Source organism: Ambystoma mexicanum, chromosome 7q (assembly GCF_040938575.1).
Source record: "Ambystoma mexicanum isolate Mex_15411 chromosome 7q, UKY_AmexF1_1, whole genome shotgun sequence".
Taxonomy (NCBI): domain Eukaryota; kingdom Metazoa; phylum Chordata; class Amphibia; order Caudata; family Ambystomatidae; genus Ambystoma; species Ambystoma mexicanum.
In genome coordinates, this window is record NC_090941.1 from 229,004,305 (window position 1) to 229,148,483 (window position 144,179).

Here is a 144,179-nt window from a genome sequence, read left to right on the forward strand (position 1 = left end):
ATGTCATTTCAACTCACACACATGAGCTATTCCACAGCCATATCACAACGGCCAGCAACATCCATACACATACAACAGCATGAGCAGCCAAAGGTGAGCCAGACATCACATGAAATACAGGGAGTGCACTAGACATGCACACACGCCACCACACTTACATTCATGTCTACATCTCCTGCAACTGTTTCAGTGAAGAGATTGCCATACATGTCACATCTGCCATTCATCCTTCTCCATATCATTGTCACATGCATCCATGATGCATCACATTTGCACACTTGTGAAATACACATACATGCATATGTACACAGTGCAGATCCATGAATTATGAACCACCATCCGTGCCACAACCATGCCAATGTACATACGGAGAGATTGAAACCTGTGTGCTCCCACACCTGCATATGCCCAGCATGCTTACCAACACATACACCATCAGTGTGTCTCACACCTGAGAGGACTCGCATGTGGCAGCCACACGCCCATGTTCATACACATCCCTACATGGCCCTACATAAACACATGTGCAACCTGCACACTACTGTCACAACACGACACGCACAGCATACCATCAACATGCATGTACACTTACCGCTGGACTCCAGACGGGTCTGCCCCTCAAGGATCTGGACGTAGAGCGCTGGGCATTTGCGTTCCAGGATCCTCATTTGATGGTCTGACAGCTGGCCCTGGCGCCCCTTGGCATCCGCTGCCTTAGCGAGGCGCCGGGCCGTGTTGAGGGTCCTGGACCTGAAGTCCTCCCAGCGCTTCTTGGCATGTTGTAAGTCGCGGACTGCCACCCCCTCCGCGTTGATGGCAGTCACAATGTCCATCAGATCCTGGTCCGTCCTTCCTTGTCAGCACGTGAACTTCCAAAGAGGGCATCATACTGCCCCAGGACTTGCTCCACCAGGACACCAACTTCGGTGGCACTGAAGCTGGTGGCCCTTTGCCTCTCTGGCTGGGGGTTGCCAGTGCTGAAAGATGGTGTAGTGCTGGACATGGAAACCCAGAGGCAGGAGTGGGTGGGCAACTGGGTCCTGGGGCTGGGCTCTGGAGCGATGGAATCCCAGTCGGGAATCTTCGGTTCCAGCAGGGGTGGTCACAGCAATTACACCCCTGGCTGACGTGCAGGCAGCAAATGGCAGGGCACGTGGGTAGCAGGCTGTCAGGCAGCAGCAGATGGCAGGTGGGAGCATGCTCGGGGGTCTGGGGGGCAGTAATTCTACCTTCTGGGCAGGAGCGTGGTCTTCCGTGTGTTTTCGCGTGGCCAGCTTGATACGGAGTGATTTGCACTTGAAAATCTTCCACCTCAGCATGTAATTCGTGGAAAGGGCCTTAGCGCGTCAGCTCACGCACACGATTCCATTGGACCAAAGGCCATTAGCGCGTAAGCGCGTAAGTTACATTACACGCGCAGGTGTTTCCCTCATAGTACATGATGACAGAGCACACGTGGAAAAACTGCACGTCCGAGTGTCATCGCGTGTAATTGCAGGAAAGCACTTGCGTACACGCTTATCTGACGTGTAAGTGTGGGCCAGTTTAAAAGCTACGTGTAGGACGCCATTTCCTTGTACGTGCTTTTCATGGAGAGCGAGTGGGTGAAATCTGTACTTCTTGTCAGTTCACACGCGATTACTTCACAGTGTTTCTAGTTCGCACTCCCTGTTACCTCTGACAGCTCTTTTCTGATTTTTTGTTGGGCCTGTTTCCTCAACCAGAGTTCACTTCTCCTTCTGTCCTGTCTCCTCAGACAGCATACAATTCTTTTGGTGGGGGTGTTGACAATGCGCACACACGCATATTTTTCACATTCTTTTTCCAGGCAGACGGTGAGTTCCGCATGTACTTAGCAACTTTGCTTGCCCCGTGTGTTGCGTTCCCCTTCAGAGGTCATTGTAAGCTGCGTGTATTACGCGTACGCTTATTTTTTTTTTTTTGATAAAACATTTTTTATTGTTTTAAACATTCCAAACTACACAACAACAGCTTTCCTGGATTAGCATGTCCCTCCAAAATACAACCATTAATAGACCATGTATCAATCACTCATAACATTACCCCAGGTTTTAGTGCATTCCGACCATATCCCTCTTATTGCATATGATCAGGTCCAGCCGGTTCTAGGGACCAATCTCCTCCCACCTCCCCCATATCTTGTCCGCCTTAGTAGGGCATCCTCTGGCGGTATATACTCGGTGTTCTATGGTGGCACAAATGTTCATGTCTGTTGCCCATTGCTCCATCGTTGGGGACTCCGGGGCTCCCCATTTCTGCGCTATGTTGCGCTTCATCAGTCCTGCTGCTATGTTCAGGAGCAGCTTGCCCCATTTAGTAAGTTCAGTCTCAACCGGCGCCCCCAAAATGAGAATCCTCGGGTCTAGTGGTATGCGGCACGCCAAGACATTGCCAAGTACAGTACAGCATTCACTCCAGAAGGTACGGATTTGGGGGCATGCCCACAGGGTGTGGAAGAAGGTCCCCTCCTCATCCCCACAGCGGAGACAGTTCGGATTCAAGGCTCTTTCCCATCTGTATAGTATCGTCCTGGGGTAATAGACCCTGTGCAGGATCTTTAATTGAACCAGCCGAATCCTGGAAGAGATGGCCACCTCCCGTGGGTGCATTAGTACTTGGATCCAGTCTTCTGGATCGATCACCCCTACATCTGCCTCCCATTTAGTTTTCAGGGTCGTGAGTTCCGGTGTGGCAAAGGATGTAATAGCATTGTATAGGATGGAGGTGCATTTGGTGGGGATAAGAGCTGGTAACATATTACGTTCTATTGGTGTGTAGTCCGGGACATTGGTACCCGCCGGTATGTGGTTTCTTAGGGCGTGGGCCAGCTGTACATAGTGATATCGCTCAGTATCCGGGAGTTGGAATTTTTGCTGTATAGTTTCAAACGAGGCTATGTCCCTCTCCTCAAGAATGTCCCCAACTCTCAGAATCCCAGCCCTTACCCATCGAGACCATGGTTGAAGCTTCTTTACCTCGGGCAGGTTACAATTTCTCCACAAGGGTTGTGCCACAGTTACACTATTTCCCCACCCAACGAATCTATGCGCCTGTTTCCAAACCACAATAGTATGAACCATGGTTGTTGGTGGGAGGGGTCTCGGAAGAGTTTGGTATAGCAGTTGCCACGGGTCGGTATCGTGCATGGCTGCAACCTCGGCCTTGATGTGGGGGAGCTCCCTATCTCCATGAAGCAGGTCGTTGACTACTGCCAGCTGTGCAGCCCAATAATATGTTTGGAGGCGCGGGGCTCCTATCCCACCCTCCCAGACCGATCTTTGGAGCGTAGTGAGCGCTATCCTCGGTTGACCACCCCCCCATATTAGTTCCCGAAAAAGGGATTCAACCCGCCCAAAGTCGGAGTCCGGGATCCATAGTGGGCATTTTATAAGACATAGAGAAACCTTGGGAGAGTTATCATCTTAAAGAGTGCGGCTCTTCCCATGGGCGTAAGAGGAAGAAGTCTCCAGTGGTGGGCGTCATTAACGAAACGGTCAAGGACCGGTTGAAAATTGTGTAGTGTGTATTCACTCAGGTTTGTGGTCACCCAGATCCCCAAGTATCGAAAACCTTGCGGTTCTGTTCGGTACGGGCATTCCCGAGGGTCAGCCTGCACGTTGCCTTTCACCGGGAAGAGAACTGATTTCCCCCAATTGATTTTAAGCCCGCTAAGGACGCCAAACCGGGCAAGCATCTGCGTCACCTTGGGGCAGGACTGAGCTGGGTCTCCCAGGTAAATCAGGAGGTCATCTGCATACAAGGAAACACGGTCCTCATGTCCTTCAGGCCATCTGAACCCCGTCCATGCAGCGTCTTGTCGAAGCCAAAGGGCCAGAGGTTCAATTGCCAGGGCAAAGAGAAGGGGAGAAAGGGGACATCCCTGTCTCGTGCCCTTTCCCAACGGGAAGGACCGAGACGACCAACCATTCACTCTGACCTCCGCTCGAGTGTTAGTGTAGAGTAATTTCACCCATTTCAGGAAGCTGTCCCCAAACCCCATGCGCTTCATGACCTCCCAAAGGCAGTCCCACCTAACCGAGTCGAAGGCCTTTTCAAAATCTACTGCCAGTAGGGCGAGAGGGGTGTCAATGATCGGGGCCCGCTCCAGCGCCAGATGGAGCCGGCGCAGGTTCATGCGCGTTGATTTGTGTGGCATAAAGCCACACTGATCCGGGTGGATCAAGGTATGGATTACTGATTGCAGCCGGTTGGCAAGGAGCTTCGCAAGAACCTTGGCTTCGCTATTAATTAACGAGATAGGCCGGTAAGAGGCGCACTGCTCCGGGGGCTTATCGGGTTTGGGAATGACCACAATAGTGGCTTTACATGGTCAGGTGGGAGGGTGCCCTGGTCGCGGGCACCAAGAAACATCCTGTATAGGGGGGTCGCCATTTTATTCCCTCCAAGTCTCTGCCAGGTCTCGGCCGGGAAGCCATTGGGGCCCGGTGTTTTCCCTGTTTGGAGTTGCGCTAGGGCTTCGGCTATCTCGGATTCAGCGAGATCCGAGTCTAGCTCCTCCCGTTGTTGTGGTGTCAGAACCGGGAGTGTAATCTCATCCAATAGGGTCGGGTCGAAAGGTGTTGTCGGGGCTCGGTAGAGTTCCGCGTAGAACTGGGCAAATGCTTCTGCTATGTCCGCGTCCGTCTGATGCCCAACTCCATTTGGGGCAACTATCTCCCTGACATGACGTCTCCCCTCCTCCCTCCTCTCCAGCCAGGCCAGCATCTTGCCCGCCTTGTCTCCCAGCTCGTATATCCTCGCTCTGGTGTCCCAGTGAGCCTGTTTGGCATTATCTAGCATGATATTTCTGAGGGTTTCTGTGGTTTGTTTGAGGAACCTTTGAGTCTGCGGGGTGGGATCAAGTATATGCGTGCTTTCGGCCTGGACCATTTCAGCCTCTGCCTCTACTATTTTTTGGAGTCTCTCCCGCTTTTTGTTTGCTACCCAGGAGATGATCTCCCCACGCAGCACCGTTTTATAGGCCTCCCACACCACCACCGGGTCATCCACTGCTGGTATATTTATGTCAAAGTATTCATCAGACCGCTCCGTAAGGCGGTCTACCAACTCTGGGAAGCCAAGGTGGTAGCTGTTTAGCCTCCACGTTCTAGGGGGGGTTACAAAGTGTGTTCGTATTTCAATCAATAGGGGGGAGTGGTCCGAGATTCCACGAGGGAGGTATTCAGCAGATATTGCCCTATGTAGGTCTGTGTTCGGGACCAGGAGGTAATCAAGTCTAGAGAGGGAGCCATGTGCTCCCGAGTGGAATGAGTAGCCTCTATCCTGGGGATGTAATTCGCGCCACACATCTCGGAGGCCCAAGGCAGACACAAAGTTGGAGAGTTTCGTGGGAGCATTTGGGTTACGCCCTCTAAGATGGGTACGATCCATAGCATTGCACATGACGTCGTTAAAGTCTCCCCCCAGGACCCATCGATCTGGGTGGTGTGTCCCCAGGAGAGCGGTGACATCCTCCAAGAGTCCCTGGCCCAGTCCGGGTGGGGAATATATTGATACAATGGCCAGCGTTTCGCCCCAGAGTGTACCTAGAATGAGTACATAGCGACCCCGTGGGTCCAATTCCACCACCTGTGGGGAGAACGGGAGCCTTTTGTGTATAAGAATAAGGGTGCCCCTGGATCCCATCGTGTACCCTGCATGGAATGCGGTCCTGTAATTTGTTCTCTGAAAAAAGGTGCAGTGTGTTCCCGCTAGGTGCGTTTCCGATAGTAGGGCCAAATCGGGAGAATGCCTATTCAACAGCTGTTTAATCAGGCGTCTTTTAATCCCAGAGCCCATTCCAACTAAGCAGCTTAAGGGACCTGGGGCGATCGGGTGGGGGTGGGTGTGCTTGTGGGTGTGTCATCTAGAGCTTTCCGTTAAAGGACGCGCAGGGTGTTTGGGTCGGGAGAGCTGCCTCCCCTTGGTGTGTCTGTTGGGGATATGGTTCCAATACATAGTACAGCAGGGTGTAATGTACAGCGGACTGTTCTCAGGTCTGTGGTTGGGCGTGCTATGAATCCGAGCTAACAAAACAACATTAAAACTTTCCCTTTCTTCCCCCACCCTATACTCCACCCCAACTTGAAGTACCTGTCGCCCAAACATACAAATACAACCGACTGTCAGGGGACAGTCAACTCATCAACCCAGGACTATTCCTCAAGTGGTATAACACTACTTAGTCCTAAGTTGCCTTGTTCCGGCCGTGGGGGTTACGTGGACCGGGCCGTCAGTTACACAGACATCGGGTTCACAGTTAATTCGCTGTTAGCATGGACTAATAACATGGCGCCAGGGCTCAAAGCGTAACTGCGAGTGGGTACCTTATTCTCCATTTCAGTCATTATCTCTGTTTGGCTGTGCCTGGGGTTGGTGCTGCGGGGGTTCAGGAGGTGCCCTGTCCCGCCTTGGGCGATTCCTGCCGTTACCCTCTCTTCCGTCTGGCCTCCAGTCACCCTCCAGGTGTCTTGCTGCCCAGTTCCAAGCTTCAGCTGGGTCCGTGAAGTGCACAGTTGTTCCATTAAAGTATATCTTCAGCTGCGCCGGGAATAGGAGTCCGTATTTTACGTTGAGGGTCTGGAGACGTTTTTTGAGAGGGCCAAAGGATTGTCTGGCTCTTTGCACTTCTCTAGTGAAATCCGGGAAAAAACCTATTCTGGAGCCGTTGAACGTTATAGTGCCCTTGGCTCTGGCCATTTGGAGTATTGCGTCTCGGTCTCTATAGTTCAGCAGTTTCGCAATCACTGTGCGGGGTGGGGCACCTGGGATTTGCCTGCCAGTTGGCATTCGGTGGGCCCGTTCAATTGAAAAGAAGTTCGACAAGGTCTTGGGGGCAAAGATGTCTGCGAGCCATTGCTCTAGAAACAGTTCCATGCTTGCTCCTTCCGATTTCTCCGGCAGACCGAGGATCCGAATGTTGTTTCGTCTCGCTCTGCCCTCCCCCTCTTCCACTCTTTCTTCCAATGCTCTGAGGCGAGCTAGCGCTCCTGACATTTGCTGGTTCATCGTCCTTACATTGTCCTCTGTTTCTGATATTCGACCCTCGGCTTCTCCAGTGCGGGCTGTGAGTTTTTGGAGGTCGTGGCGTAATAATGACACATCTGCGCTGATGCCATCCATCTTCTTTTCCATCGAGGTTCTCGAACTTGCTATGGCGTTCATGACATCCTTCAGCGAAATGTTCTCCTCCGTTTCTGGTGTTGCGGTAGTACCGGGTTGTTCCGGCGGGAGGGCTTGGGCGGGGGTCGCATACTGTTCTATTTTGCTCTGCGTTGTCGTGCCTCTTGCCTTATCCTTACCCATATCTGAAGGTGGGCCTCGGGAGATTGGCCCCACTCACGCACTGTTGATAAGGCTTTGCGACGTATGCTTCTTGAGGCTGTTTGTAGGGCGGGCAGGTGCGGCACCCCGTTCCGGAGCTGGTAGGATCTGGTGGCGCCCAACGGTTGATGAGTGGGTTTGCCTCTACTCCTCTATTGCCGCACTGTGTGCTTGATTGTTGGCCTCTCGTTGTGGGATCGCTAAGAGGTCAGTCCACAGGTTGCGTTCCAAGCACCAAGCCTCAGGTCACTCAGTGGCTTGGTGCGTCGTCTCCGGCGCCTCAGTGCCGCTCTCTCCACTCCGATCCCCAGAGTCCCAACCCTCCGCCCGCTCTATCCCGTGGGCCGGAGTCAAGGCTGCCCCCAGTGAGACAGCGCTCCCGCGGGGGCCGGGCCCCTGTGCGCCCGAAAACACACAGCTGGATGTGGTCTCTAGGAGCGGGGCCGCCTACCTTCTCAGTTGCGGGCAGCCCCCGCCGTGTGACTCGTTCCACGGGTTCGTGTCCCGCCTTCGCCCTCCAGCAGGTCCAGCCGGTCAGGGTGTCTGCCTCTCCGGTGGTCAAACGCATCCGCAGGGGGGTGCGGGGGGTTGGATTCGCGTGCGCTCGGAAGCACACGGTGTGATGTGGCCGGCAGTGGGGACCGCCTACCTTCCCAGTCGCAGGCGGCTCCCACTCTACGATTCGTTCCGCCCGGCAGGAGTCCACGATCTCGTCTCTCCCCTCCGCTCTCCGCTTTCCGTTTTCCGTTGTGGTTCTGCGCGGCTGCTTCAGGCCCCAGCGGGGCAGGGCGTCTGCCTCCTGCAGTTGGCGCCGTATTACGCTTCCCCTTCTAGGCCGCTGTTCCGGCGGCCATCTTGTCCGTTGCCGGCGTCTCGGGCTTCTCGGACCAATTGCTCCCGACTGGAGCTGCGGTTCGGGTCGGTATTATGCCGATCTAAGCGCCCAGGGTTCCGCTGCGCCTGGATATATTTTCCGCCGTTGTAGTGCCCGAATTACAGGATATTTCCAGGATTTTGGCTGACGGCCGCGGGAGCTCCGAGGGATCACGTCCTCATCCCGTGCTCGCTGGCCACGCCCCCCTGCGTACGCTTATTTTTGTGTTTCTGGGTGCCACAGCGTAGTGCAGGTTAATTTTTTCACGCACGTGGTCTACGAGGGGTTGCGTGCATGTTTATTTTTGATTTTGGGCTGCCTGTGCATTGCTTAACCCGTCATATTCCCCCAGGGGTCACAGACAGCCTTGTTAGAGCACTAGGGTACGAATTCCATCTGGTATCCTACCCCTTTGACCCCCAATTGCCCAGGACAATAGTTTACTGCAACTCCCATATGCCAACAACATCAGTGCCATGGTTGGGAGGCGACCAAGCGGTAAGGGAGGCAAAGGTGGCCGACCCTCAAGAGGTGGGCATGGTGGGCGCGGTAGGGGATGTGGCCGGGATTTGCAGGGTGCCCCTATGCCCCCATGTGTGGAGGAACAATCAGGGACACCCATGCCCCCCCATGGTTGAGGGAAACGTGGCTGACACCTTCCAAGCTCAGCCCCTGTTGGACCAGCCCATTGTGGCACCTGACCTGGCACAGGATGACTCCCTGGCTGACTTCCAGGTCAGCAAGTCTAGGCCACGTGTGGCGGTGCAAGTTGTTGTCACCAATCCACGTGGATCTGGGGCAGCTATGTCATCTGCTGCCCCAAGTATGCAGGGTGGGGAGGCTGCAGGGGCAGCTGCAGCTCCATCCGCCCCAGCACTAACTCTCCCAGCCAGGACAGTGTCAGTCCTGGTCCATCAAACTGACGTTCCCCCTGCCAACATTACCCTGCAACCAATGCCTGCATCAAGACCTATGGTCATTGTGCATTCGCACACTCCTACTACCCAGTCCACCGGTGATTCTGCCCCTACTGACATGAGCAGCGTAAGCCACTCTGGCTCTGCTCCACCTTTAAAGAAGAGGAAGAAGGGTGCTCTGGCACGACAGGCTGAGACCCGAGACACAGCTACACACTCCGGTACCTCAAGGAAGCCTTGCTTCAATGATCCGGAACTTGATGCACTTGTGGGCTATGTGTCGGCACATAGCCACAAAATGCTGGTGACTGCAGGGTGCAAGACCACACCTGGTCAACGTAAGGCATACTGGAAGACCATCGCCGACCGCATAAGTGCCCTTGGATTTGTGAGGCGCACAGCTGATGATTGCTACAAGCGGTGGAATGACCTAAAACGCAGAGCAAAGAACAAGCTGGCCTTAAATCATGCCGCTACTCTGGTGACTGGCGGTGGGTCTCCACAAGAGGACAACAAACTCACTGAACATGAGTCTGTTGCTGGGGCCTTCGTCACAGAGGAACAGATCCAAGGTGTGGGAGGACTATCTGATTACGATGCATTGTCCAGTGAGTGCCCATGCATGTGTGTGTAATGCATGTGTATGTTGTTTGGGTGACGGCTTCTGATGGAGTGCCAGGTGAGGGTGTGTGTGCCTGAGTGGTGTGGGTCACCCATGTGCTTCATCCAAAACATTCAGCGGCCTTGGATTTGGGTGTGACAGTATCCCTTTTGTCCACATTAGTAATTTAGCGCAACATTACGGCAGTTGCCCTTGAAGTGGCATCTTGCAACACATTGTTTGTCTTTTTCAGTGTTCGTTCAGGCTGATTGTTTCAATTCTCCCACTTTTGCTACGCATTCCTCAGCCCTATTGTCACATTTGTGACATGCTTCTGTCATTGAAGAACCCCACATTGGCCCACATGTGTTACCTTGTTAGGTGAATGATTTGACCATTCAGGCTAATTGAGTATTGGCCTGCTCACAGGAATTTTTGGGGCCTGTTTGAATGTGTAACATGATAGTTGTTTCCTGTCATGTTGAAGTGCACAACCATTGATGTGTACATCGGCCTGCAATCACTATATTTTTGTACACTGGATGTGTTGCAGTGTGTGGCACATGCGTATTTTGTCACACTATGTACTATTTTTCATCTCATCATGTCCATCTCACATGGATGGCTGACAGTATTCATTCACTGACATATGGATGTACTTGTGGAATGTACCATGGCTATAGTACATGCCACCTGTGTGATGGCATGTGTCATGTATGTGTATTGGACATGCCACTCATAGGGCAATGTGTGATGGCAGTGCTACCCAGCATGCAGCAAATGCTCAGTGGGACATGTGTAAATCATGTACTGGTTCTGTAGCTTGTCAGGCCTATTTGTGTGCTATGGTGCTAATGCCTGTTTCCATTTTTTGTCTTTCATGTTTTTGCAGGGGATGACGCACTTGATGCTGTTGAGGTTGAGGAGATGGTGCAGACCCAGGAGGAATCTCAGGCACGACCGGGCACCAGTGGGGGACGTGGTGTGGTGGTGGGCGAGAACCCAATCTTGCTGCAGACCATTCTGTCGAGGGGTGCCTCTGGGTGCACTTCCCCAGACCTCTATTCAGGTGCTGACTCGGATGATGACACCTATGTGCCGTCGCAGTTAAGTGTTTCTGGCAGGGATTCTGTTCTATGCAACCCACCTGCACCAGGGGTAGAACCCTCTATGGGGATGTCAGTGTTGGTAAGTCCGCCTTTGGTGGTTATGGATGTAGGGTCACACTCCACAACATCTGATCCTGTTCCTGGGCCAGCAGATCAGAGGGGGAATGCAGTCCTGCAGCCTCAGGCAGTGCCGGCACAGCAAGGCGCAGATCGCCTTGCCCCAAACAGATGTGGTGCCCGCCGACGTGGTGGCCGTACGCCACCAGGCAATACAGCATGGGAACAATCCATGTATGGTATGGCAACCCAACAGGCAGCATCAGTTGAGATGATGGCTCAAGCAATGGAGAGGGTGGCCACTTCCATTGTCCCCCCTGAAAGGCAGATGGAGCAACTACAGCAGGCAACAGACTCCAATTGCCAATCACACAGGGAGGACACGTTGGCGTCCAACAGGGACAGACGGGCGGCACTGGAGACTCTACGCCAATCGATATCAATAGAGTCCCAGAGCCACAGGGAAGCCCTGAGGGTAGAACTCCATGACCTCAGGGAGACTCTTGTTGACCTTGAAGCTTCCACTAACTTGAGGACAGAACAGCAGCTGGAGCGGCTCATACGTCTGCTCTCAGCTGAGATGCAGGCAACTCGGGAGGAGATCCGGGCATCACGTCAGGTGCTACATGCGGATCTCCGCACTATAATCCTCCAGAACGAGACCTTCCACACCCGCATGCTTGCTGCCATGGAGGACCATACCAGGGCTTTGCGTGGGCTGCCTCCCATAGCACCACCACCTCCTGTGTCAGCAGCAGAGGGTGATGAGAGCGACAACATCAGTTCTCCCACATTGGCATAGCCGTGCAGGCCATGAGCCCATGGAGGTGTTTTTTTTTTCCAACATCCACACAGGTGGGTGTTGGTGCGCACCCTGTCCTCGATCCTCCTGGGTGGCCTCCCCCCACCCCCAACATGGCCATTTTTGATTTTTGATTTTTGATTTTCTTTTACAATGTGTTGCCTTGTGTGGCTTCCGTGGGCATCCACAGTATACCGGCTGGGCACATGCAGGCTTATCCTGAGTTTGGGTTAGATGCTTGGGTTCGTGAGACACACACCCCTCCTGCTTCCCGTTTCCATGGGCTTGCAAAGGGTGTGCCCAAGTGACAGTGACTTACACGGTGACGTTGGACTCCCATGAGCTGTGTGGGCTGTCTGTAGCCAATACTGTGTATACATTCCTAGTGGATATTGTTGTTGAATTGTACACTGCATGGTGTATTGCTATGTGCTTGTGCATCCATGTCTTTGTTAGGGAGAATTCTCTGTTTAGGCTGAATTTCCTAACCTAGTGAGTCCCCCAGCAGCTTTGCTGGATTTCTGGAGTTTGTTTTTTTTCCATCCTGCCAAGAGTGAGACTCTTTTTCTCCCACTCTTGGACATGAGTGTGTGTAATTCCTGTGAATGTCAATGTGTTCTATGGGCTATGGGGTCTTTTACTCCATAGGGTCTCATATGTTTTTCTATGTGTGTTACACCGCACCCTACGTGCCGTAACACTGGGGCGTCCTAGCGGACCTCCGTCATAGACTCCATACTCGGGGACTGACTACTGTCTCCCCGGGCATGTAAAGTCACCATTGGCTTTACTAGACCTAAATTTACTAACAGAACTAGTACAAACCATCCTATTGTGGACGTACTAGTAGGGGTAATTCAATTACTCCTGGGTCTGTTATTCGAGGGGGCACTGTCCCGTCCCCCCTCGTCGAGTTTTGGCTGGTGGCAGTGGAAACTACTTGTTATGTTCGACCCCGAATATAACCCTATGGGATTCTTCCCATTGTTGGAGATTGATACTTTTTCTCGTTAGTCTCTAACATACCTAACCTATACCTATAGCACCTCTCAAACTTAGAAAGGCTAAACCTCAAGCTTATCTTAATTCATGGTTCACACCACAGTTAAGATTGCTCCGCAAAGCTAAATGCTGTGCCGAAAATCGATGGAAAAGCCACCCCTCAGACGAGCATAAAGACAGTTTCCTTCTAGCCTCACTCTCCTACAAAGATGCCATCATCACGGCAAAAAAGGAATCTTTCAATAACCGCATTATACAAGCCGACTCGAACACCAAGGAACTCTTTAAAATCCTAAGAGAGCTTGAAACTCCAGTCGCCCCCCCTGACACATGCGTGAAAGATAGTAAATGGTGTGCCAACATCCAAGCAGCCTTACTAAATAAAATCTCCACACTACAAGACAAAATCAAAGATAAACAGGACAGCCTGAAGCGCGACAACCACGTTCTTCCCCTCACTAAGGCCCCCTTGCCAGACTCTGCCAATATCACACCATTCGCATTCTCTCCGCTTACCGTTGCAGAGGTAGAAAATATAATTCTTAGAATTAAGCCAACTAACTGCCAAGGTGACCCGTGCCCAGCCTCTACTATCAAGGACTCAGCGCATGAGTTGGCCCCATTCATCACGGCATTCATCAACTCTTCCTTTCAAACAGGTATCGTCCCGGACAATCTGAAGGACGCTTGGGTTATCCCACTGCTTAAAAAACCTTCCCTAGACCCTAACATTCCCACTAACATCCGACCTATCACCACTGTACCATTTCTGCTCAAGATCCTAGACCGTGCCGCATACTTTCAGATCCAAAATTACTTGGAAACTAATAACTTGCTAGGTCTACGACAATCTGGTTTCTGCCCCAGACACGGGACAGAGACCGCATTATTAGACCTTAAAACTCAAATCGAGGTTCTAAAGGATCAAGGCAAACTAGCAATGCTACTACTTCTCGACCTTTCAGCCGCATTCGATCTGGTCACCCATCAGATCCTGTGCGAGCACCTCCATTCCGCTGCCAACTTCTCTTCCTCGGCTGCGGCTTGGATCAAATCTTTCCTGAGCAACAGATCCATGAGAGTCTTTGCCCCATCCGCAGCCGCGGACCCTTCCCCGATTCACTGTGGCGTTCCTCAGGGATCTTGTGTGTCACCTACACTCTATAACATTTTCACGAAACCACTCTTTGATGTGCTTGACTATCTGGGTGTCTCCTATACTAACTATGCGGACGACACCCAGATACTCATCCCCATCACTGGTGATTATCTAGGTGACACCAAGGCCCTTAACGACGTCTACTTGGTCATCCAAGCCTGGATGGCCCAACATCAGTTGTGCTTGAATGATGACAAGACGGAGCTCCTGATCTTGGGCACCGCACAACGCCTGAGCAGACTAGAGCCGTCCTATCAGTCATTCAACATAGATGGTAATATCATTCGTGTCTCAAAAGATACCAAAACGTTAGGTTTCTACCTTGATGCCACACTCTCATTAACCCGACAAACTAATGCTGTCAGATCTGCGTCTGCATACACATGCAAACTTATCGCAGCTTGCAGACCATTCCTCACTACGTCTAACAGCGTTACGCTAGCGAGAACCCTTATTATGGCTAAAATTAATTACTGTAGTGCTCTTTATCTTGGCACCAGCCAAGAGAACCTGAACAGACTTCAAACGACACAAAACAACACCATTTGTGCCGCTTTAAACATTCCCCGACACCACCACATCACAGAAACCAAAAGTAAGTTAAATTGGCTACCTGTCAAACAGAGAATTTCACTCAAAACACTCGCCCTTACGCACAAATGCCTAGCCAACAAAGCCCCGATCTACCTTGGTAGTCGACTGTCGCGCCATTCTACCTCCCGACCTCTAAGAACAGCCCAATCCCACTGTCTAGCGATCCCCAGATTTAAATTGCAAAAAGCAGGGGGCTCAAGTTTCCCCGTCTTAGCTTCCAAGTTATGGAACTCCCTCCCTGTTACAATTAGAGCGGAAGACTCTTTCAATACCTTCAAAGCCAATACTAGATCTTGGCTTTTCAACCAGCTTTAAGGCCGGCTTCGTGCTTCTTCCTGACCTACCCTGACTTGCCGACCGCTACTATCACCTATCGGCACTGACACTACTGTACATATGTATATAAGATCCTCTTGTAAATGTATATAATGTTTCTTGGTTATACCTGCATATCTGATCCCATGTGTAAATGTTTAATGATTCTCTGTTATACCTGCATATCTGTAACCTTGTACAAATTGCGCCCTGATGCCTCCGGGCCTGTTGGTTTGCGCGTTATAAATAAAATACAAATACAAATACCTCCGGTCTACTTATCTTAAATAAGTCTATCGGATGGTATTTTCTGCCAGAACTCGGTTTTTAAAATGGCGTCTGTGTTCGTCTCTGTGACTCCTAAACCAAAGGTCGAGCCCTTTGTTCACCTTTTGGCAGGCTTCTGTACAGAGACCCTCCAAAGTGGTGCCATTCTGTCTGGGTTACCACAGGGATGTAGGAGGGGGTTTAGGCACCCTGGACCGAGTTGCCTTGCCAACTCCGATCGCACTCTGGTGTGATTGGCCCAAGTGGTGAGCCTCCCCGCTCACCACTTAGCGTGAGTTGATTGACAGCTAGGCTGAATAAATGGGGGTTTTCTGTATAAAAGCAGGGCTTTTGGGACTGGATCTTCAGAAGTCGCCACAGGACCTAAGAATCCGACGAGAGTAAAGCTGAGCCGACCTGCAACGACGACACCTCCGGTGGAGCCCTGCTGAACTGACTCACCACTTCCCGACGACAGAGGAGATTTCCCTGCCGGAGAGACTCTTCCCATGACTGGTGGGAACAACCAGTCCCTTTTGCTTTTTCTTTGCCTCAGGACGCAGTGGTCGAATTGCCCGTGCAGAGCACCTCAGCAACTGGATAGCCACTACCCCTGTACCGCGACCAAAAGGTGGTGCCTTGTGACGGAGCACTCCGCGGCTGGTCTCTTCCCTGGTGGTGCACCGGACTTCACTTTTCTTCGACAACGAGATCATCTCTACTCTTGGCAAAGACCCGACATGCATCCACCACCAGGAACAACTGCCCCCGCCGGAGCTGTCTCTCCACAATCAAGGTACTCTGTCCGCCTGGCTTCCCTTATTGCCGGATAGAGTGAGGTGTCTTAATCCTCGCCTCTCCATAGGGTCGCCTCCAAGCTTTCTCTAGCGTATTGTTATGAACTGGTCCAATCTTCCAATAACAAATTGCTACACAGACTCGAACGCATTTGGGACATACCGCCTTGCCTCTCTCCGAGTGGGCCTGGCCTCTGAACTTTATGATCTATTGTGGTTCTTGTTCCTTGCCTTGCATTTTTCCCGTGAAGTATTGAACTGTGTTAATTTTGTAACCTACTTATTTTTCTCTCCCGTCCTAACGAATACTAGAGTGCCATCTAGGCTAAAGCATACACCTCTGTCTGCAAATAAGTGATGCTGGTAGAACCTAGACTTGTCGAACTATTGTTAGGGGGATTGAACTGTTTTCTTCGTAGAGTAATTGTAATTGAATTGTTTGCCGTGATAGTGCCAGAGTGTTTTCTATAGATGTTCCGTTATAAATAAATACCTTTATATCTTTACACTGAAGCCTTGTTGCGTGTTTGCTTGTCTTACTGTGAAGAATTGCCCTATATTGTATACTCCACATACTGCTTAACTCTTCTTGAGGGAAGTCTGACTGCTCAGCCACAGCTACCAAGTGAATCTGTGTGGTACAGACTGCTACCAAGTGGGTTTACTGCCAAACACATGTAGTCCTAAATCTTTTGCAGTGGTCCCAGAGGGAACTGCACAGGTTTCCGCCTAACAGTCTTTCGCCTAATTTGCAGGTTAATTCCTCATGTCTTCACAAGGCTGTCTACTTTGGAGATGGAGTTCATGTTATAAGCAGTGCACTTAGACATTTGCGTGGCAGCAGCACTGTACAGTTGGAAGTGGCCGATGTGCTGGCATGATCCGGTTGTAAGACTACCACTACTTTAACTTAGTACTGTCATGTTTATGCTATGTTTGAGCTTATGTAGCTGCATTGTGGCAGCGGTGGGATTTGTATCGAGTATACAGTTTAGAGTGCTTTTCGACACTGTAGGATAACTAACCACAAAGCTTAGCACTGAAAAGCAACTTTCAAAAACATGTCTACGATGGAAGCTTATAGTCAAGAGTCCTTGTCAGGTGAAAATACTGAGAGTTTACGAGCTCTCTGTAGGCAAGAGAATCTTTCTGTAAGGGGCAAGAAGATAGAACTAATAGAGAGATTGCTGGCGAACCAAAGTCTGGGTACTGGTTCAAAGGAACCAATTTCTCCAGCAAATGTAGATAACAGTGATGGTGTTGATCTAAATCATAATTGTAATGATAGTGATGAAGAGGCTGAAGAAGAAGGAGAGGCTAACGAAACTGTCTCCCCTGCTCCTCTACCCACCTTACCAGCTGTACCTACGGGGCCCATACCAGGTCCCACATGTAACCCTGCTTATTTTGAACTTGAAAAAATGAATCTCGAATTAGAATACAAACGGTTCTTGGCTCAATCTGAACGAAACCAAGAGCTTGAGTTCAGACGGATGAATGCCCAAGCTGAGCAGAAGCAAGCTGAGTTAAGACTCAGGGAAATAGAACTTAATCACGAGTTAGAGATGAAAAAGTTGTCTATGGAAAATGCTTCTCTCTCCTCTGGTTCCTCTAGGAGCTCCAGTCCCAAAAGACCCCGGATGCCGAAGGAATTAGTGGGTATGTATGAACCGAGATTGGATGTGTTGGATTGGTTAAAACTGTTTGAGTACAATCATGGGCTCCAGGACATCACCGGGAACGATTTACTTCCCTGGTTGTTCTCTAGGCTCCCTCCTGTTGCGACTGATGTGGTAATGGAATTGGGGGAGGCGGATAAGACGGATTACGAAAGTGTGAAACTAGCTTTGATAGCTAGATTCGGGAAGACCCCTTCCCAGTATCTTAAGAGGTTTAGAACCCTCAAAAAGCATGATGGTACCCGTTGGGCTACCTGGGTGAGTGAGGGGTTGAAAAACTTAGAGGGATGGATTAAGGGTTACAAAGTGAACACTTATGAGGGTATGAGGAATCTTTTTTTATGTTGGAGTCTATTTATGATGCCTGTTCTCCTGAGCTCACACAGCACTTGGCTGATTCGAAGGAATTGGATTCCAGGAAGCTAGCTAAGGCTGCTGATTTATGGGTTGCCAACAGGGCTACCCATAAGGATTCTGGGGCAACTCAGAAAAAGGATGAGGGAAAACAGCCTAAAAAAGACTCAAAAGAGAATTCTAATAACTCAAATTCCAAAGAGGGCCCCAAACAAAACCAGAAGGGTAAGCCACAAGGAAAACCGCAGCAGAATAGTGTTTCTTCTGGTGTAAAACCGGAAGGAGGCCAGAACAAGCCACCATTCCAAAAAGCATTCGGTAAATGCTTTGTTTGTGGCTCGACTGACCACGTGAAAGGAGATCCCAGATGTAAGGGTAAACCTTCAGGGGTCCAGCTTGTCTCCTTAGCCTTCGCTCCAGAGGAGGAAGTCCAAATGGCAAGTGGAAACTTTCTACTGCTAGCTGACGAACCCATTGGAGTCTCAGCCAGCGTTTCTTTAGTATCTCTGGGGTTGTGGGAACAACAGAATTTAGATGTCTATAATTCTATCCCCGATAATACTAAAGAGTATTATAAGGACAGTGTCCAGGTGAATGGTCAGGAGACTCCTGACATTAGGGACACTGGGGCCAGCATAACTGTGGTGGACAAATCGTTTTTTCAGGCTGAGGATGTTGCTAAGGCACCCAAACGCCTCACCAAGTTAGCTGGAGGGCCTGTGCAGATGCTTCCCCCATTACCAGTTCTCATCCAGTGTAACGACATGACTGTGAAGATACCTGTCAGCATACAGAGTGAGGTACCAGGACGCGTACTATTGGGTAACGATCTGAAAACTCTCGGAGTTGTATCGCATACTCCCCGACCTCCTAGTAAACGGTTACAGGAGCTAACCAGACCCGCCAGAGAGAGAACCATGCGCGGTACTCTCCAGGAGATGATGAAGAAAGAAATCACTCCTGCTCCACTGGAATTATCGGCCGCTGTCTCAAAGAAAACAGAAGCGAAAGGGAAACCTAAGACTTCTGCCCCGAAACCAGCAGCCGGCATTACAGTGCAGCCAACACGGACTGTCCAACGTTACACCCGTAACTCCACCTCCGGCTGAGAGGGAGGTATAACCCTGTGTGGTAGAATTAGACTTTGAGGAAGAGCTAATAGAAGGCCAGGAACTCATTGGAGATCTGGATCCTGTTGACCATCCTGAGCTGCAGTCTTTACTGGCAGAAGGTGGACCCAGCAGGGCGGACTTCATTAAGGGACAGAGAGAATGTCCAACTCTGGAAGGTCTTCGCCACCAGGCAGAAGCTCAGGCTGAAGGGCAAGAGCCTGGGAAATACAGGTTACACTGGGAAGATGGCCTCTTCTACAGTGAATCGACCGAGTCTGCACCTGGAGACTACAGACGCCTTGTAGTACCCAAAGAGAACAGACCACAGTTTTTGCAGTTAGCCCACGAGATTCCTTTGGCTGGTCACTTGAGTTTCAAGAAGACTAAGGAAAGGCTCTCTCTCTACTTCTATTGGCCGAAGATGGGGGCCGAAGTGGAAAAACACTGCAGGAGCTGCCACACCGGCCAGACCTCTGGTAAGGTTGGCTCCAAGAATGTGGCACCTTTAGTGCCTCTCCCAGTTCTGGGAGTCCCATTTGAGAGAGTAGGGATTGACATTGTGGGTCCCCTTGGTCCTCCAACCTCCTCAGGCAACAGGTTTATACTTGTTGTAGTAGACCATGCTACTAGGTATCCTGAGGCAATTCCTATGAGGACTGTTACAGCTCCGGCTGTGGCTAAGGCCCTCCTTGGTATTTTTACTAGGGTCAAGTCTCCTAAGGAAGTAATCTCTGACAGGGGGTCAAACTTTATGTCCCACTACATGAAATCCATGTGAAAAACCTGTGGAGTTACTTACAAGTTCTCAACAGTTTACCACCCACAAACCAATGGCTTGGTAGAACGGTTCAACCGAACCATGAAGAGCATGATAGGTGCTTTAGAAGAACCCCTTAAGCGTAAGTGGGACCTTCTACTGCCATGCCTTCTCTTTGCTTATGGAGAAGTCCCTCAGGAGGGAGTAGGTTACTCTCTTTTCGAGCTTCTCTATGGTCATCCCGTCATAGGTCCATTGGCCCTGATTAAGGAGGGGTTGGAGAGTGCTCCTTCCCCCAAGCCAGTCAGAGTGACTGACTACGTGATAGGTCTCCGGAGGAGAATGTCGCACATGATGACAGAAGCAAGCGATAACTTGAAAGCTGGACAAGCATTGGTCAAGCACTGGCACGATCAAACGGCTAACATGGTTGAGTTCGTTCAAGACCAGCTCGTTCTCGTTATGATCCCCACAAGGCAGAGGGCCTTGCAAGACAAGTGGATGGGACCCTTCAGAGTTGTGGGTAAACTCTGAGAGGTCAACTATAAGGTGGTCTTGGGCAATCCCAAGGCGGCTCCGACAGTCTTTCACACCAACCGACTCAAAGCGTATGTCTCAAGACCCGATGTAGGAGCGTTGCTTCTAGCATCATCCGAGGAAGAAGAAGAGAGTGAAGCTCTTCCGGATCTCCTCAGAGGCTTACCTTTAGACGAAAAAATTGAAGGAGTAAATCTCTCCTCCAATCTGACACCCGAGCAACAAGAAGAGTGCAAATCTATGTTGAATCAGTTTGCCTCTCTGTTCTCGCTTTCACCAGGCTTGACCCCTTGGGGCCAGCATGACATACTGACTGGTGACTGTCTGCCGGTCAAAAGCAGAGGATACAGAATGTCAGAAAACGTACGAACCCACATCAAAGGTGAGGTCAGCAAGATGCTTGATCTCGGGGTAATAGAGCCCTCTACTAGTCCATGGTCTAGCCCAGTTGTGTTAGTACCAAAGGCCGGATCTAAAGAACTTAGATTCTGCGTGGATTATAGAGCTCTTAATGCAGTCACCAAGACTGATGCCCACCCTTTGCCAAGAACAGATGAATTGGTGGATAAACTTGGCGCCGCCAAGTTCCTCAGCACATTTGACTTGATGTCAGGCTATTGGCAAATAGCCCTGACAGACCATGCCAAGGAGAAAACTGCATTTTCTACCCCCGTTGACTTATACCAGTTTAAGGTAATGCCTTTCGGATTGAAGAGTGCACCTGCTACGTTTCAACGGATGGTAAACCAGGTTCTGAATGGGATGGAGGACTTCTGTATGGCATACTTGGATGACATCGCAGTGTTCAGCAATTCCTGGGAAGAACATGTAACCCACCTGAGAGATGTTTTGCAGGCTCTTGGACGAGCCCATCTGACTATAAAGGTGAGTAAATGCCAAATTGGACAGAGCAAGGTAGTCTATCTTGGACATGAGGTAGGAGGTGGAGAAATAAGGCCTTTGCTCAGTAAGATTGAAGCTGTGCAAAATTGGACAACACCTACTACTCAAACCCAAGTGAGAGCCTTCCTAGGCCTCACTGGGTACTACAGGAATTTCATAGAGAACTATGGGACCATAGCTTCTCCACTGAATGTCATCTCCTCGCCCAAATTCCCTAAAAAGGATAGATGGAACGAGGAGTGCAACAGGCTTTTGAAAACCTGAAAACGGCTCTTTGCCAATCCCCAGTACTCAGAGCTCCTGATTACCGCCAACACTTCATTGTGCAGACAGATGCTTCAAATGTAGGAATAGGTGCCGTACTCAGTCAACTGGATGGGAAAGGTAGGGAGCACCCCGTTTGCTTCATCAGCCGCAAGCTGAAGGATCCTGAAACAAGGTGGGCAACAATCGAAAGAGAGTGCTTTGCTATCGTGTGGGCTCTAAAGAAGTTTAGGCCATACTTGTATGGTTCTACTATTGTCATTCAGACTGACCACCAACCCTTGAGGTGTTAAATCCAAATGAAAGGGGAAAACCCAAAACTATTGAGATGGTTGATCTGCCTGCAAGGGTTTGATTTCACCATTCAGCACAGGTCAGGGTGTCACCACCAAAATGCTGATGGTCTCTCTAGGATGTATGTCATCGACTAGAGGTATGAGATTCATCCAGGAGTGGATTAAATCCTCCTGTCCCTTAGTCTGGGGGGGCGAGTGTTAGGGAGAATTCTCTGTTTAGGCTGAATTTCCTAACCTAGTGAGTCCCCCTGCAGCTTTGCTGGATTTTGGAGTTTTTTTTTTTTCCATCCTGCCAAGAGTGAGACTCTTTTTCTCAAACTCTTGGACATGAGTGTGTGTAATTCCTGTGAATGTCAATGTGTTATATGGGCTATGGGGTCTTTTACTCCATAGGGTCTCATATGTTTTTCTATGTGTGTTACACTGCACCCTACGTGCCGTAACACTGGGGTGTCCTAGCGGACCTCCGTCATAGACTCCATACCCGGGGACTGACTACTGTCTCCCCGGGCATGTAAAATCACCATTGGCTTTACTAGACCTAAATTTACTAACAGAACTAGTACAAACCATCCTATTGTGGACGTACTAGTAGGGGTAATTCGATTACTCCTGGGTCTGTTATTCGAGGGGGCACTGTCCCGTCCCCCCTCGTGGAGTTTTGGCTGGTGGCAGTGGAAACTACTTGTTATGTTCGACCCCGAATATAACCCTATGGGATTCTTCCCATTGTTGGAGATTGATACTTTTTCTCGTTAGTCTCTAACATACCTCCGGTCTACTTATCTTAAATAAGTCTATCGGATGGTATTTTCTGCCAGAACTCGGTTTTTAAAATGGCGTCTGTGTTCGTCTCTGTGACTCCTAAACCAAAGGTCGAGCCCTTTGTTCCAATTCTGGCGGGCTTCTGTACAGAGACCCTCCAAAGTGGTGCCATTCTGTCTGGGTTACCACAGGGGTGTGGGAGGGGGTTTAGGCACCCTGGACCGAGTTGCCTTGCCAACTCCGGTCGCACTCTGGTATGATTGGCCCAAGTGGTGAGCCTCCCCGCTCACCACTTAGCGTGAGTTGATTGACAGCTAGGCTGAATAAATGGGGGTTTTCTGTATAAAAGCAGGGCTTTTGGGACTGGATCTTCAGAAGTCACCACAGGACCTAAGAATCCGACGAGGGTAAATCTGAGCCGACCTGCAACGACAACACCTCGGGTGGAGCCCTGCAGAACCGACTCACCACTTCCCGACGACAGAGGAGATCTCCCTGCCGGAGAGTCTATTCCCCTGACTGGTGGCAACAACCAGTCCCTTTTGCTTTTTTTTCAACTCAGGACGCAGTGGTCGAATTGCCCGTGCAGAGCACCTCGGCAACCGGATAGCCACTACCCCTGTAACGCGACCAAAAGGTGGTGCCTTGTGAGGGAGCACTCCGCGGCTGGTCTCTTCCCTTTTGGTGCACCGGACTTCACTTTTCTTCGACGACGAGATCATCACTACTCTTGGCAAAGACCCGACGTGCATCCACCACCAGGAACAACTGCCCCCGCCGGAGCTGTCTCTCCACAATCAAGGTACTGTGTCCGCCTGGCTTCCCTTATTGCCGGATAGAGTGAGGTGTCTTAATCCTCGCCTCTCCATAGGGTCGCCTCCAAGCTTTCTCTAGAGTATTGTTCTGAACTGGTCCAATCTTCCATTAACAAATTGCTACACAGACTGGAACGCATTTGGGACATACTGCCTTACTTCTCTCCGAGTGGGCCTGGCCTCTGAACTTTATGATCTATTGTGGTTCTTGTTCCTTGCCTTGCATTTTTCCCGTGAAGTATTGAACTGTGTTGATTTCGTAACCTACTTATTTTTCTCTCCCGTCCTAACGAATACTAGAGTGCCATCTAGGCTAAAGCATATACCTCTGTCTGCAAATAAGTGATGCTGGTAGAACCTAGACTTGTCGAACTATTGTTAGGGGGATTGAACTGTTTTCTTCGTAGAGTAATTGTAATTGAATTGTTTGCCATGACAGTGCCAGAGTGTTTTCTATAGATGTTCCGTTATAAATAAATACCTTTATATCTTTACACTGAAGCCTTGTTGCGTGTTTGCTTGTCTTACTGTGAAGAAGTGCCCTATATTGTATACTCCACATACTGCTTAACCCTTCTTGAGGGAAGTCTGACTGCTCAGCCACAGCTACCAAGTGAATCTGTGTGGTACAGACTGCTACCAAGTGGGTTTACTGCCAAACACTTGTAGTCATAAATCTTTTGCAGTGGTCCCAGAGGGAACTGCACAGGTTTCCGCCTAACAGTCTTTCGCCTAATTTGCAGGTTAATTCCTCATGTCTTCACAAGGCTGTCTACTTTGGAGATGGAGTTCATGTTATAAACAGTGCACTTAGACATTTGCATGGCAGCAGCACTGTACAGTTGGAAGTGGCCGATGTGCTGGCATGATCAGGTTGTAAGACTACCACTACTTTAACTTAGTACTGTCATGTTTATGCTATGTTTGAGCTTATGTAGCTGCATTGTATTGTTGGTAAGTATTTGGTCATGTGTGTTGTTAGTTCTACATTACTGGGAGCATATTGTGTGTGGGCAGTTTCCATTAGGGACACTGTACTTTGACACTTGTGTCATGTTTTGGGGATTGCTTTGTTTGCTCTCACATAGCATGACATGCCATGGTATGTTGGGTGGCGGTGCTGGGGAGGGGTTGGGTGACATGGCACTGTTGTCATGTTGTTTTTGCAAAGGGGTAATGATTTTAGCAGCATAGAAGTGTGTCTTTTGATGACACAGCATTGGTGGTGTTAGTGTAGGTAGGGATGCACACAATGTAACACTTCCAGGTGACCAATCTCAGGCTGGTATGGTTGTGACAGTTGACTGTCCCTTATGTCATCATCATTAATTGTCAGATGGTATGTGCCAGGGCTGTGTGCACTCTCCACAGGGGTGTGATTTTAGGTGAAGTAATTAGCCACCAGCTGCGTACGGGCTGCCTCACCCTATGCCCTTTCCCCTCCCATGCACAGCGGGCGTGCATGTGGTTGGGGATGTGGGGGCACCACCATGTCCACGGGCAGGCCCCGGCGTGTTGCAACGTTGTGCAGGACACATGCTGCAACTATGATCCTGCACACTACTGGGGGAGCGTATAACAGCTGCCCGCCAGAACGGTCAAGGGAGCGAAAGCGTGACTTGAGCACTCCGAATGTGCGCTTCACTATGCCCAGGGTTGCAATGTGGGCTGTGTTGTATCTTACCTCGGGTGGCGTGGTGGGGTTCCGAATTGGCGTCATCAAGTGGGTGCTCAGAGGGTAGGCACTGTCCCCTGGGGAGGTGGTGATGGGTATCATTAGTGGGGTTGTGACATTGCTCAGTATCTGACATGCATGCATGTGCTGTGGCATTTATACTCACCGAGCAGCCATGTATCGCCATGCCGCCCAGCACTAGGTCCCGGTTTAGGGTTGACATTCTGTAAATGAAACTGTCGTGGGTGGACCCTGGATAGTTGGCATATACTGAGGTGATGATTCCCTTGACATCACATACTACCTGGACGTTGATGGAATGCCAGTGCTTGAAGTTTCTATAGATGTGCTCTGATGCCCTCGGGGGACGTAGCGCCACATGGGTGCAGTCAATGGCACCTAGCACTTTGTGGAAGTGTGCCACCCCGTAAAAATCCTGAACGACAGCCTGCCTTTCTACAGGTGTTCTGGGCAGGTATATGTGCCTGTGGACATGATGGCCAAGACCTGGTGTAGGCAGCGTGACTCTGTGGCCTGAGACACGCCCCCCCACTATAGCACTTGTCCACTGAAATGATTCAGTGGCCAAGAAGTGCAGTACATTGATGACCTTATGCAGGGGGCTGAGTGCTTGGGAGCACAGGGTGGGTGATGTGAGGTCATCCTCCCACTCACTGACCAGGTCGAGTATTATGTGAGGTGGAAACCTGTACCTCCCATACACCTGGTCATCAGGCATCCCAAAAAAGCTGGTTCTGGGTGTAAAAATTCTGGGCCTGACTATCCTCCTCCTCCTCCCGCGGTATCCCACGACCACTGCTACTAGGAACGGCATATTCATCCTGGTGTCTGTGCTTGTTTGTTGTTTGCGCGCATTTTTATGCTGCGCGTTCCACGTACGCCTGCTTCCTGCTGGCATACATGTTTCCTTATTAGCACGTCTTTTTTGGCGCACGCCTTAGCCCCGTTCGATTCCATGAATACGTGTTTTGAACGTGCGAGTGGGCGTTCCGCACACTTGCCTTCTGTACTTCCCCCGTGACGCCCACATTTTCACCAGTTGTTCCCCATTCCGCGTGTCACACCCCCTGTTCCTCCTACTTTTGTTGTGTGCGCCGTGCTATGTGTGATTTCACTGTGCATGTAGCGCACACTGTTTGGAGACGTGTGCGCCAGCGTGCTGCCACGCAGAATTTTGGCGCACATCCTGGGATTTTCACGCGCACGGACTTCCATGAATCGCTGTGCGCGGGTTTCGCTGCGATGTTCGCACTGGCACTGCGATTCGCACGCTTTCTCATGCTTGCGCTGAAAATTTCAGCGCACATTAATTCCATGAAATGGCCTCTTATTCTTGTTGTGGCTTGGACACACATAGGTAGTGTCATACCATGTACATCTAGTTTGTCTGTGGCGCTAATTTCCATTATTGGTTGCATTTCTTTACTTAACATTATTTAATTGAATTTGAAACAGCTTGCAAGAGTTGGCATTAAGGCCATACAGTTGACATTTTTGTGGGCTAATTGTTCCATAACATCTGTAGCAGATGCATTATCGCCATAAAGTGCATTAATTTGCCGGTTTTTCAATATTGCTTCTGCTTCTTTAAAGAGTATTCCAACTCTGATACTTTTTAAAATGTTGGCATAAGTGAGATCTGCAGATTGCCACATGTTTTCTGTTAATTCTCTGTATTGGAAATGTTGCCAAAGGTTGTATTTGTATTTGTATTTATTAATTTATAACGCGCAAACCAACAGGCCCGGAGGCATCAGGGCGCAATTTGTACAAGGTTACAGATATGCAGGCATAACAGAGAATCATTAAACATTTACACATGGGTGCAGGTATAACATAGAATCATTATATACATTTACAAGAGGATCTTATATACATATGTACAGTAGTTTCAGTGCCGATAGGTGATAATAGCGGTCGGCAAGTCAGGGTAGGTCAGGAAGAAGCGCGATGCCGGCCTTAAAGCTGGTTGAAAAGCCAAGATCTAGTATTGGCTTTGAAGGTATTGAAAGAGTCTTCCGCTCTAATTGAAACAGGGAGGGAGTTCCATAACTTGGAAACTAAGACGGGGAAACTTGAGCCCCCTGCTTTTTGCAATTTAAATCTGGGGATCGCTAGACAGTGGGATTGGGCTGTTCTTAGAGGTCGGGAGGTAGAGTGGCGCGACAGTCGACTACCAAGGTAGATCGGGGCTTTGTTGGCTAGGCATTTGTGCGTAAGGGCGAGTGTTTTGAGTGAAATTCTTTGTTTGACAGGTAGCCAATTTAACTTACTTCTGGTTTCTGTGATGTGGTGGTGTCGGGGAATGTTTAAAGCGGCACGAATGGCGTTGTTTTGTGTCGTTTGAAGTCTGTTCAGGTTCTCTTGGCTGGTGCCAAGATAGAGAGCACTGCAGTAATCAATTTTAGCCATAATAAGGGTTCTCGCTAGCGTAACGCTGTTAGACGTAGTGAGGAATGGTCTGCAAGCTGCGATAAGTTTGCATGTGTATGCAGACGCAGATCTGACAGCATTAGTTTGTCGGGTTAATGAGAGTGTGGCATCAAGGTAGAAACCTAACGTTTTGGTGTCTTTTGAGACACGAATGATATTACCATCTATGTTGAATGTTTGATAGGATGGCTCTAGTCTGCTCAGGCGTTGTGCAGTGCCCAAGATCAGGAGCTCCGTCTTGTCATCATTCAAGCACAACTGATGTTGGGCCATCCAGGCTTGGATGACCAAGTAGACGTCGTTAAGGGCCTTGGTGTCACCTAGATAATCACCAGTGATGGGGATGAGTATCTGGGTGTCGTCCGCATAGCTAGTATAGGAGACACCCAGATAGTCAAGCACATCAAAGAGTGGTTTCGTGAAAATGTTATAAAGTGTAGGTGACACACAAGATCCCTGAGGAACGCCGCAGTGAATCGGGGAAGGGTCCGCGGCTGCGGATGGGGCAAAGACTCTCATGGATCTGTTGCTCAGGAAAGATTTGATCCAAGCCGCAGCCGAGGAAGAGAAGATGGCAGCTGAATGGAGGTGCTCGCACAGGATCTGATGGTTGACCAGATCGAATGCGGCTGAGAGGTCGAGAAGTAGTAGCATTGCTAGTTTGCCTTGATCCTTTAGAACCTCGATTTGAATTTTAAGGTCTAATAATGCGGTCTCTGTCCCGTGTCTGGGGCGGAAACCAGATTGTCGTAGACCTAGCAAGTTATTACTTTGCAAGTAATTTTGGATCTGAAAGTATGCGGCACGGTCTAGGATCTTGAGCAGAAATGGTACAGTGGTGATAGGTCGGAAGTTGGTGGGAATGTTAGGGTCTAGGGAAGGTTTTTTAAGCAGTGGGATAACCCAAACGTCCTTCAGATTGTCCGGGACAATTCCTGTTTGAAAGGAAGAGTTGATGAAGGCCATGATGAATGGGGCCAACTCATGCGCTGAGTCCTTGATAGTAGGGGCTGGGCACGGGTCACCTTGGCAGTTAGTTGGTTTAATTCTAAGAATTATATTTTCTACCTCTGCCACGGTAAGCGGAGAGAATGCGAATGGTGTGATATTGGTAGAGTCTGGCAATGGGGCCTTAGTGAGGGAAAGAGCGGGGTTGTCGCGGTTCAGGCTGTCCTGTTTATCTTTGATTTTGTCTTGTAGTGTGGAGATTTTATTTAGTAAGGCTGCTTGGATGTTGGCACACCATTTACTATCTTTCACGCATGTGTCAGGGGGGGCGACTGGAGTTTCAAGCTCTCTTAGGATTTTAAAGAGTTCCTTGGTGTTCGAGTCGGCTTGTATATTGCGGTTGTTGAAAGATTCCTTTTTTGCCGTGATGATGGCATCTTTGTAGGAGAGTGAGGCTAGGAGGAAACTGTCTTTATGCTCGTCTGAGGGGTGGCTTTTCCATCGATTTTCGGCACAGCGTTTGGCTTTGCGGAGCAATCTTAACTGAGGTGTGAACCATGAATTGAGATAAGCTTGAGGTTTAGCCTTTCTAAGTTTGAGAGGTGCTATACAATCAATGGCAGTTCGCATTGTTTGGTTGTAGGTGTGTGCTAGTGAGGTTGGATCAGAGTAAGAGTTGGTGGCTGTGTTAAGGGAAGGGAGTAACAATGGGAGGAGTTTCTCCTTGGTTATATCTTTTTTGCTTCGAGTTGGGAGTGCTGGGGCTAATGGTGACGGGATTCGTGGTGTGGCTTCAATGTTGAAAGTTATAATGTGATGGTCGGACCATAGACAGGGGGTATTGTTAAGGACCTTGATATTGCAATTGGAGCCAGCTACCCAGTCAAGTGTTCTACCTTTAATATGGGTAGGCTCTTGGATGTATAAGGTAAGGCCGAGGTCAGATAGTGCGATCTCCAGGTCAGAGGCCACAGGATCTTTTGAGTCACCAAGACCTAAGTTAAGGTCGCCTAGGATGATTGTTTGCGAATTGTTCTTTGTATTGTTGAGGAGGAGAGAGGAGATTTCACTGACAAAGGTTGGTGCGGGTCCTGGAGGTCTATAGATTAGGTGCATGGTGGCTGTTTGGTTAGGTGTGAGTGCTAGTTTGACAGACAGCAATTCGGCTGATGTGAGTTTGGAATCAGGTAACACTCTTAGGTCAAGAGTATTTTTATGGATGAAGGCCACACCGCCGCCTTTGGAAGAGGCGGTGGGGCGGTCACATCGTGTGATGCCGTAGTTCGGTGGTAGGGCTAACGCTAGTAAGGGGCCAGATGCGGCATGAAGCCATGTTTCGGAGATAGCTAAGAAGTCAAGGTCGGACGTGGTGATGAGGTCAGCTATGTCAAGTGCGTGTGCAGTGAGGGATCTGGCATTAATGAGGGCACCTTTGAACATGGGCAGTTTAACCTCGGTGGTGGTGGGTTTGCATGTGGTGGTAGTTGACAGAGATCCAGGAGAGAGGGGGGTTTGTTTCCTGGTGATGTGGCGGATGTGGCGTAGGCGTAGGCGGAATCTGGTGCCTAGTCTCTTATTTCTAAGAGAGAGGGGGCAGGGTTGGTTAGGTGTAGGTTTCCTAGCAAAGTGATCCAGCCATAAAGCTGGGTTGTTGAGGTATTGGTTGGTATGGCCTACAGTGGGTGCTGCCGGGCTCATTCTAGGTGACGCAAGAGGTCGTGGGGATGCCATGCTGGTAGAAGGCAGGTCCATTTTAACCCAGAGTGTGGAGGTTGTTACCGTAGGTAGCTGGAGAACTTGGGCAAGTCGAAGGGATAGTGTGTAGAGTAGTGGAAGGAGTACACTGATGTGCATGATGAAGGTTCTGGTCACCTAGGTGAGAGAGAAGAGCTAGGTGGCACAACAACCATGTACATAGACAGATCAAATTGGCAGTGAAAGGCAAGGGCCATAAGACTAAAGGCACAACATAAATCAGGGCAGAACACAATCAGTTGTGGTCTATTGGCGACCATAAGGCACAACACAATGTAAGCAAGCAATGTAAGGTGCAGCTTCAGGAGACATCTTCATATTCTAATCCCTAAGGTTGTATATATCTACAGTCCATAAATACTAATTTGAATTGCCATTACCTTCTAATAGTGAAGAACCTGGAGTGGAAAGGGCAGAGTTCCTGGCCCCTGGCTCCTATGGCTCCAAACAGGCACCCAACAGGCCTTAGTATGGCCTTTGTTGTGGCCGCCGGCGAATCTGCCTGCCGGCGGTTCCAGCTGATGAGATTGAGGCTCAGCCTCGGTTTCGCGCCGCGCTGCGCCCGGCATGGGCGAGTCAGGTGCCGTGTGGGGACAGGGTCAGGCGGGCCCTGTCCGTGTTGCTCGCTCGGAGCGTAGATCCTCTGCTGGGCTGGGGGTGCTGGGGGGGCTCCTGCCCTCACCCCACGATGAAGATGGATGGAATGGGGGGTTCTTGGGCGCAGGGACAGTCCTTAGTATGGCCTTTGTTGTGGCCGCCGGCGAATCCGCCTGCCGGCGGTTCCAGCTGATGAGATTGAGGCTCAGCCTCGGTTTCGCGCCGCGCTGCGCCCGGCATGGGCGAGTCAGGCGCCGTGTGGGGACAGGGTCAGGCGGGCCCTGTCCGTGTTGCTCGCTCGGAGCGTAGATCCTCTGCTGGGCTGGGGGTGCTGGGGGGGCTCCTGCCCTCACCCCATGATGAAGATGGATGGAATGGGGGGTTCTTGGGCGCAGGGACAGGCCTTAGTATGGCCTTTGTTGTGGCCGCCGGCGAATCCGCCTGCCGGCGGTTCCAGCTGATGAGATTGAGGCTCAGCCTCGGTTTCGCGCCGCGCTGCGCCCGGCATGGGCGAGTCAGGCGCCGTGTGGGGACAGGGTCAGGCGGGCCCTGTCCGAGTTGCTCGCTCGGAGCGTAGATCCTCTGCTGGGCTGGGGGTGCTGGGGGGGCTCCTGCCCTCACCCCACGATGAAGATGGATGGAATGGGGGGTTCTTGGGCGCAGGGACAGGCCTTAGTATGGCCTTTGTTGTGGCCGCCGGCGAATCCGCCTGCCGGCGGTTCCAGCTGATGAGATTGAGGCTCAGCCTCGGTTTCGCGCCGCGCTGCGCCCGGCATGGGCGAGTCAGGCGCCGTGTGGGGACAGGGTCAGGCGGGCCCTGTCCGTGTTGCTCGCTCGGAGCGTAGATCCTCTGCTGGGCTGGGGGTGCTGGGGGGGCTCCTGCCCTCACCCCACGATGAAGATGGATTGACATTTCCATTGCTGCCAACAGTTTTACGGCAGAGTTTGTGTCCTAATGTTTTAAAAATAAAGAAATCAGAGTTCGGGAGGATATCTCGCGCTCACACCAACAGCTTATTATAAGACCTATTATCATTAGTGCAAAGTTCTTCTGAAAAAGTACAAAAGTTCCTCAAATTACATAGCAATTGTCAAATATATTTTTAATTTTGATTTTCAAAGTGTAGAACAGCCGACACGTGTTTCGACCTTTGGTCGTTATCAAGGCTGTACAAATCATTACATTTGTTCAATATATCATAAAAAGGAAAGAGAAAATTCAAAAAACCATACCATACAGTGCCAACATGTCAGATCAGGATATGGGAAAATTCACGCCATAGGCAAGATATAAAATGAAAATTCAAAGAAAAATAAACAAAAGGCAATAGTTTAGTTTTTCCACCAAAATTATAAATACATAGATAAATAAATATAATAATTCTATATGTTCAACATAGTGTCCAATTATCATCTAATTATATAGTAATACTCAAATCCAATATATTGGTTACACAAATTACTGGTTATCACCCTGTGACGCCATTCCAACATGACCAGAGAATATGTGAATGTTCCAAATACATCATTGCACAATAAAGTTGCAACTTACCCTCTCTATGTCAATAGGTTATATCATCTGTTTCTGTATTGTAGACCCTTTAGGTTAAAATTGAATAATATGAATTGCAAAAGCGTTTTATCCCATATTGTAACATGAATTAAAAATAAAAAATATAAAATATAAAATGTTCACCAACCTGAAAGTCTATGTTCCTAACATACCATATGTTCCAATGGTCTTAACACTCCAACATTTTTTTATCCAAAATTGGCTTTCTCCTACAAAAACTAATATATGTATTTTGGTAATAGTGCTTCCTAGGGTAAACTGGATCCCCCATGTGTTGTCATTTCAAATATATTATTGAGCAGGATAATATTATATTGTGTTCAGTTTCCATTTGCACATCATGAGTTACTAAAAGGGACCTCCCTCAAACATACCAAAAGGATAGTTCAATATATCTTGTATTACAATTCTCCATAGGCTTACCTATACATGGGCTGGATCCCAGAACTTCAATATGCTAAGGGGGTCTCACAAGGTTGTCCTTCCATTTAAATGTATTGTCACTCGCGAAATCGCGGGCCGCAACGCGATGACGTCACGCGCACGCACGCGCGATGACGTCACGCATGCGCGATGACGTCATGCGCATGGCCGCGCGATGACGTCACGCGCACGTCCGCGTGACGGCGCCAAATGGACGCGCAATTAACATGATACGAACAAATAGCATAGATTTTCCTAAATAGGAAAGCAACATTAAATTGCAAATAATTCTTATTCATTAACTATATTCACTAATGAGTGCATGGGATCCTCTATTTAAGCATTTATCACAGATTTCCCTGATTGGAGAAACATTAAATTGCCAATAGATCTTATTCTTTGACTGGTATCTATCAGTTACGACTACCCAATACTATAAATCAGTAAAGCTACTTCCACTCGAATTTTACTTGCCGTATTGATTAGTAGAAAATGATACAATAGAACCACACCTAATTCTACACTTAAATCCTCATGATGTGTATACGTCCACCAAACACATAAGTTTCATTACAACCCTTAAATTATTTAAATGGTCTACACTTTCGCTAATGAGTACATGGGATCCTATAATTTCCGATCCCATATTTGCAAACCTCTGGTAAGGCTGGAACAACATCACAAGTTGCGATAATTACAATACGTGACATTACTAATTACGTTGGTTACATTGATTTATAAATCAGAAAGGAGAAAAATTGTCAATCATATTACTTCATAAGAAAACATGCATTTCGTGCACCTGATTGAGACCGACTATAGTACTCCTGAAATAACAAATTAATTTGCTCTCTTGTTGCCTGAGTTTGAGCCTAAGATTTCCACCCCGTTTACCCAACTTCACTTGCATAAGACCAATAAATCTTATATCCTCCTGGCTATCCAACTGATGTTGCAGCTGCCAATGAATGGACATTGGTGTCGTAGGATCACCACTTTTTAAACTATGGGTGCTAAATTTGCGCCATCTTTGGCGAACTTGTTTATGGCCCAATTTGAAGAAACACATATTTACAATCAGGAGATCTTTCAAACGAATCTAATAGCATGGAGAAGATATATAGATGATATTTTAATTGTATGGAAAGGGTCTCCTGCTTCATATGACACCTTTGTGCTACACACCAACCATAACAAATTTGGTATTAGGTTTACAGGTCTAGTGAGCCCACAAAGCATTGACTTTCTAGATTTGCACATTTTTGTGAATAATGGGCAAATTGAAACACACACATATCGTAAACCAACAGAAGTCAATTCAATACTGTATGCAAAAAGTAGTCATCAGAGATCAACAATCGATAATATCCCGGCTGGGGAATTTTATCGGGCCAGGCGAAATTGCAGTTCAGGTTTGGATTATCAGAGGGAGTCTGATCTGCTCACGCAAAGATTCCAAAAGAGAGGATATAACCTGAAATGTATTAAGAAAGCGGCAGACAAGTACAAAGAGTGTAGTCAATTGGAGCTCTTATGTGACCGTGTAAAAGAGAAACCTGAGAGTGATTGTATTTCAATAATAACTCAATTTTCGCAAGACTCATCCGTGGTGTATAAAATGGTGTCCAGACACTGGGATATTTTGAGACTTGATAAGGATCTGCTACCCTTTTTGACTGAGAAACCCAAATTTATTTTCACGAGAGCACACAGTATCAAACAGAAGTTGAGCCCTTCCTTTTTGGATGTTCAGACAAATAATACTGAAGGTACTTGGCTTAAAGGCAAGAAGGGATTCTTTAAATGTGCCAATTGCAACCAATGTAAATATGCGCATGTCAATTGTGACTCCTTTACAGATGATAATGCAATGACAATTAAGATCAAGCAGTTTATTAACTGTAAAACGTGTTTTGTCGTTTATGCCATTATTTGTACATGTGGTAAGCTTTATATTGGTAGTACTATTCGGCAACTGAGAATACGAGTAAGAGAACATTTGGCTAGTTTAAAAAGTAGTGATCCTACGACACCAATGTCCATTCATTGGCAGCTGCAACATCAGTTGGATAGCCAGGAGGATATAAGATTTATTGGTCTTATGCAAGTGAAGTTGGGTAAACGGGGTGGAAATCTTAGGCTCAAACTCAGGCAACAAGAGAGCAAATTAATTTGTTATTTCAGGAGTACTATAGTCGGTCTCAATCAGGACCACGAAATGCATGTTTTCTTATGAAGTAATATGATTGACAATTTTTCTCCTTTCTGATTTATAAATCAATGTAACCAACGTAATTAGTAATGTCACGTATTGTAATTATCGCAACTTGTGATGTTGTTCCAGCCTTACCAGAGGTTTGCAAATATGGGATCGGAAATTATAGGATCCCATGTACTCATTAGCGAAAGTGTAGACCATTTAAATAATTTAAGGGTTGTAATGAAACTTATGTGTTTGGTGGACGTATACACATCATGAGGATTTAAGTGTAGAATTAGGTGTGGTTCTATTGTATCATTTTCTACTAATCAATACGGCAAGTAAAATTCGAGTGGAAGTAGCTTTACTGATTTATAGTATTGGGTAGTCGTAACTGATAGATACCAGTCAAAGAATAAGATCTATTGGCAATTTAATGTTTCTCCAATCAGGGAAATCTGTGATAAATGCTTAAATAGAGGATCCCATGCACTCATTAGTGAATATAGTTAATGAATAAGAATTATTTGCAATTTAATGTTGCTTTCCTATTTAGGAAAATCTATGCTATTTGTTCGTATCATGTTAATTGCGCGTCCATTTGGCGCCGTCACGCGGACGTGCGCGTGACGTCATCGCGCGGCCATGCGCATGACGTCATCGCGCATGCGTGACGTCATCGCGCGTGCGTGCGCGTGACGTCATCGCGTTGCGGCCCGCGATTTCGCGAGTGACAATACATTTAAATGGAAGGACAACCTTGTGAGACCCCCTTAGCATATTGAAGTTCTGGGATCCAGCCCATGTATAGGTAAGCCTATGGAGAATTGTAATACAAGATATATTGAACTATCCTTTTGGTATGTTTGAGGGAGGTCCCTTTTAGTAACTCATGATGTGCAAATGGAAACTGAACACAATATAATATTATCCTGCTCAATAATATATTTGAAATGACAACACATGGGGGATCCAGTTTACCCTAGGAAGCACTATTACCAAAATACATATATTATTTTTTGTAGGAGAAAGCCAATTTTGGATAAAAAAATGTTGGAGTGTTAAGACCATTGGAACATATGGTATGTTAGGAACATAGACTTTCAGGTTGGTGAACATTTTATATTTTATATTTTTTATTTTTAATTCATGTTACAATATGGGATAAAACGCTTTTGCAATTCATATTATTCAATTTTAACCTAAAGGGTCTACAATACAGAAACAGATGATATAACCTATTGACATAGAGAGGGTAAGTTGCAACTTTATTGTGCAATGATGTATTTGGAACATTCACATATTCTCTGGTCATGTTGGAATGGCGTCACAGGGTGATAACCAGTAATTTGTGTAACCAATATATTGGATTTGAGTATTACTATATAATTAGATGATAATTGGACACTATGTTGAACATATAGAATTATTATATTTATTTATCTATGTATTTATAATTTTGGTGGAAAAACTAAACTATTGCCTTTTGTTTATTTTTCTTTGAATTTTCATTTTATATCTTGCCTATGGCGTGAATTTTCCCATATCCTGATCTGACATGTTGGCACTGTATGGTATGGTTTTTTGAATTTTCTCTTTCCTTTTTATGATATATTGAACAAATGTAATGATTTGTACAGCCTTGATAACGACCAAAGGTCGAAACACGTGTCGGCTGTTCTACACTTTGAAAATCAAAATTAAAAATATATTTGACAATTGCTATGTAATTTGAGGAACTTTTGTACTTTTTCAGAAGAACTTTGCACTAATGATAATAGGTCTTATAATAAGCTGTTGGTGTGAGCGCGAGATATCCTCCCGAACTCTGATTTCTTTGTCTACTTTGTACAAACTTTGTGGGAAGTTTGAGGGAGTGATATCACTTGCTGCCGACCCCTCCGTATTTTCATTATATTTATTTTTTGAAATTTGAGAGTGGAAAAGAGCGCACGCAACTTATTAGCGATCCCACAACTTTTTGTATTTATGTTTTAAAAATAAGCTCACCTTTTACTGGTGTCAATTGAAAAAGATCTCCGAAAACAATAATGTGTTTTCCTGAAAAGAGCTCTTCATAGTATGTTTTCAGTACTTCTTATAATCTGAGGTGAATAAAAGCCAACATTAGGTTGGAGACCATGCTCACTTCATCTATTAGTAGCATTTTCATTTGTTTCAATACTCTGCGTAGTTCCATTGCAGCTTCTGCAGAAAGTTTGTAATAGTCTAATTTGTTCTGGTGTTCTACTGGTAATAGTAGTAATCGGTGTAAAGTGACACCACCTATGTTGTAGGCAGCTAAACCTGTGGGGGCAGTGACAACAGCTGACAGTTTGTTGTTTGTCAATTGTTGAAGGAACTTACTGATGATTTTGATTAGGAATGTTTTGCCAGAACCAGCTTCACCACTGACTAACACTAGTATAGGCTTATAATTATGGCAGGAACATTCTTTATTTTCATGTTGTACAGCATGTGCAATTTTTTTTGTTACTTCTTCAAAAATGTTACGTTGTTCGTTGTTTAGTTTTGATTGTAGTATAGTTAAGTCTTCTTTATCTTTATACTGACACATGGTGTTTTCTACTTCTATCATAGCTACTTCTGCCACATTTATTATTAGTGGTTCTCCCAGTGGTTCTTGGCTTCCTGTTACAGAAGGTTGACTACTGTCAGGAGTGTCCGTATCTAGTTGGGCCTGGAGTTCTTCTTCGTGTTGCTGTTCATTGTGCAACATTGTTTTGTATTGTGTAAAATTTACATCAGTTATAGTGCTTTCATTTGCTTTGAAAGCATCCTCATATGAGTCATAGTTTTCTAGTATTTCTTCTTCTTTTCTCCATGGTTTAAAGAGTTGTAGCAGGTACATGTAACATAATGCATTATGTTGAGGAGTCTTCAATGACAATTTGATATGATTAATTAAATTTGGTTTAGTGAGTTTATCTAAGCTGCCTTCACAGTTTGTCACTCTGTATTTACCTTTTTTTTCATCAGGTTTTATATTATTTTTGTATGTGTAGTTTTGGGCTATGTGGTATAGACACATGGTTTCCAAAGTATTACTTCTGTTTGGGTAGTATGTGTCCAATAAATTGTTTTTTAGAATGTTTTGGCTGTTGGGATCATGTTTGGCTATTGTTTCTATATCTTTGTATGTTTTTAGAACTCTTTTTCTAGATTTAGCTGGACCAAGACTTAGCCATGCTATATTTTCAGATTTACCATACAATGCATTACCAGTTAAACGATCAGCTGCTTCATATGATCGACATTCTCTATGGGAGAGCATTTTTATGCCCAAGCTGTATAATTTCTGAGACACTGTTTTATCTGATGACAGGTCATTTCAGAGGTCTTGGAGCTCTGTCTTTTCTGCTTTGGTTAAGTACCCTGGGCCATATCGTTCAACTGCAGTAGAATTGTCTGCAATGTACTGCACATCTATGTTTGCATTCCATAAGTGGGCAATGATTGCATTATAATTATTGATATATTTTTCTTCTTCTTTTCTGTTTATGTAATATGTATTTTTAGGTGACTTACCTTTAACACTATTGGGGTCATTACGACCCAGGCGGTAAGTACACCAGCTTTACCACCATGGTGTAAACTACGTTTACACCATGGTGGATGGCGGATTTACCACCCCATTCCAAGGTGAGTGTGGTGGTAAATCCCCATTTCCCATTTACCCTTCCCCATTCCCATTTTTGCCCCATAGGGCATAATGGGAGTGGGGAAGGCGCTAATTACGGCACCGTAAATTACGGTTTAGCGTCATGGATTTTAACGCCTGCTAAAAGCAGCCATTAAAATTGGAATCAGGCGTTAAGGGTTAACGACGGCGTTAACCCTTAACGTCTGAGTTGTAATGAGGCCCTATGTCTAACTGAAGACATGAGGTTGTTAACTTGACCTGTATTTGTAACTGATCTAGGGAAGCCAAATCAGCATTTGGTGTAGTATTTCCCTTTGTTTTTGTATTTGCGACAACAATATTTGCCACATGTATGTCTTTGAAATTGTAAAATGTGTGCATGAAGATCACTATTTGTGGATTCTGATGGAATTTCACGTGACATATTTTTCAATAAACTGTAAAACAGTGGCATCACTGTCTTGACCAAATTTAGGAGCATCTTTAATCCATAAAAGCATGTGGATATGTGGTGCTCCTCTGGCTTGGTATTCTTTTCTCCAAAAGAATTGTTGCACTTCTCCAAGGGGAGGAACAGTTTTATTACAAATAAAATTTAGCATAGCAATGAAGCGATGGTGAAAATATCTTGAAACATTAACAGGATCCAAAGAACAAAGTTCTCCTGGTGTTAGCATAGATATGTTTGTTTTGTTTTTATTTGATATGTGTGGAAATCATGTAAATCTTCCCATGCATATTCTGCACAACTTAATGTAACAAACCAAGTGGGTGGGCCAAGGTTTCTGATCATACAACGTACATCTCCATGACGTTGAAACCAGTACTCTTTAGTACCACGCATATTTGCTAATAGATTTGTAATATTTGATCGTAAAACCTCATCCTTTTGTTGCACTTTTTGTAATAATTGTGTAGCTGTCATATTTTGAAAGTGTGATCCTGATTTTAATATGTGTGCAACTCAGTAACATAAAGTTGCTAGTTCACTTTCAAAGAGTAGGTGGAATATGTATTCCACATTTTGTCTAAATCTGGGATCTTCAGAATACATCCGTAATGAGCGGTATTCTGAAGCTGATATTTGAATAGGTCTATCATCATAACTTCCTCCTTTGCCAGTAGGAAAGAGTAGAGGAAAAGCATGTGCTTCTATACTTTTTTCCCATATGCTGATTGGTGATCCTTTTGTTTGATGCATTTGGTATGTTTCCAGTGCATCTTCTATGGTGTCATTAGAGTGCAAAGGATGAATTGTATAATGGTCTAAAGTATTTGATTTTGTAGCAGGGTCTAGTAGACCAAATTGACCAGTGTCTTGTGTTTCTTGAATTATTTCAGTTGTATCTTTCAAGTTTTCTTCAATATTAATTTCTTTGTAATATTCATTATTCTCTTTAAGATATTGTAAGGCTTGTCTAACTTTATGTAAATCTACCAGCTGATGCCATATTTTTTTGTCTTTTGTAGGTACTCCATTTACTAAGATAATTAAAGATTGCTGCATTGGACATTGCACTCCTAGAGTATGCACATTTTCTTTTAGATCTAATGGTAAATAAACTACTTTTCCACGAATGCCTTTTACCAATTCAGAGGGAGGTAATTTTGCTATTTTTGGTTGAAGGCGTATTATTGCTTGAAATGGGTGTACTGTTTGAATTATGATGCTCTCATATAAATTAAGTTGTTGTAGGGGTTTTGGCAGTGGGTATAATTCCAAATTATTTGTGATAGCACGTGAAGGAGTTTGGTTGTTGTCAAGTTTTGTAGTGCAGTAACTGCAAAGTATTAATGGGTCACTTATTTCATATTTGTTTTCTGCTGCAAGGTAGAGAGCTAATTCAAACCATTTAGAATCTTCATTGTCTTCTATTTTATATGATAGGTCTACAGTTTTTGTGTTACTTTTATAAAAAGTTCTGCGGCAACATACACATACATAGTTTGGTACATCAGCTGATGTACTTTTAAATTTTAGTATTTCTTTTTGTATGTGTTTAGCAAAAGGTTGCCATGTGTAGAATTGTTGCTAATTTGGTTTAAAACTATTTCATTCTGTAAAAGGCTTTCACTTCCAAAATATTTTTTCTGTATATAGTCAATTTCTTGAAGTAGGTCTTTCGCTGTACCATGTAAAAGAATGTTATTTAAATTTGCTAGTGCTAAAGCAGGACTTTTAGCATAGTACAGTTTATAGACTAGATCTCTTATAGTTGAATGATGTGTTGATATTCTTTTGATATCATGGAAGGTGGTTTTACAAGTAGGTCCTGTAATGCAGGCCAATGAATGTCCTTGTAGTCCTGTGTATTTGCGCACTGGACATGTATCCATATTTTGCAGTAGTTTAATTTTGATTTTGTCTTTGCTTTTTACATATTGATTGAGGAATTAGCGTAAAGACTTGAATTTTTTTTTGGGAATGTTACATATTGACGTGCATGGCCATTTGTACACTAGACGTTCTGATTCAGTTGAATGGAGGGGTAATTCTAAGTTTTCAGGGCATATTTTTGTAAGGAGTACTTCTTGTTCCATTATGGTATTATTAACTTTTTCATAACCTCGACCACTGCTATGTATGGCTATTGTATTTGTTTGGTTTTGTTTGTACGCTTCTTCATTAAAGTATGGTTCTGTGCTCGTAGTGTGATTCCATTGACCTCTGCAGATACTTAAGAAGTTCTTTCTGTTGACATTTCATTTATTGAGAAGTCTTTTTTGTAATTTAGTTATTAGTTTTGTTAGTGGTTTCATTTTGTTTAACACTAAAATAAATAACTTTCTTTTGAGAAGAATTGCACTATCAACCCTTCTAAAATTAATTTCCTACAATAGGGTTTAAGCATTGAACCTGATTTCTCTCCTGTTTTTATAAGATTTTGAAGGACTTTGTGACGGAACATTTTAGCTAAAATGCTTTTCTTGGTATGCTTGCTTTGCACTATATTAAAATTTAAAGAAGCAGTTTTATCTGTCGTGATAGCTGATTTTCTGTTAATTGTTTTTTGGTTTGTTTTACATTTTGATAGAGGAGGCAAGGTTTTTGTACTTGAAACTTCTTGTGTTTCACTAAATGACTGTATTAACTCTTTTGTTTCAACTTTTTTTACAAATTCTGCTAGAGATGGATGCTTATGTTGGACACTTTTATTTTCATTTGTTCTACTTCTGCGTTGCTTTCTACGGACTTGACTTTTGGTAGGCATTCTTTAGGGTCTGTTGAAAAAAATAAAGAAGGTATGGGTTGGGGTGATGTGCAATGTATGTGTGCTCTGTGCATGAGTGTTTGAGTAAGATGATGTATGCAATGGTGTCTGATTGTGCATTGGGAACTACAACTAGTAGGGATGTGTATTCTTCAGTTAATATGTTACTAAACTCAGGTTTAGATGACAGAAAAAAATAAGCTAGTGGTATGGAGAAGTACAAATTGTAAATCTAATGTATACAATTAAAACGGTTGTTTGTTCTATAATATGAAAATTCTATGGTCAATTTCTTGAAGTAGGTCTTTTGCTGTGCCATGTAGAAGAATCTTATTTAAATTTGCTAGTGCTAAAGCAGGACATTTAGCGTAGTACAGTTTATAGACTATTTTTCTTATAGTTGAATGATGTGTTGATATTCTTTTGATATCATGGAAGGTAGTTTCACAAGTAGGTCCTGTAATGCAGGCCAATGAATGTCCTTGTAGTCCTGTGTATTTGCGCACTGGACAGGTATCCATATTTTGCAGTAGTTTAATTTTGATTCTGTCTTTGCTTTTTACATATTGATTGAGGAATTGGCGTAAAGACGTGAAAAATTGTTTAGGAATGTTACATATTCACGTGCATGGCCATTTGTACACTAGACGTTCTGATTCAGTTGAATGGAGGGGTAATTCTAAGTTTTCAGGGCATATTTTTGTAAGGAGTACTTCTTGTTCCATTATGGTATTATTAACTTTTTCATAACCTCAACCACTGCTATGTATGGCAATTGTATTTGTTTGCTTTTGTTTGTATGCTTCTTCATTAAAGTATGGTTCTGTGCTCGTAGTGTGACTCCATTCACCTCCGCAGATACTTAAGAAGTTATTTCTGTTGACATTTTGTTTATTGAGAAGTCTTTTTTGTAATTTAGTTATTAGTTTTGTTAGTGGTTTCATTTTGTTTAACACTAAAATAAATAACTTTCTTTTGAGAAGAATTGCACTGTCTATCAACGCTTCTAAGATTAATTTCCTACGATAGGTTTTAAGCATTGAACCTGATTTCTCTCCTGTTTTTATAAGATTTAAAGGACTTTGTGACAGAACATTTTGGCTAAAATACTTTTCTTGGTATGCTTACTTTGCACTATATTAAAATTTAAAGAAGTAGTTTTATCTGTAGTGATAGCTGATTTTCTGTTAATTGTTTTTTGGTGTGTTTTACATTTTGATAGAGAAGGCAAAGTTTTTGTACTTGAAACTTCTTGTGTTTCACTAAATGACTGTATTAGCTGTTTTGTTTGAACCTTTTTTACAAATTCTGCTGGAGATGGATGCTTATGTTGGACACTTTTATTTTCATTTGCTCTACGTCTCCGTTGCTTTCTACAGACTTGACTTTTGGTAGGCATTCTTTAGGGTCTGTTGAAAAACATAAAGAAGATATGGGTTGGGGTGTTGTGCAATGTATGTGTGCTGTGTGCATGAGTGTTTGAGTAAGATGATGTATGTAATGGTGTCTGATTGTGCATTGGGAACTACAACTAGTAGGGATGTGTATTCTTCAATTAATATGTTACTAAACTCAACTTCAGAGGACAGAAAAAAATAAGCTAGTGGTGTGGAGTAGTACAAATAGTAAATCTAATGTATACAATAAAAACAGTTGTTTGTTCTATAATATGAAAATTCTAGCGGTTGAGTTGGGTACTTTGTGTGTCCAAAAGTAGGAATTTGTGCGCCATTCTGGCTGTAAATCGCTGTTTAAGACATGGGGATTTTTGGACAGAATGGTGCACAATCTCTTTTTTTAGGCACAGACATAGCATGAATTAACTTTACAGTATGTTTGAGTAATAATACAAATATTATGATGATATTCTACTTACTTTTTTTCTAAAATGAATACGTTTATTCTTAGTTCTTCTTTGTTCTTCAAATTCGGCTGCTTCTTTTCAGGAGAATGGTCTTCACTGTAATTGTAAAAGAAACAAATTAGTAATTTTGTTTGTCTATAGCATTGTTTTTAATTTAGATATTGATTTTTTTAATTGAAATCCTCAGCGCCTTCCTCAAACCATTAAAACTATTTTATTCACGTAAGATACGTCACACCAGTTCAATACATATGATATGTTCTTAATGAACAAATTGTATTGCAATGAGTAACTGTAACAAACAAAATTTCTTTAGTATGTCTTGTGAAATTCATAATGTACCACTGAATACCACTATTTCTGTAACTAAGCTGTTCTAGGTAATAGTACCTTAATGTCATGCTCAAATTAAAGTAATCAAACAAATAAATAAATAAATAAGAAAATGTAATTTTATAAGTATTATTTTTTTAGATTTGAACATAGAATGTGCATGCATGCAATTTTGTTTGAATATATGTAGTGTATACATTTTATTTCAAAAATGTTAGTTTAACATGATTTGATAGTGTGTGTATAAAGAAAGTAAATAGTATAAAGGTTTATAAGTGATACTTGATTTTAGAAAATTGGAAAAAAGACAGTAGATTCCTTTTACAGATTACACAAGCTAAAAGTCAGTTTGAAAATGTGTTCATGTACTGTACAGAAAATATGCATACCTGTAGTTTGTGTTCATGCATATGGATATGCATGGAACTGCAAGTAGAAATCTTGGAGACTTGTCCAGTATTTCTTGTAGATGCTGCTTGACAATGATATGAAACTTGTACTCAGAGAGCTTCACAGTACATTTGCAGTGCTGATCTATGATGATGCAGTTAGATGTAGATGTCTTGAATGTGATTGGTGCATGGTCATGTGATTTCTTAGCTACATCCAATGAGGCAATGGCACAGAGAGTGGAGTGGAAATGGTAGAAGGGCTGTTCATGTTACAATATGTTCGCGGACATGGTGGTAGTTCGCGGACATCGGGAGTTACATCCGGGGATTTTTGGGTTCAGAAGTCATGCAAATGAGAATGGGCACTGAAAGGGATTGGTCAGGAAAGTTTAGTGGATGTGTTGTGCCAGGAGAGATTTTCTCAGATACTCTTTTTGCTGAGAGGACAACAGATAGCTATGGCTGTGTGTTTCAGAAAAACAGATTGTTTGGATTTTGGGAGATTCATGGATACATTGGTAGAAGATGCATGCAGAAAGCTGTGCAGTAGCTGTAGATCTTGGTTTTCCATATCTGGAAGTACACTGGCATGGAGTACGTGGAATGAAGTGGTTGGACTTGCTACCTCTCTGTGCTACTTTGGAAACAGAGCAACATCCAGACATAATTGTAATTCATTGTGGAGGGAACAGTTTAGGACATGTGTCTGGAATTTCTTTGCAATTTGCTATGAAAGAAGGACTTGGGAAAGTCATGGACATGTTTCCTAATTCTCAAGTAATATTTTCACGGATTGCGCACCGACAAATGTGGCTTCGTTTCTTCTTCATTTGGTCCACAAATGGAAAAAGCAAGGCGCAATGTTAATAAGGCTGTTTGTGCATTTCTAAGAGATTTTGGCATGTCCTCTTTTCACAATGAAAATATTATGTTTCGTAGTACATACATTTTTCGCAGAGATGGAGTCCATCTTACTTATGCTGGCAATCAGATTTTTCTGAGAAATGTACAAAATGCATTGCAACCTTTTTTAGAAATACAGCATCCATTTTGAAGTAGGTCTTAAGTATTTATAATTTTTGACATACAAACACCTCCCAAAGGCTCTTTACAGAGCCACCACTTCCTCCCATAGAAAAATGCAATGGTTACAATACGGTAGCACCCCAATTTTTTTGATGTTCGCGAACTGTCCCGGACTTTTAAGAAATACAAAGGGCCCTGCTTTATTTATCTTCACTTCTATTTTTTAACTGTGAAAGGTGGCTCTGAAAAGAGCCTTATTTTTTTTTAATTTTTGTTATTTTGTATTTTTTCTTGTTTTTTTATAAACGACACACTAGGAGAGGAGGGGAAAGGAGGGTAAAGGGGGGGACACCAACCAGAGGGATAAGAAAGGGCGAGCTGCGAGAGGAAGATGTAGAGTGGGTTTTATTTGGGTAGTGAGCAGGTCTTCTCGTGCTCTGAGACAATAGTCTCAAAAGCACTCCGAAGTCGCTCTCCCCTGCAGAGTACTGTGTCACAGTACATACATACAACTGTGACCCTCGAAAGGTAAGGGTCATCAGAATTCTGTATGGCCTGTGAAGCAGCTTGAGGAAGACGCTGTCCCACAGAGGTGGTCCTTGTGGTGACAGGATCAGAAACGGAGGATGAAGTAGAGGAAATCAACCTACTACATTCTTCGCAAGGTACAACCTTGCCAATAGCCCCAGAGTGAAATGACCTCAGGTGTCGCTTCATGGTAGAGGTCCCAAAGCTGTACGAACCGTGCTTCCCGCGACTGAGTACCATTTTGCACTCATTGCAGGTGACACAGTTTGCACGAGCCTTAGGACCATTCCCATGAATGGTAAACAAACGCCACCCCCAAGACTCACGACTAGTGCGGGTAGTAGGGATTTCCTCTATCTCATTCTCGTCATCCTCTTCTTCCTCCTCTGCATCCTCAGTCCTGTTCCGCTCTTCAGGCCCTTGGGAAGGTGGTGGTGGAGGGGGTGGTGGTGGTGCTGAGGCAGATACAGCACCAGGTGGCAGCAGTGGAGCCATGGATGCCATCAAAGATGAGATGGAAATCTGTAGTTCGCAGTTGGCAGCAAAATTCGCTGTGCTCTGTAGAAAAGCCAAAAACACAATGAGAATAAGCTTTAGGGTGTGGTCTTTTATAGGGGTGCTTGTACGTGGTTCGCAGACATGCGCGCTGTCTGCAGACAGATTGAACACAAAAAAAGGTTAAAAAAGTTTGAAAAAGTATGTAGAAACTCATGATTAGTATGTGGGACTTTTGATATGGTGAGTTTTTATGGGAAAATATTGTGGATTACTTGAAAATCTACTTTTTAATTGTTCAGGGACACGAACAGTATCCGCATTCAGAACACACGATGAGTGTGGGCGCGGTCACATGATCCCTTCGCAAACATGTCCACGAAGGAAGCATCTGTCCGCAGGACACCAAATGCACAGACATTGGTTTGCACATGCGCGTTGATGTTCTACGGACACTGTTCGGGTCCTGAAGTAATTAAAAGTGTGTCACACGGCAATCAAACATTTCAGGACACTGCTTGTGTTCTTAGAACAGATTCAACTTGCTAGCGAACAGTACGGACAGGTAAAGTGTTCTTCAGGACATCTCCATTTTTGTTTATTTACGAACATTTCAGAACATCAATTGTGTTCTTAGGACAGTTTTAACTTGCTAGCGAACACCACGAACAGGTATAGTGTTCTTCAGGATACTTTAATTTTCATTTATTTACGAACATTTCAGGACAGCAATTGTGTTCTTAGAACAGATTCAACTTGCTAGCAAACAATACGGACAGGTATAGTGTTCTTTAGGACACCTCCATTTTCATTTATTTACGAACATTTCAGAACACCTGCGCTGTCCGCGGACACCTACATTGTTTTTTTTAAAAAAAAAACAGAAACTAAGTACAACACAATGTTAATGTTAATGTTAATGTTAAAGGACATTTGTACCGCGCACTATCACCACAGGAGTGGTCCCCTGGCGCTCTGGCGGCTCTGAAAGAGGAGGGTAGGTTGAGTTAGTGGGAGGAAGCAGGAAAAGTGCAAGGGAGCAGTGATGTGCTGTTGGCGGCCTCAGCCCGGAGGGTCCGTTGGCTGGGCCTGGGGTGTTTGCGGCCGGTAGTCGTTGTGTACTGTTGTGCAAGACTATGTGTATTTTTGTTTTGTTGTTGCGATGTAGTGAAGTTTGTGCGGTTTGTTGTGCTGTATTTTTGGTTGTGTTTGGGTTGGAGTTTGAGAGGTGTATGCAGAGAGGGAAGTTGTTAGTAGGGTTGGTTAATTTGCGTCTCTATCCTGAATTGAGGCGCTCGGCTTGCATGGCTTCCCCTGATGCGGCTCTGTCCTGATCTGGGTCCGACTGGTATATAAGGTTCCTTACTCCTCTGGCCCCCACCTCTAACATGCTCTCTAGTAGCTCCCCTTATCCTCCCTTTATACTCCTGTGGCCAGTGCAATTGCCAATGTCAACCTCTCAGGTCATGTGGTGATTGCCAATATCTCGACAATTCCACATCACTGTGGTGCCTGGCGGTAACTAAGGGGCGGGCGAAGTGATGGTGGGATTGTCTGTGGTAGTTGACTCAGTTTCCGTGCGTGCCGCCTGTGTTCCAGTCTATCCGGTGTCACCCGTCTAGGTGCCGTGGGAGTTACCCTCAAGGGTTTTTCGGTTTTACTTGGAACCATAACGTCCCTTTAACAACGTTTTTTCACTGAATTTCATAGGTTTTTAGTAGCGCAACTTAACCATAACGTCCCTTTAACAAAGTGTTTTTACTGAATATATATATTCCCTGAAAAAACTTTGTTAAAGGGACATTATGGTTAAGTTGGATTAATAAAAACCTATGAAATTCAAAGAAAAAACTTTGTTAAACGGACGTTATGGTTCCAAGTAAAACCAAAAAAAACTGAAATTCGCCAGTTATGGTAAGCTAAGCAACCATAACTTGCGCCACCACCGTACACTGCTAAGACTAACACCCAGGACATCAAAGATGACGTCACAAATGTCATTGATGACATCACTGATGACATCCCATATCTGGGCCACTTGTTTTTGTTCCTTGACATATATAGGCCAGGTGGTTTTGTTCACAGGCTGTCAGAATAATACAATTTTAAAAGGTGCTATATATCTAGATGTTAACCTTGCCATATGTTCTTTAAATACTTTCCTTAGGCTTTGGTCTCAGCTCATGGTGCACATACATGGGGAAATGAGCAGGCCTCAAACACACAATTCATTTGTATACATGAAGATAAACTTTAATGTCATTAACATTTTCTAATGATGCAGTTTCTTTCTTCCTTACTTTAGTTTCCCTGTATGTGCCTCTGATTTGTATGCATTGTGGTGCTTCATATGTATTTTCTGTACCAGCACAAGTGCTGTAAGTCTTGAATTGTCAGCTAGTTATTACATGTTTAACATTACTCAAAACTCTGATAAGGGAGCATTCATTATTGTACTATCCAAAATTACAATATTATAAATAGTGTACTTCTATGGTGCATGCTGCAGTCATTGCCTATGTTTATATATAATTAGGTTTCTGTATTAACAACACCACTCCAATACAATGATATTAGATGAGGACATTCTTTAATAGATTAAATAGTTCATGATAGGTCTCCCGGTCACTACTGAAATCTTGTCATCAACAATATAAACACAACTCATTGTAGAGACTTTTTATCAAAATGTATTTCACGTGTGATGTCATCAGTGATGTCATCAATGACATTTGTGATGTCATCTTTGATGTCCTGGGTGTTAGTCTTAGCAGTGCACGGTGGTGGCGCAATGTATGGTTGCTTAGTTTACCATAACTGGCGAATTTCAGTTTTTTTTGGTTTTACCATAATGTCCGTTTAACAAAGTTTTTACATTGAATTTCATAGGTTTTTTATTAGTGCAACTTAACCATAACGTCCCTTTAACAAAGTTTTTTCATTGAATTTCATAGGTTTTTAGCAGTGCATGCTATTTTCCTACAACTTACTAATATCATACTTACCCACTATATCAATATTTGTGTCCAATCTCCAAAGTTTCACCTTAAAACTCTTCCATTTCCCACCATCTGGTATAATTTTGTAACACATCTATACACTTCTTGCAACAATTTCAACTAGTTTTGCATCCGAAGACGTCTACGAACATCTGACTTCATAGCGGACCTTCCGGACAGTGCCACATGACCATACGCTGGCGCATGGCATGATGACGTGTCTGAGAACCCGTCCGCACTTCACGATAAGATCTCTGCTTGGCGGACAGTTCGGAACTGCATTTTCTACTGATCTAGTAACTTCCAACTTCAAAATTTCCCTTGCACAGCTCCAACACCTATTCCTACTCATTATCCATTAGCAATCTAGTACACAGTACATACTTTTAGCAAAACTACTATTTATCTTAAAATGGCATCAGCTAAAGCCATCCCTCCTCCCTAGCAACTTAACCATACCTACACGGCCACTACTGTGGCCGTGTATATATATTACGCGGCCCACGGTAGTGGCCGTGTAGTTATGGTTAAGTTGCTAAACCCATAGGAAGAGCACTTTTTGCGCGGCTTATAACTTCGCTCACCCTGGACAAATCTACATCAAACTTTGAAAAAAAGTATATGGCCCACTCTGAATTTCTTTGCAAAGTTTGGTGAGGTTTGGTCCGGGGGGGGGCAAAGTTATAGGCGGGGGTCCCAAAATTTCTTTTTTTCCCATAGACTGAATGGGGAAAACACTTTGCTCATGCCTACAGCCCAACCCGCTGGACGGATTTTCACCAAATGTGCGTCAGGAGCAACGGCTTGGTCCCAAAAGCGTGCTTTTCTAAATTTGGTGAAAATCCATCCAGTTGTTTTTTTAAAATGACCAAAAAGTACATCACAAAAAATTTGTGATATCTATGTCCGGTCCATAGACACACTTCTCTGTTCGCTCCGTGGACAGGACACTGATTGGTTAATCGGCTTGCGTAATGCCCGTGGACATGCAACGTGTCTGCTGACTGGATGGTGAAGAGCGTGAAGTGCGTCAGATTTTTGGAAATGCCCGCCATCCTGGATTCACAGACAGCGGCCGATGTCCGAGGACATTGTGGTAAAAACATATGAAAATAAACAGCATTCCATTTGTCAAACTTATCAAATAATCTCTGGGGAGGTGAGGGGTGATGAGGATGGGATGGGATATGGCTGCAAGAAGCAAAAAAAGACGGATGTTTTTTGCCACAAAAGTCAGCGAACAGTCCTGTGAAAGTTCGCGAACACCTTAGCATTACAGGGTTGGTGAAATGCAGTTCTTGGATGGCTTATAACTTTGGCACCACTTAATGGAACTGCATGTATATTTCTGACCTGATTCTGAGTGAGTATGCAAACTTTGGTGGGATTCTGTCATGAGGGGGAAAAGTTAGAGGGGGGTCCAAAAATAATGTAAAGGCTTATAAATGAGGTGCCATTTGATGAATCTACACTTAATTTGGGAAACCGATAATACATAAAGATGTGAATGTTTTTGTGAAGTTTGGTGGGATTTTGTGAAGAGGGGGCAAAATTAGAGGGGAGGGTCCCAAAATAATGTAAAGGCTTCTAAATGAGGAGCCATTTGATGAATCTACACTTCATTTAGCAAACAGATAATAGATCCAGAAATACATGTTTTTGCGAAGTTTGGTGGGATTCTGTCAAGAGGTAGCAAAATTAGAGGGGCGGTCCCAAAATATTGTAAAGGCTTATAGATGTGGTGCCATTTGACAAATCTACACAAAGGTTTGCAAAATGATTATAGATCTAGATATAGTTGTTTTCGTAAAGTCTGAATGGATTTTGTCAAGTGGGGGCTAGGTTATATAATGATTGTATGTGCTTAAATTTGATACTTTTGAAAACATAAAACATGGGTGGATTTCCAGCAAACATGCGTAAGGAGCATTGGCAAGGACCTACAAGCATGGTTTTGCAAATGTGCCAGTGTTTTATTATTTGACAAGTGTCATAATGTAGCTACAAAAAATAGTGGTATACGGCCATGTGCAATGGCCAGATTGTCTGGGTCATGGAATAAGGTCATGATCCGGACAATCTGGCTACTGGCCATGACCAGAAGGGACAACACATGGGATTAAAGTTGCCAGTCCACCTGGAACTGGCTTTGTGGTAAAGTTATTCGAAATTATGATAACATTTGTGATGTCATCTTTGATGTCCTGGGTGTTAGTCTTAGCAGTGCACAGTGGTGGCGCGAGTTATCGTTGTTTAACTTACCATACTGATGAATTTCTGTTTTTTTTTTATTTTACTTGAAACCATAATGCCCCTTTAACAAAGTTTTTTCAGTGAATTTCAAAGGTTTTTATTAGTGCAACTTAACCATAATGTCCCCTTAACAAAGTTTTTTCATTGAATATATTTATATATATATTATATATTCAGTGAAAACACTTTGTTAAAGGGATATTATGGTTGAATTGTACAACTAAAAACCTATGAAATTCAGTTAAAAAATGTGTTAAAAGGACGTCATGGTTACAAGTAAAATTGAAAAACCCCTGAAATTTGCCTGTTATGATAAGATAAGCAACCACCACCGTACACTGCTAAGACTAACACCCAGGACATCAAAGATGACATCCAAAATATCATTGATGACATCACTGAAGACATCACTTGTCAAGCCCCTTCATTTTTGTTCACTGCCGTATCTAGGCCAGGTGGGTTTATTTACGTACAGTCAGAAAGTTAAAATTCAAAAGGTATTACATTTATAGATGTTGCTATTCTCAGATGTTCTTACACTACTTTCCTTAGAATTGAATTGCATCTGATGATGTGCACATATGTGGGAAGAAGCAAGCCTGAAACACAGCAATCATTTTTGTGCGTGAATACAATCATGTAGGTTATACACAGTTGCTAGTGATACTGCCTCTTGTTTACTTATTTTACTCTCCATATATAAGCCCCATATTTGTATGCATTGTAGTCTATTTATGTTTTGTGTGCATTAGTAGACATGTGTAGTAAGTGATGAATTACTAGCTAATTAGTACATGTGTCACAGTACAGAAAAGTGTAATACAGAAGCATTCACTCTTTTACTATATAACTTTGGAAAATTAAAAATATTGCACCTCTATGGTGTATGCTGCAGCCAGTACCTAGTAGGGTCCTGTACTAGAAAGAATACTGCAATGGAATGTTCCTTGTAGAAAATCATATCATGGAAAAAATAAAATATCACTGTCCCACGTGCACCTGTACCCCTTCTCCATGTCTCAGTCAATCATCCCCAAAAAATTCCCACCACCAAAAACTTTATGATGAAATCTCGAACCCTTCCTCCTCTATGATCCAACATGTAGAAAACCCTAATTCCCATGTATAAGTTTCAATTTCTGCTTCCCCCTCTCTTGCATAATTTCTATATTTTTGTACAATAACAAAATATTATATATACTGTTCCAATATTTCTCTTTGTTTTCTTTTATTAAAAAAGGCCATTAGGGTGTCCGCGGATGGCGTGGCTGTCTGGGATGTCCACAATTAACCAAAATGGGGGTGTCCTAAGGACACTATGCCTGTTCCCACTGTCTGCAATCAAAATGGGGGTGTCCGCAGGATACATGATCTGTCTGCATGTCCGCTATAAATCAAAATAGGGTGTCCTAAGAACATCCCCCCTGTTCGTATTGTCCCCAATCAGAGTGAATGTGTCCATAGAACACATAACCCGTCCGCATGTCCGCAAAGTTATGGCGCACCTTTAATTAGTTTGGGGACCCGAACCCTGTCTGGCGGACACCTGTACGCATGTGCATCCCACCCTCGGGTCCTACGAACATTGCGCTTGTTCGTAACTGTCCACCGCATGTGTTAATTAGTTCGGGAACCCAAACATGGTCCGTAGAACACCCGTGCGCATGCGTACAACCGATCCCATGCATTCGGTGTCCTACGGGCACCTGTCCGATTTGAAAACATGTCTGCGACATCATCATGTGACCGCACCCACACTAAGCGTGGGTCCTTGTTCACGAACACAGTCCAGGCCCCTGACACACAAAAAGTGTATTTTTGAGCAATCCAAAGTATCTTACTGTGAAACTTGACCCTTGCACATATCCCAGACCATGCACCTCGCGATCTGGATACTTTTTGAAACATTTTGAACCCTTTTTGGTGTTTGAAGTGTTCGCAAACAGCGGGGCTTTCTGCGATGCGTGCACAGAACCCCTATAAAAGGCCACAGCCCAGAACTGCTCCTCATTGTGTTTATAGCTACCAGAGAAAGCACTGCTCAATACTGGTGTGCTGTAGTGTCTACACTGCATTGTCTGCTGACCTCTGCCTGCTGTCCTGTGTGTGCTGTGTCTGCTGTGCCATTCCTATGCCTGCTGTGCTACATTCCAGATGGCAACCATGGCTTCCACCTGTGCAGCTGCCTCGACTTCAGCACCATCCCCACCCCTTCCACTACCACCTTGCCAAGGACCTGGAGAGGGGAACAGGCATGAGGATGCAGAGATGGATGAAGAGGATGACAAAGTTGAGGTAGTGGAAGCCCCTACTACTCATAGCCCGAGTGAATCTTGGCTGTGGAGGTTGTTTGCCACTGTTGAAGGGGTACCAAAGTCTTGTGCAAACAAGGTGCAATGCACTGAGTGCCACATGGTGCTCAGTCATGGCAAACCAGGTTTGTACAGTTATTGTGCTACCTCCATGAAGCGACACCTAAGGTCGTTCCACACTGGCAATTTGGAGGGTTGGCTACTGCAATAAAAGTAGTAGGTTGGGTTCCTCTGCAGCATCCTCCATTTCTGCTCCCTGTCACCAAAAGAGACACTCCTGTGGGGCAGCGCATCTCTCAATCTGCCTTGCAGGCCATACGCGACACAGTAGACCCTTACCTTTCGAGGGTCACAGTATTGTGTATGTACTCCGATGCAGTTCTCTGCAGGGGGTAGACTCTTCGAAGTGCTTTCGAGGCTGCGGTTCGGGAGCATGAGAAGGGCTGCCCACTACATGATTAAGGCCCACCCTACATCTTCCACTCTCCACCTGCCCTTGCTTATCCCTGTGGTTGGTGCCCCTGACTTACCCTCCGTTCCCTTCCTTTCCTTGTGTGTCTTGTTAAAAAAACTAAAAAAATACAAAATATCAAAAAAACATAAAAAAGGCTCTTTTCAGAGCCACCTTCCCCAGTTTGAAAATAGAAGTGGCAATGAAATGCTGCAGGGCCCTGTGCATTTTTAGAAGTCCGCAGACAGTCCAGGGACATTAACATTTTTTGAGGTATGGCGCTACCAAAACCATTGCACTCTTCTCTGGGAATAAGTGGTGACTCTGAAAAGAGCCTTTTTGTAGTGTTTTTTGGGTTACGAAAACTTCAAGTCAACACCTACTGGAAAAAGGATTGCTATAATTCCAAAAAGGGTTGCAATGCATTTTGTATATTTCACAGAAAAATCAGATTCCCAGCATAAGTAAGATGTACCCCGTATCTCTGAGAAAAATGTGTGTACTAAGAAACATAATATTTTCATTGTGAAAAGAGGACATACCAACATCTCTCAAAAAAACGCAAACAGCCTTGTTGACATTGAGCATCGCTTTCTCGTTTTGTGGACCAAATGAAGAGGAACACAGCCACATTTATCTCTGCGCAATACGAGAAAAATTACTCGGGAGTTTGGAAACATGTCAATGGGCCTCAATACGACCCAGGCGGTAAGGGGTTTACGGCGCCGTAAACAGCGCCGACCCTTACCGCCTGAGTACGAGGTCCCTTAGCGCCATGGCGAATTTAACACCTGCTTTTAGCAGGTGTTAAAATCCATGGCGCTAAGGGACCATGGAGTTAATTACGCCACCGTAATTTACGGTGGCGTAATTAACGCCTTCCCCACTCCCATTATGCCCTATGGGGCAAAAATGGGAATGGGGAAGGGTAAATGGGGATTGGGGACTTACCGCCCCGCCAAGGTCCGAATGGGGCGGTAAGTCCGCCAACCACCATGGCGTAAACGTAGTTTACGCCATGGTGGTAAAGTCACGGCCCAGGCGGTAACTTACCGCCTGGGTCGTGATGAGGCCCAATGACTTTCCCAAGTAATTCTTTCATTGCAAATTGCAAGGCGATTCCAGAGACATGTCCTAAACTCTTCCCCCTTCAATGAATAATAGTAATGTCTGGATGACACTGTGTGACCAAAGTAGCACAAAGAGGATCCAAATCCAGCCACTTCATTCCACGCACTGCATGCAAGTGCACATCCACATGATGGAATCCAAGATGTACAGCCACTCCACAGGGATGTGCATTCACCTCCAACCACTTTAACCACGAGTCATCCAAAATCCAGACAATCTGCCTTCTGAAAGACACAGCCATAGCTATCTGCTCTCCTTTCAGAAACAGACTTTCTGCCAAAGTCTCTCCTTACACATCCTCACACATCACACCCAGTAAACCTTATTGACAAATCCCTTGCCCTGCACAGTCTCATTTGCATGCCTCTCAGCCTCAAAATCCCTGTATGTAATATGTGCTGTCCGCGGACAACCGCAGTGTCCACAGACAAATCGTGAAATTTGAGAGTGGGGAATGAAAATATAAATAGTATACCCCACTCCCCCTTTGAGGGTGGCTCTGAAAAGAGCCTTTTTTTCTTTTGTGGAAAAAGTGCTTATAAAAACATCTTTCATTTTTTTACACTTATTTTCTTCCTGATGTCTTCACATTATCCTCTGTAAAGCAATCCTTACATTTTGAAATAACATATCATTTCCCAACTTGGATAAAGAAATGCCATCTACTTTAAAATAGTCACCAGTAACAAAATCAATATTGTCATTGTTAAAAGACAACATTCCACTTCTAAACAAGAAAGCAGACATTCCTCTGTTCACTAAACACCTTAGACCATTTTGCTGGGGACAGAAAACGTTAGAATTGTCCCATAGTACCCTAGGCAATATTTCAGAAATAATCCCCTTGCCATTTGGAACAAACTCAATGACTGCCTTAACCAATTTTTCAAGAGTACTCAACAAACTAGGAGCACTGATGTATCCCAAATGGACACCAACCCAATGCAGTACCACTATATCGGAACTCTTCCACATGCAGAAAGTCTTACAAGCTCCAACCACTGCCTACATTTTGTAGCCAGGCAAAGTTGACCAGAAAACCTCCACTCCTTCAAAACCAAAACGAGCAGCCTTATGTTTAAACGTAGCATACCACTCCAAACCATTTACAAATAAATCTTCAACAACCAACACCCTCACTTTCTTCACCTCTGCCATCTTCACTACACACACACCCTCTCTTCCTGCAAAGAACAACTTCAACACCTGATTGGCTAATCCCTACTTCCCCTTTCCAGGCTAGATTTGCAGAGAAACGCCGGATGTGGCACGCCCTTGTGGGATATATTTACCCACTCAGCAGTACTTCCACACATCACCAAGCTGCACTTCTGCAGAAACTATCAAAATCGCTACACTGGCTCCTGTGAGCACCATTGCATCCAAACTACATTTTGCAGCGACTAAAGGAGGGCTGCACCGTTTTGCCAGCGTAATTGGGCGAGATGGAACAGGTAGCACCCCGAAAATGGCTTCTAGGTTGTGTTCTTGTTTGTATTAAAAAATGGTGTGAAAAAGCAGCGCTTCTTTGCTGCAAGCACAAAGTTCTCATTGAAAAAAGGAATGTTTCACCTTTACAATGATCCTGCTCTGATGCTATTTTTCCCTGTTCTTCATCACACTACCGTTATCAAAAAGACCCTGTCATGCCCAGCCATATTCACACTGTGCTCCATCAGAAAAGAGTCTTATTCCTGAATGGCAGGCTGTGCCAGCCAAATCTGAGAAAATCAACAAAAACGTAAGTTTAGCTGCACAGAAAAATGCTTAAACTTTTGCTAAAAAATGTCAATAATCACTGTTTGAAAAGAAATTGTAGCTTTCTGTGGACAAGCCAATTTCAGGAGACCTTTGCCTTGTACAGACTGTTGTGTAAAAGAATCTGGCAACAGCTACAGAATAATATTGGAAAGTAGATGGAAGAGAAATTCCAGCACATTTAGCACTGTCAAAATAGGCTTTTACAAACCAGAAAAAGGGCCTGTTTTGAAAGTACAGTGTTGAACAAAAGTGTGTCTGTGCCTAGCAATGTAAAGGGGTTTGTTGCTGGGAAACATAGGGGATGTTTTATCCAACAGGTTTGTTTTGATTCAGGACAAAATAAAATAAAATAAAATGAATGAAACTGCATTGGCTGGATTTTGCAAGCTCCAGAACAAGTTTTTCCCTGCTGGCAAAGCAAAGGCTTCCCCCATAAGGAACCACCATGAACTTCCAGCTCACGAAAGTGATCATTCCTAGCTTGAAAAATCTTGAATGGACAAAGACAAAGAAAGTTCACACGCTCGTCAGACATTCATCTGTGCTCTAGGCTGGGACAATAGAAGTTCTGGGACACTAACCTGTGAAGTTGAGGGGGCCATAAAACCTTAAATCAAACTGGGAACCCCATCCCACACAGGGCTGAAATGACAGTTGGCGGTAGCTGAAGAGAAAGAGAATGGTTAAGAAACTTTGAAGACAGTTATTTTTGCAGCAGAAATGTGCAAAAATTCAAAAAGTTAACAGTTTTAATGTAATTTTGTGGGGTGTAATCTAAAATGTTGAAGCCTTCACTGCCACCTTGGGAACAGAAATGGCAGAGAATTGGGTATTCTAAGGAAAGTATACCTGATGTCAATTTGAAAATCAATACTGATATGCCTAATGATAATCCATATACCTGTATAAAGTTATAGAATTTTAGGATGAACATTTCACACTAAAAATGAACAATAATTATTAGGAGGGTCAAACAATGTTTTACAGACTGCAGAATTTGACTGCTATGTTCTGCATACAATATATAATCTGCCCATGTGATTTGTTAAGGTGCCACAAATGTACATATGTGTGATTCTGTGAAGATTGATTTTTGGTAAAAATGTCTGGGAGAAGTCCTTGCACGTCATAAAATACAATCTCATGAACTGAGGCACCTTCTAGGGGAGGCAACCAACATTGCTTGTCCTATCCCAGTCTTGGAGGCGTGCTTAGCTAAGCCTGCCCTGCCATAGACTCTATGATGTCACCATGCTCTGTAAAAAGGGTAGCTGACAGAACTCTGAACACACTATTTCCTGAATTTCCTGCACCTGCATTCCTGATTTTCCACATTTATCTTGCCAGATTCCAGATCCCCCTGCACAGCCAAAGCATAGCTGATTCCAGATCCCACTGCAAGGCCAAAGCATTGCTGACCTTCCCAGCAAGGCCTCATTCCAGAAACTCCAGATCTAAAAAATCCCAATAAGCAAAGGGAAAGCTGTGGTGTTCTCATAAACTGAGTCACCTCCTAGGGGAGGCAACCAACATTGCTTGTCCTATCTGGGTCTTAGAGGCATGCTTAGCTAAGCATGCCCTGCCATATACTATATGATACCACCATGCTCTATAAAAAGGGTAGCTGACAGAACTCTGGACACACTATTTCCTGAATTTCCTGCAACTGCGTTCCTGATTTTCCACATTCATCTTGCCAGATTCCAGATCCCCCCGCAAATCCAATCCATAGCTGATTCTAGATCCCACTGCAAGGCCAAAGCATTGCTGACCATCCCAGTAAGGCCTCAATCCAGAGTCTCCAGATCTAAAAAATGCCAATAACCAAGGGGAAAGCTGTTGTGTTCTCATAAACTGAGTCACATCCTAGGGGAGGCAACCACAATGGTTGTCCTATCTGGGTCTTAAAGGCATGCTTAGCTAAGCCTGCCCTGCCATATACTCTATGATGCCACCATGCTCTATAAAAAGGGTAGCTGACAGAACTCTGGACACACTATTTCCTGAATTTCCTGCACCTGCTTTCCTAATTTTCCACATTCATCTTGCCAGATTCCAGATCAACCTGCAAAGCCAATCCATAGCTGATTCCAGATCCCACTGCAAGGCCAAAGCACTGCTGACCATCCCAGTAAGGCCTCAATCCAGAGGCTCCAGATCTAAAAAATACCAATAACCAAAGGGAAAGCTGTTGTGTTCTCATAAACTGAGCTACCTCCTAGGGGAGGCAACCACAATGGTTGTCCTATCTGGGTCTTAAAGGCAAGCTTAGCTAAGCCTGCCCTGCCATATACTCTTTGATGTCACCATGTTCTATAAAAAGGGTAGCTGACAGAACACTGGACACACTCTTTCCTGAATTTCCTGCGCCTGTGTTCCTGATTTTCCACATTCATCTTGCCAGATACCACATCCCCCTGCAAAGCCAATCTATAGCTGATTCCAGATCCCACTGCAAGGCCAAAGCACTGCTGACCATCCCAGCATGGCCTCAATCCAGAGACCCCAGATCGAAAAAAAATCCCAATAACTGAAGGGAAAGCTGTGGTGTTCTTTTGGGAAGTATCCTAAAATCAGACCAGCTTTTTGTCCTGCCTAGATCATAAATCCTTAGTCATATTTTGAGTAATCAAAGTAATTTCCTCATAAAGTTGAACACTGGGGTGACAGGGTTGACGGTGCGAATCAACCTTGGATCTTGCTGTGTCCCTCTTTATCAATGTAGTCTTGATAATCTAGTTTGTAGTTTTTCTCAGCTGATTTTCTTTCCTCTTTCACGGCTTCATTTTACCCAAATCAAATCTTTTTCTATCTTGCATATCTCATCCAGTTCCGTAGCTAGAGACATCCTTTCACCTCTATCTTATCCCAGTGATATACATCTGTCTCCCAGCCTAAAAACTGCATTGAAAATCCAAGTATTTCACACGTTTTTCATAACATTTGTTTGTGTCATTTTAAACGGGAATTGTAAACATATGCAATTTTCTATCGTGTAAATTCGGCTGCAGCATGTTCTAGCTTTCCACTTGTTTTAGAATTGTATACCTTTTGTTGATCCATTGCCTTCTGATTGCTAGTGTTTATGCCTTACTACCTTTGTGAGAAATCACATGTGCCTCATACATTTAACCGCACATTCATTATTTATTTGTCAGTTTCCAAGTGTCATTTTATGCCATTGCAAAGGGTTTAAAATCTGTTTTCCGTCTTATGTTGATTCTATTTGCTGTCTCTTATCCCTCACTACCTGCTTCTCCCTTCTATCCACTCAGAATTGGATTATTTGTGGGTTGAGGGAACATTGCAGGGGGAAACCTTAACTTGGGTGCTATCTATCCTAATTAAAAAGTGCTCCTATTAATTTGTGCTTTGGGTATGTTCTACTGGAAGATTAATTACGTGCATTGCTTCCATTTCCATTGTCATTATTACCCCATTGGTGATTGCTGCCAATATTAAAATTTGTGTTATTTTTGTGAATTCTGAAAAATAAATAAATATCGTATTTTCACCAACCGACCGTGTTCATGGTCCATTGTGATGCAGGTTATATGTAAAAGTGGGTGTGAGACAAGTCGGGTATTGGCTCAATTTGAATGAATTGAAATTAAAGAAAAAACATTCCTATTGAGCACCAAAGTTAAAACTGATATAGTATTGTTTTGTCCTCATTGTATATGTTGGCCTATGCCCAGTCGCTCTGCGAGAAGATCCGCGTTGCAAGGTCATAACCTTAAGTTAATCGAGCCTCCATTTTAGGTCAAAACCGCCTAAAATGGCCGACCTGTGTTCTCTTGTTCTAACTTAACCTCTTCAACCTTTGTAGGAGAGTTAATGTCCAACCTGCCTGCAGGCTACATGTTAGGGTCATGTAGACCTTGTCCTTTGTTGACCTCGGGATCAGGGGATTACTTGAATCGGTGATGTTAACCAACAAGTATATAAGAACAATAACACTGATAAAACATGTCATGTGAAACATTTGTTTGACCTGCATTAAAGCAATGTGTAAAGAGTGTAAAGTTAAACCCAGAGAATAATAGTGCTTGTTAGTAAATGTATTAAAAAGTAAACCGCATGCACGAGATATGTAAATTAGGAATGAACCTGGCGCGACCCTAGCCCAGTACTTGATTAACTTGTAGGAGGATGGACATCGTTATGAAGAAATTGTATAAATACGCTGATGTCCAGCTAGCAATTCCTGTTCACTGCTCACATTGAACCTTCTGGTGGTCTCTGTGATGTACTAACGGCCAAATAGCTATTTGTGCACTTTGTTTTGTAAACTGTACAGTATTGCAATAAAGATTCTGGGAATCTTTACAAGCCCATGTTGGTGTATTTCTCTTTGCATGGTTTAAAAGCCTTAATATTGTATTTTCTAATTCCACAGATGGCGCCCGAATAGGGACCCTCAAGAATGACTTTGTCTCATTGAAGGTTGGCTCGGCTATTGGACGGTGCGAACAAAATGGCCCCTCTGGACGAGAAGTGAATTCCTCAGCAGAACAGCACGATCCAATCCCTGGACGGTGAGCTGTAGCCCGAGACGATGTCTTTACGAGGGTCCATATATCGAGGTGGGTGAATTTGCCGAAATCACCAGACACGTGGGTCCTTAGAATTGTTCTTAGTAACCCGATCGGGCCTCCCAGTCCTTTGTTCAGGTGAATCGTGACCCGATTCTTAATCTAACCCTGACAATTTGAATTTGGCACATTGTACTCCAAGCACAATTATTTGACCAGGTAACACCAGAACTCTGATATGCCTGGGAAATTGTCTGCCTGCTTCAGGGCATTATCCCGCAGTTACAGACAATCTTTGGAAGATAGCCATCCCGCACCACAGGAGGGGTCACCGGCATGTACTATGTACTGTAAGAAAGGTTTTGGTAGTATAGCATTTAATGACATTTGACACAGACAGACCAGACATAATTCTAATCTTCGGTGGCCAACCAATGGTAGCTTTGAAATCCCTCGTATAGAATATTTAGAGTCTGTATTGGTAAAGAAAAAGGCTATACCTGCAGCATTTGACGCATTGCACAGTTGGAAAACAGAAGCTTTGCAGCAACAAAAGAGTAGAGAGAAGCATATGCGTCGACATATGACAAGTGTCGAAAAGGCACGGTTATATGATCAAAATAAACAATTGGAATCAGTTAGGAACACGGACAGAGCGTTTCAATTAGGCATTCAGAAAATGTACCCTTCGAAAGATTTTCATACGTCCGATGAATTTATTAACAAACTTTTGCATGAACGAAGGCCCGATGCCTCTGCACTACCTCCGTACGTCCCTCCTCCTGGTGCTTTGCCCCTTCCTGTTGTTATTCCTCTTCCTATAGTTCCTCCCGTCCTCCCTGCTGTTCTTCCCATTGTTCTTCCCATTGTTCCTCCAGGCGCCGCTCCTTTGCCTGCCCCCTTGCCTACATCTGTTGACATTCAGAATGTGCCTACTCTTCCAAGTGATTCTGTATCGCTTGTAGTAGACCATGGAGCGGGATCAAGGGTTGTGACTCGTAATACTGTGTCCCAAGATAAAAAGAATGAATTTATTGCTTGGGCTAAACATTGTATGGAGAAGGATGAACAAGCGGATGTTTTTTCCACACTTGAAAATTTAAAAAGTATTCCTGAGAAAAATGTTTTTATTGAAGGTTTTTATTAAAGTTTTTATTAAAAACTGAATCTACTCCTGGTTTTACTTTTAAGGATACTACCGAAGTGGAAATGATAAATATATTGAAATCCATACACCCTACTAATTGTCCTAGCGAACTTCTCCCATCTAAAATTATTTTAGAGCACAAGGTGCAGTTCGCGCCTTTCTTATGTAGATTCGCCAATGCCTCCTTTCGGTTAGGTAAAATCCCTCAGCCACTAAAAAACGTGGCGGTTTCACCATTATTAAAAAAAGTTGGATTAGATCCCTCTGATGCTGCAATCCTTAGGCCAATTACAAATACCATGTTTTTACTCAAGCTCATAGATAAGATAGCAACTATCCAGTTACAAGACAATGTACAAATGACTGGTATACTTCATACCAAGCAGTCAGGTTTCAGAAGTTACCATGGCACTGAGAGTGCCCTTCTCGACCTACAGACATTTATGCTTTCTAAGATGGAAGAAAGTAGGTTGGGGCTGCTGATGTTGCTGGACTTATCAGCAGCTTTCGATCTGCTTGATCATAACATCCTTCTTGACAGAATGCAGCTGGTCGGGGGCCTCTCTGTACATGCTATAGCCTGGTTGAGATCTTTTTTAGAGGGTCGACGATCACAGGTATATTGGGGGGACAGTGCCTCTGAACCACAACTACTAACTTGTGGAGTCCCACAGGGCGCTTGTCTTTCCCCGTTATTGTTTAATATTTACATCCTCCCCCTCTGTAATGATTTGGAACTCTTCCGGATATTCTTTTGTAACTATGCGGATGATTTTCAATTGGTCCTTGACATCACTGGTAATCATGATACTGACCAAAATTTGGTGGGCATGGTGTATCAATTAATAAAAAAGTGGATGTCTACCAATTGGCTCTGCCTAAATGCTTCTAAGGCTGAGCTTATGCTTTTTGGACCCCGCCAAACACTAACTAAACTGGACCAAGCATACTCAGGCTTTAGAATTGATGGCAGTGACATAAAAGTTGTGCATAAAGTTAAAATGTTAGGCACGTTCATGGAGAGTAGTTTAGATTGTGACGTCTCAAAGAGCACTAATTACCATCTCAAAGTGCTCAGACAGATTGCCAAACTTGTGAGAGCTGTTATTTTACGTCGTGTGGATTATTGTAATGCACTTTTATCTGGGGCAAGTAAAACTGATCTCCATGAACTCCAGGAACTCCAGAAAGTACAAAATAAATCCATCCGCATCATTTACCAGATGAAAAGCTCTGAACCGATTACTGCTGCTAGGAAAAAATTACACTGGCTTCATGTTGAGGCCCGCATTCGGTTTAAATTACTTACCATCTGCCATAAATGTATTTATGGGACTGCACCTAGCTATCTGAAAGATGTTGTAAATGTCTATCAACCCTCTAGAAGACTTAGATCCGCGGAAGATCTCTTATTAGTCCACTACTGTGTGAAACGAGCCCGTGGGCTTGGCAGAGAGTTTCATATCCAAGGCGGCAAGGCTTGGAACGCCTTGCCAGCTACCTTGCGTAAAACCGGGGACCTATTTGTGTTTCGGAAACTCTTGACGACTCACCTCTTCTATTAGCATATTCCTCCTCATTGGTAGCCGCCTTATCTGTCTCTCGGCACCTGGATGCCTACGGGCTTTGGCGCGGTATAAGAAAAATAACATAACATAGCATAACAATGGTTAGGAATTCAATTGAGCATAATGTGCAATAGATTAAACGATGTAGATCTCCCACAAAGGTTACGGGATTTTAACGCCTCAGCGTTGTCTAGAGATACTGCAGAGAAAGTATATGAGCATGTCAAGAGGATTCTTGTGTATAGGAAGGAGTTGGAAGAGTTACAGAATGATGAAATAGATGATGAAAGTTTAGGTACTATGTTCTTACAGAAATGGTTTTCTCCTCACCGTGAATTGATAGATGTGGAAGCACGAATTTGTACAAAGGATGCAATAAGATGGATTTCGGATATGTTGATAACTCCAGATGAAGTATATGACAAGTATGGTCAGTATACGGTAGAAATGCAAAAGAAGGTGATTCAGGTTATGGTAGAATACCTGCAGAATGAGTGTGTAAAAAGAAAGATTTGTTGTCCCGCAGAATTGTTGAGTGTTTATAAGAGAGCTTTTTCGACAAATACCTCTTCAACTGCCTTAGTGCTTGATTTGGCCCTGTTGCTTAGTAAGCGTTCGGAGCTGCCTACTTCTCAGTTGCTTATGAGAGAGGTCCTTCCGACATTTGTCCCAAAAGTTGAGATTGCGGCCGATGCTGCACGAGCTATACTCGCTGGGGAAATTCCTGCACATTATGTATCGCAGTTTGTTCACGTCCCGTTCTCAAGACAGGAAGTGAACACCATAAAGCAATCTATTCCTGATATAAGAAAGACGGGGTTCTATAAAGAAATAGAGTTGGTCTTACAATCATCGGAATTCACCTTAAGTGATATCGATTTATTATTTCCCGTACTCCTGCCAGTTGATTTATGGAAACAGATTAGGACTGTAGATGATGTACCTGGGTTAGGAGATACATGGGATAACATGGTTAGGCTCGACAGAGAAAGACCAGCTGGCGAGCGACTCCCTCAAGTGCTATTAACTTTGCCCAATAGGATTATTGTAAAATTAAAAACTATAGTTCCTGAAAAAAGAATCCTTTGGGAGAAGTTTACAGCCTGTGTCCAAGGAAAGTCTGAGGGTGCCACCGAGTTCTTCCTTCGGTTTGAACAGGTATTTTTGGATTTCAGTGGACAAGACTTAGGCACAGAGTCAGGGAAAAGGCTGTTTGTCGACGAAGTTGTACGTGGATTGCTGCCTGACATCCAGTTACAGATTATGTCCTCCGAAAGCGCTTGGCAGGCGAAGTCTCAATCGGAAGTACTGCACATGGCTCCGTACTATGAAAATCGTGTAAATAATGAAAAGGAAAAACTTGAGAAAAAAAAGGGTGACCTAAAAACAAAAGTACTATTGCAACAGATTATTAGAAACCCTAGAGGAGGTAATCAATTTAGAGGTCAATAGATTCCACAGGGAAGTACGCCCTTGGCACCGGTAACCATTAACCAGTGTGCCTATTGTTGACAGGAAGGTCACTGGCGCGCACAATGTCCGACCTTGCAGCAAAGGTCATTTGGGAACATGGGTAGATGATCCAGAGGTCGCCCAGGTGCAGGGAGCCTTGGCAGAGGTCAGTTTGTGCCAGAATCACAGCAACCTTCCTCACAGGATAAACAAGTTTCGAGTGTGGATAATAGAAACATTTTTGATCACCCTTCTGCCGCGTACCTCTCTGAAGAGCTTCCCTTTGATGACATTCTGTTTCGTTAGGATTGCCTGAAACAGGATTTGGAACCAACGCCTATTCCCGTTCATCAAAAAGGCCCCTAGGTTGAGATGGCGGTGGGAAATAGGAAGCATCTATTTTTAGTAGGTACGGGAGCACAAAAGTGTTCCATTGACCATTCACGGGTTCCAAACATTCCCCTGTCAGGGCAGTCCAATGTTTCCGTAGGGTTTTCAGGCACACCTGTAGTTTGTCCGGTCTCTTTGCCGGTACCGATAACACTAGGTCCCTTTACGGAGCAGTGTCCATTTCTACTTACTACAAACTGTGGTGAGAATTTGCTGGGGTTGAATTTGTTGAAGGAATTGAATGCAGTAATACATTGCTCCCCGGATGGAGTTCGGTTAACAATTTCACCTCAGCAATCACTCACCTCTCAGTTTTTGACTCGACCTTTACCGCCAGAACTCAGTAACATTCCGGAATGCTTATGGGCAATTGATGATAATGATGTGGGCATTCTTCAAAATGAACCTGTTAAAATTATTCTGAAACATGGAGTAAAATTGCCTCGCATCCCGCAATATAAGATCTCAGTTGAAGGCGAACAGGCTTTGAAATGTATAGTTTCTGATTTTGTACATCGTGGAGTAATTGAGGAAATTACAGGTAGTGTGTGTAATAGCCCGATTTTTCCAGTATATAAAAAAGGTGATAATGCAATTCCCTTTCGATTTATAATTGATTTGCGTGCTATTAACAAAATGGTGGCTCCTCAATTTCCCATTGTACCTGATGTTACCACGATACTAACTATGATTCCGGCTTCTGCCACTCACTTTGCCGTTGTAGACCTTAAAAACGCATTTTTCAGTATTCCTATACATAAGGATAGTAGGTATTTGTTCGCGTTTACCCTAGGTGGACGCTCGTTCACATTCACTCATGCACCACAAGGGTACACTGAGAGTCCAAGTATTTATAGTAGAGCATTGAAAGAGCAACTCGATACTCTTGAGTTGCCTACTACTTGCACGTTACTACAGTATGTAGATGATCTCCTCTTGGCTGCTTATTCTGAGGGTGCCTGTAAAGAAGGCACCGTGTTGTTGCTTTGTCATCTAGCAAAACATGGCCACAAAGCTTCACTCAAGAAATTCCAATATTGTTGCCAGGAGGTCACCTATTTATGCTATCTCCTGTCAAAGGAGGGAAGAAGGTTGACACCCGAACGGATAAAAACTATTTCTGGCATGTCTGTCCCACATACGCAAAAGGAAGTTAGAGCCCTGATAGGTATGGCTTCTTACTGCAGATTGTGGATCCCTAACTTTTCGTTAACGATTAAACCAATGCTGGCTTTGACAAAGAAGGGCATTTCTTTACCATTGTCATGGACTTTGGAACACCAGACAGCATTTGATTTGCTCAAAACCGCGCTGTGTTCGGCACCGGTTTTAGGAACTCCAAATTATGAAAAGGCCTTCATGTTGTATGTGCATGAACGTGATGGATGTGCTTTGGCTGTGTTAACGCCGGAACATGGAGGGAAGATAGGCCCTGCAGCTATTTCTTATCCATCCTTGATCCTGTTGCATGCGCTTTGCTGAGATGTTTGAGAGCTGCTGCTGCTGCGTCTGTAAAACAGAGCGAGGGAATGGTCCTGGGTCATGCGTTAACCTTAATGGTACCTCACTCTGTAGATATTTTATTGAATAGAACTCAAACGCAACACCTTACTTCTGCACGAATGACAAGATACAAATTGATCTTGTTTGCTCCCCACATTCAAATTCAGAGGTGTTGTGTACTAAATCCGTCTGAACTTTTACCTGTCCCGCAAGATACTGTTGATGGTGACGAAACGTCACACGATTGCCTTTACACTACAGAACAAGAGACTAAAGGTAGAATTGATTTGAAAGACACGCCTTTGAATAGCCCACAAGGAGAGCTATTTTGTGATGGCTCTTGTTTCAAACTTCCGAATGGTACATCCACGGCTGCTTATGCCGTCACTACTTTAAGCACGATTGTGGAAACCAAAAGAATTATGCATAATTCCGTGCAGGCCGCAGAAATTATAGCGTTAACTCGAGCTTGTGAACTTTCTGAAGGGCTTACAGTAAATATATATACCGACAGTCAGCATGCCTTTGGGGTAGTTCACAACTTCGGTAGACTGTGGAAAGAACGAGGGTTCTTGACCTCACATGGCACGAAAATGCAGCATGGCACTTTAATAGTACAATTACTTTCAGCACTCGCACTCCCTGTTCGGTTAGCCATTATAAAATGTACAGCACATCAAAAGGTTACAGACAATATAGGAAAAGGGAATGCTTTCGCTGATCAGTGAGCTAAAGAAACTGCTACCGATTTTAGTTCAGAAATGTATGCTGTAAGGGAAACTGTAAATGTTTGCACTTTTGGTGAAAGTATCGATTCTGTAAAAGACATTCAAGCAGATGCTACTGTAGAGGAGACCAAGAAATGGGTCGAGGGTGCAGGGAGATTGGATGGTGATGGGTGTTGGGTGGACAATGTTGAAGGAAAATGGTTACTCCCTGATGCCTATATTACAATGATGGTCATTATGGCTCATGGTGCGACCCATGTCTGCGTGCATAAATTGACTAAAATGTTACACAGTGTATGGGCCAATGATAACATTTTCAAAATTGCGGAGCACTTTGTCCAAGGGTACATGGTCTGCTTGCAGCACAATGTAGGGAAAGGTACCTCGACTCCTAGAGGAAGTTTCGCTCCACCTTCTGTTCCGTTTGAAGTTATCCACTTTGATTTTATTGCGATGGAACGTTGCAACAATCTTAAATATGTGTTGGTTGTCATTTGTGCATTTAGCAAGTGGGTTTAGGCCTTCCCTGTTAGAGATGCAACAGCCATAACCACGGCAAAAACTCTGTTAAAGGAGTTCTTTCCTAGGTTCGGGCTGCCGAGAGTCATTTGGTTGGACAATGGGCCACACTTTATCGCTGCAGTAATCCTACAAATATGCAAAGGATTGCAGATTGATAAACGGTTCCATTCGGCCAGACATGCCCAAAGTGCTGGATTAGTAGAAAGGCACAACGGAATTATAAAGAACAAGCTCGCTAAGACGTGTGCCGGCACCAAGTTAAAATGGCCGGACGCCTTACCGATCGTGTTGCTATCGATGAGAACAACCCCTCAAACTAAGACTGGGATTTCTCCCTTTGAGGTGGTAATGGGATGGGAAGACCTGCTAATATTTGGGGTACGCCAAAGAGTCACTCATTGCGGGATATAGAGAATGTGCTTCTTTCAGATTACTGTAACCAGTTGACTAAAAATCTATCTTCAATTTATCACCAGGTGCGAGAGGCATTACCTGTATGATACGAGGGTCCTGGTCACAGTCTACGACCAGGGGACTAGATCCTCACGAAAGTTTTCAAGAGGTCGTCTTGCCATGCACCTCGGTGGAGGGGTCCCTACCAGGTCCTGCTAGTCACCCAAACTGCTGTGAGGGTAGCAGGTCTTAAGAACTGGATCCATGCGACACACACCAAACGGATCCCGCAGCCCGTGCTATACGATACAGAAGACACAGAATCCCTTTCCAATGCTGTAACCAACGTGTCTGAAACAGCAACAATCGACAAGAGAGTATCGGAGACCGTTCCAGAGTTCGTAAGGCCGGACAAAATGGCCATCTTGTCTCTGCACTCTCCAACAGTGGTACTTCCGGATCAATCATTTTCTGATCCCATTTCCGTTCACTCGCCACCTCCAGTGGGAAGTGACGACATACTGTTTTCTGATCCCTCAGCACCGGAAATTGTGAAGTATAAGTTACGTCCAAGAAGGTAGACGTATGGCACGGTTTTACTGTGCGATCAAGGATATCATTTGAGGGCTTGCCTTTTGGCCCGACTGTATGAGAGGATTCTGTTGGCTAAGGGTTGTGGGAAAGACATTAAGAAGACGCATGACTGGAGTCGCCAGCAAACAAACAATTGGTGTTTTTCGATTGAAGACGACGATGCCTGCACCCGCTACCGCTCGCACTGAACTTTTAGATAAATATGTGGCTAGCAGAGACAATGATCAAGCAAGTAAGGGGACCCCGAAAATGTATTGTTGCCTTTTAGTAATAATAACTGGGTTTGTAGTAACTATTGGTTTTGGGTTATGGTATCTGGAGGAAGCATATCCGCTAGAGGACTTTTGACCTGTTGAAAATGTATCTGTTTTCCCCACTCCTTCCGTGCAATTGCATACCTTGTCGCCTAGAGACTCTTTGCATAGACGGAATTATCAGAATAATACTCTTTTGTTAATAATGAATGCCACTCATGCAATTTTGAATAGGACCAACTGCTGGATCTGCTCGCATCTACCGCAACATGGGGATACGGGGCTAGGTTGGTACATACATCCTTTACCTTTGACAACTGCTTGTTATGCTTCTCTTAGAGCACTAATCTTTGGCCGATGGAATGACAGCATCTCAGGGAACTTTGATGGTACAAATTTGAATAGTTTTGAAAAATGTTTTTTGATGCCCCTGGGATGCTCGCTTTTTGCAAATAGGAGTAAGCCAAACGTTGCTTCTGTTAGGCCCTCTGATAGATTGTCTCGTCCTTTTCAATCTTTAATCTCTTTCAAAGTGGCTCCTATAGGCAATAAGGATGCCACGCCTCCATCTTATTCTTTTAACCATAGCCTCGATTCAGTTTCCTTCTGCATACAGAGGAATGGAACACGGTCAATGGGTAATTTTAGAAAATGTGCCAAAGTTGTGAATTTGACTAGTGAGAACAGACCTCTGTACGTAGGTGAACCTGTCTATTTCGTTTGTGGTAATGTGGCATTTCCATGGTTGCCCAGGGATTGGCAAGGAACCTGCTATTTAGGGAGTCTGTTACCTGGGGTATTTATTGCCAGTACTGCAGAAATTTCGAAGACTCGTCCGCGACGAGGTGTGAAGCGGGATACTACAGCGCAAACTCTAGGAGACATCATGAAATCCTTTGTGCCATTTTTTGGGCAAATTACGAATTCAGAAGATATCAGGGGACTAGCGAGAGTACTGGAGAGAACCATCAACCGGACCACTGACATACTCTATAATATGACGTTAGAACAGAAAGCAATAAGACTAGTAGCTCTTCAGAACCGGATAACATTAGATGTCATTCTGGAAGAGCGTGGAGGAGTATGTAAATTGGTGGGGTCCGCTTGCTGCGTTTACGTACCAAACTCCTCTCCAACAATCTTTAGGGCGATCCAAAATCTACATGTTCTTAGTTCGGAAGTACATGTTCCTGACGGAAACTGGGAACTTAGTACATGGTTTTGGGACCTCCTACGGTCATGGGGATGGAAGTTGTTTTTGGCCCTGCTGATTATCTTGGGTAGTTTTCTATTCCTTTGTTGTTGTATACAGTGTCTCCCTGGTATATGTTCAGTATTAGGGGGGTGTTGCGCGCAAGCAACAAGTGTTTTAGGGCATAGAATATACACCCCAGATAAGGTTTCCAAGAAGAACGTGTTGAAAGAAACTCTAGTGTCTGATCTAATGGCAATAGATATGTCTGATAATGATTCAGGGTGTGTAGACGTTGAAATGTGGAGTTAGTCACAGAGTGATTAAAGGTAGTTTAGCGCTTGGCATAGGCCAAAAGGAGGGGTTGTTAAAACTGATTTAGTATTGTTTCATCCTCATTGTATATGTTAGCCTATCCCCAGTCGCTCTGCGAAAAGATCTGCGTTTCAAGGTCATAACCGTAAGTTAATCGAGCCTCCATTTTAGGTCAAAGACGCCATTTTAGTTATTCGTGCAAAGTCACCCCGTGGCCTAAAATGGCCGACCTGTGTTCTCTTGTTCTAACTTAACCTCTTCAAACTTTGTAGGAGAGTTAATGTCCAACCTGCCGGCAGGCTACATGTTAGGGTCATGTAGACCTTGTCCTTTGTTGACCTCGGGATCAGGGGATTACTTGAATCGTGATGTTAACCTACAAGTATATAAGAACAATAACACTGATAAAACATGTCATGCGAACCATCTGTTTGACCTGCATTAAAGCAATGTGTAAAGAGTGTAAAGTTAAACCCAGAGAATAATAGTGCTTGTTAGTAAATGTATTAAAAAGTAAACCGCATGCACGAGATATGTGAATTAGGAAAAAACCTGGCGCGACCCTAGCCCAGTACATGATTAACTTGTAGGAGGCTGGACATCATTATGAAGAAATTGTATAAATACGCTGATGTCCAGCTAACAATTCCTGTTCACTGCTCACATTGAACCTTCTGGTGGTCTCTCTGATGTACTGACGGCCAAATAGCTATTTGTGCACTTTGTTTTGTAAACTGTACAGTATTGCAATTAAGATTCTGGGAATCTTTACAAGCCTGTGTTGGTGTATTTCTCTTTGCATGGTGTAAAAGCCTAAATATTGTATTTTCTGATTCCACACCACATCCCAGGATAAGATCAAGTGCCCTAGTCTGGTGTGTTAAACCTGATTGGTATCCTTAACACCCTGTCCGCGAACAGCCGCGGTGTCCGCTGAGCGCGTAACACTGAGGCAACCCTTCTACCCTTTCAACAAACCATTCCCTCATTGGCTACTGTTAAACAGTCACACAACCATCCACCAATCACATCCAACAACTCTACATCTAACTCCATCATCACTGTTCAGCACTTTAGATGTACTGTTGATCACTCTGAGTACAATTCTACTATGATTGCAAAGCACCTACATCATAACTACTGTAAAACTCTCCAAGATTTCTGCTTGCAGATTCATGCACATCTACATGCATGAACACAAACTACAGGTATGAATATTTTGTACACAGTACATGTACAGCTCTTGTATAAATGCATTTGAACAGGGTAAATGCCACTTACACTGTATAACTTGCAAAAAAAGCTTACTGGCATGCCTCCCATGTGCTATGATCCGGTTTCACTTGCAAAGCTGTGTGCTTTCCAAATTTTTATTTACCCATATTACTAATTGTAGTTTGCAAACTGTTATTCTCTTCATTCATTCTGTCATTTTTGTAACCACTGCCACCTATTTATCCACGTTTCAATCTCAGTAGCATTTCATGCATTATAGTGCATAGGATGTACATAAAGTTTCCTTTGTGTACATTCTGGGTATTTTACATAGAATCTATCGTTTGAACTTCCTTTAGAAATGATTACAATAGTAATCAAACACAGCACACACAGCTTTGCAACAAAGTGTCATTTCATGTTAAAAGATGGGAGAAATAACAGTATGATTGTAAATGGCAAAAAACTATATTCAAATGCATGCAATGTGTGGTTTCCTGTTCTGTGTTGTGATATGGGTAAACAAAAACTTTTAAAACACACACCATTAAAGTGACACTTGGTCATAGCAGGTGAGGGAAATGACAGCATGACATTTTTACTACTTATCCATGGTAAGTAGCAGGTACCCTGCATTGTAAATACATACATGGCATGCTTTTCACCAGAGTTCCTGCCATTTACCCAGTATAACTAGCAGGAAAAGCATACTGTTATTCCTCCTATCTCCTAACATCAAATAGCATTGCCTTAAAAAGCCAAGTGTGCTCTGTGTGCTTACTATTGTAATCATTTCTAAGGCAAGTTCAACTGCCAGATTCTAAGTAAAACATCCAGAATACACATAGACAAAGGAAACTGCATGTACATGCTATGCCCAATTAACAGAAAGCAGTATTACTGCAAAAACAAAGAAATACATGTCTACATTAACAACAGTGCTATTAACACATATTTACTAACCTCTTTCTTTCACAATTGCAGTGTAAACCAGTCTCCTGAAAACCAGCAGTGCCTGAAGTACAAAGAAGAACTCAGAAGAAACCTACTCTTTGCATCCAAAAAAGTGCAATAATGCCATAATGTTCTAACTGTCACTCAAACACTGTAGCATTCTAGTATTGTAAAACAAACAATTGTAGCAGCATTAGATTCAGTATTACTGATTGCACCTCAGCAGGTACACACTTTGTATTGTCATCTGAACACCAACATAGTAACACACACATATGAGAATAGCCTTCCCAACCTGAAGTAACAGCCCATTCCACAATCACACACCTCTAGATACATGCCTATCATCATCCTCAGACACTCATGCACAATGCACACATAAATTGCACAACGTCCCATACCACACTTTCTTTTTTCTCCAACAGACTCCAAAGAATGACTACCAAAAAGCAACTCTGTAGAAAGCAACGCAGAAGTAGAGCAAATCAAAATAAAAGTGTACAAAATAAGCATTCACCTCTAGCAGAATGTATACAAAAAGTTCAAACAAAACAGCTAATACAGTCACTAAGCGAAACAAAAGCAGCTTCCTGTAAAGAAACTTTGACTCTTTCAAAATGTAAAACTTAACAGAACGTTATTAATAAGACTGCAGCTAACACTAGTGCTAATACTGCACCTATAAATCTCGATGTAGCCACAGGTAAGCATACAAAAAAAAGGATTTTACAGAAAATATTCCACCACAGAGTCCTTCAGGACATTATAAAAACAGGAGAGAAATCATGCACAACCCTTAAAACCTACTGTAGAAAATTATTTGTGGAAGCTCTCATAGACAGTGCAATCCTTCTCAAAAGGGATTGATTTATTTTAGTTTTAAACAAAATGAAACCACTAACAAAACTAACTACTAAACTACAAAAAATACTTCTCAATAAAGAGAAAATCAACAAAGATAGCTTCTCAAACATCTGTGGAGGTGAGTGGAGTCATACCGCCAGCAAAGCACCATATTTCAATGAAGAAGCGTACAAACAAAAGCAAAGAAATCCAATTGCCATACATAGCAGTGGACGAGGGTATGAAAAACGTAATAATACTATTATGGAACAATGAAACGCTGCTCACAAAAATATCCCCAGAAAACTTACTATCAACTCTCCATTCCACTGAACCAATACGTCCAGTCTACAAAAGGCCGAGCACATCGATGTATGACATAGGCAAAAAATCTTTCACATCTTTACGCCACTTCCTTAATCAGTATGTGAATGGCAAAGACAAATTCAAAATAAAACTATTACAAACTATGGAATCCTGTCTAGTGCGAAAATACACAAGACTACAAGGACATTCATTAGCCTGCATGGCTGGACCTATTTGCAAAAGCACCTTGCACAAAATCAAAATGATAGGAGCACACCATTCAACTGTAAGAAATCTTGTTCGTAAACTCTACTATGCCAAAAGTCCTGCTTTAGCACTGTCCAATGTAAATAAAATTCTTCTACATGGTACAGCCAAAGAACTACTTAAAGAAATAGACCAAGTCCAGAAAAAATATTTTGAAATTGAAAGCCGCTTACAAAATTCAATATTTTTAGAACAAACTAGCAACAATTTTACAGATGACAACCTTCTTCTACACACATACAAAAAAGAAATACTAAAGTTTAAAAGCACATCTGCTGAAGTACCAAACCATGTGTGTGTATGTTGCCGCAGGACTTTTTATAAGAATAGCACAAAAACTGTAGACATATTGTACAAAATAGAAGACAATGAAGATTCCAAGTGGTTCCAATTAGTTCTTTATTTTATAGCAGAAAACAAATACGAAATGACTAACCCCTTACTACTTTGCAGTTACTGCACTTCAAAACTTGACAATAACCAAATACCTTAATGTGCTATCACTAATAACTTGAATTATTCCCTCTACCAAAACCACTGCAATAACTTAACTTGTATGAGAGTATCATAATTCAAACAGTGCACCCTTTTCAAACAATAATACACCTTCAACCAAAAACAGCAGAACTACCTGCCTCTCTATTACTGAAAGGCATTTTGCCATTAGATCTCAAAGAAAATGTACACACTCTGGGAGTGCAATGTCCAATTGATCAATCTTTGATTATCCTAGTAAATGGCGTACCTACAAAAGAAAAAATAATTTGGCAGCAACTAGTGTACTTACAAAAAGTTACAGAAGCCCTGCAATATCTAAAAGACAACAATGAATACTACAAAGGAATAAACATCGAAGAAAACCTGAGGGAAACCACCAAAATAATTCAAGACGTGTCAGGAACTGGCCAATTTCAACTTCTAGATCCTACTACAGAATCCACTATTTTAGACCATTATATAATTCACCCAAGACACCATAGATGATGCACTGGATACTTACAAAATGTGACAAGCCAAAGTATCTCCAAAGTATCTCCAACCAACATATGGGGAAAAAGTGTAGAAGCACAAGCCTTTCCTTTACTCTTTCCTACTGAAAAAGGAGGAAGGTACGATGAAAGACCTACACAAATAACAGCATCAGAATACCACTCTTTATGAATGTATTCTGAAGATCCCAGATTCAGACAAAATGTGGAGTACACTTTCCACCTTCTCTTTGAAAGTGAATTAGCAACTTTATGCTATGGAGTTGCACACATATTGAAATCTGGTACCATTTTTCAAAATATGTCAGCTACGCAATTACTACAAAAAGTGCAAGAAAAGATGAAGTTTTACAATCAAACATTACAATTCTTTTAGCAAACATGGGTGATACAAAAGAATACTGGTTCGAAATCATGCAGATGTAAGCTGTATGATAAGAAACCTTGGGCCACCCACTTGGTTTGTGACATTAAGTTGTGCAGAATATCCATGGGAAGATTTGCACAACTTCCTACGCAAAGCAAACAAAAATAAAACAAATACATGTATGAAAACATCAGGAGAACTCTGCTCTCTAGATCCTGTAAATGTATCAAGATATTTCCATCATCGCTTTATTGCTATACTACATGCTTCTGCACTATACATGACAGCTGCACGTGAACTCTTAAATGTACACCGCCTCGAAGGCTGTACTCAGCCTGCTCTGCTAGCTGCATTGAGCCTGCCTCTGTAAATTGTATTTTTTTTTTTTTTTTTTTTTTTATTTACTTGTGTACAATCAAAGGAAAAATTGATTTTTACAAGAAGTTGATGAATACAGTAGGTGTCAATCAAAAAGAAAATCAAGAGAAGAGTTCGCCAATGTAAAACTCAGTGACTAAACTTCACGGAAGTTTTCAGAGTTGCACCGGCAGATCACTAGCTAAGCCACCGATTTTAATGAAGGCTGCTTCCAATATTTTGGCCGTGGCTACCGCCCATCGAGGCTTCTCGCCAGATATTAAACGGCACCACCACGTGTGCTCCTCGATCAAGACCGAGTCAAGCCAAAGCGGAGTCAAAAATGGAGCGCGAGTGTCGTTCAAAGCCGGGCAGTTTAAGAGCAGGTGGCGGATGTTCTCCACCGAGCCAGGGTCTTCACACAATCTGCATGTAATTGAACTGGCCTGCAGTCTTCTTCCTAAGATTTCACGGGTGTGGAGCAGATTTAAGCGAGCCCTCAAGAAAGTTGAGCGCAGTTTTTTATCTGGAAATCGCAGACAGTACATCATGGGACGATTCAATTTGTTATAGGTTGGAGGTAAATGGTTTAAGCACTTGGTGGAAGCTGCTTTGTCCATGGTGGTGATCCAGTCCTCCAATTTTAGTTTTTCACTTACTCTTTGCGGGTTCGTTATTAAATCATTGAGTGAGCATTGCAGGGCTTCCAGTTTGGTTTTTTGCAGAGAAACCCACTTTTGGACCGACTTAGTAGTGGTTGATTCAAGTTCCTGCCCAATTATTTTGAAGATCGGCAGGCTGTCCTTAATTAGGGTTTTCCTGAATAGGGCAAGCGCAGCCCCGCTGACAGTGGCGCTTAGAGACAAAAGGCCCAACTCTCGTCTGATCGCTTCTATGGGAATCGCATTTGGCAGACCTAAAAGGGACTTCCATATGTAGGCCTCTAGTTTCCGTCATAGTTGGCAAGGTACAGTGAACATGGCGTCCATGCCGTAGGTCAAAGCGGGCACCATTTTGCCCTTATAGAAATTGATGGCCGGTATTAGTGAAAATTTGCCAAATTTCCTGTCAAGTGCTCGTAATTGGGAGGTCAGTTGTTTTGTTTTGGTCCAGAGATGTTGCTGCATTTTGATTTCGTATGCCGACCCGTCTAAGAGCACACCTAGATATTTAAATTGCTGGACCACTTCAATTCTGGTTTCGCACACTGACCAGGACCAAGTGGTTTTCGGCTGGTGGCGTGAAGAGGACATGATCATAATTTTGGTTTTGGTCTGATTTATTTGGAGATTGTTGGTGGTCATATAGGTTGCCAAATTGTCCAGCTGCCTTTGGAGGCCGATCGGAGTTTGATCAAACAGGATCATATCATCGGCGTATAGAAGGCGGGACAGGGGAAGATTGCCAAACTTCGGGGGGAAACATCGAACCAGCACTTCCGAATCTTTGTAATCCCCCAAAAAGGCCACGAAAAGTGCCGGGGCCAGAGGACAGCCTTGTTTGACACCTCTATACACCTGAATATTTCTGGACAAGGCCCCCTGTTTGTTTAGGCGAACGTTGAGGGAGGTGTTGGTATGCAAGGCTATTATAGGGTGTAATATCGCCAGAGGACACTTCCAGGTTTCCAGCTTTCTCCATAGTCTATGTCGATCCACTTTGTCGAACGCCTGAGAAAGGTCGATAAAGGCCACATACACCGCAGGGGCTCCTTGCTTTATTTTGGCTTTTAGAATTGTAAGTATGAAGATGTTCAATGTGGTACTACCATTTTTCTTGAAGCCTAGTTGGTAGGGATCACTGCAGGGAGCTACTTTCTCCCAACGGTGGAAGTGGTCTAAAAGGAGAGTGGCAAATAATTTTCCCATTATGTCCAGTAAGGCAATCGGTCGATAGTTTTCAGGTGCTTCTCTGCTTCCACGTTTGAAGATAGGTATGATGGTTGCTTTGCACCATGATGATGGGATCTGTCTGGTAGATCTGCAGTGATCAAACAGAATGCACATAAAGGCAGCCCATTCCACATGGTGCTTTTTTAGATCTATGTTGGACAGGCCGTCCGGGCCTGGGGCTCTGGATGATTTTAACTTTTGGATGGCTGTACTTATGCCTGATATTGGAGAAAGATCGATCCAGGGTGCTCCGGTGGTGTCAAACGGCGGGATCATATCCTGGGTTGGACTGGCAAATAGATCAGTGAAAAACGAGACCCAAACTTGTTCCGGAACAGAGTTGCTCATGTTGTAGGTTGTGGATCCTTGCGAGGCATTTACCAAGTCCCAAAAGTCTGCCGTTTTTTTTTGCATTTAGGACTTAGGGTGATACAAAAGAATACTGGTTTGAAATCATGCAGATGTAAGCTGTATGATAAGAAACCTTGGGCCACCCACTTGGTTTGTGACATTAAGTTGTGCAGAATATCCATGGGAAGATTTGCACAACTTCCTACGCAAAGCAAACAAAAATAAAACAAATACATGTATGAAAACATCAGGAGAACTCTGCTCTCTAGATCCTGTAAATGTATCAAGATATTTCCATCATCGCTTTATTGCTATACTACATGCTTCTGCACTATACATGACAGCTGCACGTGAACTCTTAAATGTACACCGCCTCGAAGGCTGTACTCAGCCTGCTCTGCTAGCTGCATTTAGCCTGCCTCTGTAAATTGTATTTTAAATCTGTATTCATCCTGCCTTTGTAAATTGCATTTAGACTGCCCCTGCAAGCTGTATTTTAAAGCTGTATTCAGCCTGCCTTTGAAAGTTGCATTTAACTTGCCCCAGCAAGCTGTATTTTAAAGCTGTATTCAGCCTGCCTTTGAAAGTTGCATTTAGCCTGCCCCTGCAAGCTGTATGTTAAAGCTGCATTTAGCCTGCCTTTGTAAGTTGCATTTAGCCTGCCCCTGCAAGCTGTATTTTAAAGCTGTATCCAGCCTGCCTTTGTAAGTTGCATTTAGCCTGCCGCTGCAAGCTGTATTTTAAAGCCGTATTCAGCCTGCCTTTGAAAGTTGCATTTAACTTGCCCCAGCAAGCTGTATTTTAAAGCTGCATGCAGCCTGCCTTTAAAAGTTGCATTTAGCCTGCCCCTGCAAGCTGTATTTTAAAGCTGCATTTAGCCTGCCTTTGAAAGTTGCATTTAACTTGCCCCTGCAAGCTGTATTTTAAAGCTGTATTTAGCCTGCCTTGAAAGCTGCATTTAGCCTGCCTTTGAAAGTTGCATTTAACTTGCCCCTGCAAGCTGTATTTTAAAGCTGTATTTAGCCTGCCTTGAAAGCTGCATTTAGCCTGCCTTTGAAAGTTGCATTTAGCTTGCCCCTGCAAGCTGTATTTTAAAAGCTATATTTAGCCTGCCTTTGAAAGTTGCATTTAGCCTGCCCCTGCAAGCTGTATTTTAAAGCTGTTTTTAGCCTGCCTTGAAAGCTGCATTTAGCCTGCCCCTGCAAGCTGTATTTTAAAGCTGCATTTAGCCTGCCTTTGAAAGTTGCATTTAACTTGCCCCTGCAAGCTGTATTTTAAAGCTGTATTTAGCCTGCCTTGAAAGCTGCATTTAGCCTGCCTTTGAAAGTTGCATTTAACTTGCCCCTGCAAGCTGTATTTTAAAGCTGTATTTAGTCTGCCTTGAAAGCTGCATTTAGCCTGCCTTTGAAAGTTGCATTTAGCTTGCCCCTGCAAGCTGTATTTTAAAAGCTATATTTAGCCTGCCTTTGAAAGTTGCATTTAGCCTGCCCCTGCAAGCTGTATTTTAAAGCTGTTTTTAGCCTGCCTTGAAAGCTGCATTTAGCCTGCCCTGGCAAGATGTACTTTAAAAGCTGTATTCAGCCTGCCCTTGAAAACTGTACTTTGCCTGCCACTATAATGTATCTTGATAGTAGCATTTAGCCTGCCTCTGATAGCTGCATTCTAATCCTGGCTGTATTCGACTCTCTAATCCAGACATACCTACAGACTTAGTTTCCATGTCCTGCTACTTCACCTGCTCACAAAGAAAATTAGACTAATTAGCCCCTCACTTAGATATAGAGTACCCCACACACTATATAATGCACCTTATATTGCCCATCCTAGTATACGTGGGCATTTTACCCATACTACTGGGACTACACACTATGTCGCCCTTTACAGGAACAATAACACAACAACCTATGACACAATGCAATACAGCCGAGAGAAATGTAAGATTACGAGCACGACTACCTAGAATCTTCGATCCTCTTATCAAATATGAAACAAATAACCACCAAACCAAAATGGCCACTCAACCCACTCAACCCAAACCTAGCTCTCACAACTACAATAGGCATATCAACCTTCAAATAAATAGAGAAAAAAGTCTCACCCCCACAGCATCTACAAACCTTATCTCACTCCCACCAACAAAATCTGCACCCAAACTTAAAGGAGCCTTAATAAACGCTAGATCCCTAGTCGCCCATGCCATAGAAATATCCAAAGTCATCTCTACTGAAGACTACGACTTCCTAGCCATAACAGAAACATGGCTGCATGAGGCATCAGGCCCAGCACTATCCCTAGATGTTCCTGACAACCACACTATCCTCAGAATGGATAGATGTGGAGCTCGAGGTGGCGGACTAGCCATCATCGCCAAATCTAAGCTTGGTATGAGACTTACTCCTTCACCAACCATTGAGTCTTGTGAGATACTGTCTACCAAGACACCCACAGCGAATTCTCAAACTCTTAACCTCCACTTGATTTATAGACCTCCTGGTCCCATCAGGACTTTCATAGAAGACTTATCTACCATCCTTTCAGAAAACCTCGAAGACACCACCCAAGCAATACTACTTGGTGACCTTAACATTGGCTTTAATGATATCAATGACCCACAAGCCATAGCAGCATCCAACATTCTGACTGAACTGGGCTACACTCAAAGAGTGTTTGAGCCTACACATATCAAAGGGAGAACCCTAGATTGGATTGCTGACCATAACTGCAAAATCTCCACCCTCACTATCTCACCTCAAATATGGACAGATCACCATCTAATTTCATTCTCCTTGGACACCACAACCCCCAAACTACAACAACCTTGTGCACCACCTGCACTTACCAGAAACAAAAAAAATATGAAACTAGACAAACTACTTCCCGGTATCATGCCTACTTTGAACGCTCTAGCCAACAACCTAAACCCCAACAACTTAGTAGAAGAATTTAACAATATTATGAACAAAACCCTTGATGATATCGCTCCACTCAAGCTTAGAAACAGTAAAAAACAGAGCCACCTGAATAACTGGTTCACCCCTCTCCTAAAAAATCTTAGATTAGAAAAAAGGAAATGGGAAAATACGTGGAAAGTTCACCCCACTCCGGAAAATAAACTTAAATTAATTAACATTTCATCTCAATATAAAAAAGAAATTATCTCAGCTAAACAAGAGACCTACAACAACAGAATTACACAAGCTAATTCAAGCACAAAAGAGTTTTTCTCCATACTTAGAGAACTGGAAAATCCCATAAACCCTCAAAATAACTGCCTTAAAGATAAAAATGGTGCTCTGAAATCCAGCAAGTATTATCTAACAAAGTCCTAAACCTCCCAAAGAAAATAGAACTAAAACGAGAGACCCTAGCCTCTGCCACATTACCCTCTACTAAGACGCTTGCTAACCTCAAACCAACCACCCAATTCCACTTCTCAAAGTCTTTACATTAGAGGTGGAGAAAGTAATACTTGGTCTAAAACCGTCCAACTGCAAAGGAGATCTCTGCCCAGCACAACTCATCAAAGATGCTGCACGAGACCTAGCACCGTTTATCACAAAGTTGATTAATGCCTCCTTTACCACGGGCACCATCCCGAGTAACCTAAAAGAATCCTGGGTGCTCCCCCTCCTTAAAAAGGCAACTTTAGACCCGGCCATTCCCACTAATTATAGACCAATTACCACCGTACCATTCCTCCTGAAGATCCTGGACAAGGTGGCATATATTCAAATCCAAAACTTCCTGGAACAAAACCAACTACTAGGCTCCCGTCAATCCGGTTTCCGTCCACTACATGGCACAGAGACTGCATTGATTGACTTAAAAGCCCAAATAGATAAAGTAAGAGACTCTGAAAAACCAGCATTTCTCCTCCTATTAGACTTATCTGCCGCATTTGACTTAGTGGATCATAAAGTCCTGTGTAACCACTTAGATACAGCAGCACACTTCTCCACGGAGGCTATAGTGTGGATCCAATCATTCCTTAGCGACCGAACCATGAGAGTTCTCACCCACAGCAGCTGCAGACCCCATCCCTATCACCTGCGGCGTGCCACAGGGATCTTGCGTTCCACCAACGCTATACAATATTTTCACTAAGCCCCTGTTTGATGACCTGGACCATCTGGGTCTCACGTATACTAATTACGCTGACGATACCCAGATCCTCCTCCCACTCACAGGAGACTACGAAAGGGATTTAGCACTGGTGAACAAAACCTACACATCGTTCAGGCATGGATGGCAACCCATGGCTTATGCCTGAACGATGATAAAACTGAGTTTCTTATCCTAGGTACCGCCTCTCTCATTAATCAACTAAATACAAACTACTCCTCCCTCATCATCGATGAGAACTGCATACAAGTAGCCAAAGAAGTAAAGACGCTAGGTATTTACCTTGACTCCACCTTATCATTCTCCAAACAGGTAAATTCCCTAGCCTCATCAACAGCTTACACATGTAAACTAATCAGAGCAGGTAAACAATTCTTATCCCAGCACAGTTGTCTAACATTAGCCAGAGCCCTAATTACCTCCAAACTAGACTACTGTAATGCATTGTAGATAGGAGCCACTAAATCCACCATTAACAAAATTCAAATACAGCACAATATTGCCCTCCGAGCAGCACTGAACATTCCCAAGAGAGAACAATCTCAGAAACAAGAAGGAAACACAAATGACTCTCCACCCACGAGAAAATCAGACTCAAAACAGCATCCCTCACATACAAATCACTTTATAATAAAGCCCCTCAATACTTAAAGGACAGATTCACCAGAACTCACTCCACTAGACAAACTAGACTAGCCAACACCAATTGCCTCCAAATACCCCGATTCAAACTCGCCACTATAGGCGGAGCTAGTTTCCCAGTCAAAGCTGCTCAATTATGGAATGAATTACCCATCACTGTGAGGCTAGAACAATCTTTTACCAAATTCAGGCAAAATGTGATTAACTGGTTGACGACAACAAATGTTAAATGAATGCATGAATTTGTTCCCTCCTGCCTGTTACCTGCCACATGTATTACTTGCCTGTAACCTATGACCGTTGTAACCTGTAACCTTGCTCTAAGCTGTACATCTTATTATCTTCTGCGCCCTTATACTCTAGGGTCCGGTGCGCATAATAAATACTAAAAAAACAAACAAACAAACTTCATTTGTAATAAAGCAATGCCTCTCCTTGGAGAAGTTCAACACTTCTTTTGGAGAAAAGAATACCAAGGTAGAGGAGCACCACACATCCACAAGCTTTTGTGGATTAAAGATGTTCCTAGATTTTGTCAGGACAGTGATGCCACTGTTTTACAATTCATTCAGAAATATGTCACTTGTGAAATCCCTTCACAAATTACACATTGTGACCTACATGCACACATTTTACAATTTCAAACACACAAAAGCGGAAAGTATTGTCATCGCAAATATAAAAACAAATGGAAATACTACACAAAGTGCCACTTTGGTCTCCCTAGACCAGTTTCAACAACAGGTCAAGTGAACAACTTCATGTTTTCAGTTAGACATAGTGTCAAAGGTAAATCACCTGAGAACACATATTGCATTAAAAGAACAGAAGGATCAAAATACATCAATGATTACAATACAATCATTGCCCTCCTATGGAATGCAAATATATATGTGCAGTACATTGCAGACCATTCTACTGCAGTTGCACGATATGTTACAGCCTACTTAACCAAAGCAGAAAAAACAGAGCTCAAAGACATCTGGAATGATATATCATCTGACAAAACACTGTCACAAATATTGTACAGCTTAGGCATAAAAATGTTCTCCCATAGAGATTGTGCCTACTACGAAGTCACAGACCCTTTAACCGGTACTGCCCTGTATGGGAAATCTGAAAACATAGTATGGCTAAGCCTTTGTCCTGCTAAATCCAGAAAAAGAGTTTTCAAATCATATGAAGACATAGAAACAATAGCCAAAAATGATCCCAATAGCCAAGACATTTTGAAAAACAACTTACTAGACACATACTACGCAAACAGGAGTACCACTTTGGAAACCATGTGTCTATACTAGGTAGCCCAACACATACAAAAATAATATAACCATGTGAGAGGAAAGATTGATACAGAGTCGAAAATTATGAAGGCAGCCTGGTGAAACTCACCAAACAAAGCTTAATTAATCATATCAAATTGTCATTAAAAACTCCTCAACATAAAGAACTGTATTACATGTCCCTACAACAACTTTTTAAACCATGGAGAAAAGAAGACTATTTACTAAATACCCATGACTCCTATGAAGATTCTTTCAAAACAAATGAAAGCACTATAACAGATGTAAACTTTACGCAGTACAAAACAATGTTATACAATGAACAGCAACAAGAAGAAGAACTACTGGAAGCCAAGACAGTCACTAATAGCAAATGAGGTAGAATTGGCCATGACTGAAGTAGAAAACATGTGTCAGTATGAGCAATCTGAGGAAGACTTTGCTCTACTGAAATCATAACTAAACAATGAGCAGCATAACACTTTCCTAGAAATAACAAAACAAATTGAACATGGTATGTAGCATGAAACTAAAAATTGTACCTGTCAAGACTACAAACCTAAAGAACTGAGTAATCGGGGCACTCCTAAAGTTCATGTTCATTTTGAAGCTTAAACATGGGTTAGTGGGGTGCAACGGAGAATTACCGCCCCTGGCACTGGGCGGTTTCATCTATGCAAAAACAACAGATGTCCACCAGCTCGTGGAACTCGTCCCGTCCCTCAGTTTGTGTATGATAACTACAAGAGATTTATGAGTGTGATATATTATTTACATCAAAAATCAAAACAGTAGATTTGTTGTTCTTTTTAAAGAGTATATAAAACAAAAAACAATCTACAAACATGGTCAATATTTCATTAAACAAAAATACATTTCCATTCATAAATATACAAAAGTATACATCATTTGTGTTCTAAATATAGAAGAAAATTGCAAAACATTACCACTTCACAGATTCATAACATGAATAGTAGTATTCCCATATATCCGTTTGAAGTTAGTTCCTTTTGGGTAGCTCTATGCATTTCGGGAATGTATTCCCTTCCTCAGGAGCATTGTATTCAGTATGTTCAGTATTAATCTTCATACTGTTTTGTAACTATGAACATTTCGAAAGATCACAATCAATTCTTTATTCTTGGTTTCTAATCCAAACTTTTGTGCTGTTATTCTGTCATTAACCATAACATGTATTTACCTGGATGGTCTTCCTGTCTATGATCCTGTCATGCGACATAATCTTTCTATGCTTCTAAAATATTAGAGGGATCCCCAAGGATCTATTGTTGTATCCATTATCTCAGCTGTAAAAGCAAGTAAGATATGGTATATTTCAACCAAAGGGTGAGTGTGCCTGTATTTAAAAACTTCAATAAGAATTATAGTAAAAAAAGGGGGATCTACCTGTGGATAGGTGTTCCAGAGGTATAGATTAATCCATTCCAATGTATGTCCTTTGATTTCTGATGTTTTATGCCAATATGGATTGTCAATCCCGTTCCAAACTCTGGTTCACATGGTCTATGTACACCGCTCTGTAGAAGACAGTGTGTAAACTTATATTACAATTGCCGATATTGAGGACCCTTTTGCCCTAAGCAGCCTGATATGTCCTTAGCATGTACCAAGGCCTAACAATATCACTTTCTGCATAATGTTCCTTAAATCTGACTCGTGGCTAATGAACTGCTGCCGATATTCAATTTGGTTTGGGTGTTTTACGTTCACAGCTCTGTGGAACACAGAGTGTAAGTAATTATTGGAATTTAAGCATAATGTGTGGCCTTGTTCTTAAGTATCCAATTGTGCCATTAGCATGGTACCAGGTATGAAAAGGTTTAACCGAGTCTCTTACATGCTCTCCTCATGATCAATTTTACACGCGGTATTCACTAAAGTCGATTCACAGCTATTTTCAAAATGACATCTTTTTTTGTAGATACGCTTTCTCTAGAAGCTGCAGTGAAACTACACAGAGTTTTAAAACAAATGAAAATGCTGCTAATCGATGAAGTGAGCATGGTTTCCAACCTAATGTTAGACTTGATTCACCTCAGATTACAAGAGGTCCTGAAAACAGACGACAAAGAACTCTTTGGAGGAAAACACACTATTGTTTTCGGAGATCTTCTTCAATTAGCACTACTTAAAGGTGAACCTATTTTTAAAATCTTAAGGCACAAACTGTGCCCTAAAACTCTTGACAGCATAGGAAGTGTCAACCTTTGGCAACATTTCCAATAGAAAGAATTAACTGAAAACATGTGTCAGTCTGCAGACCTCATGTACGCCAACATTTTTAAAAGTATTAGAGTTGGTATAATATCTCAAGAAGCACAATCTATATTAAATACCAGGCACATCCATGCACTCTATGACCATAACTCATGTGCTACTGATGTCATGGAACAATTAGCACACAAAATTGTAAACTGTATGTCCTTGATGCCAACTCTTGCAAGCTGTGCTCAACTTAATGAAACAATGTTGAAAAAGGAAATGCAGCCAATAGTTGAAATTTGCTCCACAGACAAACTGGACATACACGGTATGACACTACCCATGTGTGAACAAGCCACAGCATGACTAAATACCTTAGAAAACTCTATCTCTAACACAGGTGGTTTGGAGAAAATAGTAACATTATTTTTAAACTGTAAAGTAATGCTTAAACATAACCTTGACGTGGAACAAGGACTAGTTAATGGAGCACTTGGTACACTTGTTGGCTTTCAAACATACCCACATGACAACAACATTCAGTTTGTCAATATTCACTTTGACAAACTGTCAGAAGTTAAAAGGATAGGACGCTCAACAGCCTGATTCCTTCTTTTCAAACACATGTATGTACGCAGAGAACAATTTTCAATATCTCTAGCATACGCTGTCACCATTCATAAATCACAAGGTCTTACCCTAGATAAAGCATTGATAGATATTGGTAGCACAGCATTTAAAGAAGACCTGAGCTATGCATTACTATCACACTTACATACACTTGATTGACTATTTCTAGTCAACTTTGATGCAAGTAAAGTAAACGCTGATATTCCTTGCATTCTAGAATACAATAGATTGCGTGCCCTCTACCTCCCCATCTCAAAACCTATCCTGTTCCTCAAAAAGCAAAAGTTTCTGAAAGAAAACTACTTCATACTCAAATTATGCAGGATCTCACAGCAATACCTGCAAAGAAATTAAAAGAAGCTAATACTTCATCAATGACCACAACCAAAGAAGGATCTAGTGCACAAACAAAACCAACTACCCCTTCAAAGAAACAACATGCACTCCGAACGAATAACTTGGACACAGAACTATCTGGTCCATTCAAGTTTTCCAATACAACTGGTTTAAATTGCTATGCAAATGTAGCAATCAATATTCTATTCCAATTGCCACCCATTGTTGAAATTATTTACTTAAATGGGACAGACCAATTGTGTTTCCAAATGTTAGTCCTTCACAGAAATGCAACCAACAATCCTGACAACACAGTGTTTCTGGAAGAAGGCATGAATTGGACTACTGTGCTGGAATGGTCAAGTTCACTATAAACACACACGAAGAGCCACAATAATTTCTAATGTACTTACTACAAGTACTGGAAAACAAAACATACCTATGAATGAAATCTTCCAGATTTCATACATGTGGAAACATACATGCTCTCTGCAGCCATGCGGCACAGGAACAAGTCCATAATGAACGCTTTGTGTATGTATCCATACCTAACTGTGAATCCATTCCATTTCAGCAACTTGTACAAAATGCAAACCATGGCAGATTATGTACTACCTGCAATTCCAATAATAGTCCCACCTTACAAATACAGTCACATAGTGACTATGTAATAGTAATGCTTTTATGTTACAATGAAGATGGTACCAAAAACAACTGCAAGCTGACTGGATTCACACATGGACAAGTATCACTTGGTAAGAAAACCTTCACAACAGTAGGTATAATCTACCATGCAGGAGCCACAACCAATGCAGGTCACTACACTGCATACATAAATAAGAATTGAGGATGGTTCAAATGTAATGATACTACCATTACTATAAAGCAGAGATTACCAGCAAATCTTGTAAACGCTTACTAAATATTCTTAAAACCAAAATTTAATCACTAATCTGAGTATGAACATCAACAAAATCTCTTCAATAACCTTTAAATCCATAAACTACAACCAGAAAACGTCAATATACATTTTTCTAAGGAAACCCTGCAACACTTACGTATAAAAATACCCTCAACAACTTCAAAACTATCAACAGTTAGACTATGCCAACAGGTATCTAACTGCCCCAAGATTCTGCAACAACCAAACAGATAAATGAATACTGCTAAAATGCAACAAGAAATAAACAGTTAGAATACGCCAACAGGTATCTAACTGCCACAACATTCTGAAAAAAGCAAACAGATAAATGAATACTACTACAATACAAAAAGAAATAAACAATTAGAATATGCTAATTAGTATCTCATTGCCGCAATACTACCATCACTTCCAAACCAAAAACCATACACCTATTCAATTCCACCTATTGAAATCAACCACATAAAGATATTGTACCATATCGTAGAAAGTTTTTTTAAATTTTTTTAATCCGGCATGGATTTTTTTCCCATAGACCCAATGATTTCATGAACAAACACAGGAATTGAGCAAATTGCACAGTACACTGGTTTGAACTATAGTACTTGTAAAGTACTAACTATGAGGGTCGAGAACGTACAGAAATGCCTACTATGCAATGCAATAACTCATTACAAACTATCTACACTAACATGTGATCTTTTCTTTTATTAAGAGATTGAAAAAGCAATGTCTGCTGCAATTACACATGTCATGAAAAAACTGCATACAACTACAACAAATCAAATAATAAGTATATAATGATTGGACTCACAAACACTGCAGCATAACACACCTATTCAAGCAAAAACCATAGACCACAATCTAAAATGTTTCCTTGAATGGGTATCTTATGTTGCAGTCATTGTGGCCAAACCCTAGTCTTGACTGCATGGCCTGGCCAAAACTCTACATACAGCCTCCACAAAGCAAACAGTAACAGGCCGATTCATGGAATAAATGTGCGCCGAAAATTCCGGCGCAGAGGGGCCTATACGTGCGCTGCGCCGAAAAATAGCGAAAAGCGCAGGGAAACCAGCGCACGTCGATTCATGGAAGTCCATGCGTAAGAAAAGCATAGGACGTGCGCTGAAAAAGTGCACGGCGCACGCCGGCGCACAGGTCAACCAACGGCGTGCGCCACGGCCACTGCGCTATCACTCCGAGCGCAGCGCACAGCTCTAAAGTAGGCAGAACACAGGGCGGGACACTCGGAATGGGGAATAAAATGGGGCACAACACTCGGAATGGGGAAGAATGTGGGCGGCACGGGGAAGTACAGGAGGCAAGTGCGCGGAACGCGCACACGCTCTCCGGCAACACGTATTCATGGATTCGAACAGGGCAAAACAGCGCTCGATCAAACCAGCGCACAGGCCCAAAAACGTACGCCACAAGTAAGCAGGCGGTAGCGTCCCGACGCACTTAACGAAAGTGCGCCAAAACCTGCGCCAACAAATACCACCCACATACAGCAATGGGCCATACCGTGACCCCAAAGGACAAATGAGGTGCAAAGGTGTACGCCATTAACACGGACACCCACTGTTCAACAATTTGCGCGTGTGTGTAGAACGGGTTGCGCGAGAAGTCACTCGCGCGATTGCCCAGGGTACGTGTATCCCGGGGTGCGGGGAAGTCCCACACGCGATTGCCCTGGCCACGTCGATATCAGGGGTGCGTGTGAAGTTCCACACGCGAAAAGCCAGGGTACGTCAATTACAGGGGTGCGCGGGAAGTTTCACACGCGAAAAGCTAGGCTACGGGAATTCCAGGGGTGCGCGTGAAATCCTACACGCGAAAAACTAGGGTACGTCATTTACAGGGGTGCGCGGGAAGTTTCACACGCGAATAGGCTGGGCGCGTGTATTACAGGGGTGCGCGGGAAGTCCCACACGCGATTACAGCAGGGTACGTGTATTTCAGGGGTGCACGGGAATTTCCACACGCGAATAGGCTGGGCGCGTGTATTTCAGGGGTGCGGGGAAGTCCCACACGCGATTGCCCTGGCCACGTCGATATCAGGGGTGCGTGTGAAGTTCCACACGCGAAAAGCCAGGGTACGTCAATTACAGGGGTGCGCGGGAAGTTTCACACGCGAAAAGCTAGGCTACGGGAGTTCCAGGGGTGCGCGTGAAATCCTACACGCGAAAAACTAGGGTACGTCATTTACAGGGGTGCGCGGGAAGTTTCACACGCGAATAGGCTGGGCGCGTGTATTACAGGGGTGCGCGGGAAGTCCCACACGCGATTACAGCAGGGTACGTGTATTTCAGGGGTGCACGGGAATTTCCACACGCGAATAGGCTGAGCGCGTGTATTTCAGGGGTGCGCGGGAAGTCCCACACGCGATTACAGCAGGGTACGTGTATTTCAGGGGTGCGCGGGAATTTCCACACGCGAATAGCCTGGGCGCGTGTATTTCAGGGGTGCGTGGGAAGTCCCACACGCGATTACAGCAGGGTATGTGTATTTCAGGGGTGCGCGGGAATTTCCACACGCGAATAGGCTGGGCGCGTGTATTTCAGGGGTGCACGGGAATTTCCACACGCGAATAGCCTGGGCGCGTGTATTTCAGGGGTGCGCAGGAATTATCACACGCGATTTGGCTTGGTACGTGTATTACAGGGGTGCGTGCGAAGTTACACACGCGATTAGGCTGGGTGGGTCCTGTCACCCTCGACGGCCCCTGCAGGCAGCCCACAAAACAGGGGACTACCCTGCACACCTGCTCATGTCTCCCACCACCCCCACCCCCACCATCCAGGGGCACCCTCCACCAGGCCCCCACTCATGTCTCCCACCACCCCCACCCCCCACCATCCAGGGGCACCCTCCAACAGGCCCCCACTCATGTCCCCTATCACCCCCACCCCCCACCATCCAGGGGCACCCTCCACCAGGCCCCCACTCATGTCACCCACCACCCCCACCCCCCACCATCCAGGGGCACCCTCCACCAGGCCCCCACCCATGCCCCCCACCACCCCCACCCCCCCGCCACCAGGGGCAGCCTCCACCAGGCCCCCACTCATGTCTCCCACCACCCCCACCCTCCCGCCACCAGGGGCAGCCTCCACCAGGCCCCCACTCATGTCTCCCACCACCCCCACCCCCCAGCAGTGCAGGGGCAGCCTCCACCAGGCCCCCACCCATGTCTCCCACCACCCCCACCCTCCCGCCACCAGGGGCAGCCTCCACCAGGCCCCCACTCATGTCACCCACCACCCCCACCCCCCCAGTCACCAGGGGCAGCCTCCACCAGGCCCCCACTCATGTCACCCACCACCCCCACCCCCCCAGTCACCAGGGGCAGCCTCCACCAGGCCCCCACTCATGTCTCCCACCACCCCCACCCCCCAGCAGTGCAGGGGCACCCGCCACCAGGCCCCCACCCATGCCCCCCACCACCCCCACCCCCCCGCCAGCAGGGGCAGCCTCCACCAGGCCCCCACTCATGTCTCCCACCACCCCCACCCTCCCGCCACCAGGGGCAGCCTCCACCAGGCCCCCACTCATGTCTCCCACCACCCCCACCCCCCAGCAGTGCAGGGGCAGCCTCCACCAGGCCCCCACCCATGTCTCCCACCACCCCCACCCTCCCGCCACCAGGGGCAGCCTCCACCAGGCCCCCACTCATGTCACCCACCACCCCACCCCCCCAGTCACCAGGGGCAGCCTCCACCAGGCCCCCACTCATGTCACCCACCACCCCCACCCCCCCAGTCACCAGGGGCAGCCTCCACCAGGCCCCCACTCATGTCTCCCACCACCCCCACCCCCACCATCCAGGGGCACCCTCCACCAGGCCCCCACTCATGTCACCCACCACCCCCACCCCCCACCATCCAGGGGCACCCTCCACCAGGCCCCCGACCATGTCTCCCACCACCCCCACCCCCCAGCAGTGCAGGGGCACCCTCCACCAGGCCCCCACCCATGCCCCCCACCACCCCCACCCCCCCGCCACCAAGGGCAGCCTCCACCAGGCCCCCACTCATGTCTCCCACCACCCCCACCCTCCCGCCACCAGGGGCAGCCTCCACCAGGCCCCCACTCATGTCTCCCACCACCCCCACCCCCCCGCCACCAGGGGCAGCCTCCACCAGGCCCCCACCCATGTCTCCCACCACCCCCACCCTCCCGCCACCAGGGGCAGCCTCCACCAGGCCCCCACTCATGTCACCCACCACCCCCACCCGCCCAGTCACCAGGGGCAGCCTCCACCAGGCCCCCACTCATGTCTCCCACCACCCCCACCCCCCCGCCACCAGGGGCAGCCTCCACCAGGCCCCCACCCATGTCTCCCACCACCCCCACCCTCCCGCCACCAGGGGCAGCCTCCACCAGGCCCCCACTCATGTCACCCACCACCCCCACCCCCCCAGTCACCAGGGGCAGCCTCCACCAGGCCCCCACTCATGTCTCCCACCACCCCCACCCCCCACCATCCAGGGGCACCCTCCACCAGGCCCCCACTCATGTCACCCACCACCCCCACCCCCCACCATCCAGGGGCACCCTCCACCAGGCCCCCACCCATGTCTCCCACCACCCCCACCCCCCAGCAGTGCAGGGGCACCCTCCACCAGGCCCCCACCCATGCCCCCCACCACCCCCACCCCCCCGCCACCAGGGGCAGCCTCCACCAGGCCCCCACTCATGTCTCCCACCACCCCCACCCTCCCGCCACCAGGGGCAGCCTCCACCAGGCCCCCACTCATGTCTCCCACCACCCCCACCCCCCCGCCACCAGGGGCAGCCTCCACCAGGCCCCCACCCATGTCTCCCACCACCCCCACCCTCCCGCCACCAGGGGCAGCCTCCACCAGGCCCCCACCCATGCCCCCCACCACCCCCACCCCCCCGCCACCAGGGGCACCCTCCACCAGGCCCCCACTCATGTCTCCCACCACCCCCAACCCCCAGCAGTGCAGGGTCAACCTCCACCAGGCCCCCACTCATGTCCCCCTGCACCCCCACCCCCCAGCAGTCATGGGGCACCTGCCAGCAGGCCCCCACTTATGTCCCACTCATGCCTCCCACCACCCCCACCCCCCAGCACTGTGGGGCACCTGCCAGCAGGCCCCCACTTATGTCCCACTCATGCCTCCCACCACCCCCACCCCCCAGCACTGTGGGGCACCTGCCAGCAGGCCCCCACCCATGTCCCACTCATGCCTCCCACCACCCCCACCCCCCAGCACTGTGGGGCACCTGCCAGCAGGCCCCCACCCATGTCCCACTCATGCCTCCCACCACCCCCACCCCCCAGCACTGTGGGGCACCTGCCAGCAGGCCCCCACTTATGTCCCACTCATGTCTCCCACCACACCCACCCCCCAGCACTGTGGGGCACCTGCCAGCAGGCCCCCACCCATGTCCCACTCATGCCTCCCACCACCCCCACCCCCCAGCACTGTGGGGCACCTGCCAGCAGGCCCCCACCCATGTCCCACTCATGCCTCCCACCACCCCCACCCCCCAGCACTGTAGGGCACCTGCCAGCTGGCCCCCACTTATGTCCCACTCATGTCTCCCACCACCCCCACCCCCCAGCACTGTGGGGCACCTGCCAGCAGGCCCCCACTTATGTCCCACTCATGCCTCCCACCACACCCACCCCCCAGCACTGTGGGGCACCTGCCAGCAGGCCCCCACTTATGTCCCACTCATGCCTCCCACCACACCCACCCCCCAGCAGTCATGGGGCACCCTCCACCAGGCCCCCACTTATGTCCCACTCATGCCTCCCACCACCCCCACCCCCCAGCACTGTGGGGCACCTGCCAGCAGGCCCCCACCCATGTCCCACTCATGCCTCCCACCACACCCACCCCCCAGCACTGTGGGGCACCTGCCAGCAGGCACCCACTTATGTCCCACTCATGCCTCCCACCACACCCACCCCCCAGCAGTCATGGGGCACCTGCCAGCAGGCCCCCACTTATGTCCCACTCATGCCTCCCACCACCCCCACCCCCCAGCACTGTGGGGCACCTGCCAGCAGGCCCCCACCCATGTCCCACTCATGCCTCCCACCACCCCCACCCCCCAGCACTGTGGGGCACCTGCCAGCAGGCCCCCACTTATGCCCCACTCATGTCTCCCACCACACCCACCCCCCAGCACTGTGGGGCACCTGCCAGCAGGCCCCCACTTATGTCCCACTCATGTCTCCCACCAACCCCACCCCCCAGCAGTCATGGGGCACCCTCCACCAGGCCCACACAGATGTTCCCCTGCCAATAGGAAATCACAATACAGATCCCAGGATCCCATGGGCAACCACATCCCACCCCATGTCACCCCAGTCCATACACACATCCAAGGTACACATCCATTCAAAAATCAAATACCCATTACATGATACATAACCAATGAGCAGTATGCGCATGAGTCCAAGTCCGTCAGACTCACACAATGGCAACACATGACTGTGAAAACCCAGATTGTGACAGTCAACAAACCAATGAGAGAAGTCCACACAATAGAATCAAAAGAACAATGTATTAAAATGTAAGAAGGAAAAAAAAAGAAACACCTAAATGAATACACAAAGTAACAGGTAAAAAACAAAAAAAATCTAATGAAAGGTGAAATCCAAAAGAACGGGTGCAAAGTCAATCAAAATGGAAATCAAAATCAAACACATTGCCCCATGGTCCAAATAATAAAATCGAAAATATCCACAAACTATGTACAAAGATGATTGTCCGGGTCCAATATCCCTAAAAACCATAAAATGAAACCTACCCAAAACCTAACTAATGCTAACTATATACAAAAAACGTGGGCCATTGTCCAATCAACCCAAATAATAAATAAAAATAAAGGAAACCTACTATCTACATAACTATATACAAAGGCGGTGGGCCAGTCCTGCGGCTCACTGAGAGATGTTATGGGCCAGGGCATCATCGAACTCCCTTTCTATCTCCCCGAGGCGTTCATCCTCAATGGCCCCGAGGGCCCGCAGGGCTGACGCAGTGTCCACCTCCAAGCCCCTGCGGATCTCCTCGAGCACTCGGCACGCCTCAGGGCCCTCTGCATGGAGTCCACCGCCCTGACCATAGCGAGCCGCCCCTCTTCTGCCCGCCGCCTCTCCGCATCTATTGCGTGGCCTAACCGCTGCCACACGGAAGACACATTCTGTCCAGGGTCCTCCTGCCCTCCAGCCGATGGCTGCCCCTCCGATGTTGATGGCCCCGAGCCATGACGCCTCCCACGTCGCTGCCGCTGCCTCTGCAGCCACTGCCTCTGCCAGCACGACGGCATCCAGGCTGATGGTATCCACCGACGCCGTCATGCACGTGCCCTGCCTGATGATGCCGGCACATCCACCACCTGCAGGGGTCCAGTTGCCATGGTGTCCACACCAGCTGGACCACCGACTCCCGACTGTGGCAGGGATGGGATCCCCACTGAGCCGGCTGCATTGGTCGGGGCAGGTCCACAGGGGGCCCTGGTGTCAACTGGGCCGGAAGACGGCAAGGAGAACGACCGGCGCATACTTTCCACAGAGGAGGAGATGCCCGACACATTGGCCATCACCTGCAGAAAACCCGCGGCAATGGCAGATCCCAACTGGGCCACGTCGGCACGGTGCTCTTCGTGATGATGTGCGTGCTCCTCCCGGGAAGCACGCACGTCATCACGAATGACCCCCGTGCACAACGCGACCCCAATCAGGACCTTTTCCATGCGCCCACGGGTCCCCTCGTCCGCAGGTGGAGGGGAGTCAGATGACATAGACACCCCCTCCACCTGCGGACAGGCCTGGGACGGGGCATCCATGCTGGTGCATGGTGGTGCACTCACAGGGTCAGGGACAGCGACATGCACAGGCACCTCCATGGCGACCTGTGCTGCCCCCTGCCCCTGGCCCTGGACTGCACCACTTGCACCAGCAGGGATGCCCCCACCAGGCCTCAGGTGTGCCTCAGTCTCGGCCGCCTCCTCCTCTGTAGAAACCACCAACCTGGATGGCTCCTTGCCCTCTTCCGCTGTAGCTGGCCCCTGTGGGGGCTCACCCACCCCTTCCGCCACAGCCGTGGGGGCATCCCCGCCGTCTACCTCCACAGCGCCGTCTCCGCCCTCTCCATCACTAGCCGCTGCATATAGGGAGACATAGAACACAAGCATCAGGGCACTGTACAATGGTCCCCTACACAGGAAGCAATATCAGATGACTGGCAATGGTAAAGTACACTTCTATCATGTCCCTCCACAACACATGGGTCAGGCAATACACACACGCAACACCCATGGTCCATGGCATGCACATCAACATACATGTCCACTGCACTCTTCTAAAGTACGATGTCATGGAACTCACATGCATCATTGGTCATGCAAATCACACGCACACACTTCACCTCTGTCACATCCATGTGGCCTCGTACATCACAAACACAGTGGATACAAGGATGATTAGGCAGCATCAGTGAATCTGTACAGTGTCACAGACATGTGTCATGCATCCATGCCATTCAAAAGTCACAGACATGCAGGTCAAGCACACCAACCTCGACACCATACATGTACCTGGCATCAGCATCCATCCCTCACCCACACCCATGTCCACGAACATACACTTGCATGCTCACATGTGTCCAATCTGCATAGGCCTCCTCAGGTTGCATAGCAACACATACAACAACCATGTGATCCACAAATTACTGGTCGCACATGCATCGCCATGACAACACTGCACACATACATGCCTACAAGGCCCATTCCACATATACAGCATCACACAACCAGCACACTGCAACATGCACTGTCTCACACAGCAATGCCTGCACACTTACCGCTCAACTCCAGACGGGTCTCCCTCTCAAGGACCTGGGAGTGGAGCGCTGGGTGTATGCGTGCCAGGACCCTCATTTGGATCGAACTCATGTGGCCCCGGCCCCCCTCCACGAGGCGCCGGGCCTTTGAGAGGGTCCTGGACCTGCAGTCCTCCCAACGCTTCCTGACATGTCGGTTGTCGCGGACTGCCACCCCCTCCGCGTTGATGGCAGTCACGATGTCGTCCCAGATCCGAGTCCGTCCTTCATAGTTGGCGCGGCTACTTCCGAAGAGGGCATCATACTGCCCCAGGACTCGCTCCACCAGGACCCCAACCTCGGTGACACTGAAGCTGGGGCCCCTCTGCTTCTCTGGCTGGGGGTTGCCAGTGGTGCCAGATGTTTCAGTGCCCGACATGGCAACCCCAGAGGCAGGAGTGGGTGGGCAACTTGGTCCTGGGGCTGGGCTGTGGAGTGGTGTTCTTCCAGTCGGGAGTCTTCAGTTCCAGCAGGGGTGGACACAGCAACTGTACGCCTGCAGATGGCTGATGTGCAGGCACCAAATGGCAGGGCACGGTGGCAGCAGGCAGGCAGGCAGGCAGCAGCAGATGGCACGTGGGAGGCTGCTCGGGGCACTGGGGGGCAGTAACTCGGCCTTCTGGGCAGGAGCGTGGTCTTCCGTGTGTGAACGCGTGGCCAGCTTGATACGGAGTGAATTGGCACGTGAAAATCATGCACGTCTGCGTGGAATCCGAGGAAAGGCCCTCAGCGCGTAAGCACGTCAGCACGCGTACGCGATTTCATTGGTCCAAAGGGCCAGGCGCGTAAGCGCGCCTATGACGCACGGGTGTTTCCCAACCCACGTGAAAAAAATACACGTGCCGCGCGAGCGCGTTAGCACGCGTACGCGATTTCATTGGTCCAAAGGGCCAGGCGCGTAAGCGCGCCTATGACGCACGGGTGTTTCCCAACCCACGTGAAAAAAATAGACGTGCCGCGCGAGCGCGTCAGCACACGTACGCGATTTCATTGGTCCAAAGGGCCAGGCGCGTAAGCGCGCCTATGACGCACGGGTGTTTCCCAACCCACGTGAAAAAAATACACGTGCCGCGCGAGCGCGTCAGCACGCGTACGCGATTTCATTGGTCCAAAGGGCCAGGCGCGTAAGCGCGCCTATGACGCACGGGTGTTTCCCAACCCACGTGAAAAAAATACACGTGCCGCGCGAGCGCGTCAGCACGCGTACCCGATTTCATTGGTCCAAAGGCACACAGCGAGTAATCGCATATTCAACAGCGCGCGTGAAAAACGCCCGGTTACCATTTACATCTGAATACAATTCCAATATTAATAAAGTACATTTAACCTGGTAAACCTCGAGCATGTAGTCACACACGCTCGGCCACGACACGTGCAAAATTACAACAGGCAATACGGAAAGACGTACGCCTGCAGGAAGCAGGCGTACGTGACCCGGCACGTGTAAATATTCACGTGAAAACATCCTACAAGCTCAGTGCAAAGATGAACATACCGTTCCTAGCAGCAGTGGCTGTGGGTTACCAAAGGAGGAGGAGGAGGAGAGTCAGGGCCAGAATTTTCTCACCCAGAACCAGCCTATTCGGGATGCCTGATGACCAGGTGTATGGGAGGTACAGGTTTCCAGCACACATCATACTGGACCTGGTCAGTGAGTGGGAGGATGACCTCACATCACCCACCCTGTGCTCCCAAGCACTCAGCCCCCTGCAGAAGGTCCTGAATGTACTGCACTTCTTGGGCACTGGATCCTTTCAGCGGACAAGTGCCATAGTGGGTGGTGTGTCACAGGCCACGCAGTCACGCTGTCTACACCAGGTCTTGAACATCATCACTGCACGGCCATCAGTCCGCAGGCACATATATCTCCCCAGGACTCCTGCAGAAAGGCGGGCGTGCATCCAGGAATTCTATGGTGTGGCTCAATTCCCCAAAGTGCTTGGTGCAATTGACTGCACCCATGTGGCTCTACGTCCCCCCAGGGCAACAGAGCACATCTATAGAAACCGCAAGCACTGGCATTCCATCAACGTGCAAGTTGTATGCAATGCCAAGGGAATCATCACATCAGTATATGCCAACTATCCCGGGTCCACCCACGACAGCTTCATCTACAGAATGTCTACCCTAAGCCGGGACCTAGAGGCTGGCCGGCATGGAGATACATGGCTGCTTGGTGAGCATGAATGCCACTGCACATGCATGCATGTCAGATACAGGGTCATGTCACAACACCACTAATGATACCCATCACCACCTCCGCAGGGGACAGTGCCTACCCTATCAGCCCCCACATGATGACCCCAATCCGGAACCCCACCACGCCACCCGAGGTAAGGTACAACACAGCCCACATTGCAACACGGGGCATAGTGGAGCGCACATTCGGAGTGCTGAAGTCACGCTTTCGCTCCCTTGACCGTTCTGGCGGGCAGCTGTTATATGCTCCCCCACTAGTGTGCAGGATCATAGTGGCAGCATGTGTCCTGCACAACGTTGCAACACGCCGGGGCCTGCCCGTGGACCTGGTGGTGCCCCCACATCCACAACCACATGCACGCCCGCTGCGCATGGGAGGGGAAAGGGCACGGGGGGAGGCAGCCCGTACGCAACTGGTGGCCAACTTCTTCACCTAGGAATCACAGTGCTGGCTAGTGCACACTGCTCTGGCACATACCATCTGACGATCAATGATGACACTACCTGACAATGTCACAAAATTTCTTGACAATAAACTGTCAGAAACACATCAGCCTGAGATTGTTAACATGGAAGTGTCACTATGTGTGCACCCCTACCTACACATACACCAGCAATGTATAACTATGAAAAGACACAACTCCATTCATCAAATATGCATTGGCACAGGCGAATTGCTACATGACAACATTGCCATGTCACCCAATCCCTTCACAGTCCCGCCACAGAGGACACCATGTCATGGTATGTGAGAGCAAACAAACTGACCCTCACAACATGACACCGGTGTCACAAATTGCAGTGCCCCAAATGGAACATAGCCGCACTTGAACAGCTAACCGTGATGGAGGCACTACTACACACCTGTGTAAGAGTCATTTCAATCAAATTACACACCAACCCACCCTGAAGCCCACCAAAACAAGACACAATGCATGTAATCAATGGTAGTCTCAATACCTGATTGTGCTGGTATGTCCACACCGTCCAGATGTACAGTGATGGCGCCACGCAAAAGTGTCACTGCACATCTACCGACATGTAGTCTGACTCCAGAGAGTATGCCCGTGTGAAGAACTGTGTGAAATACCTGCAAAACATGAGTAACATATGTAAGTTGAGGCACATATCAAACCATCATGCATAGTTAGGTGCAACAACAATGTACACTATGAATGTCTACACAGTATTGACTATGGACTGCCCAACAGCTCATGGGAGTCCAATGTCACCGTGTAATTTGCTGTCACTTGGGCACACCCTTTGCAAGCCCATGGAAACGGAAGCAGGAGGGGTGTGGATGTCAGGTACCCAAGCATCGAAACCAAACTCAGGACAAGCCTGCATGTGCCCAGCCACAATACAGTGTATGTCCAGGTACCCACACAAGGCAACACACTTGAAAAAGAAAAATATGATAAGAAAAAATGGCCATGAAAGGGCCGGCGGGGAGGGGGGGGCCACCTATGAGGTCCGAGGACAGGATGCACGCCACAATCCACCTGTGTGGATCATGGGAAATAAAAACACCCCATAGGCTCGTGGCCCACACGGCTACTCTGTTGTGGGAGATGAGTCGCTATCGCTCTGGCCAGACCCTGCAGCTGACTCAGGAGGTGGGGGAGCTGCCTCAGAAGATGGTGTGACAATGGGAGGCAGCCCACGCAAAGCCAGAGTTTGCTCCTCCATGGATGACCTGACCTCCGCACGAGTTGCCTGCATCTTGGCCGAGAGTGTCCGTGTCAGACGCTCCAGCTGCTCCTCTGTCCTTCTATGGGATGAAGCCTCAAGCTCCAACAGGGTCGACCTGAGATGATGGAATTCTTCCCTCAGGCCTTCCCTGTGGCGCTGGGACTCCATGGAAAGTGATTCCCGCAGAGTCGCCAGTCCCGCCCGCCTGTCCATGTTGGACGCCAACATGTCCTCCCTGTGTGCCTGGCAGATGGACTCTGTAGCCTGCTCCAGTCGCTCCATCAGCCTTTCTGGGGGGACAATGGAAGTGGCCACCCTATCCATGGCCTGTGCAATCATCTCGGATGATGCTGCCTGTTGGGTGGCCATACCGTAGATGGATTGCTCCCAAGCGGTATTGCCAGGTGGCATACGGCCACCACGTTGGCGGGCACCACACCTGCCTGGGGCAAGGCGGACTGCGCCTTGCTGTGCCGGCAAAGCCTCAGGCTGCAGGACTGCATTCCCTCTCTGATCTGCAGCCCCAGGAACAGGATCAGAGATTGTGTGGTGTGGCCCTGCATCCGTAACCACCGGAGGCTGAGCTGCCGACACTGACATCCCCATTGAGGGCAATAACCCAGCTGCAGGTGGGTCGGACAGAGGAGATTCTCTCCCAAGAACACTCACCTGCGACTGCACATAGGTGTCATCCTCCGAGTCTACACCTGAATACTGCTCGGGGGAGGAACCCCCAGAGACACCCCTCGACAGCACGACCTGCAGCACTTGTGGGTTTTCACCCACAAACACACCACGTCCCTCACTTGTGGAAGGTCAGCCCGGGTTGCCCTCCTGGGACGGCTCCACCACCACATCCCCAGCATCAACAAGTGCGTCGTCCCCTGCAAAGACATGAAAGAGAGAAATGGAAACAGGCATTAGCACCATGGCATACAACAAGGGCTGATGAACAACAGAGCCAGTAGTTCAATGACACATGTCCCACATGACTGGGAAACCTCCTAGGCATTCACCATCACTGGGTCTGGAGGGGAGGCTCAGGGCACACAATGATGACACAGAGAATGGAGAGCAACGCCTGCTCCCCATGCTGCCTAGCACTGGCATCACACATTGGCCGGTGATTGCCATGTCAAATGCACATGCCATCACACACATGGCATGTGACATAGCCACCAAGTGAAGAGGGAGAGGAGGGCAACTAATTTGGATTTTGGCCACTCTGGTCCTGACATTGCTTCATCACATCAAGAAGTTAACATGTTGGACATGGATCTGCTAGTCCCAATTGGCCACGATGCACAGTGCCTTGTCAACATCAACAAAATGCAGTAAACAATGAGATTCCACCTCCCCATCACCTGTAATGGATTCATATAGCATTCGTGAAGCACCTGTACAGAAATGTATGAAGGTACAGCGGAGCACTGAGGGGTGGTGGGGCAGAAGGGGATGCCATTCAACAATCCTACTGGTGCTGGTGTCATTCATGTAACGCAAGTGCAGAGGTGGGTGGCACAATGAAGTGCAAGGGGAAGTTGCGGCTGGAAGTGCTGTACAAGGTAAGTAGGACTTAACGTCGAGGGCAGATGGTGGTAGGCGCAGACAAGTGCTGGGGGGTGGCCTATAGGGGTACAGAGACAGTCATGCAGTGCTGTGGGCTCGGAGGGGACAGGGGAGGTACACACTGCATCTGGCTCGGCAAGGTCCTTGCAGATTTCAATGTGTCCTGCAGAGTTGTCTGATGCCGCAGATATGTGCCCTTGGATTGGGGCTCTCATCTTGGTGAGAAGGGTGAGACGCTATTGCCTTTGGAGCAGGCGGCAGGCCAGTTTGCCAGAGGATGAGCATGATGCAGGCCATTTCCTCTCTGCCACCCGGCACCTGTGTTTTGGGTTCACAAGATCCGAGTCATGCCAGGAGTCAGCATTGGCATGGGGCTTCAGGCGGATTGTCATGACCGTGGCAAAGACATCCAGTGTACCTGACAGAGTGGAGCATGGAGTGGGCCCTGTCAGGATGGGAGTGAGCCTAAGGGGGAGCTGGATGGGGGGGAGATTTTGGCAGCATAAGCCTCGACTGACACACACTTCATGGGTTGGAATACCAAGAAGGTGTGTGACAGTGGTGAGGGTGGCTTTGCCTGTGGGGTGGTGAGGGTGAGGTGGGAGGAGAGGAGAAAGTGATCACTCCAGGAGAGAGGAGTGCAGAGAGGGATGGAGAGGGGAAGGTCAGATGAGATCAGAGCATCAAGAGTGTGCCCTGCAGAATGAGTAGGGACAGACGGGAGTTTAGAGGGTGATAGGGAGTTGCTGAGGTCACGGAAAAGTCACGTGGGGGGGACAACAAGCATGCAGGTGGATGCGTACATCACCAAGGAAGAGGATTTCAGTGTCTGGGGACATGAGTGAGGAGGAGAGGTGAGGCCACTCGGAAAGGAAGTAGTACATTTGACCAGTTTTCCGATACACAGTACGCACAGTTTATGAATGTCGAGGTGAGATGGAGAGAGACGTCACACAAGCCATTCCAGAGGGGAGTAGGTCTACGTAGGAGTGACAGTGGCAGGAATACCCTCAGGGAAGGCAAGGGCACACCCCCCCCTGCACAGTAGTGCCGGGCCAAGGAGAGGATCTCCTGAACGTCAGGTAGGAGTGTGTCAAAGATGCAGACAGAGCTGGCCGTCAGACATGTTTCCATGAGACCAAGGATGTCAAGGTGCATTACCTCATGTAAGTGACATATATTGGAGGAATGCCTGATGCAGCGGCAGAGTAAGGAGTGTAAATGTGGAGGAGGTTGACAGCCTTGTAGGACTTACGGGGAGTGCTACAGATCAGAGGTGCAGCATGTGTAGGAGTTGGAGTGGGAGGCGGAGAAGGATCATGGGAGGGTGCAGGGAGGCAGTGCAGGATAGATGAGGAGAGAGGAGGGGGGACAGCAGGAGAGGAAAGGAAGTTGATGAGATGTGGGTAGCATTTGTCAAGGAGAATAAGGTTGGCCTGAGGGCCTTGGACTGAGATGCTCCCATTACCATACACATCAATTGTGGCCTCTGAGGATTGGAAGGAGGCCAAGAGTACACCCCAACGGGTCACACCATTGATGGTGGAAGAGGAGCAAGGAGAGAGGACTGGGACCATGTGAAGGGTCCATGGGACAGGCAAAGGCATGTATGAGCAGATGTCAGTGAGAGTTAACCTTGAGTAGGCTCAGATGTACTTGTCAGCAATAGGGTGGGTCGCATTGGAGGGCAGGGTGCCCTCATTTGACTGTTTGCAAGCAGGTGTCGTGAGTAGGGCACGATGGTCTGAACAGTAGAAGTCAGGGAAGATAGACCATGAAGAGCAGCATGGAGTGTGAGGGAATGGGGCTTGAAACCAGACGGAACAAGAGCACACAGGTAGGAGGTGGGTGTCAAGGCAAATTCCAGAGTATGACAGCATGTTGAGTGCCATGTATATACAGAGGACGCATTAGCATGTGGTATCATTGCATGTCAGGCATGTGACGATGGAACTTGAATGGCTGGGGGAAAGTGTAGGAATGGTATGTAAGACATAAGATGAATAGACAGGGGAGAATGAGCAACAATGTCGTGACAAAATGACAATTCAAGGGGAACTTCCATGGTGTAGGGCCATATGTGCACTGTTGGCAGTAGGGATAGTGCTGTGGGCACATGGTGTTGCACTGAACATACTGGATGAGGCACATGGGTGACACTATCAACTCTGCCACACACCCCCTTGACAGGCACCCAACATGAAGGCTTCGCACACACACCATGCACATGGATATAACACACATGCATGTGCACTCACCGGATGATGCCTCGTAATCAGGGAGATCTCCCACACCTTGGAGTTGTCCCTCGGTGACGTAGGATCCAGCTACGGACTCGTGTGGTGTGAGTTCTATTTCCTGTGCTGGGGACCCACCTCCAGTCACCAAGGTTGCGGCATGACTTGAGGCCAGCTTATCCTTTGCCCTGCGCTTAAGGTCATTCCAGCGCTTCTGGCAATCACTAGCTGTGCGCCTCACTACTCCAAGGGCACTTATTTTGTCAGCAATGGTCTGCCAGTGTGCCTGGCGTCTGGCATGTGTGGTCTTGGACCCTGCAACGATGACCATTTCCCTATCATGGTCTGACACATACTGAACAAGTGCATTCAGTTTGGCGTCTGTGAAGCTGGGCTTCCTTGATGGGCCAGACTGTGCAGCCGTGCCTGGGGCATCAGCCTGTGCCGGACGTGCACTCTTCCTCTTCCGCTTGGAAGGGGGTGGGGATCCAGAGTGTCCTACGCCGCTGTGGACACTAGGGGCAGGAGCCGTGGTGGACTCAGTACTGGGTGTGTGGGATTGCACACTCAGCATGGGAGTAGGTGCAGGCATTGGGGGTAGAGGGATAGGGTCAGGCCTGATCTGAGGTGCATGAACTAGGACCGACACAGTCTTGGCAGGGTGTATGAGAGGTGGGGTGGATGGAGCCACACCCTGCCCACGGGGGGCAGCAGATGACCTATCTGGCATAGATGCGCGTGTCCTGATGACACCAATGTGCACCGGTGCACGTGCAGTGGACCTGCTGACCTGGATGTCAGCGATGGAGTCACCCTCGGACAGGTCTGGTGCCACAATGGGCTGGTCCAACAAGGGCTGATCAGGGTTGGTATCAGCCACATGACCCTCAACCTGGGGGGGGGGGCATGGGTGTCCCTGACTGGTCCTCCAGACTGGGGGGGACAGGGGCACCCTGCAAGTCACAACCACGTCCCCTAGTGGATCCTCCACGGCCACCACGTGTGGCTCGGCCACCTTTGCCACCCTTACGGATTGCACGCCTCCCAACCATGGCACTGATGTTATTGTGCGTATGGGAGTGGGTGTGCACAATTGTCCTGGGCAATTGGGTGTCAAAGGGGTTGGGTACCAGATGGTATTCGTACCCTAGTGCAGTGGCAAGGCTATATGACACCCCTGGGGAAAGATGACGGGTCACGCAACGCACAGGCACCCCAAAAAAGTTAAGGAATGTGCACGATACCCCTCCTAGACCACGTGTGCGTATAAAAAACCCTGCACTACGCTGTGGCATCCAGTAACACAAGAATGAACGTATGCGTGTCACACGCAGCCTAGATTGACCTCTGAAGAGGTACGTGACACACGGGGCAAGCACAGATGATAGATGCGTGCGCAACTCACCGTCTGCCAGGGAGAAATGCGTCAAAAAGACGCGCGTGTGCGCGTTGGCAACACCCCCGCCAAAAGAAGAATGGGACGCTGTCTGAGGAGACAGGACAACAGTAGAAGGGAACGCTGTGTGAGGAAACAGGCCCAGGAAAAAGAGCAGAAGAGAAAAAGCTGTCAGAGGTAACAGGGAGTACGACCTTTGAACGCCGTGAAGTAAACCGCGTGTCAACTGACAAGAAGTACAGAATACACCAACTCGCTCTCCACGAAAAGCACATACAAGGAAATGGCGTTCTACATGTACCTTTTATGCAGGCCCACAGGTCCTGCGTCACTTCCGCGTGTAGGCGCTGAAGGGCCAGCCTCCAATCACACGCATTGACACTGGCTTGTGTTTCTTTCACGCGGGATGGGAAACGGCCGTGCGTTATAGACGCGCTTACGCGCCTGGCCCTTTGGACCAATCACGCGGGTTGGGAAACGGCCGTGCGTTATAGACGCGCTTACGCGCCTGGCCCTTTGGACCAATGAGATCGCGTACGCGTGCTGACGCGCTCGCGCGGGAGGTTTATTTTTTCACGCGGGTTGGGAAACGGCCGTGCGTTGTAGACGCGCTTATGCGCCTGGCCCTTTGGACCAATCACGCGGGTTGGGAAACGGCCGTGCGTTATAGACGCGCTTACGCGCCTGGCCCTTTGGACCAATGAGATCGCGTACGCGTGCTGACGCGCTCGCGCGGGAGGTTTATTTTTTCACGCGGGTTGGGAAACGGCCGTGCGTTGTAGACGTGCTTACGCGCCTGGCCCTTTGGACCAATCACGCGGGTTGGGAAACGGCCGTGCGTTATAGACGCGCTTACGCGCCTGGCCCTTTGGACCAATCACGCGGGTTGGGAAACGGCCGTGCGTTATAGACGCGCTTACGCGCCTGGCCCTTTGGACCAATGAAATCGCGTACGCGTGCTGACATGCTTACGCGGCCTTTCCTTGGATTCCACGCAGACGTGCATGATTTTCACGTGCCAATTCACTCCATATCAAGCTGGCCACGCGTTCACACACGGAAGACCACGCTCCTGCCCCGAAGGCCGGAATCCTGCCCCCCAGAGCCCCGAGCACGCTCCCACCTGCCATCTGCTGCTGCCTGACTGCCTGCTGCCCACGTGCCCTGCTGTTTGCTACCTGCACATCAGCCAGGGGTGCAGTTGCTGTGACCACCCCTGCTGGAACCAAAGACTCCCGACAGCCGTACCATCGCTCCACAGCCCAGCCCCAGGACCCAGTTGCCCACCCACTCCTGCCTCTGGGGTTGCCATGTCAGGGAGCACAACATCTGGCACGACTGGCAACCCCCGGCCAGGGAGGCAGAGGGGCACCAGCTTCAGTGCCACCGAAGTTGGTGTCCTGGTGGAGCGAGTCCTGGGGCAGTATGATGCCCTCTACGGACGGATGCGCCTCGACAAGGAAGGACGGACCAGGATCTGGACGGACATTGTGACTGCCATCAACACAGAGGGGGTGGCAGTCCGAGAATTCCATCAAGTCAAGAAGCGCTGGGAGGACTACAGGTCCAGGACCCTGAACAAGGCCCGGCGCCTCGTGAAGGCAGTGGATGCCAAGGGGCGGCGGGGCCACTTGTCGCAAGATGAACTTCGGGTCCTGGAACGCATATCCCCAGCGCTCCATGTCCAGGTCCTTGGGAGGCAGACCCGTTTGGAGTCGAGCGGTGAGTGTACATGCATACTGATTGTAAGCTGTGTGTGTGGTGGTGTGCCAGGAGTGTGCATGTTGCACATGTCTTTGTGTGGCCATGTATAAATGTGTGTCTGCAGGGCTGTGAGACAAGCACATGTGTGCCTGTGATGTGTGAGACAAGGATGGTGCATGTGTGTGTGTGTGTGCTTGCAGTGCAAATGCTTGTGTGTGGGCACATGTGTTTGACTGTGCATGTGAGTTGGCATGCTTGTGGTGTGACACATGGATGTTGATTCCAGGTGCATTAGTCTGCAGCGTGTGCATGTGTGTAGTTGTGAAGGGTGCAACAGTGTTGCTACATGGATGCAGGTGACACTGTCATGTTGGAGAGTGAATTGCAAATGTGACATGGATGTTCATCTCATGACTGACAGTTTGCGGAGTGGTACACATGCTTGGATGTGTGCTTTGCATGTGTGCATGTGTATTTGAGTCCGTGTGTATCATGTGATGTGTGGCTCACCTTTGTCTGCTCATGCTGCTGTATGTGAATGTATGTAGCGGGCTGTAGCAATATGGCTGTTGAATGACTCATGTGTGTGCGTTGAGGAGACATGTGTGTTGGGGATTGTGATGCCAGGTCTGGAGTATGACAATGCCACTCTTGTACAACTGTTATGTGTGTGAGTCAATTGTACAGTGTCCTGATGCCTGTCTCCTGTCTCTCCCTGCCTGCAGCGTCATCTGATGTGGAGGGCGGAGAAGGTGCTGTGGAGCACAGCGGCAGGAATGCCACCGCCAGCCAGAGACGCAAGGCCCGGCTCCCCTCCCCTGTTGTCATCTCGTCGGGGAGTGAGGAGTCCGGTGCTGTGTCCCAGGTCGCAGCTGCCGAGGGGAGGTCCAGGAGGCGCAGGAGGAAGTTGGACTCCTCGGCAGCAGAAGGGGCAGCTGAGACCCCACAGGGTTCCGCGGCGGAAGATGGCAGGGAGTCATCCAGGTTGGTGGTGGGTTTGGTGGAGGAGGAGGCCGTGCAAGGGACTGAGATGGGGTCTGGAGGTGGGCATTCCACTGGTGCTAGTGGTGCAGCACAGGGGCAGGGACAGGAGGCAGCACAGGCCGCCGCGGAGGTGCCTGTGTGTAATCCTGTCCCCGGTCCTGTGTCTGCATCATCTTGCACCAGCAGGGTTGCCCACGTCCGGACCCATTCTCAGGGAGACCAGGCTGTGTTCCTCCATACAATGGGCCTTGTTCCGACCCCCTCCTCACCTGAACCCCCTATGCGCCAGTCGTCCTCCGTGCCATCTTCCTACCCACCTGTCACCTGGGTGCCCTGTGGAGCTGCCTCTGACGATGGGGCCAGGCTGGTGGAGGACACATCCCTGCCCCAGTCGGGAGTCGTGAGTCCAGCAGGGGTGGCCACCGCAACAACAGCACCCCAAACATTGGAGGATGTGCAGGCAGCAGGTGTCAGGGCACCGGCACCAGCACGTCAGCAGCAGGAGGAAGAAGGTGGGAGCCTTGATGGCTCGGGGCCATCACCATCAGAGGGGCAGGCATCAGCCGGAGGGCAGGAGGACCCTGGACGTCAAGTGGCTTCCGTGTGGCAGCGGTTGGGCCATGCCATAGATGCGGAGCGGCGGCGGGCGGAAGAGGCGCGGCTCGCTATGGTCAGGGCGGAGAACTCCATGCGGAGGGCCCTGAGGCGGGCCGAGTGCCTCGAGGCCATCCGCAGGGAGTTGGAGGTGGGTACATCGGCGTCCCTGCGGACCCTCGGGGCTGTGGAACGGGGCCGCCTCCGGGACATCAAGCGGGAGTTCGATGATGCCCTGGCCCGGAACAACAATCAGTGAGCCGCAGGACTTGCCCGCCGCCTTTGTATATAGTTCTGTAGTTTAGTTGTAGTTAGGTTTCCTTTGTTTTAATGTTATTATTTGGTTGCCAAAGGACAATGCACCACATTTTTGTATATAGACATTTTCTTACTTAGTGTAAATAGTTAGGTTTCATTTATTAGGGCTCATGGACCCGGATCATCATGTTGATAGTTTGAGGGATGTTAATATTTGTTTTAATTTTTCACATGAGGCAATGTGTTTCTTCTTTCATTTGTACTTGGATTTAATTTTGGACTTTGACTTTGGACCCCTATTTTACTTTATTTTTGTTAATTAGTGTTCCTGATTTTTTTGGTTGTACTTTTTTATTATTTAGTTTGCATTGCATGTTTATTGTTATTTTTTATTTTTACCATCCTTGTTTATTTTTAATACATTTTCATTTGATCCTTCAATGTGTTGTATCATCTCATTGCTTTCATGCATGACATGTGGGGTGTTTGGACATTCACTTGCAACATCTGTGTGTGACAGACATGTGTTCATTCATATGATTTACATTGGGTGTGTCACATGTCATTGGGTTTGATATGTGGGTGGATGGGATAGTTGTTTGGGAATTCTTGCAGGGCAGACTGTCCATTACGGTCATGATTGTGTGGGGTTGTGACCCAGGTGAAGGTGGACATGGATGGTACATGGGTGGGGGCCTTCTGGTAGGTGCCCCTGACTGCGGGGGGGGGTGGGGGTGGTGGTAGACATGGGTGGGGGCCTTCTGGCAGGTGCCCCTGACTGCGGGGGGGTGGGGGTGGTGGTAGACATGGGTGGGGGCCTGCTGGAAGGTGCCCCTGACTGCTGGGGGGGTGGGGGTGATAGGGGACATGAGTGGGGGCCTGGTGGAGGCTGCCCCTGGTGGCGGGGGGGTGGGGGTGGTGGGGGGCATGGGTGGGGGCCTGGTGGAGGCTGCCCCTGGTGGCGGGGGGGTGGGGGTGGTGGGTGACATGAGTGGGGGCCTGGTGGAGGGTGCCCCTGGTGGCGGGGGGGTGGGGGTGGTGGGAGACATGAGTGGGGGCCTGGTGGAGGGTGCACATGGTGACTGGGGGGGTGGGGGTGGTGGGTGACATGAGTGGGACATGGGTGGGGGCCTGCTGGCAGGTGCCCCACAGTGCTGGGGGGTGGGGGTGGTGGGAGGCATGAGTGGGACATGGGTGGGGGCCTGCTGGCAGGTGCCCCACAGTGCTGGGGGGTGGGGGTGGTGGGAGGCATGAGTGGGACATGGGTGGGGGCCTGCTGGCAGGTGCCCCACAGTGCTGGGGGGTGGGGGTGGTGGGAGGCATGAGTGGGACATGGGTGGGGGCCTGCTGGCAGGTGCCCCACAGCGCTGGGGGGTGGGGGTGGTGGGAGGCATGAGTGGGACATGGGTGGGGGCCTGCTGGCAGGTGCCCCACAGTGCTGGGGGGTGGGGGTGGTGGGAGGCATGAGTGGGACATGGGTGGGGGCCTGCTGGCAGGTGCCCCACAGTGCTGGGGGGTGGGTGTGGTGGGAGGCATGAGTGGGACATAAGTGGGGGCCTGCTGGCAGGTGCCCCACAGTGCTGGGGGGTGGGGGTGGTGGGAGGCATGAGTGGGACATGGGTGGGGGCCTGGTGGAGGGTGCCCCATGACTGCTGGGGGGTGGGGTTGGTGGGAGACATGAGTGGGACATAAGTGGGGGCCTGCTGGCAGGTGCCCCACAGTGCTGGGGGGTGGGGGTGGTGGGAGGCATAAGTGGGACATGGGTGGGGGCCTGGTGGAGGGTGCCCCATGACTGCTGGGGGGTGGGGTTGGTGGGAGACATGAGTGGGACATAAGTGGGGGCCTGCTGGCAGGTGCCCCACAGTGCTGGGGGGTGGGGGTGGTGGGAGGCATGAGTGGGACATGGGTGGGGGCCTGGTGGAGGGTGCCCCATGACTGCTGGGGGGTGGGGTTGGTGGGAGACATGAGTTGGACATAAGTGGGGGCCTGCTGGCAGGTGCCCCACAGTGCTGGGGGGTGGGTGTGGTGGGAGGCATGAGTGGGACATGGGTGTGGGCCTGCTGGCAGGTGCCCCACAGTGCTGGGGGGTGGGGGTGGTGGGAGGCATGAGTGGGACATAAGTGGGGGCCTGGTGGAGGGTGCCCCATGACTGCTGGGGGGTGGGTGTGGTGGGAGGCATGAGTGGGACATAAGTGGGGGCCTGCTGGCAGGTGCCCCACAGTGCTGGGGGGTGGGGGTGGTGGGAGGCATGAGTGGGACATGGGTGGGGGCCTGGTGGAGGGTGCCCCATGACTGCTGGAGGGTGGGAGTCATGAGCAGGTGTGCAGGGTAATCCCCTGTGGTGTGGACTGCATGCAGGGGACATGGAGGCTGTACAGGGAAGACCTGTGAAGACCCAACAATCGGAGTAGCGTGTTCAACTATCCACGCCCCCCTGAAATGGAAGTAGCCTGGGATTTCGCGTGTGAAACTTCCCCGCGCACCCCTGTAATGGACGTACCCTGGCTTTTCGCGTGTGGGACTTCCCGCGCACCCCTGGAATTCCCGTAGCCTAGCTTTTCGCGTGTGAAACTTCCCGCGCACCCCTGTAATGGATGTACCCTGGCTTTTCGCGTGTGGGACTTCCCGCGCACCCCTGCAATTCCCGTAGCCTAGCTTTTCGCGTGTGAAACTTCCCGCGAACCCCTGTAATGGACGTACCCTGGCTTTTCGCGTGTGGGACTTCCCGCGCACCCCTGGTATTCCCGTAGCCTAGCTTTTCGCGTGTGAAACTTCCCGCGCACCCCTGTAATGGACGTACCCTGGCTTTTCGCGTGTGGGACTTCCCGCGCACCCCTGGTATTCCCGTAGCCTAGCTTTTCGCGTGTGAAACTTCCCGCGCACCCCTGTAATGGACGTAGCCTGGGATTTGACGTGTGAAACTTCCCGCGCACCCTTGAAAATCGCATGGGCCGCTTGCCGTGATGGTCCAGGGTTAGCGCAGCCCCTTGCGCTGGTTTGGGATTTTTATGAGATTTCCCAGCGCAAGGGGCGTTCCTGGGGGCGTAACTGGCGCTGCAGCGAGTTGCTGCGCCACTGTCCGCCACGGCTGCCTGGGGAAGCTAAAATCCATGAATACGCTGTGCGCCGGATTCGGTTTTGGCGCACGCGGCTGGCGCAGACTATCGCACGCGCACGCTGTGCGCCAGCCGCGTGCGCTACTTGTGCGCTGAATTCTATGAATTACCCTGTAAGTATATAATGATTGGACTCACAAACACTGCAACATAACTCACCCATGCAAATGAACACCTGACCAATGAATACAACCCAAAATGCCTAGAGTCTTGAGTACCAACATTCTGAACACAATCCAACAAACCAACTACCAAACATCATGCAACTATCCCATAAACACTATTACACTACTGCCAATCAGTACACAAACTTTTGAAAAGATATCCCCTAAGCAGCCCACATAGCACAGTCAAAATGTTTGCTTGCATGGGTGTCTTATGCTGCGGTGGTTGTGGCCAGCGCCTATAGTCTTGGGTGCATGGCCGAAGGCTCTAGGCCCTAGCCTCAACCACCGTAGCATAACGCACCAATGCAAGCAAACAACTACCAAATGACCACAACCCAAAAACATGACACAACCACCTCAAAACCTATCCACTTCAATTAACATTCTTTAAACAATAATTACAGACAACCCACAAACTCTTCAATACATACCCACTTCACCCAATGCTCTACTAACTACCCAAAAGCAACATCAGAGTATAGTAAAATACTCAGTAGTGTGCTCAGTGTTTGGTATGTCCGAGGACAACTGCGGTGACCACGGACACCGCAATCACATCACAACTTCTCCCACCAAAACAAATACAACATTTGACCCATCTCTCACTCCCCACCCTCTCCAGCCACTCCTACACACCAACACACTGTCCAAAATTAGATTTATGCTCAGTTCCACGCCGTGCTGTCCGCCGATGTCCACAGATCCAACATGGCGGACGCATCAAGAGATTGTGACGCACCTCACGCTTCACTCCAACCAATCAGCGAACACGTTGGCTGTGCGTGGACACAACATAGGGCGATTGGCCAATAGGTGTCCTGTCCATGGACCATGGAAGTGTGTCCGCAGAGGCGACATAGACATCACACATTTTTTTGGACCTACTTTTTGGTTGTTTTAAAAAAAACTACTGGACGGATTTCCACCAAATTTACAAAAGCATGCTTTCGGGAGCAAGCCTCCGCTCTGGCTGCACATTTGGTGAAAATACATCCAGCGGTTTGGGCTGTAGGCATGAGCAAAGTTTTTTCTCCGTTCAGTCTACGGGAAAAAAGACATTTTGGGACCCCCCTATAACTTTGGCCCCCCTTGACCAAACCTCACCAAACCTTCCAAATTCAGAGTGGGCCATATACTTTTTTTTGCAAAGTTTGGTGAGGATTTATCCAGGGGGAGCAAAGTTATAAGCCACCCAAAAAGTGCTCTTCCTATGGATTTAGAAACTTAACCATAACTACATGGTTGCTACTGTGGCCATGAGATAAACGCGCTGCCAAGAGAGCATGATGAACTATTTGCAGCTAAAAGAAAAGAGGGGTATACGAACTGGATAAGGGCATTTTAGATTTAATGTGAAGTACAGCACAAAATGTACACCATAATAACTGTACAAATGAAATTGAAGACCCACTTTTCAAAGGGTATGCGGCCGCTCCAATGTGGAGCAGCTTGGTGATGGAGAGACTCCTGTACACAATATGAGTCCACATGTAAACGTGCCATCTATTCGTGGATCAGAACTATTATTAGTCATCAATACAACAACATTGGAAATGTGTATGCATGCTTTACATGGCTTCCTTGTAAAAGTATTAATGTCGCCATTGCAGTAAATAAGAACGTTATTTTTTTAAAACATACATTTAAAACTACTACATCCTAAAATAAATCTTTATTCTAATACTGAAAAAGAAAATGGTGTGTCTCTCAATCGGCTTAATACTTACTGATAAACACAGTGAAATGTATAGTGCCATAAATTTGAAGAGCTTACCTATAAATATCAAAGAGGTTTCTGACAACAATTTGACATACTTTTGTTAAACCGTAATCACACAGTGCCTCCTTATTATGAATATTGGCCTAAACCCATTCACGATTTGCAGAAAACCGCGTTGCAAAGTTCCGATTTTGGGTTAACTTTGCTGACATTTTAAGAATCATCCACCATTTTGATTTCAACTCATGTTCCATGTTCTAAAATGGTGGACTGTGTTTTTGACTTTCAGTCGAGCCGAACAACCTTTGAGTTTCGTTAATGTTTAGGTTGACCGGGAGCCGACTGTTTAACCTATGCAAAGAAACCTTGCACTTCATACAAACTGCCATTTAAATGTTGTCTGCGCTCACAAGACTCATCCTCACATAACCACCGAAACAATGAAGAGTAAACTTCGATCGTATGCTTTGACTGAACCGGATTGTAGTGACTCTTAGAATAAGGCTTACCATGGATTCGAGAACCAGCAGTATCATTGTATTTTCATGGACATGTACACTTGTTTTAATACTTTGTATAATATTGTAACATTTGTCATGTGAATTAGGCACAAACTCTAGCCCGTGAAATATTAACCTAAAGAGACAATATTGTAGAAATTGTATAAATATGCCTGTGTTTAGATGTCCAGCACTCTCACTCCTCTCTGTGTCGGCTGGTACACACTGCAAGGTGTTAGGAGCCAGATAGCTAACTCTTTTGCTTTGTACAGTAATAAAAGATACTTGTATCTTTTCAGCCCGTGATTGGTGTATTTCATTTGTGGTACTAAGCCTAGATATTTCTTTGGTCTTTCACTGTAAGCACCGATCTTAGCATTCTGAGCAAATACATAGTGGCCAACCTGACGGTCACATCAGATGTGAACCTGGGAGCATTCGATATCCTGTGCTTACAGGAGACATGGCTGGTGTCGAAGCCTTACCTGGACGGCTATGTTCTAACCTTTACCACTGCACAGAAGGGAAGTACCGGACGGCCGAGGGCTGGTCTCCTGACAGCAGTAAGATCAGGAATTCGACTAGAACGTCAGGCTGAGCTTCACCCCTCACCCTTTATCCAGGCTACCAGACTAAGGTGGCAAATTAATACCGGAGTAAGGGGAAAGAACTTCCAAAACATTCTAATTATCAACACGTATTTGAATCCAGCAGAGATCGACATCGACCAATACCTATAGAACATCAACAATCTGTTGGAAGAAGAGAGTGAAAACCAGCAAACGAAGCACATCATAAAAAATGGTGATTTGAATTGCACATTGGAGCCCAGTGATAACCCACAAAATCGGTTAACCTCACCTGCAGGGGCGAGAGGTAAAATATGGGAAAACCTAATGGATAAATGGGACCTTCACAACCTACACTGTTTGAGATCCAAGAAAAACAAGGAGACTCCAACGTGGCAAAGACATGATCAAAAAAGGACTATTGACCACACAATTGTTTTGAGGGATCTCTTGAGTCTGATTAAACCCTTCAGTGTGGTAGAAACTGATAATAGTGACCACAATATGCTGAAAACCACATGGCTCACTCAAAGACCAGTGTAGGAATGAATGATACAAGGGCTAGAAACAGGCCCTAGAAGGAACCGTTTGAAGCTAACGGCCAAAAGTATCAGTATAGTTACGAGGGTAAAACAACAATCTGAAGGAAACCACTGGTAAAGTAAACAAACGTATAACTCCCGACTACATGCTACTGGAAGCATATCACGCAACAAAGCCTCCAGGGGGTCTAAATCACAAAGCACACAAACATAGGTATACAAGAGAGCTGGTTGTGCAAAGAGCCATCCTGAGAAAATTCCAACACATGGCGACAAGTTCAAATTCAAACAAGTTGACTAAAAAATACCATCAAGGTCTACGCTATTACAAAAGCTTACTGAGGCAACACAGTGCAAGGCTTCTTCACAGGACCCAGAATAAATGCTGCATACACTTGCAACGAAAAGCAGAAAAGAGTTCTGGTCACTAATGAACTTGACAACTACAAAGATTAAGGACAATCCACAGAACAACGTTAGTGAAGAGCAATGGTGGATTTCTTTGAGACTTTGCATAAAAGTCCAAAGACCGAGACTTTAGAAAATTCTTGGCAGCGAGTGACAGCGTCGGAAATCCCATGTGACATTGAGTCAATCAAACTAAAAATCAACAAACTAAAAAATTCTAGAGCCATGGGGCCGGACGGCATTTCCAATATTTACTTGAAGACCAACGTGGATACTTGGGCCCCCCTCATCGGACAGATCTTCCAGAACTGTAATTCAAGCCACAAGGTTCCTCCCTCATGGAAGACCTCAAACGTCATCCCCATCTTCAAAAAAGGAAATAAAGATGACCCAATGACTAATGGCCCATAGCACTCTTGGACGTTATTGGAAAGGTCTTTTGGATCATGCGTTTTGGAACAGCTGGCTAAAAGATTCTACTCACACAGATTGGTTCCAGACCGGTTTTGTGCGAAATATCAGCACTACCGCAAACATTATTTTGCTATGCTCCCTCAAAGCAAAAGTACAACAAGGTGCCCTCCTATATTTATGGCCTTCGTTGACCTCATGCAGGCATTTGATCGAGTCAATAGAAAATGGTTGTGGACCAAACTAACGCACAAGAACTACCCGTATAAAATCTTGACACCTCCATGATAGTCCACCTAAACGGCAAAGGGGCCCTATCAAAGGAAATCTGCACTGCTCGGGGAGTAAAGCTGGGCTACCTGTTGGCTCTGGCCCTCTATAATGTGTATATAGCAGACTTGGAAGAGGAGTTTATTACCACCAGGTGCTTCCCCCTACCGCTAGGGGTTGAGAACATCCAGAGACTCTTGTACACCGATGATATCATCCTGTTAGACCAAACAGCGGTGGGGCTACAAAGACAACTTGGCAGCCTACTTTAATACCTAAAAGAGAATGACCTTGAACTAAACAAGAGCAAAACCAAGATCGTGGCATTCAAAACATCATCCAGAATAGCTAATAAAGAGAAATGGAACGTGGAAAATGAAATAATTGAAGTTGTGAAGAGTTTCAAATATCTGGGAGTGACGATAAGTAACCTCAGCATAGAACTACCAATGCAAGTATCACTATTAGCCAAAGCAAGGACCTTGACAGCCCAAACTAGGTTGATCAACAGAAAGTTTGGGAAATATTCCACGGTCCCAGTCCTGTCTTTTTTAAAGGCCAAGATAGTTCCGTGCATAAAATACGGAACGGAAGCTATGCCACAAATCCCAAGCCAGCTCTGGGATAGACTAGAAATCCTATTCTGGAAGAAAGTGCTGGGCCTTCCGTTGTCTGTACCAATCTGTCTAATCAGACAAGAACTATGCTTACCCTCTCTGAAGGGGTCTGTCATGAGGAATACCATGATGCTCTTTAGAAAAGTTATAATGCAACCTACAGCACCCGTCTTTGAGATCTTGAGCAAAGAACTAGGTAGTGGAAAAAACAAAATGCTAGTAACTTGGGCTGATGGCTGTGCAAACCTCCTTGAAGAGGTGGCCCTGACGAGGTATACATTAATACAAAATCCAACAAAGGTGGCAAAAAAAATGATTGAGTTGGACTGGATGAAAACATAAGATAAGGCAACGTCCTACAAATTAATTCCGAACTTCCCTTATGTCCCTAAAAGAATCAAGAATGTCAGAGGATATCTGAACAAATTCCCAGAAAAACGTTTGTGCCACACTTTCCTCAGAATTAGACTAAACCTGTTAAAGACCAAAGAGATTCAGTTTAGAAGAGGTCTCTCTGAAACAGACCAGTGTCGTTTTTGCGATACTCACCAGCTGGAATCAATTCGTCAACTTTTGCTGTTATGTAAAGGTACCAAAGAATTAGAATGGTGGTCCCATTTGGTGGGTGGGGAAAAAACTGAATGGGCAGTGGCCATGGTCCTCTTATGCAAACAAATTTGTCTTGTACAGGAATATAAAAGGGTCATGAAAGGGACTTAAGAACATCTATGGAAGTTTAGTACAGCGGAACGTTGAAACACTAATGGACACCTGAAGACTTAACGAAAGAGAAATTTGTTTTCTGATGATTGGATTTTCTTTTTTTGTAAAAATTGTATTACAATTAAATCAAAATTAAATACATAAATAAATAAATAAATAAATGCATAGTGGCATAGGTAACATTGCTTAATAACCCACCTAAGATGAATTGGGTTATTGAGCAACAATAATATTAGTGAAGAACACCATTAAAAGTGTGCTTGGTTGTTGTTATAAAGAACGTTAGGCATGCAGCTTTACCTTTAATACACCTGCAACCACATGTCATTACCATATACAGCCTGGTAAAGTGTCATATTTAATTGAAACGAAAGTCTAAATACATGATTGTGTTTCTTTACAGATGTTTTAAATCACTTCACAGATTGTTTTGCTTCCTGCTTATTTTAGTGTTGAAAAAGCACCCATGGCATGAAACACGTGTCTGTTCACTGCACTGCTGCACACTAGTAAAATGGTGACTAGGCACCACACATAGTAAACAAGAATGGTGTGTCCATATAAATTGAATCAAAGAAGCAGTGCCAGACTCAGAGTTCTGTGAACAAAATGATGTACCTCTCGGGAGACTGGACTAGGTGGACAGTCTTACTCGGTGAACTGTTTGAGACATAGATATCTCAGGACTTTTCAATACTTCTGGTCAGTATCTCTGCCCCAATTCCATTAGAGGATATATTTGTACAAACACACAAAGGCACAGTCAAGGCAGGCCTTTCTGCACCCATCCTCGATTATGCTTGGCTTAAGGATATTAAAAATGTTCTGTCTGGTACCCAAAAGACAGACTCTGTAGTGCATATATCATCTGTTTTGTCCCCTAATTATCTTCGAGATGAATCATCTGTAACTAAGTTTAAAAAGTGACATCCTTTATAACTCAACTACTTCAACAATCTGAAATAACCCAGGAAGCCGCTGTCTACAGCAACAATGCTACTCAGACTCAGCAGTCATCAACCCTCTACCAATGTGTAATCTAGTTTTACAGTTGCATTTATGCAGATAGTTTCTTGACATATGATATGATATGGGATTTATAACGCGCCTATACACAACTGTTTCACATACATGGGTGGGGGGGGGCATCTATCCCCTGGCTCAGTCACCTAAAGAAGTGGCTCTTACTATTAGACCTTCACGATCTGTGGGGAGCCCCTGCGCTTATCCACGGGAATCTAAAGTGAAAGTGAAAGAGGCTGCACTCCAGCTCTCTAGATGGAAGATGGGAAACGCCTGTGCAGTTTTAACTTTGGGTTCCCAGTACTTGCTCTCAAACCCAGATTGTGGCTTTGAATTATACTTAGGTCTTATTACACCAGAATACGCATGCGCACTTTTCGTGGAATTTCGCCTAAACTGTCTGAAAGTCATCAATTTCACGAGCTCATGGAAGTTTGGGTGCAACAGGCGGTGGCTCCTTGGAGTGTGGCGCAGGGGAAAAATCCATCGTGCACTTTGCTTGAAGCCCTTACGAGCTAAATACCTCAAGACTCCTTTTGCTGCTAACGCCATTCCCACCACAGCTCAGGCAATAAACCTCTGTAAAAATATTAGCAATATTGCCGTGGTATTTTATGTAGCAAAATACATATATCGCGCTTGGCTGAGAAGACGCTTTTTGATTAAGTCCTTCGCAAATATCTAGTGCCAGTTTAATTAATTGTGTGTAAATGGAATTTCAACTCTTTTATGTAGATGTTTTTTTATGTGTAAGATGATTGTCTTATTGTTAAATGTGTATGTATGATGACATGTTGTAATGTTAAAATGTATTCGTTTGATCCTAAAGATTTTACATCGAATAAAGGTTAATGAATGGATGAAGAAAATATCCCCAATTCTTTTGCCGACCTTTCTCCCTCATATTACAGAATTATTTCGAAAACATGTCAGAACAAACTTGGTGGTAGAATAGCAGTCAGTATTAAAACGAACAGATGTGTTACTTCCCATACCCACCACTGACAGCTGAATGCTTGGCTCTTAATCTAATGTTAGACAATGCAAAACAATTGAACATTCTATCCGTCTACACAGCATCGGGTCAGAAAAGCACTCTTGTACATGTTTTGGTGGAAGAGTTTTCGATGGACTGCTCCCACCTTCTCATCTAGGGCGGTATTTATCATTTGTGTGAGCAGGTATCACATCTACGTACAATAGAGTTGTGGGAAGAGCTTGCACTCACAGGGCCCATGTATTGTCCAGCTCGTAAGGCTGGACGCATATTAGACCAGAATAGTTCCTCTGTACCTGGCCTGCTTGAGTCTGATACCTGACCAATATCCTGGTCAGAGCATTATGGGAGCCCCTTCAGTTTTTCTATCCCCCATTTGTACTTTGTAAAAGCAAAGGTGACCCCCTCAAGCAAGGTACTAAATAATCTCTTTCTTAGAAACTAGCTAGAGCTTCTAGTTGTATTCACCAAGACAGTGACCCTGGTGGAATTCTAGACGGGTTGGAGGAGACTACAGCCATCATTCTGGAGGATGCTGTCCCTTATACCAGGGGCTGAAAAAAATCTAAAAAACGTAGATTTACAGTGCTGTATCTGACAACATAAGTGAGCACAATAATGTCGATGTTAAGACCAGCAGAAGAACCACCCTTGTAAAAATAGCTATATCATATCAGGTGTGAAAATAAGTGGGAAGCAGTGGACAGGGCAGTGTTAGAACTATGATAGTATTAGTCCTGTCAGCAACATTTTACATGGTTTATGCTCCAAACTAGAACATATGTGAATCTGTGGTTTGCCTGTAAGTGTGTTAAACGTTATTAACCAACTGCATGAAGCACATTCAGCTAAGTACCGTTGTCTTTGAACCGAAGCCTTTAAAATGTGGGAAGCCAGAGGCTTGTGACTCTTGCTATTTCTTTTTAACCTTTATATTCTCCCACTGAAGGATATAATACATCCATTTGGTTGTTCGTTGTTTAACTATGCTGACAATACCCAGAATTGTGTAAAGTTGTTGTGTTGACGAGATCATACATCAGCTAGTAGAAGGGAATTCTTGACATCCATCAAGAACTGAATGGCTGCAGAATTTCTTAAAAATAAATACATACGAGATGGGGAACGTAGCTGCTATCACGACCTCAAATCCATGCAACTCTTTCTTCTGGCCCCTTTTGTTTGGCGGAGGTCCAGAATCTAAAGATCTAGTCAAAACCTTGGGGATGACTCCTGATGCTGACTTTTCCATAATGAACAAGGTTGTGCAGGTTTCAATGTTACGCGTTTCCCATTTTTGAAGAATAAACATGTCTGCATTGTCTTCTGGCCTTCCTGCACCAGGTTAAGGCAATACATGCCTTGTGTCTTGAATATCAGCATTTGATGACCTTGTTTCACTGCTGCGTGAAGGCTGTTGGAGCTAAATGCATTGGCATGCACTAGGCAGACACCTTGTTTTATAGTTGGCAACGAGTATAAAATACAGCATCATGCATCATGGATGCTGTTGGAGATACGTAGGATGATCACTCACCTTCTTTCACAGTTTGCAGAGGGTATAACATACTAAAGTGTGAATACAGTTGAAGCTGCATAGGACGACCAGACACCTTGTTTCATAGTTTGCAAAGGGTATACAATTCTGCATCATGAATGCAGTGGAAGCTAAACAGGATTGATCCTATCTCTACGGGTATGCCTTCTATGCCCTGGCTCCCCTTGAAATAGAAAGTCATATTGAAAGCTACGAGTCTGGTGAACAAAACGTTCCAGGATGTGCACTGTTCACATGATCAACCCAGGCATTTTTAAGATCTCATTTCAGAAAAGTATTTTCACAGGCCAGCGCTACAGGGAAGAGAGAAGGGGTCGGGAAATTTTATTTGTGTGAGCTTGCATCAGAATACTGGAATTATTTTCTGTTATCACTCCAAACAGAGGCGAATCTTTTGAACCTCAGGAGACAGCTTAAAATTCACCAATTCAATCTGCTGTAGCTAATTACATTTCTTCTTACAGATTCGGTATTGTACATTGTTGTCTTGCACCAATATGCCCTCAGCCAAGATGCATACATGCATACAGACACACACAGGCCTGCACACCCACCCACACACAAACTATACATGATTTGATATCCCTAAAATTAGGTTTTTGGGGGACTTTCTGGTTCTTTGGAAGTGATTAGGATAAGTAATGGCTTGGCTACCTGGAATCGCAAGTGGAGATTTCTGCCTTGTCTTGAATCCTGCAGTTCCAGCCACACGCTCTCCTGCACAAAGGAATGATTTGGTTTCAGGGCTGCAGGTCTAATTTCATGTGACAGCAGGATCTTCGCCAGGCCACTTCCAGCAGACAAGAGCACTTTTACAGCTCATTAGTAAGAATGTTCATGTAACCTGATTATCTCCTGCTGTCACTTCTCCTTATGTGTTCAACGTGAAAATCAGGAGGCATTGCACGAGAGCTCCTTAATTAATGTAAAACAAAGTATTCATTAATGGGAACAGATAAATTACCATATGATTAGCTGCCATTAAATCAAATGGCAATAATAGTAGGAGTTTGTAACAGTGGCAACAGGCAGTGAAGCCGCTCTGACATGCGGCAGAATTCAACTGGAGTGATAGAATGTGATATCTGCGGCAATTAGTGAGAACATCTTGTGCCGCATTTGCACATGCAGTAGCAAAACAGAGCATCAATATTACAATGTTAATGGGAAAAAAGGGACAGGTTGGGAAGTGAAGCTTCGGCGGCATGATGATGTATTATAAAACAAATCAACATTCATTTAGCCTCATTCAAGGCGGATGTGGATTGATTGGCTGTCTGTTTGCACCCTTGATTATTTGGCTTAAAATGCACCTCTTTTCGGTTTTGATTCATTTATTACATCGAAAGTGCTTTTACCCTGTTCATGGCCTAAAAGGACTATTTAAAAAAAATGTGTTTTCTTTTTGTATTCTTTTTCATACAAATGCCTTAGGTTTATGTTGAAATGTAATGCAGTGTGGCTGACAAACACATACATCACCTTCAAATCCTGCTGCATCATCTACCAGTGCACCACCTCCCCAAGTCCCACAGCTACCTTGCTGACACGCTTAGCATCTACAAAGGCCTACGGTCAACTAGGAGTATAGACATGTGTAGACTCTAACTCTGCCCGTGCACACTGGAAAGAACCAAAAGGCAGGCCTTCTCTCTCCATGCCCTCAGACTCTGAAACCTCTAACCTGTCACCATGAGACACACACCTTTGCTTCCACATTTCAGGAGGGAGCTCAAGACAAAGTTCAAGATGGCTCCTCCCTAACAGCTAGGTCCACACTCACTTCCTACCTAACCTGAGACTGGGAAATCTGCTCACTCCCTCTCCTAGTTGCTTGTAGATCCCTTGCTGCAACATTGAATGTCCTTCCCCTCTCCATTGTTAGAACCCTGCTCCCTTGTATCTATTGCTACTTCTGCCTGTGAATGCCCCCCCACCCCAGCCCCATGACTTGTAAAGAGCCATGTTGCTTCCTGAATCTAGTTCCATGCTCAATAAACACCATAATAATAATAATCATCATCAGCTTGTAGGGCAGGGTAGTTGGCAATTATTTATTTAAAAGTAAATGAATACAAGATAATTATGGTGTAAGAAAGCCTTTCGTATGACAGTAGTGGAAGGGAAAAAAGAGACTCAGGGCCTCATTACGACCCTGGCGCTAATGGGTTAACGAAGTCGTAAAAGGCTGTGGCGCCGTTAACCCGTTAGCGCCTTACTACGAGGTCCCTTTGCGGGACCCGACCTGAACGGCTGGTCTAGACCAGCCGTTAAAGTAGGGACCCGCAAAGGGACCTTGGTGCTAAGTACCGTACCGCAATTTGCGGTACGGTACTTAGCGCCTTCACCAGTCCCATTGAGCCCTATGGGGCAAAAATGGGAATGGGGAAGGGCCAATGTTCAATGGGGAATTACCACCCCGCCAACCTTGGAATGGGGTGGTAATTCCCCATTGAACATTGGCGGACTCGTTACGATACCGGCACCAACCATGGTGCTAATAGCACCATGGTTTAGCGCCAGTATCGTAATGAGGGCCTCAGTGACTCGTTACAGGCACAGTAGTGATAGTCGTTACAGGCACAGTAGTGATAGTCAAACAGGTGGTATTTTCAAAATAAACCAAGACTCATTTTCTTAGACAGAGGAACGTTTAAAAAAGTGCTTAAAAGGTAATCAAGAGCGTTAGGCTGTTCATATCACCTTTCCTCTTTACGTTTCAGTGTTTTTAATGGCAAAGTGGAAGGCACACAATCGGAATACCACTTCTGACTTTTCTTTCACCTCCAGAGTGCATGTGATTGCATGCAGCGATAGTACATTCTTGCTCATGTAAAAAGATTGCATTACTAAGAAATGTTGCTGTTTTTTGCATCTACGTTGCTGTTTTTTGCATCTACTAAAAGCAGATGTATTCCGTAAGAATCCATGGTAAGCAATGCGTGCCATCTGTAAAAAGCAAGTGACAATTATATGTGTTGCTCTATGAAGTGTCAAAAGAAGGTACAACGGCTATTTCACCCATGTTTGAATTTTTTCTTTGAACTTTGTAGATCAAATGGCAAAAAGGTGCACGTAAGTGCAAATAAAGGTGATGCAATTCCAAGCAATTAAAACTTTTTCCAAAATAAGCTTGGTCCTGTTTTAGCTCCCACCACACTGAAGGCATGGTGGTATGTTCCTAAGTTAGTGTTCTAGGGAAATACCACCAGTGGAAAAACAAGAGGAGGAATGACACCCTTAAAGTCCTCTGATGCTAAAATCCACCTCAGAGATAGAGGCAAACATTGTAAAAACGACACTGGAGTAAGAACAAAATGAACTCTTCCTGCATTACTGGAAACACACATATTCCATGCAGACATTGGAAGGATGTGAACAAGTGGTCGTCTATATTACCACCTTCTAACCATCTTACTCATGTAATGCATAGAAGGTCCAGAATTAAAGGTTTTTTGCAAGAAAATAATCTACACTCTGATTTTATGAACACCTATTGTACACAATCCATTTCTACTGTCAAAGGGAGAATGAATATTTGAATGCACAATTGTGTAAGTCAAGGGAATTTTCTTAAACACCACCAGTGGTTTTTAATGATATCCGCTTCTGTTAAAATTCATACTATGGGCCTCATTACACTTTAGGCAGTAAGGGTTAACGGTCACCGGTAATGGTACCGGTGACCGTTAATCCTTACCGCCTTACTACGAGGTCCCTTAGCGGGTTGGTGCTTTAACGCCTGCTTTTAGTGTACCGTGTAATGAGGCCCTATGGCATACCTGTAAATCGGTGAATATTTTAGATTAGATTACCACTGCCAGTAATGAATTTCCACAAATGGAAATCAGCCTGAAAAGCCTGAAAAGCCCACACAACCACTGAGAGCATTAATTTGTTCTGCCAGAATACTTTAATCCAATCACTCACACACAGAGGTGATAGAAAGTCTTTCTCGGGATACCCTTGGCTCACCCCTTTGGGTGCTTATTGGAGTTCAAGAATTACCCCTGCAAGACAGGGTGATTAATGGAGTTCAAGAATTACCCCTGCAAGACAGGGTGGTGGATCCTGGAAACGACACAACACACTCAAACTAACACACTGTCAATTTAGCATCCTAGATTGACTGTTGGTCCACTGTCTAATTTGTTGCCCTAGCTTAATTGCTTCACCAATATGTGATGTGTTTGTCCAATATGAATCAGTGTCACACTCTTAGTTACCCTAGTTGCACTATTTACTAGAGTTTTTATTGTTGCCCTACTCTATCTAGATTAGCCACCACCCACCACTATGAAATACATGACTTTCTTTATGTGTTGCCCATCTGTATTGTGTTCCTTAGCACTGCATGAATGATTTGTTCTAGTTTAATTGTTTGAACTACAGAGGTTTCATTGTTGCCCCACTGTATTTAGCTCCTCAGCATTCTAGATTACTTACCCATGGAGGAATTGTTTGCCATAGACCTTACATTCTCTTCTGCACACCCAAACATACAATACGCAGACACAGGGCCTCATCACGACTTGGGCGGTAACGGTAACGCTCTTAGCCTGGGCGTTATTAGCCCTACCGCCGAACTCTCCGGCGCTAATAGCGCCGGATCACGAGTTCGGCGGTAATGTAAGTCCCCATTCCCCACTGAGCCCATTCGGGAATGCCCCATTCCCCATTGGGCTCAATGGGGAATCTTCGCGCTAATACTGCCGGCGGATTTCCCGCCGGCGGTAATAGCGCACATTTTCGGTGGATTTCCCCCCAGCTCAGAGCTGGGGCGAAATCTGCCGAAGCAGTGATTCGGCGGACCCTTAAATCCGGCGGTAATAGCGCTACCGTCGGATTTAAGGGTTATCGCCGAAGTCGTGATGAGGCATTCGACTCACATACAACAATTAAGAATCCCTCCTTAGACACATGACAACTCTACACGCTTTAACCAACTACGTACAACTACGCCATGATGTACCCTCGCTTCATAGGCATACAAGACGGCCATCTAGTCACAAATACCTCATGACCCTGCCACAAGCCAGCAGAAACAGACATAGCGCCCAAGAACTAACCATCTGCACATAACAATCAATACAGCAGCAAAAGTAACTTGCAATTTCCCACTCTCCCCACTTTCGGTTCTGTAAGAGTTCTAAGAGTTCTTGGAGACCATACCAAAGGTCATGGTGCAGTGGATAACACCCAGTAGCATAATGTAAGCTGAATATATACAAGTGAGGTAGTTTAAAAATGTTCTATGTTGGTTGGTAGGGCAAGAACTATACAAATGAATCCACCCTTCAGTTCAGAAGCAATATATGTGCTTTTCAGAAGAGCAGTGTGGTGTGCAGTGCAGCAATATTCCACAAAGAAAAGTGAACGTTGGACTTAGAAACAGTAATTAATTTCAGCAATGAGTAATTCTGAAAGGGTCATAGGGATTTAGACTTTTGTTAGGAAACCAACAAATAACTATATACTCTTACAGTTATTCATTATTCAGAAAGGAAACCCAAACTAATAGGATGTGGGCTGATTTTAGCCGACAGGAGTAGAATAAAGAGACGCGCAGGAAAAATGTGGGTATTTCACCAATGTAAGCACACGTCTGAAAAATGACACCATCAACCACGCTTATAGTTTTACCAGTTTGAGGGAGGCATGGTATCACAAGTAGACACTGACACAAGAGCTGCAAGTTTCAAAACCTTTATTGATGGTTTAAAAGGGGTTGGAAAACTCCTTTTGTGCCCTCTTACTAAGATGGGAGTATTCTCGACCAACAAATAAAAAATTATATGCAGTCCTAGTCAGTCTTTAGTCAAAATAAAATGGCCTACACTCATAAACCTAATGTCTGCCCTCTTTCTAATACAAAACATGTGTAAAGGGAATTTGTAATGCAAAAAGGAATATCAGTGTTCAAAATAAATGTCAGTATGGCTGAGTAAACTGCCTTCCCCATGTTTTTGTACATGGAGTAAGGTAGCACACGCAGACCTTCTGACAAACTATGGCTTCGGACACAAGGATGCAGTTTGTTTCGTGGACCAGAGCCCACTTGGCCTTCCCACAAAAAGTCACTAGTTTATCCATTGGACATCTCAGCTTTCTGTCACTGCAGCCCAGGTCACCTTTTAACTTGTAATACAAATCAACAAAAGTTTGCTTCCTTCTGGTTACCACAATTTAATACAGGTTTCCCTCCGCCGGGCTCAAACCTTTCAATCACAATTTGTGGATTCCCCTTCCCCAAGCTTCAATCACACCTTCATAGGCTTCCCTCTGTTGGACTCAAGCATCCTTTCACTTTCCATCCGCTGTCAAAGACTTTCAGAAATTCATGACCCTATCTCAGCATGACCACTTCAAACTTTCCTTAAACGTCACTTTTTCTCTCCAAGGCCTCTTGGTAAATGTAGTTTCGAGCACAGAAAAATTGAAAATGAGTGATCATAGAGATAGGATTGCACCATGCCAGAGAGACCTAATAGTTCAAGAGAAGAAAGGAGTAAGTGATATTGTTCTGCAGTGTCAAAGGCAGTTTAAAGATATATTAGAATCAAAATACACAGTTTAGCCTGATGGACAGATAGTAAGACATTAATAAGAGCAGTTTCAGTAGAATGGAGAGGACAAATCTTAAATTGATAAGGATAAAGGAAAGAGTGATGCTGAATATAGGTAGACACTTGAGTGTGGACAAGCCATGCAAACATTTTTGAGAGATAGGGCAGTTAAGATGTAGGACACACATTTTCATCAAAGGATGAACCAAAAGACGTTTTATTTCTATAACCGGAAGTACCAAAACGGGTTTGAAGGAAGAGGGGAAGCATGCAGTGGAGAGTGAAAAATTGAAGAGGGAAGTGAGAAAGTGACGAAGAGAAGGAAAGACTTGAAGAAGAAGTCAAGAAGGAATGGGGTTGAGAGGAGAGCCAGTGAGATGGGCACAATTAATGTTAAGAGCAGTGTAAGAATCAGAAAACAGAGAAAAGGAAGAGGACGTGGAAGATAGAGGCAAACACATGTATTGGAATGTTTAAGCAGGGATAAATGCAGATTGGTTGGAAAAATAAAACAACATAACTTTGAAGTGGGTCAAGTCTGAAAGGGTAAGAGAATTCTCCATTTGAAGCATCAGCCTCATTCTGAAATGGATGGACATCTGTGACCATATATGCCAAACATCCAAGTCCTCCTCATCTGGAGATGATATGCTCCAAAAAGTGGCAGTTAATATTTTTCTTCATTCGTTATACTCATTGGGGCCACTAAAGATATTTTGTTTCAGAAGCGTTTATACAGAAAGGTTTACAGTGTGGTTCTTGCTGGCATTTTCTTTTTTTCAGTGAAGGAAGAAGGCTAAAGGGAACGTCTTTAAAAAAATCAGAAAAGGAGTGTAGATAAATATATCTAGGACCCTTTCATCATGCGCAGGACTCTGTGTTTCTCTGAAAACACGTGTATAAGCTTATTACTAGGGAATTAGTTCATTGGTATTGTTATACTTTTTTCGTAGGATGCTTGACTAGTGACCACCAATTAAATAGACCACACAATAATGAAACACACACAGGCTTTCAAAATGATGCCCCTGGCACTTGGTATTAATTTAGCAAAACAGAATAATAAAATGAAGAGAAAAATCAGCAATGCATCTCGGAACACATGCAAGACAAAGGAAGAAAGAAGATCTAACTGCTGCTTGGCAAACATGTGTTTTTCATAGCCTCTGAATCCATTTATATTCCCAGTGCATTGGCATAGACTTCCTGAACACCCCCCATCAAGACAAATGATTTCTCTGTCGCGTCCAGTGAAACTGGCTTCTATTTTAGCAAACTTGGCGTAGCACATGCATTTTTATATGCAACCTTGAAACATGACTGATAAACATTAGCAGTGCTGCACAACTCCCCCTTTCTAACAAGTGACTATTTTGTACAGGACAAACTCGTTTGTTCTGTGAGAGAGAACAAACAGGTTTTTTGGCCTCATTTCCACCTCACTAATTATAATAATGTTATCTCTAAATATTTCTCTTTTATTTTGCCACTTATGCTCACCAAGAGATCAGTGCCACTTTGTTTGCATGGCAAGACCCTCTTTTGTTTCATGACCACTCTCCCTCTCCCAATCAGCTGCCTCTGGGACTACAGCCAGCTCTCATCCAGCCAGAATCTCCCTCCTCTTCAGTGAGCACTGCTCCTGACTCAGGCTGCAGTCTCACAGCCCACAGCCAGTAGCCACAATCTCTTTTATTTTTGTTTTGTCTTCCCTTCCTATTAATGATGAACCCATATCAGGTTGTATAAGAAATGATAGATCCATCTACAAGTGCTTAGAAAATTGACTACATTAGACTTTTGCAACATGTTTGATTAAGTCTGTGACCTATAGAAGGCACTAACATTTTACCTTTTACAATGTTTTGGATAGGGTCATGTGCAGTACTTCCAGTGGGTGAGCTATGTTTCCTTTGTTTCTCGAGGTATTGAACATCACCAGCAGCAGTAGATGCAGATGAGTAGGAAATGCCATTTAAAAATGGGGCATGACTGTATCTGGGCCATGACTCTTAATACAATTTTAATTGTGTCATTAACCTCCTCTTGCTCTACCACCATGTCTAACATGGCCCTTCATTTGACGGCTTATTTGGTTAGGTGCGTATTGCTGAGGTAACCCTTTTGTTCTTTATTATTAAACTTGATAAGTGGTTTAGGGAGAACTGAAGGATATCTCTGATTCCTAAGTTTACCCTTCTCCTCCACCACCTTTATTTGATCTGCTCTCGTGATTACATATGGATACAGCTTTTTGTAAAAATGTTGGTTGCCTTGACAGCATTGCACCTACTCTGCTCCTACATTGGTAAATATACTCCTTATATAGAGTGATGTCACGTTATGCCCTATTTCTAATCAGCCTATTGTTTCACAATCAGATAACCTATATATTCCTCAATGTTACAAAAAGAAGAGGAAAGCTCAAAATAAAATCAGATGAGGACGTTTTATCCCTTTTGGGTAAAATATCTAGCTCATGAGAGGCAAAATGAAGGAACCACTACCTGTGAGGAGGACTAGCTGGAATCTGACGGTCCACCTGATTGGGATAACTAGAAGGACCATTCAATCATAAAGAGGGCCTCATTACGAGGTTGGAGGTAGCCATGGAGTTGTTAACTCCATGGCTGCCTCCAAAACCCTACCTACTCCGCCCTGGTGAATGGAGCAATTACCGGTCCATTCCAGGGTTGGCAGGACCGGTAATTCCCCATTCACCAGGGCCCTTCCCCATTCCCATCTGAGCCCCCATAGGGCTCAATGGGAATGGGGAAGGCGCTAATAATGGTACCGCAAATTGCGGTACCGTTATTAGCTCCAGAGTCCCTTTGCGGGTCCCGTCCTTAACGCCTGGAAAAACCAGGCGTTAAGAAAGGTTCCGCAAAGGGAACTCATAGTAGGGCGGTAAGGGATTACCGGCACCGTTGCCCTTACCGGTGCCGGTGATCCCTTACCGCCCGCCTCGTAATGAGGCCCAGAGTCAAATATATGCTACAAATGATGGTGATTGTGTTGAATGTGTGGGATCTTAATACTGTTAAGTGTGCTGTAGTTAACCAGCAGGATACTACAATAACATTTGTGACACTGGTAGCAAGGACTTGTTGGGGGTTAAAGCAATCTTTTGCACAACTATTGCAAAATATGATTGATATTTTCAGCCATTGCATGTCTAAGAATGGTAAATGTCAATGATGTGGCACACGTTGAACTTGTAGGCGATAAGGGGACTGGCTCTATAGTCTTACATATTGAACAAAAATGGTCTTCAACATGTTCTTGTTGGCAGCAGAAGCCCTTTTGTTGCTAGGTTACAATTGATTTCCTTACAGGCAAGAGTGAGTTCAATCTGAAGCATCAAATCAGTGTCAGGTGGACTTCAAATCAAGGGGTCTGGTGATTTTTAGAAATAGTGAAAGTCGGGAAATTTGTTGTAATAATAGTACTGCTGGTTGAAGAAAAGTTGAATTTGTGAAATTTTAGCCAACAATTCAGGCTCTTGGAGGACTGGCCTACAAACAGGCATCACAGGGGGGCTATCTCCAAAGTATCAGAGTTAGCACTTCAACCTAAACTGAGATATTGTGGTGTTGAAGGGGCCCTAGTAACATATTAAGCAACAAAGCTTCCTTTCCCGTTTTAAAGGAATTTTATCATATTTGATAATATTGCATTACAAGAGGTGTGGTTCCTTGAATATCCTTTATGGACATGTTTTCAGTTTTACTTCAAAGCGCTAAGAGGGGTCTGTTTGGCTGTCCTAATAACAGCAATAAGGAATGCTGTGACAGCAAGAGCAGAAATATGTTTCCTCCCATTTTGGTATCTAAGTGGTGAGGCTGAGATGGGGTGATTTTCTGACCAAATATGACAGGTTATTGGTAAATATTTACTGGAACCTGGAAAATACTAAAGAAGTTGAATTGTTAAGTTTGCTAAATTACTTGTTTAAAACATGGTGCTCTGAATGTGAATCTGATATGATCTTGATAGTGGGGGGTTTCAATTGTGTATGCTCAGGCTTATCAGCTAATTATAAAGGGGATAACCATTTTGGCTGGGACTTTTTTGGGATGTATGTATGGAATTGTGGAAAACTGTGTAAAGTAAAGGGGAATAAAAGTGGGAACATTCCAAGAAAATACATTTAGTCAAGAGGAATAAGTGAGTTTACTATTGACTATATCAATTTTTCTAAATCATTGTTTCTGATTAGCAAGCAATTTAATGTGGTAATTTCTGGGCAAAGTGATCATGCCAGTCTAATTCTTACCATAGAGGGACATCATTTAGAAATTCATGAAATTAAAAAATGTTCCTTGTTAGAGCAAGTAATAGAGTTAGGTGGCAGCCCTCCATGATATATAATTCTAATAGAGGCATTTCTGTCTCTCACGCAAATATTATGAGGGCAGAAAGAAGGGATGTTCTGATACCAGAAAACTGTTCCCATTTTTTGTATGAATGTAAAAAAGGATTGCATGTTTGAACTGTGTGCAAAAGTATCTTACAACTCTAAACGGTGAAATTGCAGCTATGACTACCTTGTGCAGTGGAAAATGTCTGAATCACAGAGGCATCTGAAGATATTATTGAAAAAGAAGCCATCACTGTAAAATTCAGGAGAAAGAACTGAGACAATCCTTTAGACACTGGCTAATGGACCAAAGAATACTCACTGTGCAAATAAATAGTGAAACCATGCTGAGAAGAATTAGTAAAAAAAAAAAAAGAATTACATTTGGGTGATTGTAAATAAGGAGAAACAACAAAAGAAGATGCATTTCTAATAAACCCAATCCCAGAAGTTGTCTGGCTACAGCATATTGGTGATGATGGTGCTCCTAGACATTATCCTCCTATTGCACTAATGGACGTTTTCAGGAGTCACAACAAATGTCAAACGTTTTTATACAGTAATGTGAGAACCACTTTTAATGGGATTTGTTTGTCCTTTATTCAAGAGCAAACTTGCAAACATGGGAAAGTACCGATGTTTCTGGCTTGCCTAGATCTCACCAGTGGTTTTGATTGTGTGAACAGAAACCTACTCTGGAAGGAACTGCTCCATTGGGGAATCCCAGAGGGTCTCCTCAGGGTGATACTTCCCTAACACTTGGATGCTCCAATTCAAGTTACACTTAACAGCGATGGAATACTTTAGGTAGGGTTGCTTCTTGGCTCCCTTCCTGCTCAATCTTTACATCTCACATTTAGGAGAGGCTTTGGCTAAATTTCGTTAATTTTGCATTCAAATCATATCCTGGATTCATATGTTTCTACCTCAACTAGGTCACCTATATCTTATGTAGTTGACCTGTGCTTTTAGCAGCTGTAAGATTCATACATTTCTGTCAGAATGGTCATTTTCCAGCTTTATTGGATTTGGAATGACCAATGACTGATATACTTTTGCTTGATGTTTTTTTCCTTCTGCAGGGTTGGTTGTTTTGATATTTGTTTAGCCTTTTTTTCTCTTAATGTATGTTTTATACGTATTCTAATCTTTTGGTTTCAATTTTTGCAAGGCTATGAAGTTTTTTGTTTAAACTTTGCACAATAAATAAAAACGTTTTGTGTTCACATGGATTCTGCCTGCCACCTGTCCAGTTACCTATACTGCAGGGGAGGTCCCTTTTCATTATGTACATTCTTCAAAATCTTTCAGATCTCTTTTTGGTTGGTCCTCAGTTTCCCCCGAGACTCCTGTATGCTGCTAATATTGCAATACACCTGCCATTCCCAATGGGGTTCAGAGCATCCCAAAGTATTTCTCAATGAAATCTGAATCCACCTTCATTTTAGCCACATCAGTAAGCAACATTTCCACAAAACTCCATGTCTTAAGCCCACATCCCGATTTGCTAAATATCAGCTCCACAGACATTGCACAAGAAGTGAGATGGATATTAATTATATATCTTATTTGCTCTAGGTCAGTGTACCAATATAAATCCCTATTACCACCATTGAATGCACCTTTTATACAATACTTACTACTTCCTTTGTAACACACTGAACTATGGACTGCTCAGCTAACTGATAATTACAATATAAGTGTCTCCAAATATAACATCTACCCTCCTTAAAACCTAAGCTGAGCACAATATAGTTGATTCCTGAATATCATCATCATCAAATTACTTTATTTCGGCTAATTAGCCATAAAAGCATCAAAACACATTTACAATAAAATTCCACTTCCTTAAAATACACAAAATATTAACTTTCCATTTAGTGTAACATGTAGATTTAATTTATGATATAAATTATGATCAATGTGTGTGGGGCTAAAAACAATTGATTTCTTAAAATAAGTTGGTGTGATTTAAAACGTATATAAAATACCATTGACATACACATTATATAAGTACTGTCCTCCCACAAAGTCAATTCAATCCATATACAATATAATTGAAAACATTTTCAGGAAAGAGATATAGGGCCTCATTACACGGTAGGCTGTAAGGGTTTACCGGTACCGATAAGGGCACCGGTACCGGTAAACCCTTACCGCCTTACTACGAGGTCCCTTTGCGGGACCCGACCTTAACGGCTGGTGTAAACCAGCTGTTAAAGTTTGGACCCGCAAAGAGACCTTGGTGCTAATTACGGTACCGCAATTTGCGGTACCGAAGTTAGCTCCTTCCCCATTCCCATTGAGCCCTATGGGGCAAAAATGGGAATGGGGAAGGGCCATGGAGAAAGGGGGAATTACCGCCCCACCAACCTTGGAATGGGGTGGTAATTCCCCTTTTCTCCATGGTGGTACTTGTATGGTACCGGCAGCAACCGTGGTGCTAATAGCAACATGGTGTACCACCTACCGTGTAATGAGGCCCATAGTTAGATTCAAGATAGTATTGATACTGATATTGTTAAGTTAATCACTGGAATCTATTATCTAACACATTTTAAAAATAATTTCCTCCTACTTGACATCAGGAAATATGTTACTCTTACATAGCATTTCTGCACTATCCAAATCTCTTATGCCGAGATTTATAAAACAGGGTTTTAGATTTCTCTGCCTAATAATCCACTATGTGGGGCAAAGTAACATACGTTTTGGATGTTCACTATACAATCAATGCAAAAGGGGCATTTATTAGAAGTTGTTATATTGCATCATGTTGTTGTGTGTCCGAGAAGTATAATACCTACTCTTAACTTCATGTTCATTTTCCATACATATTTAATTTCTTATTACCGAAAAGAACGATGCAAGACCCGACCTTAATGGCTGGTGTAGACTAGCCGTTAAAGTAGGGACCCGCAAAGGGACCTTGGTGCTAATTACGGTGTCGCAATTTGCGGCACCGTAGTTAGCTCCTTCCCCATTCCCATTGAGCCCTATGGGGCAAAAATGGGAATGGGGAAGGGCCATGGAGAAAGGGGGAATTACCGCCCCACCAACCTTGGAATGGGGTGGTAATTCCCCTTTTCTCCATGGTGGTACCTGTATGGTACCGGCAGCAACCGTGGTGCTAATAGCACCATGGTGTACCACCTGCCGTTTAACATAGTTAGATTCAAGATAGTATTGATACTGATATTGTTAAGTTAATCACTGGAATCTATTATCTAACAGATTTTAAAAAAAATGTCCTCCTACTTGACATCAGGAAATATGTTACTCTTACATAGCATTTCTGCACTATCCAAATCTCTGATGCCGAGATTTATAAAACAGGGTTTTAGATTTCTCTGCCTAATAATCCACTATGTGGGGCAATGGAACATACGTTTTGGATGTTCTCTATACAATCAATGCAAAAGGGGCATTTATTAGAAGTTGTTATATTACATCATGTTGTTGTGTGTCCGAGAAGTATAATACCTACTCTTAACTTCAAGTTCATTTTCCATACATATTTAATTTCTTATTACCGAAAAGAACGATGCGGGACCCGACCTTAATGGCTGGTGTAGACCAGCCGTTAAAGTAGGGACCCGCAAAAGGGACCTTGGTGATAATTACGGTGCTGCAATTTGCGGCACCGTACTTAGCGCCTTCCCCATTCCCATTGAGCCCTATGGGGCAAAAATAGGAATGGGGAAGGGCCATGGAGGAAGGGGGAATTACCGCCCCGCCAACCTTGTAATGGAGTGGTAATTCCCCCTTTCTCCATGGCGGAGTCGGTAACTTACCGGCATGGACCATGGTGCTAATAGCACCGTGGTCTTCCGCCAGGGTCGTAATGAGGCCCAATTATTTGTTTGTGTTTTCTTTTTGGCAATGGCTAATTTGTTGGTTTCACAAAAGCCCCTTATCTCTTCACCATAAACTGCACCATCAACTGCCTGTGATCGGTATATCTAAAAAATGGGGGCAACATTTCTATTTACATGTTTTGCTGAGAGGCGTATTATTGCTGAGTTGCTTTTCTCTAATATGAGTTTAGCTTTGTCTGTATGCTGCTCCCATTTGTTCATGTGGCTAATTCTGATCTCTAGATAACCAAAGGTATTCACCTCTTCTATTTTGGAATCTCCTTGCATGTTCTTTATCACCATCCGATGCATTATGTTTTTACTGCACCGCAGTACTTTTGTTTTAGCAGTATTTTTTACAAACCCTTTTTATCACAAAACTTTACAAAACATTTTTTTTAACTTATCAAGTCCTATTGGAGTTCTAGAAATGAGAGCCGCATCGTATATAAACCAATAAAATTCCTAGTTGTTCACCTCTCGGGATCGGAGCATCTCTGGTCAAGGCTGGCAACATATTAACCACACCATCAAAAAACAAAGCGAAAAGAGTTGGCATCAGGATACATCCATGTCTTATCCTCCTTTCCACCAGAAAGGGTTTTGTAAGCTCTCCCCCTGCTCTTCACCTCACCCTAGCCGTTGAAAATGTGTACAGCTCCATAATGGATTTCAGCTGGGCAAGTGGCATTATTTTTTGCAGCTGGTCATTCCACTGTGCTGCCCTTGGGATGCTGTCAAAGGCTGCATTTAATTCAAAGAACAGCATGTATAAAGTCTTCCTGCTGAACATAGTTTGTTTGTTTAGTAATAGGAAGAACCTAAATACCTGGTCAATGTTAGAATCTCCCGTGACAAAGCCAGCTTGGAGAGGACTCAGGCACTGTGACTGGCTAATCCAGTCCTACACACTGATCAGTAACAAGTCATCATACATTTTACCCATGGAGTCTAGCAGAGAAATCTGGCGATAGTTATTTAGCTTACCTACTCTAACCTTCTTGTAGACTGGGACGATTGATTCCCTTTTCCAAGAATCTGTAATTCAACCTATGTTTACAATGGTATTCTTAAGCAGGATAAGATACAGAACCCATACAGCTGGTTCTGATTTAGGCAGGTCAACCGGGATGTTATCAGGGACTGGGGGTTTACCTATATTTTAGATAGTCAAGGCCTCAGTTATTTCCATAACTGTGAAATTGAAAGGTACATAGCCCTCTTGAGCACTAAGTGAATTGTATATCCTGACATGGTGTGGTTTTCTTCTTTGTCGATGTTTGCAAAGTAAGTATCAAATAGCTCTGATAGCTATTTGAACATTTGATTCCCTCCGGGTCAGCTCCTTATGGATTAAGGTCCATAAACAATTCATAACTTTGGTGGGTGAAGCATACAGTAAAGCTGACCAATTTTCATCTTTTTCGGCCAATTGTTTGTGATGGATCAGTTCCTTAAATTCTGGCCTAAGTCTAATGACTTCATAATTCCTCCCATTATCTTTCACTTTGAGGGCTCTGATCAATTCACCCTTTTTAAGCCTACATTAATTGTCAAATCAGCTCTCTTTTTTAGCTTGGGCCTTCTCCACCATGTAAACTATGTTAACTAGCAGGGGTTAGTGTCATGGTGGATTTGGTTTTAGGTGCTCCATAAGAGGTTGTTACATGGAGCCGGTTGGCCAACTAGAAACTCAAAGATCGGCACATTACTGCTCTATAGATAAGGTACTATGGTATAAAAATCTAAATGCTTCCATTTAAGTTGGATTATTTTTCCATCATTGGTAACTTTGAATGCCTGACTGCTTGCTCCATTCTCTTTGGGCATACCTATGTCTGCCTTGTTACTAAAATGGCTGAATATCATTGCTGTTACTGGAAAGTGGTTGCTTTTGCTTCTGTGTTTGATCTCAGCAGAAAAAGCTTTATTCCAGTATTGTTATTTGACTAAAATAATGTCAATGTAACTCAATTGATTAACTCTCTGGAATGTATTCACAACTGAAATATTCCCTATAATTCTGCCATTCAAAGCTCGTAAGCTTAGTGTATAAAAAACTAAATGTGCAGTGTCTAAACATATCTATATTGGTGTCTCGGGCATTGGGTGACAATTCCTGAATATAATGTGTCCACATGGGAGTATTTAAGTAGCATCTATCATTTTTAAATGTGGTACTCTAGGTATTCAGCAGATCTGTTTTGGCAAGATGATGCTTAGGATCTTATTCAAAGAAGTGTTTTATAATGGCAAACCCTCATTGGAAAACACTTTGTGAATAGGGGCCTTAGTCTTGACTGATGTGGCCTACACCACAGAGTTAATAGAGGAAATATGCCCTACCAGTGCCACCACTAGATTTTAATATTCTACAGACATTATTTCATAATCCCAAGACTCTTTGTGATCCCTCAGGAGAGTTAACAGTTATGTATCTTGATGTTGATTGAGGGCCCACACAGATGCAATTATTTGTGTGTTCCCCAGAACATTTTCGTTGGTCAAAACAAATTGTCCATTGTGATCCTCTGAGTCATTTTTAGACGAGAGGGAAACAAACATGAATCTGTTCTCTTAGAGTCACACCTTTCATGACCCTGAGAGTGGAACTCCATGCAATCTATGTGTCCCTGGAATAACACGCTGAGGTCGCACTTGAATTTAGAAACAAATCTGTCTTCTACACCCATCCATCCTGAAAAGTAATATTGAGTGGGTTTGTCAAGAGTTGTGAAGCAACATTTAACAAAGATACCAAAAGGCACACACTGCTCATTCCTAAGCTTCGCCATTTCACTGCCTTACTGAATTAGTCTGAGTCAGTAAGACCCTCAATAAAGGGCCTGAATTGCCACAATACAAAGAAACACCACCATTCCTACAATTCTACCTTAATCTAAAGATAGCAGACCAAAAAAGGTTTGGGAAATCTGGTCCGTAGAGATCAATTACACTTGGCTCATAAACTCAGATGCATTTCTAGGCAACACCATACTGCTATTTATTTGTTGGGTACCCTGTAAAGGGGTGATGGCAGGTTCAGACGAACAGCATAGTTTTAATTACTTTGCAGATTGTCAAGGTACATATTGGGGATGTGCTCCATGTCCAAATACACCCTTAACCACGTATGAAGTTGACTCATGAATTTGCCCAACACGTCCTGCCAAACACCCTTTTGGCACATGAGGCTGTTGTGTGAATAGTCCATAATCAAACGAAAATGGAGGTGTCCTAAGGACACTATACCTGTCCGTACTGTTCGCAGGCAAGTTGAAACTGTTCTAAGAACACACACAGTGTCCGTGGACATAAAAATTGCCCAAATGACATAGTTAAAATGTTTGATTCCATGGGTGTGATCTATGGGTGTGATATGCTGTGATGGTTGTGGTTGTGGCCAAGGCCTAGAGTCTGGGGTGCATGTGGTGGTTGTGGTCAGGGCATAGAGTCTTGGGTGCATGGCCGATAGGTCTGCATCCAAGTAAATTTTTCGGAGTGTTTGTTGCTTCTTTGAAGAAGTACCTGAGTTACTTTGAGTACTAGGTTCTTCTTTGGTTGTGGTCATTGATGAAGTATTAGCTTCTTTTTGTCTCTTTGTAGGATTTGCAGTGAGATCCTGTTGCATTTCTGTTTGAACTATTTTTCTTTTACAACGTTTTCTTTTTTGTGGAACAGGATATGATTTTAGATGGGGGGTGTATAGTCAACGTAGTCTATTGTATTCTAAAATGCAAGGAATATCAGCGTTTACTTTACTTGCATCAAAGTTTATTAGAAATAGACCGTCAAGTGTACGTAAGCATGATAGTGCTACGTAGCTCATTCCTTCTTTAAAGACTGTGTTACCAATATCTACCAATGCTTTGTCTAGGGTAAGACCTTGTGATTTATGAATGGTGACTGCGTATGCTAGAATTAGAGAAAATTGTTCTCTGCGTACATACATGTCTTTGAAGAGAAGGAATGGAGCTATTGACCGCCCTATACTTTTTACTTCTGAAAGTTTGTCAAAGAGAATATTGACAAACTGAATGTTGTTGTCACGTGGGTATGTTTGAAAGCCAACAACTGTACCCACTGCTCCATTAACTAGTCCTTGCTCCACATCAAGGTTATGTTTAAGCATTACACTACAGTGTAAGGATAATTCTAATATTTTTTCCAAACCAGCTGTGTTGGAGATAGCATTTTCTAAGGTATTTAGTCTTGTTTTGGCTTGTTGACAAATATGTAGTGTCACACCATGTACGTCCAGTTTGTCTGTTGCGGAAATTTCAATTATTGGTTGCATTTCTTTTTTCAACATTGTTTCATTGAATTTGGAACAGCTTGCAAGAGTTGGCATTAAGGACATACAATTGACATTTTTGTGCATTAATTGTTCCATCACATCAGTAGCACGTGAGTTATGGCCATAAAGTGCATGGATGTGCCGGGACTTTAATATTGCTTGTGCTCCTTGAGATAGTACACCAACTCTAATACTTTTTAAAATATTGGCGTAGGTGAGGTCTGCAGACTGTCACATGTTTTCTGTTAATTCTCTGTATTGGAAATGTTGCTAAAGTTTGCCATTTCCTATGCTGCCAACAGTTTTTCGGCAGAGTTTGTGTCCTAAGGTTTTAAAAATTGGTTCACCTTTCACTGGTGTCAATTGAAGAAGATCTCCGAAAACAAAAATGTGTTTTCCTCCAAAGAGCTCTTCATAGTTTGTTTTAAGTACTTCTTGTAATCTGAGGTGAATAAAAGCCAACATTAGGTTGGAGACCATGCTCACTTCATCTATTAGTAGCATTTTCATTTGTTTTAACACTCTGCATAGTTCCATTGCAGCTTCTGTAGAAAGTTTGTAATATTCTAATTTGTTTCGGTGTTCTACTGGCAGGAGTAGTAATCAGTGTAAAGTGACACCACCTGTGTTATAGGCAGCAAAACCTGTGGGGGCAGTTACAACAGCTAACAGTTTGCTGTTTGTCAGTTGTTGAAGGAACCTGCTGATGATTTTGATTAAGAATGTTTTGCCTGAACCAGCTTCACCACTGACGTATAATAGTATAGGTTTGTAATGTTGGCAAGTACATTCTTTATTTTCATGTTGTACACCATGTGCAATTTCTTTTTTTACTTCTTGAAAAATGCTACGCTGCTCATTGTTTAGTTTTGATTGTAGTGTACTTATGTCTTTTGTATCTTTATACTGACACATGCTGTTTTCTCCTTCTGTCATAGCTAATTCTGCCTCATTTGCTATTAGTGGCTGTTCCAGTGGTTCTTGGCTTCCTGTTACAGAAGGTTGACTACTGTCAGGAGTGTCCTTATCTAGTTGGGCCTGGAGTTCTTCTTTGTGTTGCTGTTCATTGTGCAACATTGTTTTGTACTTTGTAAAGTTCACATCGGTGATAGTGCTTTCATTTGCTTTGAAAGTGTCTTCATACGAGTCATAGTTATCTAGTATTTCTTCGTCGTTTCTCCATGGTTTAAAGAGTTGTAGCAGGGACATGTAATATAGTTCTTTATGTTGAGGAGTTTTTAATGACAATTTGATATGATTAATTAAACTTGGTTTGGTAAGTTTTACTAAGCTGCCTTCACAATTTTTCACTCTGTA